This window comes from Neolamprologus multifasciatus, chromosome 14 (assembly GCF_963576455.1).
Source record: "Neolamprologus multifasciatus chromosome 14, fNeoMul1.2, whole genome shotgun sequence".
Taxonomy (NCBI): Eukaryota; Metazoa; Chordata; class Actinopteri; order Cichliformes; family Cichlidae; genus Neolamprologus; species Neolamprologus multifasciatus.
Window position 1 is genome coordinate 6571417 of NC_140452.1, and position 109307 is coordinate 6680723.

Sequence of the window (109307 nt, forward strand, 5' to 3'; positions counted from 1 at the left end):
TAGCAAGCTATTTATAACATATGTTATATACTTTTTAGTTAGTTATAAAAATATGATCTTCTCGAACTATAAAGAAAAGGAAAATATTTAAATTAAGTGAATGTCTCTATTTAAAAAAACAAAAAAAACAACTCATGATGTGATATTATAGTATATAGTATATCAGAAATCTGTTCACTGTTTTTATTACAAATTATATCAGTAAGGAAGCTGACTAAATATTAACTGATAATTTATGGCAAAGGGGTGGGATTAAATAAGTGTTTACTTCTTCCCACTCCCTTTCAACATGTAAATTAATAATTTTTTTTGTATGTAATTTTTACAGTATTTTTTTTTCTTTCTTATTTTCTTTTCTAAATGTACTTGTATATTGTTCACATGTTGAAATAAATTACCAAATTACCAAATTACCAATTACTTTTTAGCCAGTTTAAGTTGATTTGGACACACCTTTAGTATTTTACACAGTAGAACTATGCATATGTGTACTGTCAACACAGAAAGTGTTTTCTCCATACCTTGTTCAGTAAAAGTACACACCACCTATTAACTACTAAATTCTTCCATTTTTGCTCCAAACAAAGGCAAAGAATGCAATGCATAAAAAGAAAACAAAAAACTATGAAATTCTAAAACTTCTAAGACTCACCTGATACTGCTGAGGCTTGAGGCTTCAGATATTTGACAGGAAACCTGTATTCTCTCCTGGTGGTGTGAAATTTGAAAGTGTAAGTTCACTGATGCTCGTATGTAAAACAGGTGAAGTGACGCCAGAAAGCTTTCTTGCATTCAAAGAGCACCCCGGGCATTTAAGGTAAACTGCTCTGTCATTAATGAGGTGACAAAGGCTGGTCATATTACATGCAATTAGTCTCTAACATGAGTATCTTCCATTATACTTACCACCATGCAGGGCAGAGCATTATTAGACTCTACGTGGCCTGTTTGAAATGCTTGAAGTCTTAAAGGCCAAGCATGAGTGATTTACTATCCGCTAGAAAATATTAAAGATCATCACAATTATTATCATCTTTGTCCAAGTAATTTTATAAACCCCATCTTATTTTATGTCAGTCACATAATGAGTTCTTCCCTAATGCCTGCCCTTCATATCAGAACATCGTAAAATCTCTGCCGACTGACACTTAATACACCCACATAGTAGCAACAATAGATAGATGGATGGATGGATGGATGGATGGATGGATGGATAGATAGATAGATAGATAGATAGATAGATAGATAGATAGATAGATAGATAGATTGGCATTGACAATGCCAAGCAGAAGTGTTTTTTCATTTTTATTTTGTGCCTTTCTTTCACTTTTATAAGGGATAAAATAAAAAGCTTAAGGGTCCAGAGAACTGTAATCTATTTTTCCTGCTCCTACACACTGTGAGTCATCTATTCACACTCATCTAACCCCTCCTTTATCTACGATAGCACATTGGAAGAGAGCCTCTAGTTCCAGACGAGCTGTTTGACTGTGAGCCCCACAGACTAATGGAACCCTTCATCATGACACCTTTTCACTTCTCAAACAGAATTAGAAAGCTTTATGTAAAACAGGCCACAGGGTCCATTTTGCCTACTGATGCTTCTGGAATGCAGGTAGTGTTTGGACTGAACACATTCAGCACTTGCTCTAATAGCTACCTTGGGTAAGTTATAGCATCTTATTTCACCATAAAACCCGGGACCCATGTTATTATATTTTTTTTCTCATGTTTCACATACAGAAGGGTGTGAAGAAATAACACAAAGACTGAGAACTGTGAGAATTTGGCTCCTGAGTCAACATAGAACTTATTATCTCAGCAGAGAATGTGTATGGTCTGAGCTTTTGCAATAAACCCATTTGACCTTGTAAACTCCAGATCCTCCCAGAGCTTTAATCTTTATTAAAATGTGTGTATATATATATATATATATGTATATAGGAGGGAGGGAGACGAGGAACCATCATGGAAGGACAGGCCCCTGCACGGTATGTACCACCGGCAGATAGAGGAGGTGGCTGATATCCAGAAATCCTACCAGTGGCTGGACAAAGCTGGACTGAAAGACAGCACAGAGGCACTAATCATGGCAGCACAAGAACAAGCTCTGAGTACAAGATCCATAGAGGCTGGGGTCTATCACACCAGGCAAGACCCCAGGTGCAGGCTGTGTAAAGATGCCCCAGAGACAATCCAGCACATAACAGCAGGGTGCAAGATGCTAGCAGGCAGGGCATACATGGAACGCCATAACCATAGTGTACAGGAACATCTGTGCCGAGTATAACCTGGAAGTCCCGAGGTCAAAATGGGAAATGCCCCCAAGGGTGATGGAGAATGACCGAGCTAAGATCCTGTGGGACTTCCAGATACAGACGGACAAAATGGTGGTGGTTAACCAACCGGACATAGTGGTGGTAGACAAACAGAAGAAGAAGCCGTAGTGATCGATGTAGCGGTTCCGAATGACAGCAACATCAGGAAGAAGGAACACGAGAAGCTGGAGAAATACCAAGGGCTCAGAGAAGAGCTCGAGAGGATGTGGAGGGTGAAGGTAACGGTGGTCCCCGTGGTAATCGGAGCACTAGGTGCGGTGACTCCCAAGCTAGGCGAGTGGCTCCAGCAGATCCCGGGAATAACATCGGAGATCTCTGTCCAGAAGAGCGCAGTCCTGGGAACAGCTAAGATACTGCGCAGGACCCTCAAGCTCCCAGGCCTCTGGTAGAGGACCCGAGCTTGAAGGATAGACCGCCCGCAGGGGCGTGCTGGGTGGAAGATATATATATATATATTAATGTGCATTCATTGACAGTGAATTTTCAGGTCAGCCTGTTTTATGTAAATAGAGACAATGGAAAGCTATGTTGAAGGAAAGGGGTTAATTTTATGTTCTTGTTCCACAGTTTTTCATATTTATCATTTAATATTCTGTTGGCTACACACCAGTTTATTTCGAAATGCTTGTAATCTCAGTGTAGTTTCCTTAAGTAGTAAAAAAACAACAGTTTATCATTACTTTAAGAACTGAAGGTCAGTCAGTTCAGAAAAATTGCTAAAACTTTCAATGTGTCCCAAAGTGCAGTCGCGAAAACCATCGAGCGCTGCTGAGGATAAATACATCAGAGTCACCAGCTTCAGAAATCACAAGTTGACAGCACCTCAGATTAGAGCCCAGATAAATGCTGCACAGAGTTCCAGTAGCAGACACATCTCTACATTAATTGTTCAGAGGAGACTGCATGAATCAGGCCTTTATGGTCAGTGCTCAGCATCACTGGGAACTCCTGCAACACTGTTAGAAAACCATTTCAGGTGACGACCTCATGAAGCTCATCGAGAGAATGCCAATAGTTTGCAAAGCAGTAATCAAAGTAAAGGGTGAATAATTTAAAATACAAAACATGTCTTGAGTTATTTCACACTATATTTGTTTACTACTTAATTCCATATGTGTTCAGTCATAATTTTGACGTGTCCAAACTTTGGACTGTTAGTGTAAATCAATATGCAATGTTTCCAAAAATCTAAAGTATGGCTCACTATTATACTATTAAATATTATGATTTAGGACTACCACTTTAAGACATGAGCTCACTGCTTTTAATGATGAGCTCATCCTGCAGGGTCTTTGTTCACTCAGTCCAGCATTGCTTCTGCTAGAAAAATCCCCCAAAAAACCAAAACAAAAATCCGTCCACCTTCTCCTTACTGAGCTGACTTGTAATTCCAACCATTCACCTTCACAGATTCCCCAGTTGCTTTGGTCACACTGCAGCAAAAGATGTAAATATGCCAGTGATGTCAGTCTATATGCCCTGATGATATCATTGTTTTTATTTATTGTAAATGTCTTCAGCACCCTGCAGATTTTAATTATCTGACTGTGACTTCATGCTACCGTCTCAATCTCGGCATGTGCTCTGTGTCAATACATCCCGTCGGGCATTTTCAGAAAAGCACATTTAAAGAGGGGCAGAGAAAATTTCCACTGTGCCGCTTTCATAGTGTGTCACAAGTGCTGGAAAAAGAATCGAATGGGCTGTGAGTGTCATGTCTTTCCTCCAGCTGCTGTTGTTTGCGTGTGTGCTTTTTTTTTTTTCTTGTCACAAGGTAGGTTTATGTAACAAAAACCCATTTGCGTTTGCAACTTTGACCAAGGGAAACATAGACCCTCACAAGAAAAAAGAAAAAGCAACAATCTGACAGCTGTGACAGTGTACGAGGAAGAAAAGGTCTTGGGATGGAAAACCAGCTGAAAAACATGGAATTTAGCCTGAGAGGAAGATGGTGTGAGCAGATGATAGAGAATGAGATGCTGCCAAATTTGTCAGCAGCAGACGTGGCACGTTGCGCAGAACTGTCATTCAGCTGTATTCTGGCATGCTCAGAAACAGTGGATCTATGGCAAGCTGAGGGGTGTGGGAGGGAAGACTGACAAGAAATGGGGGGGGCTCTATTTAGAGATCCTCTCTGTGTTATGACTGAGTGACAGGACAGTGAGGTGTGTGAGATGGCTGTATATTCAAGTGATTTTTAAGGACAGTTTTACTGAGCCTGCTGCGCGCTCATGTCAAGCAGAAGAGAAATGTCAAAGTGGATTTTTTTTTTTTTTTTTTTTTTGCCTCTCAGTGAAAATTTGTGTGCGCAGCATTTGGAATGAAAAAGAGCAATTTTGTCTGTCCTTGAAAATACAGTCAGATACATTTACGACTTCCTCAACTGCTGGGAGTTCAGATTGGCCTATAGTGGCAAACATCAATAATAATCCGCATCAGCAGTCTTTGACTCACAACCATGTCACCAAGAAAAACAGAGTGAGGAGGGGGAAAAAAAGAAATATGGAAGAGGTAACGACATGCTGTGGAGATGCTGGAGGAAAATGGTCTGGAAGAGGACTGGAAATAGCCTTTGGCGCAGTATGACTAACACTTTAATTGCAGAGGGACAGAGATGTGGTCCTCTGTTTTATGTGCACGTGAGTGTGTGTGGTTTGCTTGTCTGCAGTGTGTAGCCATTTCCTTATTCATACCCCAATACAAAGATACTGCTTATCATGCAGGTTGGAGAAAATTAGTTTCATCACTGTGTGTTCCCTGATTTACCTGCTTGGGTTATAAACTTGAGTGTGTGGTGTCTTCACCCTATAAGAAAATTAAACAAAGTATGTTGGATTGGGGGGAAGGGGGGGTTGTCATTGTTTGTTGACCTCCTGATAAACACACCTGCTCACACACACCATAACTCTACAATACATAGACATCCCCACTTCTTCTTTCTTTTTAGCGGTTAGCGCTCTCCTCTTTGCTTTGCTTCTCCTCGTGAGGCTTTATACTAATAAACAGACAAACCGAAGCTTCGTGATAAAACATAAGTCTGTCGCTTGCATTATATTTGTATGCACATTTCTGCGTAGATATAAAACTGAGACTTATGTCTTGGCTGTAGGAGATCCCAAAGGTAATCAATTGCCTCTAATAATTCTCAGTTGTTGCAGCAATTTACCTAAAACACAAAGATGAATCAGTATATGCAGAAACAAAACAAAGAAAACAGCACTGTAGAATTATCACAGGAATATCAGGATTCGCAGTTTTCTCACAGATTCAATAAAGGTATTTCATTTTTCAGTGTGGCGAAGCTCTGTATCAGGGTCCCTCCAGCAGTGTAAAGAAAAATGAATCAGTTTCCCACTCAGGTGCAGACATTTGCAATTCTTTCCCAGAGCTACCAGTCCAGAGTTATCACGAGGAAGAGATGATATCACTGCTTCCTGCTGGATTTGTCAGTACCTCTTGTTACGTGTGTTAGACTAGACTGTATATAAAAGGTGGATGACATGTGGATGAGAGGGTGGAGTGGAGTGGTCACCAAAACTGGAGGACAGACTTCTTGGAAGGAACAATAGAATTTTTTGCTCGCAAACTGCTACATATTATTTCCCAGATAATTAAATATAAAAACAACTTCAGGAGGAATAAGCAGTAGACGTGAGCATGCAAATATAGTGATTTTATTTAACCAAGGACGACTCAGCAGTGCAACCAACATTGCTAGTTTTGCACACATGCTTGGTGAGTAAGACCATCCATAGCCCCATAAATACACCTGGCAGTTGGGCTAATTTGAAACAATACCTGAGTAAACCCTCATTTCTCATACCACCTCATCCTCCTGTAAACTTTGTCCAGACCTGCATGTCTGAAGAAGGTGTGGGTTATTGCATCTACGGGAGGACAGGCTTCAGTTTTATTTAACCAAAATGTTTGTTAAGCACCAACTTTGAGATGAGTATTTAGTTATTTAGTTAGTTATTTTAGTCATTTAAGCAGATGCAGGAAAGTAGGAGTCGAGAGGGATGAATTGGACCGGTAATTCAGGTTGAGTCAGCAGCACTTGGAGGAAGGGGTAGGCAGAGTGGTTAGGTCACAAAGGCTGAAGACAACTGAAGTCATTCAGGTCAAAAAGTTGAGGTAAAATCACCAACGTTAGGCCAGATTACACAAAAGTTTTAACCAGAAATCAAATGCTGTTAGTATATTTGAGACTATAGATTAGGAGAGGATTTTGTTTATTTTTAGTCCTCAATTGCAATATAATAAGTTCATCTAGATCTAGTTCATAAACTGAACTGCTATCAGAGTTCTGATTTGTCTACGACACATGTCAGCACGCCAACTACAAAATAAGTTAGTAAATGCTGTAAACATTATGCCTGCTAAGCATCATCATATTCCTATCACTGTGAATATATTAATATGGAATAATAGCATGGATGTAAAATCTTATAAAATTCTGTCTGTGAAAAGGGTTGCACGTGTACAGTATGTACCAGAGACATCTTTTGAAACAAAAGAGCAAACCTTTTTGCAAATATTTGACCATACAATGTTTATGTATTTAAAAGGTTTCATCACACAGTGCTGTTCCAAAGAGCAGAAGATGATGACTGGGTCCTTGGAGTCTAGACGATGGTGCAGTGTAAGCAGATGGCTGACAGAGACTCTGGATGAGATGACCGGGACGAGCCAGATGAAGTGGAGACATGTCAGATGCCTGAAAGGCAGAGTGACGGCTCGCGATGAATAGAAAGAATAGGCAATAGATACAGACTGACCTGTAGAGCAGGGACATTGGATCACTGGACAAAAGTAGTGATGATTACATTTTAAATGAGGTGAATTGGATAGTGTGGAGCATGGAAGTGATTATGAAAAGCAGCATCTCTAGGCCATATCATCGAGAGCAAAGAGTCTACATGTACGACAGGAGAACTTCATTTCTGATTTTAAAAACATTTAGTACTTTGACTCTTTGTTTAAAATCGAATAAGCACAAAAAAAAGCACCATCTTCTATAAAAGACGTCTATTCACAACCCAATTCTGTTCAATTCTGCTCTGAATACACTAATCAATCAATAAATAATTACAAAAACAAAACACTATTATGTGTTATTGTTTTCAGTGAATGGAGAATCTGAATGGACTGAATGGGCAATAAATGGTCTAAATACCATTTAAAAATGTTTACGCATAACAGTGAATAAAGTGATGCTTAAAATAAGCAGATTATATATTTGCTGGCCACTTTGTTAAGTACACCTTGCTAGTACACTGGCTACACTATGGTCATGAGGTAATGGACAATCAGCAATAATACTCAAGAAGGCTTTGATGTTCAAATGTTGCTTAATTGATACGAAGGTGCCCAAAATATCCCCAACATCATCACACTACCACCAGCAGCAGCATGCACTGTTGCAGGATGGATCCGTGTTTTCATGCTGTTTATATCAAAATGTGAACCTACCATCTCAATATAATCAAAATCAAGACTCGAGATTTTTTTCCAGTCTTCTGTTGACTAATTTTGGTGAGCCCATTATAAAAATTGTAGCCTAAGAGGTGGTTGTGTTGGAAAATCCCAGTAGATCCACAGTTTCTGAAATATTCAGAACAGCCCATCTGGCACCATTAACCTTAAAATTCACTTAAATCACATTTGTTTTCATTCTGACACAGCTGAGTATAGATTTTGTATGATTTTTTTTTGTGTGTGTGTGTGTGTGGGGGGGGTTTGCTGTTGACATTTGACAGTTTAGCAGTAAAGAGACAGGAAAGAGGGGGAAAGAGAGCAGAGGAAGACGCGCGGCAAAGGGAAGCAGGAGCTTGAGTTGGAGCCGCTACATTTTAGCCTGTATGATTATTTTAAAATAAAGTTTTAAGTCATATGATTCATTTCTGAAGTATCTCTAGAAAGCAGTTATGTTCAAAACCCTGAGTTTATTATTCTATTTACAGAATCAATGGGGTTAACTGTAAGCTTATCGTCTCTTTAAAGAATGAAATCAATACAACTACAAAGAAACACAAAAGCATTTCCCGATTTTTCTTTCAATGGGTTTTAGATCAGCTGAATCATATAAGCGTGTAGCTTTAGATAGCATTAGATAACACTAGACATACTAGAGAAATAATTGGAAAGGTTGGCGATCTGAGCAGGTTCGAGACCAAAGAGTCCCTTTTGATATGTGACTCTTAAAATCTTCCTCACTTCACAATCTGTGGTGGCACAATAAGCGCCAGTGGGACTTGTAGAACTTATGACTGAAAGGCAAACAAAATGTCTTTGGCGTTTCAGAGCTTTAAAACAAATACCGTTGATTACAAACACATTGATTACAAACACAGAAATGACAGAAATGAGAACAGTTAATGTGCACTTAGATTTACTAAAATACCAGAGAAGCTGCAGAACAGACAGCTGAGCATAACAAATGCATGTTTGTTTCAAAAAATACAGCAATCATATGAGACCAGATGGCCTGAAGAATGCAAGATGTTCAAAATTGTTTTATAATTGATGAATATTTATATGCTAGTTTATTGTCAGTATGATGTGACAGGAATATATTCTAACAGACTTTAAGACTAGAGAAATAGCTGAACCAAGACAGGATAAGGACACCTTTTGAATAAACTGGAAATTCAGTTCATCTAAATGTAATTTTCTCTCACTACTATCTCACTAGCTCTTGTTTCTCTCAGTCAATTTAAATGCCTTCAACTGATCATAGCTGACATTATTTCCGATGGCTGGGCAGTTCTATACTCCTGAGCCACTCCGCTGATCTACCAGGGAAGCCTGATCCAAGTGAAAGTGCCATGATACACCAGCTCTGTGAGAATCACACACCTTTGGGTCTGACACATCTCCTCTTAGGACGCTAGTCTGAACATTTTGCAGCTGTCACCTCCAGCTTTGATCTAATTTTGCGTTCTCCCTCCATGCCCAGTAGTGCATGTCTCAATGCAACTTGCCAAACAAGATGACATCATCATCCTGGGGCAAACAGCCAATGGAAACCCACAGGGGAGAGTCAATCACGGGTCATCGCAGTAATCTAGGCCAATCAGCACAAGCCAAAAGGCCTGTAACCATGGTGATTAGCTTGGGTTCAAATATGTGTATATGTGGCAGATACCCCCTGTGTTGGTTCCATATGTACCAATGTACATAGTAAGCATTTGTTCATCGTAGACTGTGGATGAGGATGTGTATTAAAAGGAGACAGAGTTATGAGCCGAAGTGGACTCAATCATGGGACAAATAGTGAACTGCTGTCCTCGTTTTGTAGCATATGGCTTATACATGTGATCAAAGCATCTATCAATATATCTAAATATCTATTTTTCTTTTTTTTTCTCCAGCTCCTGCTGGTTACACACTTTGTCAGCCTTTGTAATTTATAACTGTGGCAATTACAGTCGTTACCTCTTCTCTGTATTGTTCTGCGAGGAGGATGGCTGAGGAGACGTGTGGGTGGCCGTGAAGGGTGAGGGGAGGGGAAGCAAGGACAGCCAGCAAACAGCACTGCTCGGTAGGAAAACTACAATAGGCTGTGAGTCAGAGGAAAAACGGGAGCGAGGAGCAGAGAGGTATGCTCAGGAAAGGTCAGCTTGTGGAGGGCTTTTTTAAAATGCCAGAAGACTGAAAAGCGCATAAACGCTGTGCACAGTTCGTCTCTGTGACTTACATCTTTAATGTTCATATTTGGCTTGGAGGAATTCAAGCATGCACAATAAGATAAACAGAAAATAGAGGCAGGAAGTGCTACTACCGAGGCAAAACATAAAATCTATCAAATGACACAACAGTATGACTTCTTTTCCTAGAAAACTTCCAAATGTATCAAAATCCATTTCCTTAACTGGTTATTCGATTTATGGTCAAGGTAAAGTTGGAGCATATCTCTGATGTAACTGAGCAAAAGCCAGGGTACATTCTGGTCAGATCGCCTGTCTATCACAGGGCTGACACAGACAGCCAGACGACCATTCACACTCATATTCACACCTATGTTCAATTAAGAATCTCGTGTTAACCTTAGTGCTGTTAGCGGTGGGTTGGACTCTACTGGCCTGTGTGGAGTTTGTAAGGACTCTAAGCTTCCTCACAAAGACATGGACGTGTTTTACACATAATGGGAAATCAAATATAAGGTGTTACTCTTCACAGTTTACTTTAATTACTCGTCTGTCCTACTTCCTCATGTTTTAATCATCATTAACCACACAGTGATCACAATGGGAAATTATCTGACCCTTACATTCTTCACCCAGGAAACTCTGTTTTTAATCCTTATTATGTGCTTCACACCCACGGTAAATTAATCATCATTCAAACAGTTTAACAGTTGGTTGTTTGAGATATACCACACTTCTACTTCATTCCTGTCACACCACAGATTAATGAGATTTCATCTGTGGCGCTCGCAGACTTGGAAAAAGATCTATGAAATTAAACAACAGTGTGTCTTTAAAAACATGTCGCTATCTGCATAACGCACATATCTTCTTTTGAACAATTGGAACTTGTTAAGACAAAAGAAGCTCTTATCAGAAACCACTGACAGAGACGTCCGTGAATGTCCAGAGAAACCTGTTTCACAGCATCGCCTGCAGTTGTAATTCAGTTCTTCAAAGCAGAAACCTAAAGAGAATAGCAAAAAATGCATTTTGGGTTTGTTTTTCCTGACATTATTAAAAGTCTTGACATGAGAAACCTCCTCCCGTTTAAATTGAGACACTATTGGGTCTTGTATTGAAGAAAAAGCCCTAAGGTCGCATTTGCTGAAAATAAGAGAGCTGATTTCCCCATGTAGCTTTAAAATGTGATTTCAAAACTTAACACTTGACACAGCAAAGTGCTGCAGAGATCTCTCCCTACCAGAGTCTGACACAGTTTTATGCAAATGCACATTGCATTGGTTAACAGTTAAACCCTGCAGGTTAAGCGGCTTAAATACAAAAGAATGAAGGCTAAGGCAATAATCCTTGGCACTTGGCATAACAAGATACTCTTTTATTTCTGTAATTTACACTAAATTTAGTCTATAAGCCTATTAAAGCATTTATGTGTGAGTTTTTTCTTTTTAAATTTACATTTATGGATAGATATTCTTTGCCGTAATTGAGGATCTAGATGACAAATCTGTTGCTGACAAGTATGCATATACTAGAAATACTATTCTGTGTTAGCATTTTGCTGATTTATAGAAGAAACCAACACTGAGCCAATGATAAACAGCACAGTGTAGCAACAATGGAGCTAGTTTAGCAAGCTGCTGCAGGTATTACTCATTTCTGGAGAAGACTTCATAAATACATACGGCGCATGACCAACAAGACATTTGTGAGCCATATTAAGGGAATAGGGACAGAGAACTCATAGGTTAGTGGCACTTGTACTTTTAGACCTCCACGTTTCTCAAACATATATATTTGAGCCATGATTTAGATTTCGGAAACACTCCTACAAAACCCTGTGTGTGAACACATCTCACCTTGATGCTTAAATCAACACAATCTGTCTGTTTCAAGATGACATTTAAATTCTTCCCTGATTTAAATTCATCAGAAACATCTTCAGGTCTTGGTGGGGTGCAAAGACCAGAAAGAAACCCTCCTTTTCTTCCTTTCCTCAGTAATCCCAGCTGCTTTTCTAGAAACAGTTGCCTTCTAGTAGCATGACTTTAACGCTCTCTGTCAGAGTTGTCATTTTCACTCGCCCCACTTTAACCTTAGTTCTGCTTGTTGTACCTCTGCTGCTCCAAATCGTTTTGAAGCATGCTCTGCTCAGACAAGCGCAAGCCCGCACAGAAAGACTGAGATAATGTTCTTGCCTTATCAATCACTACATTTAGAAAGAAAAACTTGGCATCTAAGATCAGCCAGACATAGCTTATCCCTAAAATGTTTCTGTTTTTACACCTCCTTTAAGAATTTATCACTAACTCCTTATACTCTACTGATTTTTACTAGTTCTCCGTTTATAAAAAGATTATTTGGGATTTGTTTTTTACATCCTCTGACACAGGGGGATTGTATTTGGATCTTCCAGTTGGAGGAGAGTGTCTCTAATGGTAAAGTCGCTATTTTTTCTTTTTTAACCAGACAGTCTGAGGAAATATACAGCTCTTTAAACAATACAACAGGATAAGCTGCTGCACTTCCTCAATATAACATGATGAGGAAGACCCACATGGGACCTTTATGACAAATACAGTCATGGAAACATAAAATACACTCATGATGATGCAGATTTTACTTTGAATTTACTTAATAAACACTGTGCTGGTGATGTTTCTTGTGGTGACATTAACATGCTTCTGGATTCATGTTGGTAATTTCGCACTGTTGCATAAACAAGTGACTAACAGCAAGAAAGAATACCACGACTATTATACACACTTTTTGAAATTTGTAAATAAAGCAGAGATAACAGTGATTCAATTATCTGACCTGTGACTTACTCGAGGTTAAAGATTTAGTCTCCTCTGCAGTATTGCGCAAAAGTCTTCTGCTAGGAAAATGAGAAAGAGGTGCAACGGTTTGTTGACAAGTGCAAACATTCGTGGGAATACAGTGTATAAGAGTTTGTACAGTTCTAACCAGCATAAAAGTCAATATTTGGTATGACCATCTTTATTATTCAGCCTGATTTCTCTTAGGCAAACTTCTTATATCTTTAGGATACCTAAAGCATATAGTTAGGGCTGGACCAGGTGACCCTGAATCCTCCCTTAGTTATGCTGCAATAGATGTAGGCTGCCGGGGGATTCCCATGATGCATTGAGTTTTTCCTTTCCAGTCACCTTTCTCACTCACTATGTGTTAATAGACCTCTCTGCATTGAATCATACTTGTTATTAATCTCTGGCTCTTCTCCACAGCATGTCTTTTATCCTGTCTTCCTTCTCTCACCCCAACCGGTCGCAGCAGATGGCCCCGCCCCTCCCTGAGCCTGGTTCTGCCGGAGGTTTCTTCCTGTTAAAAGGGAGTTTTTCCTTCCCACTGTCGCCAAAGTGCTTGCTCATAGGGGGTCAGATGATTGTTGGGTTTTTCTCTGTATCTATGAAGCGCCTTGAGGCGACTTTTGTTGTGATTTGGCGCTATATAAATAAAATTGAATTGAATTGAGTTTAGGTAGTCTTCAGGAATATTTCTCAAGGACATTCAAAGCTCTTCTTTAGATGTGGGCTGCTTTTTGTTCTGTCCTCTGTCAAGATGGTCCCACACTGCTTCAATAATGTAAAGCTCCAGGGAGGCCAATCCATGACTGATAGTGTTCCACTGAGTGTTTTCTATCCAAGTATGCTGATGCTACATTGACAGCATGTTTGCGATCATTGTCATACCGAAAATTTAAGCTGTTGTCAATCAGATGTTTCCAGAGGTTGTGTCAAAATATGTCAGCACTTTTCTGTATTCGTGATTCTGTCAGTTTTGACAAGATCGTCAACACGACTGGCTGCAGCCCTAAACCATGACAGCACCTCTACTGTGTTTCACAGATGACTGCAGACACTCACATCTCTCCTGACCTCCTCTATACGTTGACAGTGATACAGTGTTAATCAGTCATTTTATATTTGGATTCATGACTCCATTAGATCAGTTTGTGTGTATTTGGCATACCTCAGCCTTTTCTCCCTCTTTTCCTTCCTTAAGGACTCCAAAAAGCCACCTTTCCACTCAGACCATTTCTGATGATGCTTTGGTAGGTGAATCAAATGAAGCTCCAGATGCATCTCTCAGCTCCTATCCTCCTATCCTTTTGCTGGATTTCTTTTTCCTATTTATTGAGGATATTGACTTTAAGGTGCCGTTTATCAGTTTGGTTGGTCTGATATAAGTTTTTTTCTTTTTCTTTTTTGTTATGCTTGACACTCCTCCTGAAGTTGCCTGTGTGGGCATGTCCTACCATCCGTCTTTTCTTGGGTGCCACCTTTTTATTTTGTACAGCTGACTCACCAATTGAAGGTATTTAAGCCCAGAGAAAGGTGAGCTCTGGGCCAGAGTGCCATTTGAGTTGTTGCAGCTAGTGAGCTGTATTTTGTGATTGTTTGCTCCTGCTTGGTGGGGAGGAGTGTGTTTGGTTACTAACCCTTTTCTGACTTACTAAACCGACGTTTGAGTTTTGTTTTGTTTCTTTAAATAGTGATAGCGGCTTGTCCGTCTCTTTTAGTTGAGTTATTACAGTTTTTCTCCATTGGTTTGGCTCATTTCTTTAAACAGAAATTACATTCTCAAAACTCTAAGATCATTTGGCAAAACACTCTTACAGTTTAGCACAACACTATAGCTCACCTGCAAAAGCTCATATCTCTTCCAAAACTGTTCACTCAGGCTTCAATCTAAATCCCTTTCTCATTTAAACAGTCAGTGTCTCCAAAATGGCAAAGATCCTTCTCAATAGCTTTGGCTCATTTCTCGACACAGATCGGACAGTCTCATCATTCTTGGTGCTTTTGTCAAAATAAACCTGGATGGTTGATCACAACAACATGGTCCACCTGCAAAAGCTCATATCTCCCCTAAAACAGTTCACTCATGTGTCAAAACTACATTTCTTTCTAATCTGAATAGTCAGTGCCCCCAAAATGCATCGTCCCTTTGGCATTGTGTGAGTACTGCCATACAAAATGTTTAGATGTTTTGTCACTATGGCAGAGGACCAACAATATACAACAGAAAAGAGTAGCCTCCAAGGTTTGACATCACAGATTGCACTCACACTACCAAGGAAATGATAACCATTTTTTATTCACACGCAAAGAAAGTTTCATACATATGTAAAAAGAAAATGTACATTACAGTAGTAAATTGTATGAACACAAAATCAAAAAACAAGGACTTATTCAGTGGTTGCTGTACTAATTCTCCCGCTGCACAGTGACTGGAATACTTCTCTAAACTGTATGAATTATGTAATTCCATAGTTTACAGTAATTTGTTCAATATATTTCTTGTCATATTTAGTATCAAAACATTCCACTAGTCCTCTCCACCTGCTAGTATAGACCTACCACTGTAGGCAGATGCACACAAAATCTCTACAGTAAGTTATACATTTTTTGCCTCACGCACAGTGCCCTGTCCTATACAACATATAATTCCATCATAGATTACATAGAGTACATACCTGTTTTCCCTGCGAAAGGTTTGGATAATGGAGGAGACTGTAGAGCGAGGCACATTAGGCTGCACTCGACAACCTGCTTCTGCCATTGTGAGGCCATGGTTTATGACATGGTCTATAATTGTGGCCCGAATTTCATTCGGGACAGCACAGTGTCTTCGCGCTCCTCGGCCTCCTCTTCCCCCTATTCCTCTCAGTCCTCCTCTTCTTCTTCTTCTTCCTCCTCTTCCTTAAGGAAGAACTTCCCCTTGTCCGTTTGCTTGGCCTTGTCTATCCATGTTCAGAGATCGGACTGGCTCTGGTCAAGCTCTATATATCTGTGTTTGGCAGCACACAATCATGGAAGACACCTGTGTGTGACACCTAGTTTCATCTGACTGTCAATGACTGTCATCAATTTATCAAATATTCAAAGAAATTTATATTTGGTATTCATGGTATTATGTTCTTGACCAATTTTGACAATTGAACTGAATAACTGTAGGCTACTTGTACTTAATCATTTGCAAAGATGCACTGAGACAATCGAGACATGTACTAAGGCATTTGCCATTTGATAAAATGAATGAGAAATGCCATTCTGTTGTGAACATTTGCCAAGAGGTTTGGAGGTTTGTCCATGTTATTTTGAGAATGTAATTTCTGTTTCAAGAAATGAGCCAAACCAATCGAGAAAAACTGTAATAGAAACTTTAATAAAACTCTTTAATTTAACCATTTTGCCTCTCTGTTTCCTTCTTCCGACCTGGACACTTTTTGTTACTTTCCCTAATCGCCTGGACCCTTTTAGGGGAACGTAACACACTTCTTTTGTTCTCCACTTGCAGCTTCCTCAATTTTTTAAGGGCACAGTACACACCATGCCATGGAGGGGAGGGGGCAAATAAACATTTTGAAAGGTTTTGAGAAGACAGAAGATAATCTGGTAAAAAAAAAAAAGAAAGAAAGAAAAGAAAGAAATGAGGTCTGGCTCAAAAATGTTGCACAGCACTATATGTGTTTAAAACACAGCAGTACACAACAATACCGACAACTGGCTGCAGGAGCAATCTTTGTAAAATTCTGTAGGAACCATTTTTTTCTTTTTGTGTATTATTGTGTAGGGGACACTTTTAATCCTGAGCATGTTATTATTTCAACACCACCTCAGTCAAACAGCAGCAGGCCCACTCTTACGGATGATTCACAGGTTATGGAGAAAGTGTAGACACGTGTTTCGGCGGACTGCAAGCATACAGAGTGTAGCATGTGATCAGTGCAGGCTATAAATAACTTGAACTCGGTTTACACTTAATAGGTTTCCCAGTGCGTGGAATGATGGTCGACCTTCTGAAGTCTCCTCAGAGTACACTTCAGTTTTAAGACCAGTGATGAGCAGTAAGCGCGACAATCGCGCCCCTTGTTGGTCAAACACATTAAGTACTGGCAAGCTGAATGCGCCACACATTACGCCCTAATCAGTAAGCACATAACATTTGGCATGTGCTTAGAAGATTTCGTGAGCGGTTTAACTGTGAGTCATGTTTTTGAAGTTGAAAGTGAAGCATCTTGTTTAATGCGTTTGTTTAATGAGAGAAAAAAGAGAAAACTTATTCCACTGACAGTATTGCGCAACGCAAAAAGCAGCGATGCACGATTTAACCACAACCACGGGTTGCAAAACACATTTTATTTTAATGGGAATGAAAAACTATAAATCCTTCAGGGGGCTTTATTTACTCGGTATTTTTAGAAGGCTTAGCAAATGCCATTGCAAAACAACAAAACGACGGGGACATTCTATGAATTCCACTGCTAGAAGAAGCTTAAAACGCCATGGGTTTATTATGGAGCAAGAATTTGGGGGTAAACACCGGTGGTTTTACAAACCGGGGGGAGGGGGTATATTTTCCCGATATTTCCAGCTGCCTCCAACAGCTTTGACAACTACCTTTGCACTGTGCAAATGATTTTCATTGACTGTTTATCACAGATCATCACGACTGAGAAGGGATGTTGCAGTTGCATCACAGAACACTCGATGGCGCACAGCAGCAACAGGTAAATGTTGTTTATATGCTTTCAGTGGCCACATTCCGTACTCCACTCTTTAGAGGCAATACGGCGCTTTAGGTATTTAGATTTGTTTTTGTTCCCTTTAACGTCACGCAACAACATCTTTTGACTGGCCCCGAATGTACTCTTAAGCTTAAAAAGCGTCAAAACTTTTCATTCGTTAATGAAGTTAGACTCCTTATTTCCAAAAAGCAGGAGTTCCAAACATACAAAATAGATTCCTTTAAAAAGAGAGAGGAAAATACTGCTGTCAAACGTATTTGCTCCACTTTTCATATTGAGCTTGCTGAATAAAAACTTTTAAAATCTAACAACGCTTTATTATTTGATTCATATAAAGTGTTTCCTGCTACTTTACTGTCAGAATGTTTTCACGTTTACGATCAAACCGCACTGTCTGTCTTTCATGGAAGTCTCTGCTGATCCGTAGTATGAATCGTTACTCTAGCAGGTGAATTCCTGTGAACTTGGGAGTGCCACTCTTTTTTCTTACTGTTCTTGTTAGCTCCCCTCCCTTCCCCTCCTCTCAGTCATAGAAACTCCCCAGCGCGCACAGAAGCGCTTCAGACGCGTTCAGTGCCCCGGTCAGTAACTTTCGTAACTCCGGTTTCACAAACCTTTTGTTGATTCCGCGCTGAAAGCACGTTAATTTTATCCGTTTCGCTAAAGAGGGCTGCCACTCGAGAGGGCAGGGAGGATGAACGGATTCTGCATTGGATCGACTGATTAAAGGTAAGTTGGAGACACTAATTAACCTGTGGAGAAAAACGTTTATAATCTCGCTGAAAAGCTCTCAGTTACACGCCTCTTTATAGCTATACGCATTTTTGCAGAGAGAAAAACAGAGTTAAAAAAAGAAAATTGTGAATTCAGATTCTGAGAAGATTAAAAATAAATGTGGTCTGTAAAGGCGCTGCTGCTGCTTAACATTGTTGCCCTTTTATAGTAGTTTAATTGCAACTTTGTCCTGTAATTGGGGCATTTCACTTCAGTGAACATTTACAAAAGGGCTGTTTCTCTCCTCACTGGCTTGCTTATGTGTGTTCTTTAAGTTTAGCTGCCAATATCAGCACTAAATCCCTGTTAATGATTAAACTCTGGGAATTTGGACACCACACTGAGTTCTTTGATATTGATTGGTATCTCTCTCTTGTTTGTTTTCAGGGTTTTTTTTCCTCCCGACTTCGTGAGCTTGTGAGTTTGGACACGAATAGGGAAAAAGACACTCGCATTTCAACCATGGATTATGGCAATGATGTAGATTTGTCCAACAATAATATCATGCCTTTGTGGAAACGCCGCACTGATAACAGTAAAAGGCCCCAGGACTTAAGCAATCCTAAACTGCGGCCCCACAGTTGCCACATAAATGGGGTCATGAAGACAAACCCCACCGAGGAGGACAACAAATGTTCCTTTACCTTGAGCCAGCCTGCTGAGAGACTTGTGGTCACACCCCAGTGTGTTGACAATAACACAGCGGTGTTAAAGCATGTTTTACATAAACCCTCAAAGAAAAACAGAGTGGTTCGAAGCATCAGCATCAGCCACTTCTCCAATGGACGCTTGTTGTCCAAATTTAGGTCTGAGGATAACAAATCTGCTTCACTGGACAATAGGGTATATAATAGGAACTCTGATGGGGTGAAAGCGAGTAATGGGGAGATGATATGGCCTGAAAAGCATCTCTGGGATTCACAGACATGCATGTCCACTCCGTTAAGTCAGAGTTCTCAGAAGGGCCAGATCGCATTTCAGAAGAATTCACCTTCAACAGAAAATACTCCTCTTAATGGTTCCTCACCTGTCTTTTCACCAGACACTCCTAACAACAACTACAATCAACCTGAACTGTCCTCCCTTTCATCCACATGCAGCTCATCTCCTCCAACCCATCGCATGCTCACCCCCTCCTACAGCTCCACCTCCAGCATCCCCTCCCTCAACTCCTTAACCTCCTCAGACCCCCCAACCCCTCGATCTCCATCGCCAGAAGACAGAGGGCAGGCACTGCTCAGTCAGTCCCAGTCATCTTCACCTATATCCCCACAGGACACCAGGCATACCTCTTCATCTTCTTCCATGTCCTCCACATCACCCTCACCGTCACTCTCCCCATCCATCTGTCCCTATAACGGCATTGTCCTAAGCACCCATAGCGCGGCTGCTCTCAAGATGGGCACCCAGCAGCTTATTCCCAAGGGCTTAGCATCCGATATTCGGCAAAGCAAGGCACCTTCTCCCGGGACACAAGCTCAAGGATCGGCAGGGCTGCTGGGATTGGATCATTCCAAACGTGCCTTGAAAGCCCTGAGCATGGTGGAAACTGGAAGCTACTTTTCTACAGGAGGCCACAATGAGGGGGAAGATGGTGAAAGTGAGAGTCCAGGGGCTCTTAGAAGAGGCTTGAGGAGTACATCGTACAGGAGAGCAGTTGTGAGTGGAGTCGACTCAGAAGTATCAACAGCAGATCCCAAAGGCCATCGGCTGTCCCAGCCTGTCATCAGAGGGCTAGGCAGGGATAAATTAGATTCACTAGTTAGCCCAACAAGTCCTGGCTCTATCAGTCTGCCAAGTGTTGCAACCAACAAGCCTGACAGCCCCATGACACCCAAAGATGTCAGCACCAAGAATTCAAAGCCTAGCCTTGGAACGGAAAAGACTAAAAGCAATGGGAAAAACAAGGTGAGTAAATCAGTTTCAAAGAAGAGAGTGGGTTCAAATTGTACGTGTTAAGAAATCGCACATATTTAACACATTTGTCATTCACTTATAGGGGAGTAGGAGAAATTTAAATAGTCTAATCAATGTCTTAATATCTAAAAATGAATTTTAACTGTGTTGTTTTTTCAGAAGACAGTTAAAAAAACATCAAGTTTATATATAATATAATTAATAGAATGAATTATTGTGTATTTTAGTATATTCAGGTGACTTCAGAGAACAAGCTGTAGAGAAGTGCCATAAGTGATCAATTTTAGAAAAGCAAGCCTTTAGCAAATGATAGTTGTCAATGAATACTGTGTGAACTTTTGGCATTACTTTCCCCTGTTCTGTAGCACATTAAGATTTCTCAACTCGGCAACAATCCCTCTGATGGTTTTATATTTAATTGTGCACAAAGATTGCTTCATGGTGGACTTTTGTTATCTGGGGGGAGGGAGGGGGGGGTAAAGCTCAAATTGGAAAATTACAACACAACCAGTAAAAGTACAGTGGAACAAGCTTGGTGGCAACAGGGTTAGAACAAAGCCTTACAAAGAAACGATTAATGTGGTTGCTGGAAGACATGACGCAACGTGACACATACACTTAAACACACTGAGGCTCTGTAATTAGACGGGGGTCACTGGAGGAGGCCACTTGAAAAAGGGTACGGACAGGTAGTGAACAGGTGAAACAAGTTTCTTTCTTTAATGGTTTGCATGTGTCCCTACTTGGTTTCTCAGAGTTCATTAAACCCATTATGCTGGTTTTTTTCTGTTTCAGAGTCCAGATAAGAAGAAGGTTTTGACCAGTCAGCTGACTTTTGACAGCGAGGGTGAGAAATTCTGTTTGCGTTTCTGTGTTATATTTTTGCCATAAAAGATCAGAATAAAAAAAAAAAAACCCTGTGATTTTGCAGAGGAAGAGCTTTACCAGAACTACAAGGAGAATGCATTACATAATGACTCAGATGAGGATCCCGATTCCAAGGAACCCAAACCCGATAACAACATTGTAGTGCAGTACAGGCCCATACGCACCTCCTGGAGCCAGCTTAGTGTGGTAAGACATAACACACACAGACACAGTAGTAGTCTCTGTTCTTCCTCTTATATTTTAAACCCTTTCTGCATCTTGGAGTGTGGTTGTGTAGTTTTGGAATGCTAGTGCTCCAAAGAATGCTGTCATATCCAGTTTGGCCACCATCTGTACCCATCCTCCCACTGTTTTCTGCTTTCCTTTGCCCCTCACTCTGTTTATCAGGGAGTACGGGAGCAGTTTGTCAAGGGCTTGTGCAGGCTGGGAGTCAGACAGTCAGCCAGGCCCACAGGAAGTCTTGGAAGCACTGCTGGGATTAATGCCAATGTGTTGGCAAACTCCGTACGCTCGTCAGACTGCAAATATGCCTAAAATGTTGCCTCTGGGGAGAGTTGTGGTGGCTTTGCATTACATAATGTTAGGGATTGGAATTGAGGGGGAATTGAAGGGAAGGGGAATTGGCTAATTTAGCTTTCTACTAATGCAGCCCCATCTGTTTGTTTACTGGTAGAAGATGGAACGTGTGGGAGCAAAAGCAGGCCATAGCCCAGATTGAGGAATTGAGGATTGTACAACTGCACATGGTCTCTAATAAGTAGGAGATTGGACTGAAGGCTGAAAACATTGTGGAGAGACTTTTTGTTTTGTTTATATTTATGTCAGCCAGACACTAAAGTGAACTGGGTACAGACTGCCCAGGCAAAGTAAGATTTCTTTCTATCACAGCTGCTTTACAGCTGTTCGTCTTTGTGAATGCGTTAGAGCCTCCAGCCTGTGAGCTAGTTCTGAAGAATTTTCTTCACCCTACAGATTCAGGAATACTCGTGATTGGTCGCTGTCCTGGTGTAACAGGAATTTCTTTTTTTTCCAGTGGAGCCGAGAACCGAATGTACAAGTTGTCATCTTGTGACTCTTGCTTAATCCTGAATCTGAGCTCCACCCTTCTATTATCAGTCTCTCATCTTTTTGATGAAATGTCACATCCCAGAATTATCATGGTTCTAAGAATTACCATTCACGCTTTCAGAAGGTGCGGCTGTTTTGGAGCTAACTTGCGCAATTGTTTCTAAATTACCCGAAGGCAACCTAATCAAGTGAAAAAAGGAATTAATAGTTGTCATTTTATAATGACACCTGATTAATTATGCTCAATGTCAACCAGAGAAGGACGATGCTCAATTGGATAAAACCTCTTTGCTCATACACGGCAATTCGAAAATGGGCTGCCGGGAAAGTAGGAGCAATATCTAGTAACACTGATGGCTGTATGTGTGAAAGAAATCAAATAGTGTGTGTTTGACCTGCTTCGGGTTTATTTGTTCTCAGTGTTTGGAGAGAGCTGCGGGGCAGATCCTCCTGCAGGAGTATCTCTTCCTTATTGCTCTGCACAAAAATGGGTTGAGGAGCTAGTGCAAGTAAGGGAAACTATCTTCGGGATTTCTCGTTGCTTACATGTATCGGTAAAGTATAATGTGGTTGAGCCCCAGGTCATATTGATTAAATCTGGTGTAACGAAAGAAGGTGTTTATTACTCAGCCTCGTTCTCAGTTTGGCAAAGCCACAGACTGATTAATTCAATAGCACTCCGCACCCAGTCCCTTTCAAAACGTTGCTTTGTTTCATTCTCATTCAAACATCTTTCGACCAAAGCTCTCCAGCCACATACCAATGCAGTTTCCTTTCAGCTATATTCCACTTTCAAAATGAGCAGAAGTGGTTCCTGTTTAATCTTAGCGTTTGGATCCAACAAATTTCTATACTCCTGTAGTGTTTCTTGCAAAGACTGCCTTTCTTTGTGCCTCTTAGATATGAAAAAAAAAGCCACAGCCTACACCTGTGCTGTGATTGCATGTAGTTAAACAAGTGTCTATCAAAAATGATGCAAGAAATGTTTCTGACTTATTGTTCTGTTTAGGTTAAGAAAAGTGGCCTGTGTGAGCAGATAAGTCAAGAAGAACGCAAAAGACAAGAGGTACGAGTCGTTCTTTCTAGCTCATTTTAAGTTATTTTTTCTGATTCATACTTTAAGTCCTTAGATGTGTAATTAGTTTAAACGCATACCTCATGTGATTGAAACCCAGGGTCATCGTTACCAGGACCTAGTAGGATGACTGAATCGCATATATCTTACTTTTATGTTTCCTCTCGGTTGATGTGTCTCTTGCTCCTCCTTAGGCCATTTTTGAGGTGATCTCGTCGGAGCACTCCTACCTCCACAGTCTAGAGATCCTGATCCGCATGTTCAAGGATTCTCCAGAGCTCAGCGAGACCATGACCAAGACTGAACACCATCACCTGTTCTCCAATATCACTGATGTCTGTGAGGCTAGCAAAAAGTGAGTGTTGCTGTTTTGTAAGTACATTTGTTATCAGATGAGCACCTTTATTCGTCTTCATATTTGGTACTCATGCTGTTGGTGTAAAGAATTTGTTGGTATAGAGCAGGAGTATCAAACATAAGACACAAAGGGCCAGAATTGGCCTGGGAAAGACTTCTGTCTGGCCCACTGAATGGCTTTGAAAAAGTGAAGGAGGACATAGATTTTAGACTTTAAATTGTTTTACAGCTTGGCCTACTGATAAAGACCCCCCCCCCCCCCCCAATAGTAATTTGTACTACACTAAAGTAATTTATTAATAGATAAACAATTAAATACCATAAAAGTTCCAGTTTTTTCACTTCTATCTACTATAGAATATGTATATTTTTCTACTACTACTTGCTTGCTCATAGGTCGTCATATGAGTGTTGGGTTTTCTCTGAATCTATTATTGTACGATCTACCTTACACTATAAAGCACCTTGAGGCGACTGTTGTTGTGATTTGGCGTTGTATAAATAAAATTGAATTGAATTGAATTACTATTGGTCCACAGTAAAATAAATAAATAATAAACAAAAGTACGTTTTTTTTATGAATTCACAAAAATCTTTTGTGATTACAGGTGAGCTATCAGACGTTTCTCTGTAATTTTACAAATTTAATTAATTTTGCTGACAGATTTCTTTCATTTAGTACAGCAGCATTTCTTTATCATGTTAAAAAAACTGAGACTTATTCATGCAATTGAACTTGCTTTTCCTATGTTAAGTATCTGAGAGATTTTCAATGTGTTGTTAAATGTTTTTACATTTATACAAAGGGGAGTTTCACTGGTCCGGCCCCCTTAAGATCAAAGTAGGCTGCATGTGGCCCACAATTTAAAATGAGTTTGGCATCATTGGTTTAGAGGAATTGGTTGGTTGTTTACTTTTTAGGCTTCAGGTGTCTTTCATCACCTTGGTTTTGCCTAATTAGCTGGATAATTTGGCATGCTTAACTATCCAGTGTATGCTAATACAGGCTTTCAGCTACTCTCCTCCCTTCAGTAAGGGTTGTTTTCATTGTCAAAGGATTTGTGTTTACGCTGCGCTGAGCTCTTTTCTGGATGCGAGTGTAAGTGAAGTCACATGCTGATTGACGAAAAGCAGACATGGAGAAGAAGCAAGGGGCAAATTGAGTGAAACGACAAGGAACAAAGAAGTCTTCCTCATAATTACGGTTGCATTGTTAAAGTGAACACTCCTCATTGATTGAAAGCACTGAAACAGGCAGCATGTCTGGCTTTTTTTATGCGTCTATGAAAAATTTCTGCTATGGATCCTCTGAGGTTACCTGTCCATCATGACTTTATAGTTCACTGTTTAATAACATTCCCGGCCACGTAGCATGACCTTCCAAAAATCGTATAAAGTGATGGAAACAATCATGCATGAGAGGCCATGAAAGCTGAGACTGATGAAAACTGTGATAGCTCAGCAATTACTCTGGTGGATCGGACTCCATTATTTCTACGAATGATTGGCAGAGCAGTTTCTGGCCGCCAGTTGCTCTTCCTCGAGTTTATCTCCGAGTCCACTTTTAGATATGACAACATTTCTTAGACGCTTTCCATGATATCAACATGACAAAGGTTGAACGTTCAGCTGCAATTCAGCCTGTTAATATTATCACATCAGTCTATATGATGGTAAAATTCTCTCAAATCACTGTTCACTTTTAGTGCAGTCCTGTTTCTTCCTTCACCTGTTTTAGAAACATGTGATTTCCCTTTGGTTAAGACCACAATTAGCACAAGATGTACAATACTTTTAAGTAAATCACTTCAAAATCAAGAGTATTTTGAACATGATAATCCTGATGTTTAATTTTCAAGTGTGACTCTTTAATCAGATTTGCATTAAAATCTCAGATTAAAAAAATCTGAGCATGAAATGAGATTATGCTGTCATTTTCCAGTCTCCTAGTTGGTTTGGGGCTAAAATGCAAAAACATCCAAATTATCTTAATACTGCTCAGTGAGATGTGTGTGTGCACATGCATAGAAACTACCAGTTATTCATGACATTTGATGAAGATTGCAACTTTACATGGAAGATTTCACCCCTGGTATATAGCACACATACACCTGGTGCATCTCCAGTACGCATACGTCCTGCTCAATATTTTTACATCATACTGTAAATATGTTTGAATTTCTTAAGAATCATCTTACACCCAGGCCACACACAGTAATGAGAAACTACCCTTGATGCTTGGGAAGGCGGATCTTAAGATACACAGAGCCCTGTAGCACTGGTCAAACCAGATGCTTTACTAAGAACAGCTTTGAGGTTGTTATCTTAAAACATACCTGAAAATCAATCTATTTTCAGCCTTCTGTGTAGTCTGTGTGTGATAGCAAGTAGGAGGGCTGTTGCGTATTTTATATGCAGATGTGTTACTGATTATATTTGACTTGTGTTCTCGGGCTATTACATGCTTTAGTCCCACCACATTTCATAAATCGGACAGTATTCCTAATGCAGCATCTGTGACGCAGTGTATAAAATGAGGAATTCTTCTGCACTTGGAGGTAGACCAGATTTCATTTCACTTGACTTCACTCATAATTTAATTCTTTTACACTGTTGATTTGACTCATTTACTGTGACCTCGATCCTCCTGAGGACATCCATCAGGAGATGTTTTGCCTCAAGAGAATGAACAGCTTTGACCTGTAAATGTCCCAAATACATCGTTTAGGATGTGAATTAGCATGTGTTTCTTTCTTTTTTTGTTATCTCGTGTGCACATGCCTTCATCAAAAGGTTAAGCGTACTGGGTCAGGCATGGGCACAAGGCTACATAGCCACAAAAAGTTTTTTTTCCCCATAGATAGTCACTGTGTGTGTATGTGGAGTAGGTATGGGGGGTCTGGTTATAGGCTCTAGAGGTGCTTCTGCAGATGAGCAGGAACCTGTTCCAGCTTGGTCAAGGTCCACATCCTGTGTCTGTGCAAGTTTCCTGTTTATCACCTTAGTTGGACATGTGGCATGCCTTTTGAAATAGCCATCTGCTGCTGCTCAGGAAGAGGAAAAGCCTCTGTGTTATGGCTAATGGCTTTCTGTGTCTATTTTAAGTGGTGGAGAGTTCCTCTTTTGTCATCTTATGGTGACTTTAGAAGTAAGTTGTTGGCAGCTGTCCTTGTCTACCGGACTTTGTCATTTTACTATTCTATATTATTCCTCAGTAGGGAATGACTCAAGTTAGTGAGTCACACTAACCTTTATTCTTTCACTTCCACCTCGGTGTCTAGGTTTTTCAAGGAACTGGAGAAAAAACATGAACAGAATATAGTGATCGATGACATCACTGACATCGTTTGCAAGCATTCCCAGTCTAGCTTTGATCCATATATTACATACTGTTCCAATGAGGTCTACCAACAGAGGACCCTGCAGAGGCTGGTGTGAGTGACCGAGCAATCACACACACATACGCTCTTATCTTATCATTCGTGGATTTGATCCAACATGGCTGTTCCACTTTTGCCTCGACCAAGTTCACTTTTTTCACCCAGCGCTGCATCTGCCTCCTTATTCCCATACAGCTCCAAGAATCCAACATTTAAGGAGGTGCTGACCAGGATAGAGGGCCACCCTGACTGCAGGAACCTCCCCATGATCTCCTTCCTTATCCTGCCCATGCAGAGGATCACTCGCCTTCCCTTGCTCATGGATGTAAGTGCACTGAAAACATACAGCAGGGCTAGCTTAGGAATTACAAGACTTCCTCTTGCACAACAGTTTGTTTATCTGCGTTGCCCTTGTTAAGTCAACACATGTTTTGTTCTAGTGTTAAAGATCTTTCTTTGACCTTACATACTTCTTTAATAATCTTAACTGATTTGTAATGTTTTTCTTCTTCTTCACTTTCATGCTTACTTTGGCAGAACATTATTCCATTTTTGCCTTGCTTCCCTTTCTTCCTTTCACTTGTTCTGCTTTTATCCCCCTCTTCTCTTCCTTCCGTCATTGTCTCCTTAGGGACCTCTTGGGTTTATGCTTGTACATTTGGAGGGTTTGGATCCTGAGAAAGTTTGGTTTCCATTCATTTCTTCCCACAGCTTCAATATGTGATCAGGCTGCTGAGAGTGACGTGCATGAGTCCAGTGAGCTGTTGGGGGTTGTTGTGAACTAATGACTTTAATGTGTGTTTTTAATTATACAACCTGTGTGAATCCGTTTTACAGACAATTTGTCAGAAGACAGCCAAAGACTCGCCGCAATATGAAGCTTGTAAGAAGGCTTTACAAGCAGTTAGCAAGGTGAGGGCACTGTTAAACAAAAGTTTAATGTTAATGGCTTGCACCTTTGTTAAATTATTTAACAAAATTTATTATTTAGACAATTAGTTTGATACAACAGAACAGGAACTGTTACTCTAGTTTTACACTGTCAGCCACAACAGGAAATGTTTAATTACTATGCAAAAAAAGCTAATCTAGCTTTCTTGTACTCTTAATTTTGATATGTGGACATGTAATGACAAGCATTGTGCCTGCATGTTGAGGTTTTTACACATTTTATGTGTGTGTGCATTAACAGGTGGTTAGAAAGTGCAATGAAGGAGCTCGGACGATGGAGAGAACAGAAATGATGTACACCATCAACTCTCAACTGGAGTTCAAGATTAAGGTATGTGGGTTTTTTCAGTTATATTTGTAAGCAAAAATATTTTTGATTAACAAATGACAATAATAGAATAGCCCTTTATTGCCATTGTACATGTGCAACAGGTTTGTTCATCACATAGTGAATTCTGAAGTAAGTTGGATAAAAGAGAAAATAAAAGTTTAGAAAAATTATACCTTCAACTGCTGAAAGATACATTTTTTTATTGCTTCGGGCTTGGTTGCCTAGCAACAGACATTGCATTCATACACTTTGGTATGAAGGCTGCTAGAGCTAGCTAGATAAGGTTGCTAGAGGAATATAAAGGGAACTGTAGTTAGATAAAAGGCAAGTAATTATCGCAGAGCTGAATGGGTCGGGGATGGTTATTGCGCCGTGGCAGAGTGGAGGACAGACGCGTGGACAACCGGATGAGTTGCTGGCTGTGAAAAGCATTACGGCAACTTTAGCTGAACGGAGCAGAGTGCGGAGAACTAATCCAAGCAAGTGAACGGTGAAATCTGCAGTCAAATGGGTTTCAGGTGTGAGGAGGTAAAGGGATGCACACTGTGGAAAGATTTGAGAAAAATTTACAACTTACTTTCTTCAAGAAATTCCTACTGCTATTGTTGCAGCATGGGGTCTAAATGACCCTCCGGTTCTAGGGTTAAACAGATACTGGTGATGGATGTGTATGCACCGATATCACTAGAGTTCAAAGGCAGTTAGGGAACGGCAACCCTCTGGAAAGACTCCCATGACATTATCTGCTCCTATGTTCTCCACCACATTCAAGAAAACCTGGCTGACTAACCACGAGACTAACTGGTCAATGATATCACATCTCACTGAGGCTTTCCTTTTATGGGAGACTGCAGGGAAATAACACGAGGAAAGAGCTAGTCTGTCACCCTTAACTCAAAGCTCATTAAGTAATATATTTTTATTATGTTGTGTATTTTTGTAACAGTGTACTTGTCCCAGTTAGGCTTCATTAACATAACATGTGTTTTGATGGCGTGACAAAGTGGAGTTTCTAGAGAAAATTTGTGCAGGCTTGTGAAAAACATACAAACTCCACACAGAACAGCTCTGCCTGGGTTTGACTCATGTACCTCTCACTGTGAGGGGGTAGTGTTGTTAACCCACCATGTTTTTGTATAGAGTTGTATGCTAAGTGTATCACAGTCAGTTTTAATGCTAATAGGCCACATCTGCCGATCATATTTAGCAAGTGGTGCATGCTAACATGCAGTGTTGGGGAGTAACGGAATACATGTACCGCCGTTACATATTTAAAATACAAAATATGAGTAACTGTATTCCGTTACAGTTACCGTTTAAAAAGGTGGTATTTAGAATACAGTTACTTTGTTGAAATAAATGGATCACACGGTACTTTCCTGTTTCATATTGTCGCGGGTCAGGCCTGTTTGGGTTTTGTTTGACAGCTACGTTCTGTTGTTCCAGGCGGCAGCGTTACGGTTGCCATGGTTGCGGGGCGACGCTCTCTCTCTCTGCGTGTTTCCTGGGTGAGAGAGCGCCTGTTGTTGTTGTTGTGCTAAGCTAATAGGCAGAATGCTACAGGTATAGCTCTAAAGAATGTAGCATCATAAGCAGTGTAGTCCGTGCTGCAGGGAGAATGGACTGCCATACCCGTTATGTGTCTGTGAGCGAGGGAGGGAGAAAAAGGAAAAGTACGAGCTGTCATCGAGCAAAAACGGGAGCTGGAAGCATGTAAATATAATAATAACCACTGCAGCCAAGAAGAGTGCCTGACGAGCCCAGTTGTAAGTAAGCTATTAAGACTCGACTGTACACCGTGTTCGTGTTTTCCTCTGAAACAATAAGTTCCGTTGGAGCAGCCTTTCAACGCCTCTCTCTGTCTCTGCTAGCAAAGTTGACCCAGACAACAAAGTAAAGCTAGTTTTCGGCTACGAGCCCGACACGGAACCCACCGTATTAGCCAGAGGTCCCTTTACTACGGTTCGGAGCCGCGGACCTTCAGTAACAGTAATAAATCACAGCAATAGTACATTCATGTAGTTGTAAACAGCATGATAATATATTAAGTAATCCAAAGTATTCAGAATACGTTACTCTCATTGAGTAACGTAACGGAATACGTTACAGAATACATTTTGGGGCATGTAATCTGTATTCTGTAATGGAATACATTTTAAAAGTAACCTTCCCAACACTGCTAACATGTATGTATATGTATCTGTCAAAAAGAAGAACTCACCCCTGTATTGTCACGAGTATTGACATAGTAAACACAGGGTTTGGTAGGTTTAAGTGTGCGTGAGCCATGTGGGAAATTGCTGTTGGCACATTTGGAGCGCACGGATGCCTAGTGAACCGTTACTCATTCTCCATGGCCGTTCAGCCCCAACATTACAGACATTTTAAAATTTCTTTGATTAATTAGATTCACCATCTTCCCCTGTTCACCATATTTTCTTTCTTATGCTCCTCTAGCCTTTCCCCCTGGTCTCATCCTCCAGATGGATGGTAAAAAGAGGGGAACTGACTGCATTTGTGGACAACAACATCTTTTACAAGCGAACATCACGGCAGCAGGTCTATTTCTTCCTCTTCAATGACGTCCTCATTGTCACCAGGAAGAAAAGGTGAGTTTCGTCGAAGTTGTAGAGAACTGCTGGGCCATGCATGGGAGGGTCTGCATCTGATTTATTTGGTGTGAGTTTGAGCTCGGTCTGCTGGCTCTGCTCATAATTCACATGTCGTGGCATGTTGAGTGTGAAAGCTTAACCGTAAGTCTTCAGGTTTTCACTGCGTGTGAGCACTGTATGTGACCGAGATCCTGAGTGCAGGGTGTGTAGATTTGTCTTCTCTGTCGTCATGTTTGAACTCGTCCTGGGAAATGAGCCTGTTTAAAAAACAAAACAAAACAAAACAATATTTCTGTGCAAACCGAAAGCAAACCACGAGAAGTGTTGGCAGCAGGGTTTAGAGATCGTTAAAGGAGATTGATGCCACCGCAGATGCAGACTGCACTTCCGCCCTGGCAACATTATCACGTGTGTTTTTAGGTAGATCAGGTGCAGATACCTGAACCTGTTGCTATTTGGCACTATGAGAGGTTTTTTTTTCTGATCGCTCTTGACATGTCTTGTTGCCATGAATCACCTGGAGCTATGAAACCTGCTCTATTGTCAGACCCGTCAATGAGTCTGCTTTCCCCTTCCCCTATTTCCTCTAGTTTTAGGCAATACCATGGAGAAAAAGAAAAGAAAAAGAAAAGCTAGAGGACTTCCTTGATATGACTTTCATTTGTGTGTTTGTGTGTGCATGCATGCGCCTGCTTGTCTGTTTTTGCCAAAATAAAAATTCCCGGCCATCTCCTTAGTGTCTGGAAGTAATAATCCCGCCACTCGCAGACTAAGAATTCCTCAGAACTGTAAAAAAGAAAAGAAACGTTCCATATGATATTTTTCTGGGAATCTGATCTGCCACGGCAGACTCCAGCAGTGCGTGGTGTCAAGCCTGTGTTTGGAAGACGGATTCGGGAAAAGGGAGGGCTCCGGAATCGCAGTGTGTATTTATGTGTGTGCGTACGTTTGGATGGGGGAAGCTGTTATAATATTGGTTTGTACTGTGGAGAGCGCTGAAGTCCAGCTGTGGCACGCTACTCTGCTGCACTCCATCTGCAGTAATCCAAACAAAAGCTCACCAGGGGCACACAAGGCTATCCAGGCACTCCTAGATCACAAGCGCCCGTAGGTATAATGGCAGAATGGCCTTTTCTGTTGAAATTAAGACTTTTAGTATGAGTGGTATATTTTGCAAGTTCAGTCTTGTCTCGGTTTAACATTTTTAGGATTCTGTCAAAACCACAAGAAAGGGGTGAAAAGGTCAGAGCCAAAGCACTTACTTACACAGTAGGCTAGAGAAAGCATAGCCATGACCTTAGAGCCATTTAAGAGTATATATAACCCTGTGCTATCAGAAGAAAGAGAGGCTAAATCTGTTTGCCCGTCATTTGACTCCATGTATTCAAAAGTAACTAAGCTGTTTGTAGTTTAATGGCATTTAAGTGGAAGTTTTTAGTATGCTGTGTGCTTACCGATGTTCACTATTTTTATAATCATCTTAGATTTGTACAGTTCCACACATAAAACATGATACCTGAAAAAAGTTAGTTGTTTTTGTACATCACCCACTGCTAAATCTGTAATGGAGAGGACAGAAGAGACGAGACAATCTTCTTGTTTTATTGACTTTAAACTATGGACCATCCCTTTGTCAGGCTGGGCCTTATGTCATGCACTGGTAAAGTGTTGCTCTGCTGGACTCTGGCTCGCAGGAACACTTACATAACACTCCAGCTGGCTTCGTTCTCATCCCCCCCCCATGTTCCTGTGTAAATGCTGGGCATCATCTAAACATTAATTCATGTTGAGATTTCCATCTATTCTTTTTATTTTTGCTTTTTTCTCTCATTCTTTTCCTCTTGATCTTATGGTTTGTTTGTGTTTTTTGCTGTATGTGCCTGTGTCTAGTCTATTCTCCTTTTTTTTTTAGGTCATAGGCTCAGCTTTCAGCGTTATACTCTTACTTTGTGTGTGGGCACAAAGTAAGAGTATAACATGGAGTTCTATCTCAACATGTCTCTAAAGGTTTATATTAGTTTTGCTTGTTTCTTGAACTGTTTGTTCTTTATTACAGCTGTGATAATGAATTTTTCCTGCTACTAGAAGGGATGTGTGTGGGTGTGTGTGTGTGGGTGTCCAGGAAAAGGAAAGCCACAACTTGCGTTTTCTTTAGAAAATTGTTTAAGAATTTAACGTTTCTCTCCCACATGTTGACAAAGCATATCACGGCGATTCCCCAACTCAATTCATCTGACATTTGGCAATGATCTGACACACATGCAAACTCAAACCTCAAGCATGCAGTTTCCCCACCCATCACATTCCCAGTGTCATGTCAATGGCATTCCAGGCATTTCACCTGTAGGTCAGTCAGGAGCCAAAAAGCTAATGATGCTAATGGTGTGTTTGATGTTTTATCTTGTTAACGCTTCATTTTTGTGTGTATAAATATTTGAAGAGATTCAAATTCCAAACACTATTTTAGTATCTCTAAATGCAATTAATGGTCACATTTGAAGATTATCTTAGATTGTTTTAGGTGATTAAATTCATCGATTTAATTTTCAGCCAAAAAAAAAAAAAAATTAAATGAAATGCAACTTAACTTATTTGTCAGCTGAGTGGAATTCAAAGGCTTTACCCTTACATATGAGAAAAAAAAAATCTGTGTAGGAATTGAAAGACGTTTGTTATTTCCGTTATCCATTCTGCCTATAGGCATGCCCGGATCACGTTACAAGTTACAGACAGCTGGGAACAAACGTTTGGTGGGCCTTTATCAGCTTGTTTTGATGCTCAATTTTTTTTTCTTTAAGAATTACACACATACAGGAATGTGTTCATACACGTATACATATATACATATACAGAATAGCTCTAAATGGAGAGCACTGGACCTTCCTGAGAAATAACTGTCACAATATAGCTTTACGATAAAGGGTCCGAAATATCCGAAAATTTGCTGAAGCAAGCACGCACACACACACACACACACACACACACACACACACACACACACACACACACACACACACACACACACACACACACACACACACACACACACACACACACCTCTGTTGCCTCCGTCCTGTCACTCTTTGTCTGTCCCTTTAGGGTTCTCTTCCTTTTCCTACTTTCCTCTTATCAGTAACACTTTCCTGCTTCTATTTGTTGCATTTGCTCATATCCCCATTCCTGGATAAGTGTTGAAATGACAATTAATGTGCATGTCGAGGTCAGAGAGCTCAGGAAAAGCATACTTATTTTTAAGATAAATAGAGAGGCAAAGCAGAAATAGCCACATAATTCATGTTCCTTCAGTCGTGAAGGGCAGCAGGCCCGTCACTGTTGAGGGCAGTCTGGCTTCCTCAAATATAATCTCCATTCCTCAATGAGCATAGGAGATAACAGAGGTTAAAACTGACATTACATAGTTAAAAATAGGTTTTAGTAAAATGTACATTTTGAATCTGGAACGATAAATGGACTGTTTAGGGTAACTCAACATAATGGTAGATGAAGTATCCTGGTTTTGTAATCACTCGAATTATACCTCTAATGCTCACCAGAGAACATTTTATTTTTCAATATCTGACAAAGTATGAAAAATCTAACCAATAATCATGAAAAGTTTACTTTTATTAGCTCATTTTCAGTCTTTTGTTAAGCTAAGCTAACTAACACCATTCTATAGACACGTATTGCATTCTGACTCCGCAGGAATGCAAATTTCCCGTGGGTATCATATTATTATTATTATTCCTTTAAACAACTCCTTTAAGAAGTTGTGAGAAGTGTCTAGTCACAGTTAGATTTGTGCTTGTCTTACATCCATCTTATACACAGACACGCAGTGCAGTCTCTCTTAAAGCTACTTCTTCCAAGAAGTGTTACGTAAAGGTTTTAACTTGTGGGTGATAGTTGGAGAGTAGGTGTCAGTTAAACCTTGTGAGCCTCCCAACCATGACTGGATTCTCAAAGAAGTCACAACCCTGAGTTTCAGAGTTTTGTGTGGAAAATCCATGGAGCATGCCTCTGCTGCTTGGCTTTATCACTCACTTTACATCATGTATAAGTCAGACGTGTTCACTGCTGGCATCTGTTTGAGTTTATGCAATGCACAAGCTAGCTGCAGTCCAGTAGCTTCTCAGCTTGGCTGCTGTTTCAGTCTCAGGTTGATAAAAGATGAGCTGGACTTCAGCTCCTTAACACTATGAATATACACACACACTTTCTCTTCAGGTTCAGTGCCATGTCAGGGGTGCAGTGTTTCACAATCGGCGCCAGATGTTTCTCACCAACTGCAGCTACTACTAGATTTTTTAAAAAGTCGTGGGAACTAAAGTTAAACAAGCAAACAAACAAAAACAGAGTGCAGTCGTAGGATATATAGACAGCTGCACATTTGGACTTTTGATTGGAACCAAATCTGAGGGATAATTGAACATTTTCTTCATAGTACAGTCTTTCCCACTTCATGATTCATAGAATTGTATGGCTTGCTTTGTAAGTGATGTGGACTAAGTACACTGAATTTTCATGCAATGATCACTTTGTTGGCTCTGTAATGATGACCATAAATGATTAAATTCTATTTCTCTGTCTTTCTTGTCAGTGAGGAGAGTTACACTGTCATAGACTACGCTCTGAGGAATCAGATCAGTGTGGAGTTTTGTCAACCCAGCGATTTCAACCGGTCACCCATCAGAAGCACCACCAGCATGCTGAGCTCACGGCAAGCTGGCGCCAACCACCTCTTTCGACTGAGTTTCCCTAGCAACTGCTCTGGTGACAAGGTGACCATGATCGTTGGAACAGAGTTGCTGTAAGTGCTTTTTTTTGTAACCTTTGTCCCTCTTAAATGTGCCGTTTTCGTTTCGCTTGCATTTCACTTGTCACAGATTTATGAGGCACGGCGATAAGGAACTATGAGTCATTTTTGACTCTCATTAAAACACTCATGTGTATTCTATCATCATTTTGGGAACCTAGAGTAGTCGTGTGATTTCACTTTGAACTCAATAAGGCTCAATCTCTTAAAATTTTAAGACCAGCATGTCTACTCTTCTCCGTGAGGGAGCTTGGATCAAATTTCTGCTCCCTTATCTTTTCTGTATGTGCTCCAATACACCTTTTAACTTCAATCAAAGAAGAATCCTACCCCTCTATTCGTAGTTCTTATTTTATAGTCTCTTTTTGCACCATTACAAGTCACAGGGATATTTTGTTACATCTGTTCTTAAGGAAGAGATAGGCGCACTGTCAAATAAAGTCTGCTGTTCCATTATACAGTCGTACTGTCTGGAGTTGTACTCTGAAACAGACCGGCTGTATCAGATGATTGTTTTGTTGACTTCATGTCAATCATGTATTCTAAATAGAAGCGTCTCTCTTTATTTATAGTCTAAGAGGTTGGTTCAGAAATTTGTCGCATGTGCCACTTAAATATTTACTCAGAAATACAGTCAGTGTAGCTGGAGCTTTGGATTCTGTGTCTTATTACAGCAAAAAGATTTAAAGGCTGCTTGTATAACCCACACAAACAAAAGGGATCAGCTATGCACTGGGCTTGATGCAAGGTTTATTTGTTCTGCAGCTTATGCACACATGCGCACTTTGATGAATGCACAGGCGTTCGTGCACGCATCTTGTTGCTGTGGTTTGATACTGTAAGGAGTGTTTTCATATGTACGGGGCCGGTTCCCCCTCATTCCTGTGTAGTTAGAGAACCTCCCTGTCTGTTGTCTGTACAGAAGCTGTGGTTTCTCTGTGTAGGCTGTGTATATGGCACGTCTACACTGCAAATTGCAACCTTAAATATGTCTCTCGACCTGTACCGTTTACTGTTTATAATATTATTGCCTTGTTTTGGTGACTACAGGTGTGCAATTACATTTTATTGATAAAAATACTACATGTTTAAACCTGGATTTAGTCAGTAATAATTAAACATGGATACCTTACAACAAGTCATCAAGTCAATCATTCAAAAGATTAATAGTTATTTTTCAGTCCTGATGGAAGTTGGCCAGTACAGGCAAATAAGTGCGAGGGTTTAAAGTTCCAGGGTTAGATGATCTACAGAAAATGAATCTGTTTTCACACTGGATTAGTGTTTTTTTGGTTATTTCTAAAGTTACAACCCCACCCTAATACCATTCTCAGCTCAGGGTAGCAGATTCTGCCGTACTGCCGACACCTCTTGAGTCAGAGGCATGCACACAAGGTGTCACTGACGTACCGGCTGTAATCTTAGAAGCAGAGCGATAACAATTCTCTTTAAAGTCTTCATTAAGAGGTTTGGGGGGTGGCAGGGGCAAGTCAAAAATGTGTCTACCAGGACTAGAGATGGCACGATACCACTTTTTTATGTCCGATACCGATACCGATATCATAAATTTGGATATCTGCTGATACCGATATGAATCCGATATAGTGTGTTTTTTAATCAGTAAAACTGTTTTTTTAATATCTTGCTGCTTTTTGTATAAGTTCATACTCAAGTTAAAAAACAACAACAACACTAAAGCTATTCTGTTATACCTGTATGTAAAAAAAACACACTGCACCCAAAATATTTCATAGATCAGCAACACTGATCAATCTAATAAAGTTAAACCTACCCCATCCTCCCTATTCTGGTATTTTAAAGAGTACTTAGCAGAAATATTAAGCAACCTAACTAATAGGGTTGCAAACTCCCAGCAAAAGAAAATAGGGAACCACCCTCTTCCTCATGATGCTTAATCAATGTAATCAACTTTAATTTGATGCAGGGTGAAAAAAATTCACAGAAATAAATTATTTTTCAAGAATAATTAAATAGATTCAACATCTTTCTTCAACAGAATTGCAGACTGCACAGATGGTACTTTCCCAAAGGAAAAAGTACTACTACTAAAAAGTACTAGGGTATATTAGACTTAACAGTTACTATATACAGTAATGGACTTCTATACATTTTACATCAGATTAAAACTTTGGGTGTAAGATTCAGATAATTATAAAATAATTAAAAGCTAGATATTTTAAATGAGAATAAGAAAGAAAAGTATGTCTTTGTGCCCCCTTTTGCCTCTTCATGCCCTATCGGCCCCCCTGGCTAAACTTTGCTAGATCCGCCCCTGCACAGTTACCAGCCGTCAGCTGCATAGAAAAAGATCCGGGTCTAGAAAGTAATATTAAATAAATTCTAACAACAGCTTATCAAGCTTAAACGTGCTGCTGTTGTTCAGCCGCTGGTTTCCTCTTTCTGGTGAGAAGTGGGCCAAAAACAAAGAAGAGAGACGGACTCGCGACAGAAAAGCCGATCAGCTGATCATTAAGCAGTTTCACGATTGAAGTAGCAGCAGGAGAGAGAAGAGGCAGTTGCTCTATATATCGGTTGTTAAGCTTAACGCGGGAATGCTTTACAAACATTCAGAGATGAACTTACACACTTGCTTTACTTCTCTCTGAGATAACTTCCTCGGAGATGAAATGTTTGCTAGCAGGCTACAAATACACACAGCCGCTCTATCACGTGACCACACTGCTCCGGCTCGCCGTGTCGCCAAGTTTTGTGAGGTGCTTTTTTGATATTTAATGGATCGGATTACATTTTTTATTTCTCTCCGATATCCGATCCAGTAATTTAGGTCAGTATCGGACCGATACCGATACGTAATATCGGATCGGTCCATCTCTAACCAGGACCAAACATTGGTTTAGGTTCTTAAAAGTAATTCATAATGACTGTTATCGGCAAAATATGCAAAACATTAACCCTGCGAATTTTAAAATGACAAGTGCTTTAAGCATCCATATGTGAGAGACCAGTCTGGTTTTATTTTATTTCCTTTTGACTTTTTGCTTTCACTTTAATATCAGTTTTTCCAGAGTGACTTTGCTTGTTTCAGTTTATTTTTTACTGTTTCAAAATGTTTAGTTTTAGTTTAGTTTCTCTTAGTTTCAGTGATAGTTTGAGCCTTTATTAATTATTGTATGGGAGGCAAATGTCTAAGAAGAGGTAATAGTGCCAAATTAAGAAAAACACATCGATCAGTTTCAGAATAAAGTTGAAATGTGGAGATTAAAGTGGTCGTTTCGAGTCAAACAACTGCCGCAGCTTAAACTCTCTACAAAATGCCTCGTTTAGATTAGTTACTGGAATCAGTGCTTCATAAACCAGTTTTAGTAATGAGGAAATAATTTCTCTTTTAGCACATGAACACAGTGTGGTGAGAAGTGTAAGGACGTTGGAGATATGGTGCAGAAAGCTGCATCAAGTCAGCAGGAAAAACAACACAAATTTGGAAGTGCAAAATAAAAAGGCTGGCAGTGGACAGATGCAACGATACTGAGTTTTTAATTTTTGTTCTTTTTTATATCTTTTGAAAAGTTGGTCGACATATTTTACCAACTCCATCTACAGAAGGAATTTTGTACATACAGCAGCTGTAATCTCCACATTTTGACTTTAAACTTGAAATGCTATTTTGAGAATAATCTCCAAATGAGCACAAAAACTTGTTTCAGTTGGTCTTCATTTGTTTCTAGTTTTCATTTTGATTTTAGTTAACTAGTTTTAGTTTTTACTTTAGCTTTAGTGAACTAAAATCGCCTTGGTGTGTATGATCGCAACGCCAGTGGCTCTGACAAAACATTTATTTATATTACTATTTGACACTCTTCTTAGATATATTACATTATATAATATTATCTGGATTTCTTAGTTCTCAAAGGCTGTTAATTTAGCAAAGTAGAAATGTGCACTTGTAAACTTGGCTCATCGTTTTGCAGACTAAACACGGTGTGATTAATCAAGAAAATATTCAACAGATTATGGGGTAATAAAAATGACTGTTTCCAAAACACGACACCTCACACAGTACGTCATTAAAACAAAAGCCTTCATTTTAAATGATTTGTTTCTGCACTTTTACTAAGTGCAAAAACCTGGCAAAGTATCTGCAGTAGTATTATTATGTAATAGTGCTATGTGTGACTGCACGGGAGGCAGATTCAGTGGACTTCCTTAAATGCACCGCCTGCTGATGCCTTGACCTACTACTCCGGCATGCATAATTGTGATCCCCCACCCAATCTGAGTGCCTCCTCTATGTAGTATAGTTTGTTGCGGAAACCCCCTAGACTCCCTTTTTGATGTATTTGGGGCCCTTGGCTCAGATGATGAGATGTGTGTGTATGTATGTGGAGGGTCAGCGCTTCACTCACTGTAGTCCCGAATGAGCTAAGAAGAGAGGGGGGGGGGGGGCACCCTGGCAACTGTCCATTGTTACAGTGGTTTCTAGTCATTGTTGAAGTTGTTGCCTAGCAACAATCCACTGCCAAGCAGGCTATTTCCCACGACTATCCCTCCCCCTGCCTGCAACTTAACTCTTCCCGATTCTTCCTCACCGTCCTGTCTCATCACTTCAACAGTAGCCAATGTCTTCGCTTTGTTTTGTTTTTAAACCAGTGGATAAATTCCTTTTCGTCCATTCATTCATCCCAATTTGGCGATTTAACCCAGCCTGACACACAGTGTTGTTTCATTAGCCAGCCTGTTTACGAGCTAAATGAAGCAAATAAGACAGATGAATAGATGCTGGGCCTCGGAAACTGGTGTAACAGTGGACATTAACATAACTACAGGATCTCAGAATATAAACTTAACCACTTTTATAAACATTTTAAACACAAGTCCATAAAATATTGTTAGATAATTCTGTTCACCCGGATGACTTGATCTTCATTTTGGTGAACAGTAATGCAGAAAAGACTAGTTTATCTATAATACTCAGTTAAATGATGTAAAATTGTGAAAATGTTCCATTTAAATAAAATTCTGACATTATTTGCATGACAAAAAACTCTGATAACAGTTTTAGGTTCTCATCGAGTAGCCTGCATGACAGTTTGTGCAGCCTGTGAATGCAATAAGAAAAGATGAAGCATCCACTATTCATTTCATACTGGATACAAAGCAGCACAGGAAGAGCCCCAAAAAGCATCTTTGTTCAGTTTAAACATTTGTTCCCTCTGACTAAATGTCCTAATATTACACACAATATTATGCCACAGTATACAAATAAAACAAGCACTATGAAAACTAGAAAGTGCATTTTCTGAAGAAACTGCAGTGTGAATGCTTGAATCTGAAGGTATGCACTGAAATGAATTAATTGCCGAATTTTAAGTTAAAAAGTTTGAATCAAATAAAAAACAAAACAAAAAACAATTCAACCTGAAAACAAAAGTGCAGAACTTATGATAGCTGATGTTTACACAGAAGAAGCTGGAAAATAACTGATAATGTTTTAAATGTAAATTAGAAGTAGGCTAATGAGAAAAGGAAATTTAGAGTCAGAAAACATCTGAATGAATATTAAAAGTTTATACTCTTTGAATCACTGAATGACTAAAATGTGATCCCTCCACTTGGATCCACACAGTTGAAAAATTTTAAATGTCTGAGCTTTGAAAGACACAGTGTTGGAAAGAGAACAATGATGGCGACGTTTTGAGGGTAAAATGATGGCTGTAGAGCAAACACTGTGGACACAGCAGCAGTTGAAAAAGACGTGTTTAAGATTGATCTTGGCAGAGTGGCAGGCAGAGCTCGTTAAGCAGGCAGGTGTGAGCCTGGTTGCTATAGCGACTGCACCCAATGGCTCCATACACACGCACACAGACATGCACCTCACTTTTGCTGCTTAAAATGAACAGAAACATCAGCCCGAAACAAATCGTTCCCAAATGAAAAGTACACGTCGTATTGACAAAATTCTTTCACCGTGAGCGGCAGCAATGTCTAGTCTACTGAATTCTCAGTTTTCATGCCTGTGGAGTTTATTATATGGACGTGGGGACAGTGTAAAGACAGCCTGTACTTCTGATTTTCAAACGAGCTTTTCAAGCATTCACACTAATGACATCTTCCAACATAAGTCACCATCGTTTGAGCAGATTGAATACAAACACTAAAACAGGTTGATGTGTACATTTTTCTTTTGTGGCTCTCACTCACATGACTGACATAATGAAATATTATACAATAATTAGCAAGGTACGAGGCAGTTTCTTAAAGAGGCAGTACAATCAAATAATTTGCATACATCATTTACACGTATTGGATGAGGTTGGTCCCAATCATGTTTTTTAATCTTTACAAAGTGAAAGCCTAGACATGCAGCTGCTAACTGGATAGGGTGGGGCGGGGACTTGATTTGCTTTTCCTGTCACTGTCACAAAAGTGCTAACGACAAAATGCAGGTCTGTGCATGATTTATCTGTTAATGACTGTTAACACAAATATACAAACATAAAAAAAACAAAAAGAAAAAAACCCTTCTCTATATTCTCCATATTCCAAAGGGAAATTCCACACATTCTGACTCGAGGCAGGTCTGTTTTTGTTGAAATGAAACTGTGGAAATGGACTGTTATTGTCAGTGTGGTTATTTCTGCTTTCAGTTCATTTTTTCTCTACCTGCCCACCTTTTAAGCTGATGCCTTAGTTTAATTTGAGTGTCTTTGTGCAAGGTCTAAGAAGCTTACATACAACACAATGACCTCTAACCTTAGCAGCGATGTAATGCATCAGGAATTCACACAGACAGCTGGATTTGAGATGGCACAGGGACCTCAGTGTGGCTTGTTTTGCTGTCTGTGGCAGTGTTTATGATTCTCCTCTTCTCTGTCTGTGCCCTCTTCCTTTTCTTTTCTGTGTATCCTTTTGTTTGCTGTGCACATGTCAACGTGTCTTTCCCATGACCTTGATGCTGTGTCTCGTCGTCAGTGAATAGCTCTTCTCTATTAGTGGAACAGAGACGCTACAGAGGTCTGCAGCAAAACAGTTCTGCTTGTCAGATATGCAGCTACAACACAAAGCAGCAGAGATTATGTGACGGTCCTGTTGCACTCTGGTTTTCTTACTCTTTCTACTTTCATTTTAAGTGATAATAATGAAGAAAAAAAAAGAGTAGTTGCAGATTGTTCCCCTTGGTTTGGGAAATTCCCTGGCTGCGTTGCTCCGTGCTGAGATATGCCGTGTTTCAGTCTGAGAAGTAGGAATTGTACCCAAATACTGTCAGTTAAGGGTGGGAACAGGAGCGATCGGAGTAAACAAACTGACAGGAGGAAAGAAGATGTAAAGATGAAAAGCAGTAGCGTGCTGCTGAAGTTGTCAGGGGACGGAAGGTTAGAAAGAGGCAGTCATTTCTTCTTATCTGTAATATGTAAAGACATTTTACAATGCAGCCGAAGTGAAACAAAGTCCTCTGGTTTTATGATGCTCGCCATTCTCCCGTTCTTTGAGAGGAATGATTAAAGTTAGAACGAGTGTTACTAGCAGGAGTAGGCAGGCTTTGTACATTGTAATGCAAAACATTAAGCGTTGCCACATTCCTCATAGTTCAAACTTAACAGCTAAATACGACCGGCACTATCTGCTAGAGCCTGCACTTGTTATATTTGAACCCATAAATGAAAGTGGGTTCAAACCGGCATCTCAGCAGCTTTAGTGCGAGGTGACTTGCTGTGATTGTTTGCGCACACGTATCTGTATCTGGCACGCACCTCCAGCTGTCAGTAGCAACAACTAGCAGCTGTCTTTCCCCACAGAGCAGCTCGAATGAATGTAAAGAACCTGCATCTTTAGCACAGAAATGAACAAAGGCATAACTCTGTCCTATTTTTTAAAAAAGCCATCAAGTGACAAAAATGCAGGGTTGCTTTCAAGCACACCGACAAGTGATAAAGAAAGGTGATTGGTTCAACAGTTGATCGTTATGAAATGTATCCACCAAATCCAAAGGTCACGCCGTGTGCCAGGCATTGATATTGCAGTGTGGGTACGCCCTGTTCTCTTAATTTCATGATTTCATTGAAAGTAATTGTTATCTAATCTCTACTGACCTATATCATTGTCAAGTTAGTTGTTGACATGGCCAAGATATTTCCCCCTCTGAAAAGAACCAGAACAGATTGAAATGCAGTAATGATGTCTGACTCACGGGCTTCGTCTCTTCACGTCCCATTTGAGGCCCCTGTGAAGAGGGTCCATACAATTGTGCATTTTCTTCTCATCTGCAAGCTCCAGGGCCAGCAGTGCTGAGTCACAGAGGGCCTCAGCAAACCCCCGCAGGTTCATTTCCGTAGGCTTCTTTATCTCATCCTCTCTCCCTTTCCAAATCCTTTAGAACAGGTGAAATGAGAGGTGGATTTTCGTGCAATCTGATCTGTGCAACTCCACCCACTTTTCCTCGCTGTGAAACTCAAACAAGAAAGAAAAAAAGCAAAGCAGGGCAGTTCTTTTCTGAGAACAAGCCTTTGTGCTTGTTCCCTTCAGTTCCTTCTGACTACAAAACACACCTCTGTCCCCTCTCAATCACACGGGACAGAGGATAGCGAGGGAACACTAAGCTTCCTGTGCAGCTCACACTAGCCTGTAAAGCTGTTTGCGTGCAACTCCACCTCATTTTATTTTCTTTAAGTTGATTCTGACCGCCCTTTGTATCTATGATACAAAATCGGAACAATAAAGCATCTTCGACTGAAATTAAAGCAGCGAGGAACTCCCATAGTAGAGCAAAGTTGTGGTGTTATTAAACTTTGGGAACACTATAAAGTCCTTTAATAGTTTCTCATGTGCCATTCCGTTTTCTTTCAGGAATGAGCGCGCTCGGTGGATCAGTGCTCTGAACAATAATGACAACAATAAGAAGACTCAGGACCGAACCAGTGAGTTTCCACAACACATAGTTCACATGGACGCTCTGTCCTGACTTCTCTATTTAGCCTGTTGCACCACCTTGTGGTTATGAGTTGAAACAGTTTTCTCATGCTGAGTTGGATGAAATTAGCCTGTCAAAAGATATTTAAAGTGCCAGTGTGACTTCTCTAAAATGATTCGGATCTGCTCTCTCAGATCTCATGCAGGTGGAGATGATCAGAACTTACACCGCCAGGCAGCCAGACGAGTTGTCTCTGCAGGTGGCTGATGTGGTGCTTGTCTGGCAGACTGTAGAAGATGGTATGTCAGCTCTCTCTGCCTCCCTCATATCTTCATATATCCTCACTCATACTCTTTAATATTCCTCTCATTTTCCACCTTCCTGTTTCAACGGTTTCCTTTCATCATTTACTTTTACATACTCTCCATCTCTCTTTCAAAGTCTGCATTTACTTTTTCCACATAATGGATCTGATACCTGTTTGAAGATGTGGTTTCACATCTGTGCAAACACGTGGAAGCCTTTTTCACATTAAATAACAGACAGAACCAAAAAAGAAGAGCCAGTAAAAGCATAAAGTATCACACAGCACATTCTTCTGTTTTCATTTAAAGACGGTTTCTCTTCTTAGGCTGGTACGAAGGCGAGCGGCTGCGTGACGGAGAGAGGGGATGGTTTCTAAGCGAGTGTGCTGAACCAATTACATGCCAGGCCACTATTGAACGCAACATGCAGAGAATGGACCGCCTGCAGGGGCTTGAGACTAATGTGTGACAGGACGATGAGCGGACTGCTTAACCTATACGGGGCTTTTCCCTGGCCATTAGTGAACCCTCAAAACCCCTTTTTAAGCACTGAACTCAGACGAATGAGTTCAATAACCATACCACTGACCTGTCTCCAGGGGCCAACTGGACATCTATGAGAGCCTTGCGGCTGCTAGGCCCTCACAGTGGGATAAAGATGGAGCCACAATCATCAATAAATATCAGCCACACTGTCTAAGTTTCAAAGAAAAGACTAAAAACAAACACGTGGAAGACGGATTTCCCTAATAACTGATTTGTCTCTGTGCAGGTGGGACTTTTTGACAGTGGGATCTGTCACACTGATTAATTCCCTAGCCTGGTTAGTAAAACTTCACACCCACAGCCAAAGTCACTGCTTTTTTAGCACCCTACCACACAGCAATAGCTGGTATGAAATTTGTAAATGCTTTTTTTTGTTGTTGTTGTTGTTCATTTACAAAGAATACGCTTTATAATGTGCAATTAAAATGAGAGTACAGTAATACTGTAAGAGGTAAAACAGGCTAAATTGTGTGAAACTAACGACAGCCTGGCATGCGCTCTGTTAATGAGGCTTCTCAGGCCATGTGATTGAAGCATTGCCAGCATCTTGTTGATTGTGAAAGTGATAATAAGGAAGGAGGGTGTGATTGGCAGCTTATGTAAAGTGTGTGGGTTAATGTGGAAACTCCTGTGAGTGTTTAATCAGCCTCTGATGGCATGTGAAACTATGACAATATTTGCAACAGAATACAAAGTGGTGTACGTTGAGCTGCAAAAGAGAGACGGGCTATTCGTCTGAAGCTTAAGGCACTTTGTGTAAATAGCAGAATCCATTTTCTTTTTTTTCTTTCTGGATTATATTGAAAACAAAGTAATCTGTATATAATCTCCTCTCATTTATGGGTCTGTCTACCCTCTTGTCTCCTGTTAATGCCACCACCATGAATCAATGATTCATTCATGTCACAAATATTATTAGACGCTCCATTCACGCGATGATTTTGATTGTTTGAAATATTTTACAAGCACAAATACACAAAATCGGTCTCAGAGGTATATGCAGCAGCCAGCTACAACTTTAAAATCTTCTTGAGCTGTCTGTGGCATTCATATAGGTGTTGCTTTGACACATACCACATACTTAAACTGCCCAAAGAGTAGTTTAAGTATGTGGTATAACACAGGTGGCTTTAATGGTGTGGACTGGCGCTGATATTGGGTGTAAACCCTCCCACCCCTTCATATTTATTATGTTATAGAAGGATGGTAAAATTAATTTTGTGTGCTGATGGCAAGATCTGAAGACGGAGAACAGCCTTGCTCTTAATGGTATTGCCCAGCATGAGTCATCTTTTTAGTGTTGCCCAGCTAAAGAAGAAAAATGACTTGGTCAAAGGATGAAGATAACACCATCTATCAAGCCAACTGCTCTGGACTCGGTCCAAATGACAACCATAACTGTTGAGCCACACGAACCAAGCTATGGCGGTCGGCAGTGCTGCCATGAGGAAGGACACAAGTATCCAGACTTTCAAAGAGAACAGCTTTGCATTTGCTCTCAGGGAACATTAGCTTTGGCACCACACACATAAGCCGGTCTTGTTTAAGTCATTTCCTCTCTTGTATCTAGTGTAAATTACCTTTGTACATGTAAATATGTAAAACGGCTTAAAATGTGTAATGTATGTTTTCGTAAATACAGATTATATTGAAGCAACTTGCTTATTCAGCCTTCTATATTTTTAATCAGCAAGTCCTAATAAAAGCTGAATTGCCCATCATTTAGTCTGATCAATGACTTTTTTTTTTTTTTTTTTTTTTACACATCACTGCAGCAGAGACCAACTCTAGGAATGAAACTTGGGACAATAAATTAGACATATTCTTTCTGGACATTTAATGAAGGATAATCAGATAAATCCTCTGGACATCTGCGCCTTTCTCAGATTGGAGCTATTAAATCGAGGGTGTGAAATATATTACCCAGGTGATCTTAAAGCTCAGAACAAATTATGTTCTCTCATCGTAAAACCAGCAATATTTGAGATTTTCCAAATCTCAGCCCGGCAAATGCAGATGAAGTTAAGCAGCATGATGGTACACCTTCTCTTTATTGCACAGGCCTGTGGCAACAGGTGAAAATAAAGTGTGACTTATCCAAACAAGAGGTTCACTAACAAGATAAAGTTAAAGAGAGAATTCAAACAAAGACTGGTCCTTTGATCTAAGAGGCGAAAAATCAAATGCAGGCCTTTTTTTGCCTTTCTTTTTAATAGCAGTGGCCTGTATTTGGCCTTCAGGGGCCTGAGGGAGCAGCAACATTTCAATCAAGCAGAACCATCAAGAAGGCCAGCTGGTTATCATAAATAATCCAACTAGAGCCTGTGTCCAAGGATGCAGGCAGTAACTTCATGGCATCTTCTTTTCAGAGATAGCCAAATCTCTATCCACTTTTAATCATCGTCATCATCCTCGTCATTGAAGTAAACGTGCTCTCCTCTTGGGGCAGACGCCCACGTTCTGCCATAGCCCCTACTGCTGCCTGTGGGCTTCTCCTGGGTCGTGATGAGGTCTATGATGGCTGTGATCACAGCACAGTCTTTGGATTGACGGTTTTGCCAGTCTACAGGAGCAGGATTACAAATTTTGTCCTGCAGCAGAGAATCCAGCTCTTTCTTCAAACTCTGCAGGACGGACAGGAAGGAGAGATTAATACAAAAGAAATTTGAAAAAGACAGATGTGTCGTTGATGTGCGTGTGTGTGTCGTTTACCTTAACAAGGTTAGCAATGCGTGCAGGAGATCTAAAGACAATCCACTGGTCCACTGCGATGGTTTCCTGGTCCTCGTCTTTTTGGATGGTAATGTCTCCTCCAAAGAAAAGCAGTGAGAATGGCGACACCTCAGTGCAGTCGTATAGGAAGATCTAAGGGAGCACAGAGATGTCAGTAACGCGCGACGACAGGGCCATTACAACAAACACGTCAACACATGCGGTGACAGAGAGCAGCATCATTACGGCACACCCTGCCTGACAGCTATTCTGTGGTGTGGGCTGAAAGTGTCCCATTAGTAAGGAGAGGCTGTGGAGTTTGAAATGTGTTTCAGGAGAAATGTCATCTTGACCCATCTGTGACTTTAACTTATGTATTACACCTCATCCATTTTCTTCTGTATTTGAAGGAGACTGATTAATGTGTTTGAAGGAGACTGATTAATCAGTTTCCTTCAAACACGGACATAAACGGTAGTAACCAGACCGAAAAGCAGCGCACATTTCGGTGCATTATTTCGGTGCTTTTTTTCCTGAGATGTGATACACTTTGGATTCTAGCCAATCATTTTACCTTTCCAAGGATAGTAGGCGGGCCCAGGTACGTACGTTCTTTTAGAGCAGAGCTACAGATTAAAAATGTTTGATAGAGTGATACCATATATGCCCTATAGCTGCAAAAAAGGCTAACATTGTTATCTTTTTACAAAAAAAACAAACAAAAACAGCTAAACATGAGGGGTTTTTGGACAAAGTTTGTGTTTTCCGTTGTTTAAGCACCGGTTCCAACCAAAGGAGGTATGTTGTATCAACAGAAAAGTCTAACTTGGTTATCATTTTGCAGAAAAAAAAGAGACTTCTAAAATTAAAAACATGAGAGGTTTTTGGACAAAGTTTGTGTTCTATATTCTTTAAGCATCGGTTTGAGCACTGTTTAAGCACCGGCACCGTTTCAAAAGTACCGGTTTGGCACCGGGATCGGATAAAACCTAAACAATACCCATCCCTACTAATGATAATGCAAATTATTATTATTTTTTTTAGTTATTTATAGTTAAATTCAAAAGACTGCTAGCAGAAATCACTCGGTGGGTACACACTAACAAAAAACTCCTTTGCTCAAAGACGCGGAATAAACAGCAAGCTGAGGTCAAACAAAAACTATTTCAGCTTTGAAGGTTGAAGACCATAGTATTAAAAGGGAGAAGTAGAAAAAGATGGAGCGAGAAGAGAGAAGAAAAAGAGTAAAAAAAGCAAGGAGACAGCAGAGACGACTGCATTTACTCCATGAATGTGTAATGTTATGTCTCACAGAGGGCAAGTGCGTCAGAGAATATTAAGTCTGACGTCATCCTTCAGTTTTATTCCTTTTTGTCCTATCTACAGCCCTGGACCTCTGCTTTCTTCTCACAGTAAACAAATAACCTTTAAAATCTCGCACTCTCAGAATACCTTACTTTTACGATGTCATTGTGCTCAAAACCACTTACATGCAACAAGAAAAAGAAAAGAAATTTAATGGCAATAATAATGAGAGTGAAATGCAGCAAATCATTTCTTTTCCCTTAAAGACAAAGAGAAAAAGCACAGGCGGCCATCAGAAAGGACATAAAAGGTGTTTTCCTGCAGAATAGAAACATTCACAATAAGAGAGCACAGAAAGAACAAAGACAAAGAGATGCAAGGGAGGGGAAACGGGTGTGAAGAGGGGAAGAAAAAAAAAGAGAGAGAGAAAATAGAAAAAGGCAGCAGTCAGCAAACAGCACTGACTGTTTTGCACCCCACCACCAACTACTACATTGTATCTGGAAGCTTTGAAGCACAAGAGCCTTTGTGAGGGACTTGAAAGGCAGTGTTTTAATCAAATATTCATTAAGTGCAAAGCTGGTGTGGCACCACTGCCAACCTTTAACCACTGGCCCTCTTTTCCACTCATGCACCATTCGAGGGACACATGAAAACTCAAGAAGACACAAAGCAACACAGACTCAAATGTAAAAATAAATAAATAACATTTACAGAACAATATAACATTTACTAGGATACTAGGAGAGATAGATTACTCCACTATGTAAGATACTCACACTACTTGTTCTCATCTTTAGGTGATAGATAAGCCAAGTATAGTTGAATTCCGTCTCTTCGGCATTGACAGATTTTGGGTGGATACACACTTTTCCGTCAGCCTGAGTGTACACTTTGACACTGCAAAAGATCAGATGTGAGTGAGTCTAAGTGTGTGTTTTATAGAGCTATATTCACATTCTTCATACTTTACAACATCTCTTTTTTTTTTTTTTTTAAATTGTCATCCTAATAAATGATGAAAAAAAGACATTTATTACAGCAGAAGATGGAAAACAGTTTTAAAAAATAAGAAATTGCAACAGTTATGATACCCCCGCCCTTTTTGATTAAATTTTTTAGACAAATTATTCAAAAAGTTTGGATAAAAATAACGATTATATGCAAACACTACAATCTGGTGTGATCTCTGAGGCAGAGATGAGCAGTGGAAGCTCAAGGACTAGCAAACTAACAGCTCACGACTGCGCTGTCAATGTCCATCAATTATTTTTCTTATCTCAGTTGTATACATACACCACAGTAAAAAAGAAAGTACATCTTTCAAGGTCTTATGTATCGGGACATATAAAATGATACATACAATGTAAAATAATGCAAAGAATATATCTGGTCCATCTCTTGATTCTAAAATTATTTAAATGAAACCTCAGATGAACACCCAACACATGACTTTTTACACTTGTTGTTATTTACTGAACAACAATCTGTCCAAAATGCAGAAACAGAGTGTCAAAAACCAAGTATTTCTATAAGAATTAAGGAGGCAAGTAGGAGCCAGGTACTCCTAATCAAATGTGACTGATTAACTGATCATTAAGTGTGAACACCGCTACATAAGCGAAAGTGTTTGCAGTTTGTTGGTCTGTGTTAAAGGAATAAAACGGTGGAAAGAAATCAGCAATGGTCTAAGAGTCCAGCATTCCACAGTAAATTATTCAGTGGAAAATATTCGAGACATGTTATATGCCCTGACAAACTCACCCCAAGGTCATGCACATGACCTTGCAATGCAAAGAGGAAGTGAAAAAAAAAATCAAACAATTCCACCTCAGACTCTACCAGCCTCAGTTAGTATGTCAAATGTTAAAGTTAATGAGAGTACAATTAGAAAAACACTAATTTTCTAAAATTAGTGGAGAGTCGTGTATCGCTTGTTTGTTGGCTTGTTTGGGTTGCCAGGAAAAAGTAATATAGTATCATTTTTGCTAAAATAACTCAGAATTTAGCTGTTCAAGAGCTAAATTCTATCAGGTGTTTTTTGGCTTTTTAATCCAACGTATGCAGAGTGCTGAAAGTAACACTGTGTTCCACACACCAGTATGTTGGCCAAAGAAAACCAACTGCTTCACTGCAGGGAACAAGCTGTTTGAAACGGAAAACAACAAACAGTGCTTAATCAGGCACTGAATTCATTAAGTGGAGAGTTGTGGTGCGGACATAAACATTTAAAAACTTGCTTGGTGTTACGAATTACTTATACAAAGGATATGACCCTGGGAAATGACTGTGCACCTGGGTCTAAAGCTGTCAACGAGATAAACAATAAAAGTGACAGCCTGCTGTGAAAGAGAGTCTTGCCCCTGTTGTGCGTGTCTGTCTTTTGCACGCAGGTCACAGCCACCGCTTATGACAGCTGCCTTTGGGCAATTTTATGATGACTGCATTGATCTCGAGCTGCAAAAGTGCCTTTGTTTTTGACAATCATCCTAACGTGGTCTCTGCACAGCCTGGGGTAATTGTCACAGTGCCCTTACAGGGCACTCTTACCAGGATGTATGATGAGATATTGCAGTGCGAAGGCTATTTTTCTCTCTGGAGATCAATAAGACTGATTGGGCACCTCTCTATCTTGGGCTGTGCAGCCCTTTCTTGTCTGTCATTGCTCATCTCCTCCTTTGGATTAGCAAACTTACCCTGGCCTCTTTTTGCTGTGAGATGGTCTGATCATGGCCACCTTAGGGTACAGACCTGCTACAATCACTGCCTTGATTAATTTTTCATTGCCTGAGGGGAAAAAAAGTGACAGATAAAGAACAAATGAAAAAGAAAATATTAAACTTAAATGCTTCACATCATACTTTGTTACTGCTTCACAGCCCAGATATCATGACCAGTTAAAAAACAACAACAAACAAACAGAAAAACTTCTTACTTACCCGAGTTGACATTAGATTTGGGGTCTTTGGGATCGTTGCTGCTGACAAAGCCTGCATGCATGAGATGTTCGGCAAACTGACCCTTCATGTTTTGCAGCATCTGAATGATGAAAGGACAAGTTGCTTCTAATAATACAGCACACCTTTGACTTCACAGAAAGAAGTCCATATTTAAAATATAGTCACGCAGAATCATCTCGACTCACCTGGAGTGTGTTGGCAGACAGGAAGTTGTCCCAGCAGTATTCCCTTTCATACCTGCCTCCACGCTGCTTTGCATCCTCCCAGCCCTGGGTAAATCAATGCATGATAAATTAAGATGGGATCAATTCATACAGCAGACACAAAATCAGGAGTCACCCATGTGGGCTGTTCTACCTGGAAAGCATTGACAATAGTGAGGTGGTCACTCTTCGAGTTTCTAGAGAGGGCCTTCCGCCTCATGTCTGCCATCTTCTCTTTACCCTAAGACAAACAGATACGTTTAAAAAAACAAAAAAACAAAAACACACACACACACACACACACACACACAAGTTCAAAGATAGTATACAGCGTAAGCTTTCATATGCTGTCTGTGAACTCAGCTCTACCTACCAGGGGTATGAAAAAAGGGTCTTTGAAGCTGAGGGAAGCAGCAATAGTGAGTACAGGGTCAAGGCAGCCCAACAGAGCTCCAAACAGGATGAGCTTGCCAATGTGAGGTTCCACAGGCAGCCGAGCCAGGTGGAAACCCAATGCTGTAAGATTCTCTCTTTGGTCCAGGGCGTTCTGACAAAACAATGTCATCATATCCATAAGAAAGGGCATTCAGAAACATGTGCACAATAACTATCGCACAATTTTATTTTTTTAACAAGTTTAACCTTGTTAGCCTGAAAGCTCATTTTTATCTGGGTAAATACTAATTTCTCAGTTTGCTGCTGCAACACAACTTACTGAATTTGTAAGGGCTTTTTAGTTAGTTACTAGTATATTATGTAATCTTTGGTCACAGCCCAGCATGCAATTGATACTCTGATTTGTAACAATCTCTTAAAAACCCTTTTAGTTATTTTCTTACCAGTTCTGTGAGATTCTTGATGGCGAGGCTGACAGCCTTTTCAGTGGGACGGTCCAAGGCTTTCTCCAGGAATCGACCTATAGACCCAAGCTTCAGTATCTAGGGAGCGTGTGTGATATTTTGCTTTGATCAGCACAAGCATGTCATAATTTTTTCCACATAATTCCCTTGACTTAATCAGGTGGGCTGTTAACTATGGAAAACATTGATTTAGAGACACACAGTACTGTGGAAAAGTCTTGAGCCACTCCCCCTTTCTTCATATTTTGATATTCGGTATGACCACTTTTGTTCTTCGAAACAGCCTGGACTCTCTTGTGCAGCTTTCTTATTATTTCTTTAAATAATCTTCAGGAATATTTCTCCAGGCCTCTTGATGGACGTTCAAAGCTCTTCTTTAGATGTTGGCTGTCCTCTGTCAAGATGATCCCACACTGCATCAATAATGTTAAGATCTGGGCTCTGAGAAGGCCAATCCATGACTAATAGTGTTCCACTGTGTGTTTTTCAATCAAGGTACGCTTTTACTGCACTGGCAGTGTATTTGGGATGGCTGTCATGATGAAAAATGCCAATCAGATGCTTTCCAGATGGTACTTCATGGTGGATCAAAGTATGACTGTGTTTTTCTGTGTTCGTAATTTGGGCAATGTTGATAATACCTCCATTACCACTGGCTGAGATCCAGCTACAAAACATGACCGAGCCTCCACTGTGTTTTTCAAATGGAGGCACTACCTGTTGCTCCTCTCTCCTGCCCACCTCTGTACATACTAACACCAGTTTTAACCAAAAATGTCAAATTTGGACTCATCACCCCATAAAACCTGTAGCCATTTATTTTAAGTCCAGTTCTTATGTAATTTGGCATACCTCAGCCTTTTCTAACTCTTCTCTTCCTTATGAATGGCTTCTTGAAAGCCACCTGTCCTCTGAGACCATTTCTGACGAGGCTTCAGTGAACAGTAGATAAATCAAAAGGTCAGACTGACTTTAAGAATCCTAAATGGGCGTTCTTAAAGTCAGCAAAGAGGCACAGAAAAGAAGATCAGACACCAGCGAGGGAGGATAAGAAGGACAGACGCAACAACATTGTCATCCCCTATGTAGCCGGTGTATCAGAGAAACTCAGGAGGGTTTTCTCCAAGCATGACATCCCGGTGCATTTCAGACTCAGCAACACACTCAGACAAAAACTGGTTCACCCGAAAGACAAAACACCAAAACACAGACTTAACAATGTGGTGTATGCCGTACAGTGCAGCGAGGAATGCCCAGACCTCTACATTGGAGAGACCAAACAGCCACTTCACAAGCGCATGTCACAACACAGAAGAGCCACCTCCACAGGACAAGACTCAGCTGTCCATCTGCATCTTAAAGATAAAGGACACTCTTTCGAGGATGCCAATGTTCACATTTTGGACAGAGAGGACAGATGGTTTGAAAGAGGAGTGAAAGAAGCCATCTATGTCCACTGTGAGCGACCATCTTTGAACAGAGGCGGTGGTTTACGACACCAACTCTCTGCCATCTATAATCCAGTTTTGAGTTCCCTTCCCAGACGCCTTAACGCCCACTCACACCCTGGGCCATCTGACCTCAGGAATTCGCATAATAAGGTGGGGCCAGGTTTCACAATGAACTCACCCGAAACTCTGGCTGATTGGGACCCACACCCAGTTCCACACCTTGGCTCAGGCGATTAGAGGATCATCAGGGGGTCCTTTTGTCCCTCTGTGGGGGGAAACTCCCACTAGGTTTAAATCTGGGACTCTCCACCATTTGACCTTAGAACTGAAGAAGCTTCTCGGATGAAGGTGAAACGTCTTCAAGTAACTTAAAAGAAGTCCAGACGCTTTTCTTTGCAAGCTCCTTTGACTACGATGACCTGGATGACTGAGAACCTTCACAGACATCACATGGTTTGGTTTGGCAAATACTGAAGTTCGCTAAATGCACGTTCATTTCCACATTCAAAAGGGACATTTACTTGTCGCTAACTGCAGAGCAATGAAACAACCACATCTCTCTGTCTGACTAACAATGTGATGTTGAAGTGTTTGTGCATTAGAGAGCCAGGTCAAGATTAGTATGTTGTCAGTGTTTTTCTCACTTTAATGACTGTCTGATGCATTGTCCAACTCTCACCCACTAGCTTCAAAAACCATATCACACACATACTCAAATACATCCAGCACAGAGAGTGGGGGAGACACACTAAAATACATATCCAATACAGCAACTGGCGAGAACAATCACAGCAAACACTACATCTAAATGACCTTTGGCTTAATTTTCCATTAGCACTGTTTAAAATATGTCTGAGTGGAGCGTGAGGATTTCAAAAGAGAAAGCGAAAAAAAAAAGTAAGCAACCAAAGAAGAAAAAGACTGTTTATATAAGAGAAAAAAAATGTGTAGAAAAGAAGTAATTATACTGTCTGTAAAAAATGAAAGTAAGAGCGGGAGAGGGCATGAGTCAGCCCGGGATGCTCCTCCCCAGTTCTCATTAGACAGGAGAGGCTGTAATTCAGCACAACACCAAAAACAGCAGCGCTGTCCTCGTTCTGCCCCTGCACTCACAAAACTCATTGAGAGCAATCTTGTCCTCATCTAAACTCCCAAACCCACACCTATCTGTCTCTCTCTCTGTCAGTCTATCCCTCTTTCTCTCCGCATATACAACCTTGATCTGCAAGCACAGCTCCTCCAGTGGTGTCCTCATAATTTCAGGTAATTGATAGGCATCCAACAGGCTGGCCCTCAGACTGTTGTACAGGTGATAGCATTTTCCCGGACACACTCTGGATATTTAGAGAAGAGAGTTGTTAGAGAGACAGAGAAGGAAAAGAGGTTAAATGTTTTACAGGTCCTGTGACAAGGGCTTAATTTAAAAATCAGTGGGATGAAACTGCACACAGTAAGCAGCTCTGCTAATTGGGCCTTGCTGCACTTTGATGCCAGAGCTATATAACAGAACAGACGTCTCAAGTAAAAGACTGGAAACAACCTGAGAGTGACTACACTTTGCCTTTCTGAGTGGTTACAGATGGGAAAGCAGGACGGAGTGGGCTTACAGGGAAGAGTGATGGAGAGCTCAGATGACAAATAGATGGGAAGATAATTATCCCATATCGCTATTGCATACCCAGAGGCACTAATATAAAGTATGCCCTCATTATATTATAATCTACAAATATACCCACGTGTAGACACAAACGCACACATAAACACACACACACACCTGCCAGCACGTCCTTTCCTCTGTTTGGCATTGGCCAAGCTAACCCACTCAGCCATCATGGTGCTGATGTTATTGCTGGTGTCAAAGTTGGTCTCCTTAATTTTGCCTCCATCTATCACATAAACAACATCATCGATGGTGATGCTGTGAGGAGCAGGCGAGAGAGAAAGGAGGGAAAACATAAGTTGCACGTAATAATACAGAAAAAAAAACACTTCAAAGTTAGGGCTGTTCGATATAACGATATATATCGGATGACGATATAAAAACGTCTATCGTTTCATTTTACGCTATCGTTTGTTTTGTGGTGTCGCAAAATAAACTGTTTACGGCAATATTTTTTCACCGTTTTGATGGTCACTGTAGTGGCTATATTAATTTCTTAAAGTTCTCTCTTTCTCTTATATTTAATATAACCACACTATGGACAGACAAGCGCCTGTTTTTATGAGTTGTGGTTAGCGACAACGACGGTAACACCATCACGTGTCCGCTTGTTTATGTACCACATAAACCTTTCACAATAAAGCTCAAGATCCTGTTGAGACTTTTCAAAATAAACTGAATCACGTGAAAGAGCAGATTATTTACGGATAAGAAGTAGAAAAGAGCCGTCAGGTGCTAGAAAATAAACCTTAGACTCAAACGTTAGAACAGGCTTTTCCCCGCAGCACGTCGTGTAATAAATACTCACAAAGAAAGCGGCGTCTGTTACAACTTATGTCTAAAAATGTATCGTTTCATCCATCGGTTAAAACACTCGACTCACTTCCCGCAAGTCGAGATGCCCGAGATTCACAGAATTTACAGAAAATGTTACATTTTTGTGATTTATATCGTTATCAGGACGACAGAATTGTTATATCGGGATATGCGATTTTGGTCATATCGCACAGCCCTATTCAAAGTAGACTCTCAAGAATTCCTAGTTAAGACTCTTACACAATCACTTAGAAGTAAAAAATAAAATTCAGCCCTTTGGTAGGTTTAGTCTATATTTAGTGGAGTGATATGAGGGGAGTGCTGAGGGCAGGCAGCTCCTTAATTTGCTCTGCTCGTTTGTGTGAGTGCAGCACTCTGAACGCATTAACAAATTGCCTGTCACAGAGTTTTCCCATCCAAACCAATATGACAGTATTTGTAATCAACCCAAGAGATGTATGCTAATTAGCTCCAATCCAGTTGTATGCCTCATTCTTGACTGAGGCACTTGCACACACAGAAAACAGATGGTAAATGGTCTGTATTTGTATAGCGCTATAGATATATGATGGAATGTCATAAAATGTCTGCGTTTTTTCTAAACTTTTAAACACTTTCCAAAGTACAAATGCAAAGACTGGACAAGCTTTTACCACAGACGCATGCTCTTACAAACCTGGTCTCGGCTATATTGGTAGCAATCACAATCTTTCGAACTCCAGGAGGAGGCCTTTTAAAAACCTGAGAACAATTAGAGAGAAAAATTAAGCTGGACATTTGTGATATTGAAAGGGGACTAAAGTAGGACACAATTGACAAAGAGATGGTCCGAGAAAGAGAAAAAAGAGAAACTGAAGAATCCTGACCTGTGTCTGATTAACAGTTGGCATGAGGGAGTGCAAAGGGATGATAACAAACCGGTCTGAAATGCAACAGGACACAAAAGAAAAACTCAAATAAAACACTGACTGTCAATTTAAGATACAACTAGTCCATAGGCTGAACAATTATGTGTTCTATAACAACAAGTATCATGAAACCATGGAGAATTCTACAGCCACAGCACCCCAACTTCAGATAGGTGGAAGATAACGGATGAATGGAAAATTGCACCACAAATAGTGGCATAGTTGCTGGAGTCTACTTAACTTAAAATGACATACGTGTTTAGCAACTTTGTCTTTACATACAAGTATACGCAAAATACAAGCAATCAGCAACCAGCGGAGTCAAGTCATCTTTTGCGAAAATATAAGCTGGAAGACAAATCTTTTATAATATAGAGCCTTTATTTCCAAACCTTTGCTAAACTTTCAGAGTTCGCTGTATATCACAACTGACAAAGAGACCAGTTGACTATTGCAGTCAAACTCTATTTGTAATCTGTCACCAAATGCAAAACCAGCAACCGGGAAACCACCCTCATTTTTACTCCAGTGAGACTAAGCCATAAGCAGTTAAGAAAATGGGTGTATTTCAACAAAGTGGCGCAATGATGAGTGCTGTCTCGTCATAGTAAGAAGATCCTGGGTTTGAACCTGCCTGTGTCAGCCCGCTCCGGGTACTCCATCTTTCTCGCACAGTTCTAAGACATACTTGTTAGGTTACGTGGCGACTCTAAATCGGCCTTAAGTGTGAACTGTGAATGGTTGTCGTCTCTCTCGCCTTGTGATAGACTGACGACCTGTTCAGTGTACCATGCTTCTTGCTCTATGACAGCTGTAATAGGCTTTTTTATTGCTGCGACCCTGAATTCAATAAGTGGTTAAGAAAATCAAAGGATGGATTTCTCAACTGTGGAACAGAAAACTGTACAGTCAAAGCAAGAAAGAAAAATTGCAACACACCGACGTGCATTCACTTCCATGCTGTACATCCTGAATGTGTGTTTCTGTTTGCATACCTGATCGGAACATTTGCTGAGCCATGAGAAGGTCATTGAGAGTACTGATGTTGTCCCAACCAGGCAAGAACACCAAGATTGCTCCTTCCTGTCCAAGACATGATACAAAACTCTGAACACAGCTGTAAGTCACAAAATCCAGCAGGGTCTCAGTAGATTGCGGGTCCAGCGAACAAGATGCCCATGACCTCAGAGGAGCTGAGCTGAGGCAGATAGATATTTGCTCTCAGCTCCCAACCTCTACATTTACATTCAGACACAAAATAGCCGCTGAAACTCCAACATCTTTATGACAAATGCATCTTTATAGTACAGGAGAGCATCTGATTAACATTAACAAAAGCGCCGACTTAATTTTCTCCACAATAGCAAAGAGAAAAGGAAATCAATAAGTCACATGAAAAAGTACAGACGCAGAAACGCTAGCTGTGAAAACATAAGAAGAGAAGACTAAACGGTGAGGAAATCTCTGCGCATTGAGCTCTTTTGTCAGTGGCTGCAGATTGCTGACCACTTAATGGATATCAGGCATCAGCGCCTCATTCACAAAGCCAAAATCCATTACAGTAATGCTGTAATGGTTTAAAAAAAAAGCTGAAAAAGACCCCTTTAATGACTGATGAAGAGCTCAGTCATTGCAGCAGCAAAGAATAGAATAGAGAGAAGGAGACAAAGAATGAGACAAAGTCAAAAATCAGTCAATTGTTTAGGGTGCAGTACTGTTTAATTTCTTTCCATACAAGCTATTACCACAGTTGTTGTCTCAACACTAAATACTAAAAGTTTTGACAGAAATCAGTGACACAAATATGAAGGTTACAGTTTGTGACACATAAAATTACACAAGGCAGTCGATGCTAGCCCATGGTGCCATGCTGGAAAGGTCAAAGATAAAATTAGTCAAATCTGTCTTTAATAAATATACAGTCATACAGACTGTACAGACATATAATACAGAGCAGAGTTTCAGCAAACTCGTTTTCATCCTATCCAGATTTAAGTGGAATAACAAAACTATTCTCTAGCTAAAATTAAGCTGCTATAAAAATCGATTCTATAAAAAGCACCATGCTATTCATTTCCTCTGAGAAATGAAGGGAAGGCATAAAAAGTAGCTTCTAGGCCTTGATTTCCCCAACTTTTTAATTAAAGCTAATTATTATCCCCAGTTCTCAACCACTGGCACTCACATGGGACTGTATGTATGTTAAAGTCTCTGCATGTGTATTTGTGAAAGAGATGAAGGTCGGATGCCTAGCTACAACCTGATAAATTACACGCATCCAAGAAGAAACACACTCTAATTAATTCTAACTAAAAATTAAGTAACAGTACAGTACAGTAAGCCCTGTAGAGATGGTCTACTCTATGACAGCACACACAAACCACCCACATACAGTTGCAGCCAGCAGGCATTCATTAATGCCTGTATGTTAAACCCCTAGGTGTATAATCACAGAACCCTGCAACATAATTAACCAATCATCGCAGTCAAAAGCTCAGCAGATGGCCCATATCCTTGGTTCAGATTACCATCATGGTGAATCAGCCAGTTCTCTCACAGCCATTTGACAACGCCACAACAAATCAGCTGGTTGACTGGCTCAGTGTGGCCGTGACTGATGGAGATACAGCTTCATATGGGAAAGTATAATTATTCTGTCTGCCTCTGTTAGTCACTCCGTGTTCTTCTTCTTTTTCACTCTCTTGTTTATTTATACATCCAAAAACTATTTTACTTCATTCAGTCATAGCACTTAACTTTTTAAAATGGTAGTAAACCAATCATTCTTCTCTCATTAATAGTAGTCTACCCTGAATCGCCTCCTGGTCAGCAGGGGGGGTTTCTGTGGAGTGTGCATGTCTCCCTGTGCCTGTGTTGGCTTTCTTTGGGTGCTGGCTGTAAATTATAGACGCTAAACTCTCTCTGTAAGTTTGTGTCTTTGTTTGTCTCTCTGTGTTAGATCTGTGATGGACAGACGACCTGTATAAGGTGTACCCTGCCCTTGACCTATAATAGCTGGGATAGGCTCCAGGCTCTAGATAAGCAGCTGAAGTATGGACATATATTTTTTCATAATAACCATTTTACCACTTCCTAGAAAAGCTACTGGGCCAGCAGTTACAAAAATGTAAACTTTCTACTTTCAAGTCACACAGGTGACGCTGTATTCACAAAGCTAACAACTGTGCACTGAAATGATGCCGACATCCAAAAAAGGAAAGTTAACCAGAACTGGAAAAAGAAGAAGGGGAATGGAGGTGCAGCGGGAGAGCATCTGTTCAATCACTCATTAGCAGAAATTTGCTGCCAGGATCTGTGTCATTTTCTCTGATCTAATGTCCGTGTTTGGAAGCCAGCCCGCCTGCTCCCTCCATCTGCTCCATCTAGGAATGTACTGTACTGTGCCAGCCTAAGAGTCTCCATTAACTATTAGTTTTCATTTAATGTCAAGCCACCTTTCACATGGGCAACTTTCTGTCAATGATTAAAGAACATGATGTCCAAGAATGAAAATCTTCAAAGGCAAGCTCCTGTTACAGAAACATTCCTTTTGACATTTTCATAAAGTACATATTCACTTTTTTTTTTTTTTTTTTTAAACCGTCTAGAATTTGGCCAATTTATGCCAGCTACACTCAAACCACAACTAAAAGGCTAGACTCACCTCCTCATTGAGCACAATATAACGAATTAGTGCCAGAATTAGGTCCAGATCAATCTTCTCATCTCTGTCTAATATCTCCAGAGCCTCAATGGTTGTGTCAGAGTACCTGTAAAACACAGGACATGGACATGGCAACATAAGTGCTCCTGCTCTCCCCTTACTTGTTGCTGGAGGTGTCACACGCTGTAATATGGCTACAACAGGTTTAGAAATATTTTCACATGCTATGCTTTAGTACAAAAATGCAGAATAGCTTTGAGTTACAGTTGATACTTTTTCTTTGTTGTGGTAATAGCACTGGTGATCAGTAACATATTAATAATTGGTTCCTTTGTCTTTTTTTCCCTTTAGAATGAGAAAAAGAGAAACATCTGTGTCGTGTTCAACTATAAAAGCAGTATTTCTGTTTTTTAAAAAATCTATTCCAGTAGGTCTTAATACGAAAATGTGTTTTATGTTGAAACCTTTTGAAATCACCAGAAAACTAATTTTGCAAGCACAAAACCGACAGTGTTCAAGGTAATATTCCTGCCTAGTTACACAATAGACTGGATGCCATGTTGGGAATTTAGGACTTATTTTTTAATAACAAAACTAAAAACTGGCAAAATAGACCAACATTGAATATGCCAAGACATTTAAAAAAGTATTTGTTAATATTACGCTATTTTAGAAATGATCGGGCTCCTCAAGTTCTCAGTAATATTGTGATTTTTCTTAAAGCTTTCAGTTCAGTAAGACATAAAACATTTTGGAAACTTCAAGTGTTATTACAAGAATTCTCACTTGAGAAAAATAGCCTTTTCTGTTCAGGGTATCAACATATCTTCCTTACCTATAGTATTCAAACCGGATCATGCCCAGGATTACTTTAAAATTAAACTGAAATAGTTTTTGAAGTGGAATCCAGTCACGTAGAAATGAACAATCTTCTGTCTCCTGTTTAGAGCCTCTATCGTTATATTGCAGGTGTGTCCTGTGGCATCTTATCTCCATTCTATTGTGTTGTGGGATTGTCTCTCAGTTATTGGATAGATTATATATGTTCATGATTTTCTTTGCATGTGTGTTAAAAGCACAAATAGTGATTGCAAACCAGCCCGGGCAATAAATGCTTGTCCCTATGAAAATAAAAGCTTTTTACCTCAGGCACTGTGTTCCAGTAGACTCTCTGAAGGTAGACTACAAGCAAGTAATCAGGTCTACACCCTATCTGTATGAAACAGCTATATAAAGATATGAGTACATTTTACATAGTTGTACTAAATGAAGAAGAATTTTTCTTGTCAGAAGATGATCCATCTCAACCGGAGCTGCCACTAAAAATTTTAAAGCAGTTATTAGAGAGAAACTTGCACCCAAAAAATTTAGCAAGTGTCAAACTGGCAAAGCAAAGTTCTTCACAGCTGTAATTATGTTTTGAACAGAAGCAACTAAGCTACAGTGTTGCTGTATCTGTACTAAGCAGACCTTGGAACTGTCTGTGATGGTGCACTTTAATTGTAGCTGTGTTTATGTAACAAATGCATCAGACATCAGTTTCAAGCACTCATCTTTCTCTTACTGTTTGTAGATCAAAACCAGAATTCTCTATATTTAATCTTCATGAAATCAGAACTAAAAGAAATGTATTTACTCAAAACTACGAGTCTCACAAATCCTCCTGCTTCCTACCTAAAAAACCCAAAAACTGGCAGCTGTTCTTCCAATTTAAGTAGCCCGATTTTCTCACCAACTCACCTGCCCTGTAGTGTTCGTGCGTAACATGGCCAGCTTTCCTTGTATTCAGCCTCTTTCTCCTCTTTCTCAGGTCTGGAGTTTCGCCCCTGCCAAAAACCTCTCTTCCACGAGGGGCGACGGTCCTGATTCTGGGGCCGATACCTAGCAGAGAAACCCAGCCTAGTTTATACGAGGTCCCAATGTGTCTTTGTGCATGTACATGTGTGTTTGGTAGCAAAGTGCTTCTACCTGGTCATCTCTATAATGTCCTCAAGTAGGAACTCCTCCACTGGGAACGTCAAACCAGGAATGTGGATCACTGGGCAGTTGTCTAAACCGAGAACAAAACCGTGAGCGGCGAGAAAGAGGAAAAGCTCAACTTATTAGAACTGCAAAACTTTTGCGGACAATTTGGTGAAGAAATTAGTGAGCTACACACCAAAATATTGGGAAAACTTCTCTGCGTTGAGCGTGGCACTCATGAGAATGATCTTAAGGTCATCTCGGAGGTTGAGTAAGTCCTTTACAATGATGAGCAAAACGTCTGATTGCAGGTTTCTCTCATGGATTTCGTCCAGCACCAGGTGACTGATACTCGACAACAATCTGACAATAAAAGCAAACAAGGTGAGCAATTTTTTTTTGCCTTTTTCTGTCTAAAGAGTTAAAAAAAACAAAAACAATATTGGTTGACTTTTTTTTTACAAATTCTCTCTTGTTTCTCTTTAAAGATCTTACAAGTTCCAATTAATGGTACTACCTTTTTAAGTACTTTTAGGTGAGATTTAAATTATTTAAAATAATTTCACAAGGCACAGACGTTACCAAAAAATTTTTTTTTAGAAAGTGTTTAACAGAGCTACAGTCTATACAGACGTCCACTTGTAAGCCAAGTGATGTGCGAATTTAGCTTAACACCAAAAATGCAGCATTTAGTCAGAAATGGGGAGCCCTGAAATGACTCACTAGAGTCGTGCTAACGAAAGAGCATGAAGTGAGACAACAAGGAAAAGCTGGCACTTTCACTTAGTCTGTATTTCTTTTTCTGAAGGCACTTAGAATGCAAACACGAGCATGGAGGAATGAGTCAACAGAAAATGGGGACCCATACTAATGAATCTTCCACAGACAGTAGCGTCAACCCCAAATCAATGGGGACAAAACAGAGTGACAAACAAAGGATGGCTGGAGTGGAGATATAGGGGAAAAAGCAGAGAAGATTTACATGGAAAAGATGTATACAGGATGAGAAGGCAGAGGTGGAAGCAAACTCACGGGTCTGAGCGAAGCCACTGAAGAATAATGCCTGTTGTACAGTACAGGATCGAACCTTGTCTCCTTGGTAACCGGCTGGAAAATGGGAGAGAAAAAAAAGAAAGAAAAAGATACTCTTACATCTGTGAAATTTAGAAAATTTAAAGTAAGGTCGCCAAAATAAAAGCAGGACTTCTCTGAGAAATGAACTTAGGTTTTGTAACAGTTAACTGTGTTGCATTTCCACCATCCTTTTTGCTACTTTACTTTAAATAAGCACCACTTTTATGTTTGACCTTTACATAGAAGTGAAAATAAAATGTTGCTGATACAAAATATTATACTACAATATGTAACGGAATATGTGAGAAGATTTATTCATGCTTTGTTTATGTACTAATGCTGACAAGTTTATTCAATTAATTACAAAATAGCTTCTCTTATTTTAAAATTAACACTGTAGGAACTGCCTTTCATATGATATCTGAAAAAACAAAATTCACTGACAACTGAGCTTTATAAAAGGGTTTGTTGTATAACTGATGCAAGATTAATGTGCCAAGAAGAGGAGACAAATTACAAGATATAATATCCTTTTTTTTGTGAAGCCTGAAGTCTAAAGAATTAATTTCACAAAAATCAAAAGAGAGTAAAACCAGCAAAAGCACCAAGACAAACAGTGAGTCTTCTGGACTGGTATAAAAATACAGAGCAACATGTATCAATGGCAAGACATTCATAGTAGAATACAGTTGTAACCACACATTTCTATACCGTAGTATTGCAGAGCAACATGTTCACTGCGTATTTATTCACAAATACTCTGGATCCTGTTTCACAAACACTCGAGCACTGACACAGCTGGCTGCTTTACCTGGCTATTACCCAAACCTTGCACATACTGAGAAGATTCTGTCACCTTCATTTTCATCAGTGACTGTGAGTAATGGATTAACCAACATATCTTTGGCAATGATAGCCTATGGAGTGAGTACTGACTACTATCAGCAAGCTAAATCAATTGTGAAAAATCAGCCAGTAAATAACAAGCAGAATAGGGTATTTTATTATAGAAACACATCCAATAGAAATCAGCATACTCCACTATTGTATAAATCACTGTTCGCTCAGGCTGCACAACAGCAAATTGCTTTTGTTCAATTCTTGCTGCAGATGTTTAATGTGTGTGTTTTTAAGAGAAATCATTTTATGGCGTTCCTTTACCCACACATTTCATGTATCCATCTTGAGTCCTTTCACCAAGTCTATGTAGACATAAAAAAAAAATAACACGCTGTAGATCTCATGCGGAACATCTGAGCTCAGTAAGCTTTTAATTTAAATATTAATGAGCTATAACCTATGTGATGTGTTAAAACTGCTAACTACGTCAAAATCTGTGTTTAAAACGTCTAAATCTGTTCCTACTCTGATCATGCTGGCTGATATCACCAACTTCAGTCTAAACCACAAAGCCTCAGCTGTTACCGCCAACCTTGAAAACAGCAAGCTCAGTCTGAAAGAGAGACGTAATCAGGGAGGGAAATAAAACAGTCTGATTTCTGCAACAGCACTCCCATCAATTTAACCTGCTGTGGCTGGACTCTTCGCCATATCAGATCTAAGGGAAATGAGCTTTCTAAACATAAGGCATTGCTTTTGGTTTCTTAGCCTCTAAACCAATTACAGAATGTCAATTAAACATACAGTGAGCCTAATTTCACCTTCACACAATCACTGGCCGCTTTGTTAGGCATGACTGCTCAACTGCTTGTCAATGCAAATATCTAATCAGCCAATTAGATATCTGCTCATAACTTAATGCATTCAGGCATGTAGACATGGCCAAGAGAGCAGCCATCTTCAGCGAATGGACAGCAAATGGTCAGAAAAAGGTAAGCAGCAGTTCTCTGGGTGAAAATGCTTTGCTGGTCAGAAGAGAAAGGCCAGTCTGCTTGGAGCTAATAGGAAGGTAAAAGTAACTCCAAAAATAAAAAATAAAAAAAAGAGCATCTCTGAAAGCACAACAGGTCAGCCTGAAACTGATGGGCCACGAGTGCCACTGCTGTCTTGGTTCAGAACAGGAAATTGAGGCCACAATTCACAGCAGCTCACCAAAATTAGAAAAAAGGAAAAATGGAAAATCTTTGTCTGGTCTTTCTTAAACATCCTAAACATGACAATAAGTTCACTGTAGTCAAATGGCCTCCACATTGACCAGATCTCAATCCAGTAGAGCACCCTTAATACGTGGTGAAAAATAGAACTTTTCCATCATGGATGAGCAGCCAAGAAATGTGCAAAAAATGTGTGATTCTGTCATGTCAAAATGGACATGAGAAATGTTCCTGGCACCTTGCTGAATATATGCAATGAAGACTTAAGGCACTGAATGCAAAAGAAGTCCAACCCAGTACAAGGAATGTGTACATAGTGAAGTTTCAGGTGAAAGAATTTTAAGCATGAGCACGTTAGTGTTGCGTACCTCTGCAGGCGGATTTGGTAACCACATGAATTCCCATTCCCAACACTTTCTGCCCTCTCTGCCGCTACACGCTCTGCAACCTGATAGGAAGAGCACACACACACAAATAGGATTTAAGAGGAGAGACAGCATTGTATTGCAAAAAGTAATAATTTCTATTTATTAGGGCAATTGCTTTTTCGAACAGGGCCATGCAGGTTTTAAGCTTTCCCCTTATTAAAGAAAATCATCACTCAAGTTCTGCATTTTGTATTTATGAAATATAGCTCAGGAAGTAGAGCAGATCATTCACTAGTCAGAAAGCTGGTGGTTCGTTCCCTGTTTACTCCAGTCTGCATGCCATAGTATCCTTGGACATAGAAAGCACTTAGGTGAGTGAGACATGTCGTGTAGGCTTGTGTAGAGTAGAAAAGGGCAATGTAAGGAAACAGTGCATTTGCCATGTATTTATTCAATATAAATATGCTAGAAATCAGGAAGGAGACAAATATTTTCCACAATAAAAAGATTTAAAAAATATATCCATATCTTTTTTTAATCAAACTAATTATTTTGCCCTTTTATTTCATTGTTTAATTTTAGTTAAGTGTGGAAGTTTGTACTTTGCGTTCATTCACAGACAGATCACATTCTTTCATAGGTTCTCTCTTCTTCTCTCTTTCATATGTTATCGTGTGTGTGTGTGTGTGTGTGTGTGTATGGCTGGACTCATGGTGCTGTGTTTGTGTAAATTTGCACTGCTCTCTGGCTCACGGTGACAAAGGTTCTTAGTATTTAACCTATGCAGCGGCTTAGAGACACATGTGCATGCACTCTTATTAACAGCTAACACTGAACAGTGATGCCTCTATGCATAAGCCTAATTCTGATTGGTTATAAAGACACATTTGATGGCAGAGAAGCTAGCCTTGAGCAGAGAACCAACAGGTCAGCTAGGAATCAAAGGTGTCTGCCTGACCTATCCCATAGAGAAGCAGCGTAACAGAAGCATTGCCATGGCAACCACATTAAAATCAGTAGGCACACAACAACATATAATCCTTCAGAGGCCAGCAGAGTACATACCGAGATGGCACTGATGCGTCGAGGCTGTGTGCAGACCACACGGCACATTGAGCCCATGCCTCTGTTGATATAGTCATCCAGGATGAACTGAGTGACCTGAGTGGTTTTGCCACATCCTGTTTCCCCACTCACCACTAGGACACGGTTAGAATTGATCAGCGTTACCAGCTCCTGAGATCAGAGGGGTTGAAGAGGAGTGATTTACAGATGAGGCAGGAAAGCAAACAACAAAAAAAAGAAATCAAATCTGAAAACCAGTAATGAGGTTTTAGCAGAACTTGCGATTCATGATAAAAGCACATTTGCATGTGAAATACTTGCCTCTTTTTTCCCATAAGATGGTAGTTTTTCCCTGAATTTCTGAAGACAAAAAGAACAGATAATGAGTAAAATAATGAGAAAAAAATTCAATAAAATTAGGAATAGATACTTTAAAAAGAAAAATTCCATAATGGGAACAGTCCTAGCACATCAGAAGTTATCCAATTCTAATAACCAAAGATAAATACTGACTCTGCTCAGTAACTCACTAATACAGTGGTAACCACTTGAAATGATGTAGCATGATAACATTATGATAAATTGATTGAATACTTGGTAAGAAGACTTTTCCATTACACATCTTGTACATAAACTTTGCACACCTTTTTCCACAGTAAAATTTGCACTAAACAATTTAAATGTATAAATATAATAAACATTTACTTATTTACACAAACATAAACAAAAGCTTCTTATATATAGCCAATGCAGCAATTCATTTGGGCCACATTAATTTTTTTTTTTAACATAGAACCTTTCAACTGAATAAAGCCCATTACTTTTTATTTTTCTTATTAAAAACACTAATTAACACTAATTAATTAAATTGGACTTTTGGACATTAAATGACAACAAATGACTAGTATAGTAGGCATGTTGTTATCTAGAGGCACTAAACATGCTAAACTACCAAAAAAATCCCACCTTTGTCCCCACCTTAGCTATTTTAATAAATATGTTCATGCTAGAAACTTAAACCTAGATTTTATACCACTGAAAACTCTTACCAGCATTTCTTTGTACTTTGCATCTGATTTCTTACTCTGCAGATCTCTCTTCAAGTAGTCATCCAGGGACCTGTCTCGGACTACTTCCTGATGTAAGAACTCCAGATCCTTATCTTTAATAACTGGTTTTGCCACCTCCTCTTCCTGACCTTCTTCATCCCATTGATCTGGCGGCTCATCTTTAACCACTGTTGTAGAGTGACTAGAAAAAAACATTCAGTGGTATAAACGTCCAATATTACCTGGAAAACCTTACATTACTATTTGTTCTGCAGAATTTCTAAATGATTAAAAAATAAAATAAATAAATAAAAATAAATCACACATTTTTACACAAAGTTACCTTTGTGATTTGCCAGTTGCTTTCTTCTGGCCTGGACTACCTTCTTCTTCCTCCCATTTGACCTCAGTCTTAGTTTTTTCCTCTTCAGGCAAATCCCCATCAAAGTAACTAATGATGATAAACACGCTAAATTAGTCATGATGTCAGCAGTCAAAGGGGAAGAAATAACTGAAATTTTACTATTTTGTCTAGCTTTCCTACTTAATTCATTATAAGTTAGTAACGACAATTAAGTCACAAATGATAAAGCTAGGGATGCACCGATACTGGTATCACCGATACTGTAAAATGTGTGTACTCATACTCGTAAAAGTTAACCGATACCATGAACTGATACCAACTTATTTCATTAATCAGAGGGTGGCTTGTCATTTCTGTTGTAGTTTTTTAGATTGGCCACTAGGGGGACATCCCACGCTAAACAGGCACAGGGTTAGGCGAGTGAGACTGGCGACTCCAGATAAAAAAGAGAAACTGGAGGCTGCTGTAGCTAGGCTAAACAAAATGTCAGCAGTGTGGAACAGCCAACTTTAACTCAGGTTTTGGAAAAGCGATGAAAAATGTCAAGAGAAAATCCACGGGCAGTTAAAATAACAGAGGCTCTGACTCATTTTATCGCTCTGGATGACCAGCCAATGCCGGCCGTGGAAAACATAGGATTGCACCGTCTTCTCAGCATACTCGAGCCGCGATATGAAATTCCCAACCGCCCAGACAGTGCCAATAGTTCAGTGATATTTTGTAAAATTACAATGTGGAATAATTTAACAAAAGTGCTTATTTTTCACTTGAAATTTTTGTGGTCATTTTTATTAAGATTTTATTTTTTTCGGCAGGGAATATAATAAAACCTGTCTTCCAATTGTATTTGTGTGTGTGGTAGAAGTATCGTTTTTTGTACTCTGTATCGGCAAGTACTCAGATCCAAGTATCGGTATCGTATTGGTTTCAAAAAATTGGTATCGTTGCATCCCTAGATAAAGCTATACAAGCCTCTCTCACCAGTGGGCACTATCCCTGGCAGCTGTTTGCCAGGTGTCAGAGGTCGAGGCTCTTTCATCCCTGCGGCCCCTTTCTGGGCCGAACTGGTCATTCTGGACAGAGTTAAGCAGCTTGGTAATGTGTTGCTCTCTTGCCTCATCCATCTGGACCACTGCCCGCTGCACAAGCAAATGGGAAAAGGAAAGTTAGCTATGACCTTGCAACAGTGTTTTTCCAAATTTCACTTTATACCACTGAAAAAAAAAAAAATACTACTCATTAACACTTTGAAGACAGGGACCTGTCTCGGACTACTTCCTGATGTAAGAAGCTAAATATGTAACAGAAATACTTACTGTTGTAGATGTAGTTTTGGTTTTTTAACACAATGACAGATTGGATATTTATTCAGTATATAATGATGGTGGTGGTGGTGTGTTTGTGATATTAGTATTATTATTAATAATATTTTATATATAATTATTACCATTCTTATATATTGTACTAGCAACTGTCTGTTAACCAGCAGGGGAAAATGTGACTTACTGCCCATGTTCAGATCAGTGTGAACACTTTCTGTGCACACAGTGAGTAATTTTCCAATCAGCTTTCCACACTTTGATGTGCTCAAAGATCTGCTCCTAACAGCCAGGGACGGATCTAGAAGGGTGGCATGGGGTGGCAAGTGCCACCCTAAAATGATCCCTTGCCACCCCAGTTTTGCATATGACAGTGTTGTTAATTACAATACGATAGCATTAACAGTTTGAGCGTAGTTACAGTCAACAGTGAATATAAATGCTAAAACTGTATATATTGCATAGTGTCCCCCCCTCCACCATTAACAAATGGTTGAGCCCATAGCAGCAATGCTTATGATTGTGCCAGAGCACATTTTGAACAACACCATGGGAATTTCGGATTTTACACAGGTGGGTGGATGTTACACTCTGGAAATGGAATGAAGGTGAGTGTTATGAACCCTCTGTGGTCCACGGACACACTGCACCTCTAAATCACATGACTATTTTAAGCTGACATAGCAACAAGCTGCAGCCACGCTGAGTCTCTATTTCAGCCCACACTGAAAGTTCGGACTTCAAAGTTTTTAAATTTTAATTACAGGCCAGTAAATCCAGAGTTATGATAATATATATAAGCCATGCTTTTTTCTAAATACTGTCGTCACGTTTTTGTGTGTGTGTGTTTTTCAAGCGTTTTCTAAGGATGGCGCGAAAACAGTAAAGAAAGGGAAAAAAGCCACCTCTTTCCTATCGGTGGAAAAATGTACCATGTTGACCAATTTTTTAAAAAAGCCAACACGTGGGATTTGGTTGTTTAGGAAGAGGGAAAAGTTTTAGGAGTGACGGTAATGGCAGCGAGATAGAGCGAGCAAGTGAGAGAGAGAGAGCGAGTTAGAGAGAGTTTTTAGATGTGGCCATTTGTGACGTTTAGTGTGGAGTGTATACCTACTGTGTTGTGTTGTCTTGTGTAGTTGTTCTGTTGTGTAGTCGTTTTGTTTTGTGTGTCAGTGAGTGCACTAATGAATTTCACAAAGGCACATTTGCAATGTAAACACTGTCACTAAGTAGAAAACCAGCGGAGTGATACACCTGTTGTCAGGCCTGCAGGTTTATCCCTGCGCTGTTCTGTCTTTTGGTGGACAAACTTTTTTCTTTACTGGCACACATCATTTGTGGAGCATCTTATTGCGAAACCTAATTGTTCTCTCATTTTAGTTTTAGTAATATTTTTAAATGGTTGTACAAAATGAAGAAAAAAAAGCAGGTGTATTGGCTGCATTTTTAGATAAATAGTTGTATATGTTTACAAAATGTACAATTTATATTTGCATTTCAAGTTATAAACATTTACTCAACATGTCTGTGTTTTTTTTACAGTAAAAAAATACTACTAGGATTTTAAGTTCTTTGTGTGATTTCAGATCAGTAATACTAATGCAGTATGTCAGTGAAAAAAACAACTAAATTCAGTTGAGCTGAAAAGAATGATGAATGAAAGAACCAAACAAGGCAAGGGGGAAAAAATAAAATGAAACAATTTGAGGGTGAGATACAAACGTAAACTCAAAAGGAGTCAAAAATAGCTGTTGTATTTCAGACCTCAGTGGGTTGATCCAACAAATCATGAAAAATTAGGTTTACATTTTTGTTCATGGCGGTGCAGATTTCTGACATTTTGTGTAATTTAAGCATCTAACAATGTCATTGTTTTCTAACAGTGTGAAACTTAAGTTAGACTTGTGTTTGTAAATGAACCGCCCCATGTTGTGTAGCTTTCTTGATTTTATACTTATTGGGCTACATATTTATTTATTATACAGGCTATACAGTACATAGAATCAAAACTCACATGTTTTATGTAACTAAAGTGTTTCATTATGTGGGCTACAGAGAATAATAATTAAGTTATAGAAAATATTTATATGAGAAACGTGTATATTTACAGCATTTGAATCATTTTAACCATATGTAACTACCTGCATATGTGTTTGGGGGGGAAAGGCTTTGATTTTGCCACCCCATTTGATTTCTGTGCCACCCTCATGCCACCCTAAGAAAATTTCTCTAGATCCGCCCCTGCTAACAGGGTGACTGCAGTTATACAGACAGACCTTCCATGTTTACAATGAGCATGACTTCAAGCACAGTCCATACCGATCTCCGGTCAGCTTGCTTCCTCCTAACGGCTCCATATCTTGCGTACCACAGTCCAATCTCACGGCCCTTCAGGTGTGGAGGAGGACGGTCTTTTTGCCCACCTCCTCCCCGATCCGGGTCAAATTCGGACATGTTTCCTCTCGAGCCTTCTCCACCGCCCCTTTCCCATCTTTCTCTGCTGCCATCTCTGTGCCCGCGACCTCCTCTTCTACCTCTTCTTCCTCCTCCACCGCCATATCCATAGCTCATGTTGCGGTTAGGAGCAGGCAACGGTAACGTCCGTTAACCTGTGTTCGATTAACGGCTTACAGCTACTCGCTAACCAGCAATATTCAGTGGATTTGCGAACTAAATATTTCACTTCAAAAATATGCGGTGACACTCACGTAGCCACTGACAGTTGGGTTCTTGATAACTACACCCAAAACCTAAATTGCGCCCCTCTAACTCACTTATTAAACAACAACATCCTCTTGAAAAAGTGTCACATCCGAGATACTTTCTGGTTTCTATCTGGCATGTCGCATGATAATGCCGTCAACATTTTCAGCAACTAGATATTGACGTGGCGCTCTAGGATTGGTTGCTCTCCATATTACCGTTTTAAACGCTGCTTTCTAAATCTAGCTGACTTCTTCAAACGAAGTTACCATAGTAATTAGCATACAAATGCGTATTTCAGTTCAAATTTCCAGTTTATTTTTTATGCAATTTGTTATGATTTACTGTGTAGATCAGGGCACTGACACTTTACCACTAACCTTTAAACATAACTATTTGCCTCTGAATTATTGTATTACTAAAGCATTCAGTCCTGTTACTTGTATAATTTCTAGCAGTGCTTAACAAGTTTATTAGACCACCACCGAATGTAAGTTATACCAGAGCTGCCCAAAATTAATAGTATTGGTAATTATACTTGTGCTTTTATAATAGTTAATCAAATTGTCACTCGAAATATATATGTATTGCTAATATTATTTTTTCATTAAGATGCCAAGTTACAGCTATTTGCTTGCATTCCTGAAGAGGAAAAAAAAACCTTTTGTAGTTAAATGTTATGCTTGATTAATTCCTGAAGCTCAAATTTGGGCATAAAAACATGAGTTCAGTTTGCTATCTACCTAATAACAATATAATTTTTAGTTGTAAACATTTTTTGTCATTTTTTCTTGTTTTTATGATAGGTTATTGTGCCATTTTAATGCATTTATTAAACCCTATGCATTTTTACATACAATACGTTGTTCTCATCCAACATCAGCGTCTGACCTCATAAATGCGCTTCTGAAAGAATAGTCAAAAACTCCCAAACACACTTTGTTGAAAGCCTTTTGAAAAGAGTTAAAGCTGTTATAGCTGCAAAGGGTGTGCTATTAAACCCCAGAGATTATGAACGGGATGTCACCCAGGGAATCCATAAAATATTTCTGTTAATTATTCACTGAATAACATTTAAACAGCATAAAAGTATAATTCTATTCTTTTCCAGATTTTAAAATGACATAATACATTTTAAAAACACACAAAAAGTGTGTTTTCAGCATAACCTCTGGGGTCATGTGACAAATTAAAATACATTAAAAAAAAAACTGCTTCTATTTTTGAAGATGTACACTTGAAGATGTATTGGGCAAGTGCAGAATGCCAATTTTTTTACTTCCAAAATTTCTCTGAAATGAAGTTAGACTGAATTCATCACTACTAATACAAGTTCACTTATTTTACTGTAGACTCTGAGATTCCCACCTCCGTGATTTAGAATTCAGGAAGAGTTTCTAATTAATTTTTACTTTCACTTCTGTGGTATTTAATATCCATTATCTATAAAGAGAGTCTTTGCTTTTGGCTTCTCTGCACATGTTCTTAAACAGAGGTAAATCTGAAGAATCCTTTGTAATATATCCAACTGTTTAAGATAGAAGATTGATTTTTTTCCCCCGGATGATCTGAGTGGCCTTTCTGGAAACAAATTATGCTTCCATAAGTTTTCATGAGTTTTCTTTACATGTAATTTTTTGATGTTTATTGTTTAATTAGTTCAAGTGCAAATAAATTTAATTCACTCAGTGCCCTGGCACATTAACCTTCTCATTAATGATGGGCAAGTTGCAAAGTTCGATAGTCTGAACTTGTCCACGTACTTTTCTGTCATTTGACAGAGAATGCTCATGCCCTCTTACTTTTATCTATTACCCAAAGTAGAACATTTTTGTTTAGAGTCTTGCTAAATGTGTTTATGCATTAAACACCAGTTTAATAGGAGGGTTCCGGCCCTGAAATAACCCTTTGTTGACTATTTAGATTGCTAAATATCTTCTGGGGTCTCTGTGCACAGACAAAAACAGTATGTCTTGTCAAAGTAATTGCTGTACCAGGTTCACTCTGGTACACTGCAGTTTAAGGAACATTAGGGAATGACCTGCTATCTGGGCCTTAAAGGTTTCCGCCAAATGAAAAAGATTCACCGTGACTGCTGACTGTCACCTTAAAGGGTCTGGCTCTGCTACACTTCAGCACTGTTTTTTAATATAATTTTTTGTCAGATTTAAAATGAAAACTAAAACATTAACAATTAGTAGTAGTAGTGATACATCCTTATTAAGTAACCATTTCTCCTCAGTCACTGATTGCTTTGGCTTTATCTGACTTTTGTAGCGGTTATAAACGCTGTTTTCACATTTCCATACGTCACCGTTCACTGATTCTGTTTCTGAATGCTCCAAATCTAATTGGATTATACTCTGCATTCTCTTATTTCAAATTAGCAGCAATGTCATACGGGGAAATCTGTGCTTTTTCCTTATTGTTTTCCTCTCTCTACTCTGTGTCTTTGCCCTGCAAATTAAAAGCAATAGACACCCTATCTGTGCCATGAAGCACATTTCACAGATGAGAGAGTAGAAAGAGTTGTGTGAAAGATTTGTGCAGGATGTTCATGGTAGGTGACAGGGTAGATCCCACCCTTAATCTTTCTGTTCCTGTCAGGAAATATCATGCTTTGCCACTTTTAAATTAAATTTTTCTTTTCACGCCCACTGTGATCATCAGAACCATCAAAGACACGATTTCCTTTTATAATCAGTGAAATGAATACTTACACAGTACTTCCACATTCAGCTATTTTGTTAGTAAGGAGATGCATTTGAAAGAAGACAGTTTCCCAGAGCAGAGAATAGTGATTTGTGACGATGAAATGATTTATTAGCAGTTTGATGTGAAAGACTAATTTGTGTAAAATCTTATTTTCAGTTTGTATTTGAGAATCTCATTTTCATCAAGTACTAACTGGACCTGCTTGTACAAAGGCTCCCTGTTCAGCTTTGACAGAAATATATTCAGTTGTGTCTTTGGACATTAAAAAACGAAAATAATTCCACAGTGATCAGGTAAACTTTAAGTTGGGAGTGATTCATGTTTTTGCTTCAGCTGCCAATTCTTTTATCTGTGTCATTATTTTGAACTCTGTGAGTACTATCAGTATCTCTGCTGGGTACTCTAAAGAGAAGAGATGGGGGATTCAAATTGAAGGGATGCCAGAGAGAAAATGATACAGGAAAAAATACTGCTAAACTTGGGGAAGGTATTAAAAAAACATACTGGGAGTAAAGCCTTTTGAGTAGTAGAGGGATTGTGGAAAGCAAATGACATGAAAGAAGAAAGCACTGTTTCATATGCTCCAAGCCTTCATTCCCTGAACCTTTCAGCACTGTTGCAGGTGTACAGCTCATATATACACCATGTTCATTCCCCTAGGGGCTAGCTGTAATCCATACAAGCAATCCCTGACCAGATGAATTTCAAAAACCGCCAATAAAAAGCCTCAGGTTTTAATATAGTGATTTTATCTCCTTCTGGATTTTTACATTTTCAGAAATCGTGCTGTGCTCTTTAGAGGTGCACATATTGTACACATATTGAGGTCTCACACAGTGCCACTGATGCTGCATTTTGATGCAGGCTTACCTGCACCTTATTGTTTCAGCATAAACAGTGAGGTTGTGAGTGGGAGGTGAAAGTCCTTGAATCAGAGAGAACTGATGAAAACATCAGGAATAGCTTCTGGTCAAGGTTTCTGATATTGCAGTTTTGTTTTGTTTTTACGTTATGCTTTTGCAGCCTCTCATGCAGCCTCTTTTAAATTTTCTCCTACTTTCTTGTCATTTGGTTTCAAAATAACTGTTAGCTGTACACAGATAATATATAATAAGCAATTTCGGAATTTTGCCTATGAAATACCTTATAAAAGAAATATGTTTTTGATGCTGTTTTTTCTGCCATCTTGAACACTGAGCAGAATAAAGACATCATACAGCTGTTGTGGATTAGTCACATTCCAAACCCTAGGGGCACAGCAACCAATGATGTTACATATTATATAGGTCACTCTCCAAAGTAGCTAACTATTGCACTTTACTTGCCTTTTCATTTGTGGTAAATAATTCCATTTGAATCCAAACGGTGTGTCACCAAATAGCTCCAGATGGTTGACATGAATAAACATGCAAATACTGGTGCAGCTGATGTGCAACTCAGAATTCTTAATAACAAGACAAATAACAATTGCTTGCTAAATTTATGAAAATTCTGGACCAGAAGCTGAGCTGTAGTTTAACAATGAGAACAAACACATAGTGGAATCACATCCACGCTGTTAAGCTGGAAAGACGGAGCACTGCTCAGCTAAAAACCTTTGGCACCATTAACAGTTGACATGGTTGACATTGAATACAGTGTTGCATTCACCACGATTTACATGCCTGTACAGTATTTACTCTCACATTTTGCCTAGGAGCGCTTGAACTAGGAATGCATCGCAGTACTGTTGGAGGCAATTTTCTTGTATGAATCTTTAATGAAAACGGTCTTCAGGAGGATGGGAGACATTGAGGCTGATGGCTGGGACTCCCTAAAGAACGATTCAAAAGCTTGCAAATGAAGTCCTCGCTGTGCCAAGGCTGTGTTGAAGTTCAAAAAACCAAACAGCTAACATATAGAAGACATCACCATAAAACAAACATAAACACATATATACTTTAAAATTAGTCTTCAATACCAGTTCCACTGTTTTTTATACACACAAGTACATGTATATGTGCATATAAATAATGATGTCATCTGAGAGAATGAAGGTTTATATGATTCAGAAAGACATTCTTAACCCCTGTCAAACAATACTGATTTACACAGTCCCATCTATGAAATTTTTACTCCAGTCCTAAATATATGCATGTATTAGATAGAAAGTTAGAGGTCCCTGTGGCTCAACGATTGGATGGGAAGCAAACCGAGCGGGCAGACAGATGATCCGCCGAAGTGGTTCTGGAATGTACATTCATATGCTGCCTGCTGTGGTAAAATATGCACAGTCACTCATTTAAATTGCACTAAACATGTGCAAGGCAGAAAACTGTTCTGAAGAAGTAACAAAAAAAAATGTTTGCTTCACCTCTTCTTGTTTTACATCCTAAACAGTGATGGTGGATCCACCCTACCCTCCCAGCCCCAAATTAGATAGCACATAGACATTTTAGACATTGCAGCTGAGTGAAAATGAAACACAATTCGAAGAAATATAAGCAGAATAAACACTTTTTTTTTTCACGGTAAGCATGTGAAGATTTTTGTTAACTGACATCACAGATCAATGCTCTCAAACATATACCCTCATCTCTATGGGCACAGATACTAAAATGCACAACACACGCTCAGATGAGTCAGACGCATGGGTCAGGTGACCCCTCGCCTCACAGCTGAGTCACCAGTGACGTAGTCTACTGGAGCTGTTTCATGTCAGACACGTGATCACACCTTGGTCCTTTTTTCCTCCTTTACATCTGTGATTTTTTTCTTCTACCTGCTTCTTCTGTGATAACAAACTGGCATATGGTGAAAGCAAGAATACAGATACACTGCTAAAATACTGATTCTCTTCTACTGTCTATTTGACATAGGTCTGTGTTCCACTCGATTTACAATATGTATCATTTTACAGTCTAATCTATCTCTGTGTACTCTACATATAGGCAGTAAATGTGCTCTCCTGATATTAGCTAAAGAGGAAGTACAAGAGTAGGCAAACAGACTATTACAGTCTTCAGCTAAGCCTCTATTTGGGTCACCTGTCAACTCTGTTAGAGCGGTGATCAGAAAGAAGTAAATGTGGAATGATTAGGAAATTTGTCTCACAGCCTTTACTGTCTGAGGTGCTTTTTGAACCTCCACCAGAGAGCCACCCTATTATTATTCTGTATGTATGTCACTCTTCCCTCTCCCCAGCTTGCTTTCTATAGGCCTCATTGAGCAGCTGTATCTCCTCATGATACCCCGAGCTCTCCTGTGTCTGGCGTCGGCTGTTCTGCCGATGAGCCTCCACAGTGTCAGGTATAGTGATATTTATGGTCTCTGCTTCTGTGGTGCCACTGCTGGGGATGAGCAGGGAGTAAGAAGCAGTCTCACCCAGGTCACAGGAGACAAAGCGGTTCTCCCTTCGGGAGTAACGAAGTGATGGCGAGCGGGCATGGGTGGAGGACTGACTGATGTTAGATATGATAGAGACGCTGTCCATTGCCTCTTCATTGTCACAAATTTCCAAAACTTCAAGATGGATCTTGACATTAGTGTCCCCAACCCCAGCTCCAATTCCCATCTCCATTCCAATCTCCATCCCCATTCCTACACAGCTGGCGTTCACATCTCCACCCTGGCCTCTGGATGCTGTTTCGTCTGCACTGGGCTCATGGCCAACTGACTTCGAACGATAAACTTCCACCTGAGGGGAAGAGAGATTTCATGTTTTGTTTTGGATCACAGTGTACTTGATGTCGTACAAAAATATCTCACAATGTTGCTTTCTAAAACTCTATTCCATTAATCTTTTCCCAGTGGAACTCCCTGTTTTAAATCTACTTTATTAAGCTAGTCATTTTCATGAAAATAAATGGTTTCTTTTTATTTGTTACACAGCGCATATGGACATATTTTATATTTATTGATAACTAGGAATTTCCTTTTCCACATTTCACTGATTCAAGGTCTTATAGGGCTAATTCTAGAAGTGAGTTGTGTTGCAATCAGGAGCACATGACAGAAAAAATAATCTAGAATGTTTTTGATGGTGAGAGAAATGGCTAAAACTATGCCGCTCTTGATGGCTATATAAGAGAGTAAAATTGATCCCACAAACAATATTTACCGCGCTTAAATCTTAAATATGATGCCAGAGCCAGGCAGCTCTTAGCTTAATTTCAGACTAGATTTACTTATAGACTGGAAAATGATTTCAAAGCTTAAAAATGTACCTAACAACATTTTTAAAGCTAACTAAATCACAATTTACCCCTTTCTTTTTATTTAAACACAAACAAACACATTTAAGTAAATTATAGTGATCGCTGATTACATCATGTAATATCCTGTAACAAAGGAGTAGGCAAGCGATTCATATTTGTATTTATTCTGAGTACGAATGCAAAGAGCATTTCCCACAATGCCATAAATTCTATCTTGCAACGTGAGTTTAAACAAAGAGAGTGCTGAGATGACATTACCTTTTTGGCATTGTTCGGGGAGATCTTTCGACCATCACTGCTGACCTCGTAGGTGGAGAGAGACAGCGTCTTCCCTGTAGGTGCTTGTAAAGATACAGTTCCCTGAAAGGCGCACAGGGGAATTAATAGACCACCTGATGATCGCTGCACAGGAAAAACACAGAAAAGAACAAAAATTCAGTCAGAATTTAGCACATCGTCTTTATTTGAAAATCAAACTGCTATTAAATTCCGCCTTGGCCGCTCATTCTTGACAATAAATCCAAAGCAACTAATACTTCACTGTGGCTACAACTCATTTTCCATCTCATTCCTGTTGTTTAAAGTAACTGAAGTTACATTATGTGCCTGATGTCAAGTGCAGTAAGATGAATGTGCTGACCAGTCATTTCTATCCAAGAATTAATGAGGCTTCAATGTAGTGCCCTAACAACAGCACTCGGCTGTTAAAATGAGATGTCAAGACTTCATGCATGTAGAGGCCAACAGACCTTTCAGTGAAAAAACACACAAACACAAATAATGACTGACATATTTTTTGGCCGTTATTAGATTCGAATAGCAAAGTTTCAGCGCACAGTACCGGGCAAATTTTCTCCAACGGCTTATCAGCTTGCTTTTAATTATGAGTCTACATTTTTAGTTTCATTTTCATTTTTTCAATCATATTTCATATTTTTCAGTCACACATTTGCACTGCTTTTGTAGAGATTATGATGCCAGAGAGTAGATCAAAGTGAGCCTCTGTGAAAATATGTTTGAGACTGTGCATACTGATGGCAGAGGAAAATAGAAGCATCATGTGGCACAGAAGTAGAGAGACCTGTGGCAGGTCTAATTAAGCTTCTAAATTATTTAGTTAAATATAATAATCTGATTGTGACTATGATGCACAACAGAAACAAAGCAGATGCCAGTCTCTTGGCAATCTCCCCCAAATCTGCCTGGTTCCCTGTCATTATGTTTGCCTCATTGTGAATGGAGAGAGACATAGAGGGAGAGACAAAGACTGCAAAGCTGCGCTGAAAACACATTGTCACGTAAATCAAATAACGTTCAGAATACATCATGTGGGAAGAACACTGATGTATTTCTTTCTGGATATTTTCATATGATTTTCTTCATCTTACATATAAAATACTATTTTAACATGCTCCCCAAAGGATCACCTGGCTTTTCCTTTTCCATCTCAATAAAGTTATTTTTTTCTTTTATTTTTAAAATGCCTTTAAAAAAAAATCCACAATAACCATTTTGCACCTCTTTTGTGTTGTCCAACGAAAATCTAACTCGTGCTAGCGGACATTGGTCAGCTGAAGCTATTTGCAGAATAGATCGAATAAGTAATATAAGGTTAAAAAAAGTCTGCATAAAAATTAAGAAGTGGTGGGACTACACAAGGCTTACACCTGCACAAGTGGGGTGTGAATGATGTCAGATATTTCCGTGCATATAACCATGCTTTTCTAGTGGGTGTAGGGTGCAATAGAAAGGGGGGCTAAGGGACTAAGGGAGCTAATTTCAAATTCTGCCAATGCAGATGTGATGATATTTTAAAATGAATACTAATAAGGCCTGTACTTGTATAGTGCCCAGTCAGTGTATTTTGAACTGTTTCCCTATTGCTGACAGTAAGTCTGTTCTGATTTTTTATGCCAAATTGATGTTGACCCCAGTGATTAAGGAAATGGCAACAAAACTACTGGATCGCCATTAAACGTGGTGCTGACCTTTTTTTTTTTTAAATTTGCTAACAGAGTTATGGTGCAATCCCTTGCGTAGTGAGTGCGCATAAAACTGAATCAAAATATAGATATTATTTAAGTAAATACAACTGAAATATATCAATTAAATATATGATGTCATGTGGGCTCATTGCTGTTATAAAAGCCACTCCAGGAAGAGGTTGATGGTCTTTGCAGCCATATATTCATAGCTCAGACAAGTAAGATTCAGCTATTGGATAACAGGTTGAAACTGCCTCCAGTAAGTATGCATGTCCGGTTAATAAAACACATTAATATTACTTTATTTAGTATGAAAAGCTAAAGTTACTTACTTGCACTCCTAAACAGAAAAAAATATTAGGGGTGGAATGTTGTACTTGCTTAATTCCCAACTTTCTTAAAAAAAAAGGCCAGTATGCCGATTCAAATTTGGGTATAAACACATGAATTACGTCCAATGAATTCAGTTATTTTTTGCATAAAAACAAACTTCTGAAAGATTTCTAAAATATTTCTGTTTTCTTGTTTTTTTAGGCTAATAAAGCTAATAAATGTGTTAAGCACTGTACATGGATGCTAACATGTCCAGGCACATGTTGTGATCCAAAAATCGGCATAAAGCTAATATTTGTTTCTAAGGAACAGTAAATAACTTCTACTGTAACAAGTTAGATCCAGTTGGTTTATTTTCCTTTTTAATGTACAGCAGGTGACAACTGAAGAGCACAAATACTGCATTGAAGTTAACTAATACTGAGATATTTTTTGATGAATACCAAGACTTGCTATTAATAGGTTATATATTAAATAAGATATTTTGTGTAATGTTTATGTTGATTCAAATTAAAAGAATTATTGGAAGAAGAAAGAAGAACAGTAATTTTGATTACAGCCAGCATAACTTGTGGTTAGACGTATAAATGAAACATCAGTAAACAGAGTTTTGTGCCTCCTACAGGAATGACTGTTGAGACTGTTGTTCCAAAGTAAACACATGTGTGTCCTATAGTTATTTGATGTTCCCCCAAATTGTAAGAGAACAATGTAACTTGCCTGTTTGTTTGTAAACAGGTCATTTGGAAACTTGCAGAAGGTAACATTCTCTGAAAGTTTTCATTTTTTCCTCAGATTTGTGGCCACACGGTGTCTTGTAAACAGTAATAGCTTAAGAACTGAACAGTTAAATAACAAGTAAGTAAACAGTAAGTAAGTTATTCTCAATTACTAATTAATAGCATTCCCATACGCTTGTGTAGTTCTTTGTGTTTAAGGTTAGTTGGTATTAAAATCTTGGTATTCAAATACACTAAATAAGGATAAACACATTAGGACAGCAAAGCATCAGGTTGTCAGCATGACTCATTTGCTTATTTCACACCTTTAATTAATTGAAGTGTCAGCATACACACGTACAGTAATCTATTATTTAAATTGTATCAACTTCATACCTATTCAAAGTCAGTATTTTTTTTAAGTCTCTATATTTATCTATTTATATATTGCTTTGGACATTGGATCTTTTTCTTTAGAGTAAATTGGTTTCAGTCCTCCAAACCTTAATGCACATTAGTTCTCCATTTCCTCTTGGGGAAAAGGGCTTGTAAGTGCACCCTGACTCTGTGCTTGCTAACAGATATGTCACAGAGAGGGTAAAGATGCGTTTAAGCTCTAATTCCACCTCTTTCCCTGGCTCCTGAAGGCCAGATGGGCTGACAGTAAGGAGAAAAGACGATGGGTAATGACATCTAGCCTGCTAACACGGAACAAAACACAGCTTGGAAGAAGTATAAATCACAAAGTATTTTGGCTTGTCTTTCATCTGTTGTTTGGCTTTCTGTATTTATACAGTAATAACACGTTGTGTGTGTGTTTCTTTACGTCTTTTGTAAATGTGTTTGAGGAACATAATGGTTGGTGGATACAGGAAAAAAAGGCTTCATTTTCCTTTGTTGTTTGGCATTGTTTTCATGTTTGTTTATAAACTGCACTGTAATCGCGATTCCACATTTAAAGACCCCAATCAATGATTAAGGCCTAGAGAGACATATATATAGACTAGTATACTGAGAAGTAGGGCAGGGAAACGCACACACACATACACACACAAACACACACGCCAGCAGTGAGCATCTTAGACTTATACATGATGCAAAGTGAGTGCCAAAACCAAGCTGTAGATGCATGCTCCATGGACTTTCCACCCTCTGGTGATTTTCAGAGTGAAATATTTCAAACTTATAAGTACAGCAGAGAAAGAAAAAGAAGGAGAAACAGCAACAGCATGTGTTCATGTGTATACATGCCTGTATGTTTCCATGTCTGTTTACATCCACAGTCTACTGAATGAGCCTATATCAAGTCTGATGGTGTTATTGTTCTAATAGTCACAGTTTGGTTTCAAAGTTAATGCCTGTGGCTGCTCTGTTTCACAAGTGAGGCTGCTCTCTCATCTGTGTCGTTTATCTCCAATGCCAGGATACATTAATCATTAGGCCTTTACTGCTTTGTCCTTGTTTAACAATTGAGTTGGCTCTAGCGAAACACAAAGAGAATTAAGCTTCTGGTATTATAAGAACACAGGATGTCAACAACAAAGAAAGAAATGGATTAAAGTGGATTAGTGGATAGTGGTCTCTAGCAAACTGTCTCAAGCTTTAGTGCTCTTTGACTTTGCTAGTGGATACAGTAAAATATTGAGAATCTGAATAAATGATAACTTTGAGTCCCGGTATATACTGAATCAATGTGTGTGTTTGATTAAACTTGAACTACAGAATGAATTGGAAATAAGTTTGTTTTTTTTGTTTGTTTGTTTTTTAAATTCAACTTTCACTCAAAATTTAACCTGCACAAATTGTTCATAAACACACATGAGGGAGCTAATATCCAACGAATCTCACTGATGCTGATCTTTAAACTGTAAGCATTTTAAAGCTGCACATTCCTCCAACTTAAAAAAAAAGAAATTCACTAGACATAATAAATTTTAAGTTTGTGGATGTATATTTGGTTTTGAAAGACTTGATCGATTGCTCTATAAGTGATAAAAGCTCAGAACAGATAAGAATATGTGAGGAGAGGAGAGGAGAGGATTTTAAGCATTTTATCTAAATCTCACGCACAGTTCCAAGGCTGTCAGCTTGATTATAAAGAGGCATATTTTTAGATGTGGAAAAAAAAAAAACCCCAAACCAACAGTATGTAAGCCTTTCTCATCAAACACTTCCTTAAAGACTGGCTGTGTAAATATTGCACCCTATTCCATCGTCTATCGTCCTGTGTCTCTATACAAGTGGACCACAATAATTTTTTTAAATTTTCTTTCAAACAAAATGTAAATGCACAAAGGGAGATTATAAAACGTGTTTGTTTTACGGTCACGAAACACTAATTACTCTTAAATGATCACCACTACACTATGTTACTGCACGTTGCATGGTAAAGCCCAGGTTTCTTTGATTAATTTATGAAAGCAATAGAGTTGCAGTGTGTGGAAAAACTGCCTAATGCCAGCCATAAACCACAAAGTGACAGACACAAATGATTCATTTAATGGTTCAAGAGCCAACAAATACACTGGTTACACTGAATGCTGGTGTACCTGTCTGGGCGTTCTCTCGGATTTACTCCTGCACCACTCCCAGTCTGTCAGCTCGATTTTCCGACATTCCTCATGTGAAAGCCTCCTCTCAGGCCCCTCAAACACTGATGACGTGTCAGTGAGACTACGATCCTGTTCCCGGTGATGAGAAGCCAATGAAGGGACACAGCAGAATTTCTCATCATTCCCATGGTTCTCATGGGGAAGTGGAGCACAATCAGCCAGTGCCTCCTCGCCACCAGCCACTGCTTCCAATAGAAGATCTGCATGAGAGGAGCTGTCCACTGGGCACGTGGTGCTGAAATCAAAATTGGGCCCCAGCCTAGAGAGCGCACCACTTTGAAGCGCATCATGACGGGCATTAGGGAAGTCACAGTTAAAAAGGCTGTGATAAGCAGGCTTCTCAATGGGAGGACTGTTATGTGACATGGTGGCATGTGACAACTTGTACACTCCGTAGCCTTGTTGGAAGGAAAGGTTGAACTTAAATCTTCTTTTCATCACTGTGAGAAAGAAAAGTGAGAAAATGTTATTTTCTTCACCCTGCAAAATCATCACTGTTTCCCCCTGTACCACACGGCAACAGTTGTTTTGGCTTTTACTGTGTAAAAAGACATTTGGTTGTGCACAGTTAGTTAATTTGTGCTGTGCCATCATCTACCTGAGGGTTCTGGTGTTGGTTCCCGTTTGCAGTTAATGAAGCAGCCACATGGCATGTGGATCCAACGCTCAGAAAGCATGAATAACGGAGTGACCGCAGGCGCCAGCAGAGTGAGAAAGAAGCTCAAAGTCTCCAGGGAGGAGCTGCGTGCATTGATTGTGTGGCGCACCAGTACCAAAGTCTGTGAAGGGGGAAAAAGGAGAGAAATTAAGTCATTGAGGAGTCTCTGATTTAATATGCATGAGGAAGTTGTGGGAGGGAGACACATGAATGAAAATAAATTGCACAGACCTTTCACACATACTGGGCTTTCTTGATTTTAATTTTCCTATGTTCTGTATTCCAGTGGGCCAGCTGCACTTTAGCATAGCACCTGAGTGTGCTCAATTTTAAAGATGGCTACAAATAATACAGCTACAATAAAACAAAACCAACACCAATGAAAATATTCTAATCCACAGAAACAAAACTTGTGAAATTACTGTATTTCTGACCGGTGATATCTTGACATTTTCGTATTAATCATCATTTGTTTTTATTCATTTGAGAGGGTTGCAAGTTTGGAATGCCAATTCTCTTTGTCCATCACTGCTGCACAGCATTTATCAGCTACAATTTTTTCTTTTTCTTTCTTTTTTTTTTTTTTTTTGAACAAGAACAACTCTTGTAACAGAGGAACTTGGTGCTGCAAAGCATGGATGTATTTCACAAAGCAAACCCAGTGAATAGTGCCCTAAAGGTTGCCCCCAATTGTTCTCAAAGCCTTTTAGGGAGATTATTTTGTGAAATACAAAAAAATGCATTAAAAAGAACCTTCTTTCAAAAAATATCAAGGTTTTACAAGACAGGCAGCAAACCGTGAAGTTAAATTGAAATAATTCAAAGATGTCAGATTATTAATAAATTCCACATTTGAATCTCTGGCAACTAAGGACATCATTCACAATGTGTCCTCCTCACTGTGAAGGATTTCTGATGGAGTCTAACAAGATAAGGAATTTCATTCATTTTTAGTGACGGAGAAATTAAAAAGAGAACAAAACACTTCTATTAAACGACTCCGTTTTATTTCCCCTCCACATTATTAACCCTTACAGCTTACAGCATATGCGCCACCAAGAACAGTGATCTGATTTAGAGATGGACCGATCCGATATTACGTATCGGTATCGGTCCGATACTGACCTAAATTACTGGATCGGATATCGGAGAGAAATAAAAAATGTAATCCGATCCATTAAATATCAAAAAAGCACCTCACAAAACTTGGCGACACGGCGAGCCGGAGCAGTGTGGTCACGTGATAGAGCGGCTGTGTGTATTTGTAGCCTGCTAGCAAACATTTCATCTCCGAGGAAGTTATCTCAGAGAGAAGTAAAGCAAGTGTGTAAGTTCATCTCTGAATGTTTGTAAAGCATTCCCGCGTTAAGCTTAACAACCGATATATAGAGCAACTGCCTCTTCTCTCTCCTGCTGCTACTTCAATCGTGAAACTGCTTAATGATCAGCTGATCGGCTTTTCTGTCGCGAGTCCGTCTCTCTTCTTTGTTTTTGGCCCACTTCTCACCAGAAAGAGGAAACCAGCGGCTGAACAACAGCAGCACGTTTAAGCTTGATAAGCTGTTGTTAGAATTTATTTAATATTACTTTCTAGACCCGGATCTTTTTCTATGCAGCTGACGGCTGGTAACTGTGCAGGGGCGGATCTAGCAAAGTTTAGCCAGGGGGGCCGATAGGGCATGAAGAGGCAAAAGGGGGCACAAAGACATACTTTTCTTTCTTATTCTCATTTAAAATATCTAGCTTTTAATTATTTTATAATTATCTGAATCTTACACCCAAAGTTTTAATCTGATGTAAAATGTATAGAAGTCCATTACTGTATATAGTAACTGTTAAGTCTAATATACCCTAGTACTTTTTAGTAGTAGTACTTTTTCCTTTGGGAAGGTACCATCTGTGCAGTCTGTAATTCTGTTGAAGAAAGATGTTGAATCTATTTAATTATTCTTGAAAAATAATTTATTTCTGTGAATTTTTTTCACCCTGCATCAAATTAAAGTTGATTACATTGATTAAGCATCATGAGGAAGAGGGTGGTTCCCTATTTTCTTTTGCTGGGAGTTTGCAACCCTATTAGTTAGGTTGCTTAATATTTCTGCTAAGTACTCTTTAAAATACCAGAATAGGGAGGATGGGGTAGGTTTAACTTTATTAGATTGATCAGTGTTGCTGATCTATGAAATATTTTGGGTGCAGTGTGTTTTTTTTACATACAGGTATAACAGAATAGCTTTAGTGTTGTTGTTGTTTTTTAACTTGAGTATGAACTTATACAAAAAGCAGCAAGATATTAAAAAAACAGTTTTACTGATTAAAAAACACACTATATCGGATTCATATCGGTATCGGCAGATATCCAAATTTATGATATCGGTATCGGTATCGGACATAAAAAAGTGGTATCGTGCCATCTCTAATCTGATTAGGGGATACTGTTCAGCCGCGTGCCACACAGAGACCCTGCTAGTCTCTAATTGGCTGTTAAGCACTTTCGTGGATTTGATCGGATGGTGGCTGCTGACGTCACCCTTGGCCAGAAACATACAATATAACTCTTTACGATTATTTTCAGTGGCCTGCTCACCTCACCGATTACGGCAATAAATCACCAAAACAATCTGTGTAGCTATATAAAGCCAAACAGAGACCTTGGGTTAAAGTGATTTTACTTTAAAGTTAGGTATTGAGGTTTTATTTTGTTGTCCAGAGGTTGTTCTATAATTATGGGGTGGTTTCGTGTTAGATTTCGGTTGGAGTTTCATAGATTTTCTACAAACCGAGCGCTGAATAGCATTCCAACTAAATGAATAATAAATGATTTCATTTCAAGGTAATACAACTAAAAGGCTCCAAGCCAAGTAGATCAATGGGTTGGCAGGCCATTTGCTAAAAAGTTATTATGGTGTTGTTTTTGGCACCATTTACTGGGACATTTGCTTTTATGAGGCTTCTTACCATCATTGGCATCCATAAAACAACTCTGACAACCGCCAGGATCATGGAGAAGCGCTTTTGTGCAAACACCACAGGCGAATCCCCGACAGTAGCTGTCCTTTGATCACTGGCAGACACTGGGGACAAACTGCTGTCCTCTTTCTCCCTGATCTCTGTCCCGCACGAACTTGGACTCAGTTCGTTGTACGCCCCGAAACTTTTATTCAGGCTGTCCCGGGAAAAGGACTGCAGATCACAGAGAGGAGTGGTCCCGCTCAGTCCTCGTGTCATTTCTAGATAGCTGGGGTACAATAAAGTCCTTTGGGGCTCCCTGGAGCACAGCAGCTGGTAAGTGAGGGGGATAAAGAAAAATAACAAGCCGCAAAAACACAGAAAATATAAAGAGAAGAGCAGCAAAATGTAAAAACTGTCGCTCTCTGGGAAACACCCGAGAGAGGCCGGCGTAAAGCTTCCCCATCCGCATAAAGGTAGGACACTGACGGCCAGGCTGACCGCCCACACACCGGCAATAGCCCACATTACTCTCAGTGGCCGGCGCACAGACTGAAGCACTCCGAATCTCTTGGTGACATAAAAAGTGTAGGCTGCTATAAGGCAAGCCTTCATATTGCTCGAAACACCTTGGAACACGTACAGAAGTCCAGATAAAGTGCACAGGCTGCCCGACCCTTCACCTCCATTTGCTTCCCACTGAAGGAGCATGAATAAAGCGAGTGGGACCAAACTGAGCAGGTCGTCCACCGACATGGAAGCCACAATGACACACAGGGAGGTCTTTTTCCTCATCCGGAGGACAGACATCAGCGAATACACACCTCCAACTAACGTTACAGCGGCGATGGTTACGCACAAACCGAAAAGCAGCAGGCGGATTTGCCTCTTCATCCCGGAGGGGTCTGGCGTGTCGTAGGTGGCAGTTGGAAGGTAGCTTTGGTTAGGCGCTGGGGAGCTCTGATACGTCGTAGACATCTCCAGTGAATTCATTGTTCTGCCTCTTTTGGCACTTTTAAGTGTTCAAATTTGACTCATTAGCTTGGAAAGTTCACCAGGCTGGAACGACGCGAGAACAGCACAGCATTCGGCTCATGTTTAAAAAAAAAAAAAAAAAAAAAAATCACCATCCAACTGAGAACGTGTGCAGACGCTTTCCAGTCTCTTGGATGTGGAGCTGGTGAGGTTGTGTCGGGAGGCACCTGTGTCCACCGTTCAAACGGCGCAGCCAGAGTGCCTCTCGTTTCCAGCTGCTGATTTACGCGCTGTCGTCATCAGTGGTTACTTTCACGGCAGTCACTGGAGGGTTGAGCCAAACGCAGCATACTACTATAACCGGTTCTATATCCGTGTAGGACCGGTTCGATTCATCAGGGTGCATTTTTATTTGTGTCATGGCTGTCTGAACAAGCCCTTTGACAGAATTTAATGCAAATGATAAAAAGTAGAGGGTCTTATTCATGTATTTTTTATTTTTTATTTTTGGACAATTCATATTTTTGTTTATGTGTAATGGTGGAGCCATCACTTACTGAATCATTCCATTTGAAATCCATCTACACAGGCTGTGCGAGCCATTTTCAGCAGATTGGTTTTCATTGCTTTGTTTTCAAACCCCCCACCCGCGCTTTTTTTTTTTTTTTTTTTTTTTGCTTAATGGAGTCAGGAAACTAAATGCCAAGGCTAAAATAATAAGGGAATCATGTGGGGTGGATGCTCTCTCGAAACTGAGTAAGGCCAGTTTACTGTAAGTGCTTACATGGCTGTTTGTATATGATCACATGTCCTTAGATAAAAGTACTCGTAAAGTAAGATGAAAAAAGTGTGGCAAAGGTTCTGAAGTTTATAGAAATAAATTACCCTTATCTGTAAAAGGAAGCTGTGTTACAGAGAACTACTACACGATGTATTTTTTTAAGAGAATATTGTGATGAAGAATATTATGAATGTTCATTTACTTTTTATTTTTCCAAGAAAAATAAATCACACCTCCTGTGTTGTGCTTTGTTATCATTGTTGATAGCTTTTTGGTCTTATGCCCTTTGTGCAAATATGCACAGAGATGCATGATGTCAGCTCAGGCTCATTTATTTACACTCCTCATGTTCTTACTGTATGATATCATTATCTGTGGATGCTCCTGAGTGTAAGTGCATCTGACTTGAGGTCCTGAAATTAAATTATAGTTTGGGCTAAGTGACTTCCAGCTATTCTAATGACTCAACTCTCTCGGGGGGCAGGAGGACACAGAGGGGAATGTAAAAGGACAAGAACACAACCCACAAGGGTACATAAACACTAAAACACAAATACACACAAACACACACAAATATACCAGCTGAGCACAGCCTCACACATCAAGGTGACCTACTTTGTGTGTATCTATCTCTCTGTGTGTACTGCATGCAGTGGTTTGTTCATGTGAGCGCAAGGTAAGTGTGCAGCTCTGTAAAATAAATTCATAAACACTGTGCAAAAGTGCATCAATGAGGAACAGAGTAAATGCAGGGTCACATGATCTGTTAGAAAAACGAACACACTTTCATTATCTGTTAATGGAACAAAGACCTAAAGTACATTTTAATTCAAGTCAGTTCGATGCAGAGGTTGAACAGAAGAAATACACGGCTGAAAATTATTTACCACAACAGAATATTTAACAGTAGGTGTATACAGTTTTGAGTAACTTATTAAAATCCTCATGTTAGTGTTACAGGGCAGAACAACACAGTACGTCCTATTAAAAGTTATAAAATAAATATTAATCAGAGCAAACACAAATAGATACAAGCACCCATGCATTATGGATATATGCTGAGCTTATCTAGCCCTGGGTGAAAGCAACAGGGTCAAATCAGAAAAGAAGAGTGAGTGTGTTTGAACTACAAGTTTTGATGTAGCTCAGTTTTGAATAAATAAATAAATAGTCTCCTCAATAAATGGCTATCATAGACTCCACATTTTAAGTCTTAAAAAAGAAGTTAAAAAAAGTCATTTATACAATCACAGTTAAATTCAAGGTCATTGTAATACATATATACAAATTCATGCGTGGGTGATGAAACATTTATTGCAAATTCCCAGCACAACCACAACTAGCTTATCATTGTTTTCTAGCTACATGATAAAAGAACTTCCTCCATCTGCAGACTGACACACATGCATGCTGCACTGTGAGGGTAATAAGAGTTTACACTGAGCAAATCTGCATAGACTGTAACATGAATTTTATTCTTATTGGATTGTGCGTTGTTGCACATCATTTAAATCTTTCAAATGAGGCTTGCTATGGCTAGCATTCTCCTTGTGTTAGCATGGAACATGTGCTTTGTAACATCTGACATTTTTATTGGTGTGTCCACCAATTAAAGAGGTCCCATGAAGGAAAATAAAATTATATTCAAACTAATAAAGAGCTTCATTTGAGAATTACAGCCATATTACCACATCTAATAAATCCATTTACTGTAATATTGGCTTTGATATGAAACCAAAACCATGGGAATACTTTGAAGTAAAACCTTGGTGTAGTTCATCGGGACCATGAAAAGGAAACAGCTAATTAATGATTGATGATTGTAATATACTGTTCAAATGCCCTTCGAATTCATAAATGATGTACTGCATTGCATCATATACATGAATACATGTACAAATATAAAACTAACAATCCTCTGTTGCTTACTGGCCTCTGGTGGTACATCACAGCTTGTAACTTTAAACTGTTCCTCTCTCTAAACACAAATGTACCCACATCTACATGCACATACACACATATAAACACAGAGTGTCTAAGTGCATCGTTATCCTAAGTCACATTAAATATTAATGAAGCAGCACTTGACACAGAGATATAGAGACAGAAACAGGATGGAAGATTATATTTGCATAAAAGAGAGAGCTTTAAATTGAATGAGCAGAGGAGGATGAATAGTTAGTGCCATGAATTTATAATTGCTCAACACTCAATTCTCTGCTGAGTGTACCATGTAAAATACAACTGGTGCATGTTGGCATTGTTCAAATGCTGTTTTTAGAATTACAGTGACTTTGAGATCCAAATTATATCTAATGTAATCGTTAAAACTTGGTACAAACAAGTTAGTCCAGCATTAGTGAGTAGAAATGTCTAAAAGACACATTAAGCCTGTGTTAAAAATGTTTTCATAGAAGTGCAACAGTGAATCAAATGGTTTTGTGCAATTAGGTTTTTAGTGGTAAACTCTGAACTAAAAGGAGAACAAATATCTTAATGTCAGTAAGTGAGCAGAAACCATTCTCATAGTTGTTGGAGTAAGCGGTTGCTTCCATACATTCACAACATTGCCTCAGTTCATTGTGGTTTGTGGGCTTTTGTTTATGCACAGCTCTCTTAAGGTACTCTGGCAGCATTCAGTTAGCTTGAGGTCTAAACTAAAGTCATTGTCCTGTTGCATGAACCAATTTGATCTAAGCTTTACCTGTCAGACAGAGGGCTTCACGTCTGACTGTAGGATGACATGCATTCATGGTCAAATCAATGACTAGAAAATGTCTGGGTTCTGTCACTGCAAAATAAGCCCAAATCATCCCCCCTCCTCAGCTGTGCTGACAGTTGATATGAGGTGTTTATACCGATGAGCTGTGTTTGGTTTTTGCATGTGCATTTTGGCCAAACATTGCCACTTTCTCTGACTCTCATCTGATATTGTTCCAGAAGTCTACTGTGCACTGTTATAAACTTTAACATTTAACATACTATCTTAGGCCTGTGGAGTCTAAGATGTAGCTCCTGGGTTTTTTGCAGTTTCTCTGAGCATTGGACGATCTGGCCTTGGGGAGATTGCTTGGTCCACTCTGGTGTTTTCTGCTAAATGAAAACATTGATTAAGGTTGGCTGAAGAATACAACATCTTTTGTATATGCATATACTATTAACTGGAAGGTATATCTATCTATCTATCTATCTATCTATCTATCTATCTATCTATCTATCTATCTATCTATCTATCTATCTATCTATCTATCTATCTATCTATCTATCTATCTATCTATCTATCTATCTCTATATATATGTATCTACATATATATACATATATATGTATATATATATATATATATATATATATATATATATGTATATATATATATATATACATATATATATATGTATATATATATATATATATATATATACATATATATATATATATATATATATATATATATATATATATATGTATATATATATATATATATATATATATATGTATATATGTATCCTCTGAACAGATCCACAAATCCAAACTAATTTCACCAATTGTAAAATTGACTGAATTTTCATTCAGGTATGTAAGGTAGTTTCCAGGATCACTGCATTTTTTAGACCGCTCCCTGTTTGTCCAATTTAGATAGCTTAACAATTTTCAGGCTGTGATGCCTCAAACTTGTGCAGAGAAACTCAACTCAACAAAATGTGATGAGGCCAGGATCTCCAGCTATGGCCAAGACATTTCCAGTGTTTCCCAGCTGAAGAATGTTCAAAGCCAGTCAGATAAAGAGCGAGATAGGGAGCATGATTTGCTCTCTTTTTTTTTCCTTTTCGAACAGAACTGCTCTTTCCTGCTAGCTCGGAGTGCACTGAAAACACAGGTTTTTCCACAGAAACAAAGTCTGGATCCTGTCCCAGATTTGCCTTGTGCAACTTAGTCCACATCTCAAAAATTTAAATCAAGATGAAAAGTCATGTTTTGACATGCTGGAAGTGATTTAGTGTCCATTGCAGAGGCTCAACTGCTGCAGAAAATAATGGGACTTACAGCCATACTGAAAACGCGCACCAGAAATATTTTCCCAAATCTGTGATTTACCAAATTTAAATAAGATAAGGTTTTTCTTCTTAATTTTTTTTGTAATAATATACTTAGCTGCATAAAAGTAAATTTCAATAATAGATTAAACTTCAAGTAAATAATGCCAACCCTATTTTTAAAAATGTTATCACTGAAAATTAACTTTGTATTTTGAATTTCACCTTGATTTTGCAGTAACTTTTTTTCTATTTTTACTGGAATCTATATATTTAACCTCTTAAGCCCCAAGCCTACCTGATCTCCTGCCTTTTGCCCCCGTATCAGGGGGCGTTGGGGCTTAAGAGGTTAATAAAGGCAGTCTTGAAAAACAGAACGAGAAAAGGTGCATGGTGAGCAAGCTGAAGGACAAGGACCCTCTCTTCTATTACAGTTTTTCTCGATTGGTTTGGCTCATTTCTTGAAACAGAAATTACATTCTCAAAATAACATGGACAAACCTCCAAACCTCTTGGCAAATGTTCACAACAGAATGGCATTTCTCATTCATTTTATCAAATGGCAAATGCCTTAGTACATGTCTCAATTGTCTCAGTGCATCTTTGCAAATGATTAAGTACAAGTAGCCTACAGTTATACAGTTAGCCCACATTTAGCACATTTTCCAAATGAATAGATCTTGTAGATCTAAACTGATTAGTTGATTCTCAGTCTAATGATCATTCCCTCCAAAACATGTCAGCATGATTTCATTGTATAAGTACTCACATGCACAACCGTCTGTTCAATTGTCAAAATTGGTCAAGAACATAATACCATGAATACCAAATATAAATTTCTTTGAATATTTGATAAATTGATGACAGTCATTGACAGTCAGATGAAACTAGGTGTCACACACAGGTGTCTTCCATGATTGTGTGCTGCCAAACACAGATATATAGAGCTTGACCAGAGCCAGTCCGATCTCTGAACATGGATAGACAAGGCAAAGCAAACGGACAAGGGGAAGTTCTTCCTTAAGGAAGAGGAGGAAGAAGAAGAAGAAGAGGAGGACTGAGAGGAATAGGGGGAAGAGGAGGCCGAGGAGCGCGAAGACACTGTGCTGTCCCGAATGAAATTCGGGCCACGATTATAGACCATGTCATAAACCATGGCCTCACAATGGCAGAGACAGGTTGTCGAGTGCAGCCTAATGTGCCTCGCTCTACAGTCTCCTCCATTATCCAAACCTTTCGCAGGGAAAACAGGTATGTACTCTATGTAATCTATGATGGAATTATATGTTGTATAGGACAGGGCACTGTGCGTGAGGCAAAAAATGTATAACTTACTGTAGAGATTTTGTGTGCATCTGCCTACAGTGGTAGGTCTATACTAGCAGGTGGAGAGGACTAGTGGAATGTTTTGATACTAAATATGACAAGAAATATATTGAACAAATTACTGTAAACTATGGAATTACATAATTTATACAGTTTAGAGAAGTATTCCAGTCACTGTGCAGCGGGAGAATGAGTACAGCGAACACTGAATAAGTCCTTGTTTTTTGATTTTGTGTTCATACAATTTACTACTGTAATGTACATTTTCTTTTTACATATGTATGAAACTTTCTTTGCGTGTGAATAAAAAATGGTTATAATTTCCTTGGTAGTGTGAGTGCAATCTGTGATGTCAAACCTTGGAGGCTACTCTTTTCTGTTGTATATTGTTGGTCCTCTGCCATAGTGACAAAACATCTAAACATTTTGTATGGCAGTACTCACACAATGCCAAAGGGATGATGCATTTTGGGGGCACTGACTATTCAGATTAGAAAGAAATGTAGTTTTGACACATGAGTGAACTGTTTTAGGGGAGATATGAGCTTTTGCAGGTGGACCATGTTGTTGTGATCAACCATCCAGGTTTATTTTGACAAAAGCACCAAGAATGATGAGAATGTCCGATCTGTGTCGAGAAATGAGCCAAAGCTATTGAGAAGGATCTTTGCCATTTTGGAGACACTGACTGTTTAAATGAGAAAGGGATTTAGATTGAAGCCTGAGTGAACAGTTTTGGAAGAGATATGAGCATTTGCAGGTGAGCTATAGTGTTGTGCTAAACTGTAAGAGTGTTTTGCCAAATGATCTTAGGGTTTTGAGAATGTAATTTCTGTTTAAAGAAATGAGCCAAACCAATGGAGAAAAACTGTAAAGTGGGCTTTTGCAGTTATTATAGTAAGCAAGCAGGCTGAAAAAAATGCCTAAAATCAACACGTAAATCAGCACATTCACTGGTAAATGGTAAATGGTATATGGCCTGTATTTGTATAGCGCTTTTACTAGTCCCCCCCAGGGACCCCAAAGCGCTTTACACACCCAGTCATCCACCCATTCACACACACATTCACAGACTGGTGGAGGCAAGCTACAGTTGTAGCCACAGCTTCCCTGGGGCAGACTGACATGCTTGTCAGTTTGTCAGTATCTTTTGAGAATGCTTTTCAAATTGTGCAGATAAAATTTAAATGAAACTGGAAGTGCATTTATTATGCATTTGGTTCGCAGCTGTATGCACCTGTAAATGACTGAGATCTGAAATAATGTATGCAGATGTGTTAGGAATCCATATCTGCACGCAGTTTAAGTGTTGTCATATATCACAAATTAGACAGACTTGTGAGCAGATTCTTCTTCTGTAGTTTTGGTTTTTTATCAAAGTAATAATACAGTGTAGTTAATATGTAATTATTCAAGCGCTTAAATCTAGGGGTTATATACAATAATACTTATAAAGGTGAAGCAGTGTGTGCTTGCTTTGAAACAATAACGTGTTGATTAACACTTACTTGTGATTTTTGTTGCACTACATAATGAACTACTGATCAGGGGATGTCAGTGGTAGTTAGATGGTGAAGCACATTATTTTATTACCCACCCTGAGACAAATGAAGTGTTTTTTAGGGAGATTGAATTGCATTAGGGGTGTCAGGTGCATAATAGCTCATTTCTACTTCGTGTGTGTGCCATTTCAACTCAAGCCAGGTTGACCATCAGAAATTCTTATCAGACCACAAACAATTCTGCACCTGTTTCCACGGAAACGGTGACAGGAGTTTAGCGATATGCAGGTTTAGTTCGGTGCTGTTTCCCTTATTTATCTCTCACATAAGCAAGGACATATGCACCGGTACTCAGTTTCCATCAGCACTAATTGACTGAGTTTGAATATAAATTTTTTACTTTTAAACAAGTTACAAAAGTGACTAATGGTGCACTCATAGAGGTTTAAGTGGAGGTCACATCCCCATCAGCCAAACAAAATGTGGTATACGTTTTAGGAAGAACGGTTCCTTTTGTTGGCAGCGATGAGTGCAGCAACATATAGCAGTGACAGTACCCACAGAAACAAATAACTGCCTAACGCAAATGCTTGAAATTGAAATTAGGCTGAGGTAAAGTTAAAGAAGACAACACCGTACAAGTCAGGAAGACCATCCTTTTGCGTTATTAAAAGTTTTTCAAAGCCATAAAGTTCAGTGCTAAGTCAGGCTGATTTGCAAAAGCCGATGCCTTGTTGGGCTGGAATGATTTTAATGCACCTGGTAGAAATGAAAACAGTAAAAAACAACATGCTATTTATAAGCCACGGACCTCTGCGCAACCACACTGTGTGTGTTTTTTTAATATATATTTTGACAAGGAAGCGACAGATAACTGGTTAAATGAGGGGGAAAATGTAACACATTCAGATGCTTTCATACTCATTATAAAATTGCATAATAACTATGAAAGTGATCCATGTTTCAGGGGAGATAAACACCAACAGGTAATTTTGTCTGAAACATCCATCACTATTGCCATGATAGTGAATGAAAAGACATTTTAGTATAGGACCTTCATCCTTCCAGTACACTGTTGGAGTTTTGGAGAGTCTTGACAAGAAGCACTGAGGTTATTATGAGATCCCAACACCTTTCAAGGACACTCTAATGGAGCTTTGCTTTTTGCTTCGCCACCTATTTTGAGATTTGTAAGTATATGCTCTTTCCCATGTGTGCCTCTGAACAATGCCTTTGTTTGTTTAGGGGGATCACTGTGAAATGTCACAACCACTAAATTCATGAATCATTCAATGAACCCTGACTGGAATCATTTAAATGTCAAGTTCAAAATGTTTTATTAAACAATGACAAAATTACAGGGATCATAATGGATATTGTGGTCTCTGTATGTGTTTTTGTTACTTTTCTGTATTAAAGCTATAGATAATAAAGTGTGTGGCTGTATTAGCTAATAAACAATATGAATATGTGTGTTACAGAGTAAATATTAATGGAATATATAACCAGTTTCCCATATTTTGTGTCATTTATTAACTTAATTTCCAACCTAAGAGCTGCTGTAAGATTTCTAATGCAGGCTGTCACTGAAAAAAAGAACTATGGGCTAGTAATTAATTAATGTCTATTTCTCTGACTTGCCATTACTTCGTATGTGGAAGCAATACCAAATAACTCATCAAATCAGAATGTGTAAGCCATTCTGATTACCCATATTTGGGTAACAGGCCTATAATTTGTTCAGAAGCTCAGTCTGAAGGGTCCTGAGACTATATGAAAACGTAAAAGTAGGAAAAAAAAATCCAGAAGTAGACCTGGCTTTTTCTAAGGGGCTGATTTGGGTTTAAGTGTGATTGTTCTCATGTTGTATTCCTACTGAAATATTATTTCAAACTCTGTTTCATGGACTGCACTAGAAAAACAGATTTTCTACTAAAAAGTCCACTTTGCTCCAAAAGATAAACTTTAGAACATATTTTTGCACATAACAAGCACTGCATTGTTTTTACCCAATTACCGACATGGTAAACACACTAATGGCCAAAATGAACAGGAATGAACAGGTCACGTCAAGATTCTAATTTGGCCACCAGATGGACCTATTGCACTGTGTAATGGCTCATCTGTGTCAGCGTCAAACATAACCAATAATGGATCACTCAGGAGGAACCAGGCTTCCAAAGCTTTGCCTAAAGTCAGTGTAAGATGAATACAACCAGAGCCAGATAACACTGTATTTGTCTTCTACACTCACAATTCCTTTCTTGCAGATTTGTCACCCTGCAAGTGTTAGAGGGGGCCACTCTGGCGCCACTCAGGTGGGCCAGTGCTGTAGTTTTGCAGAGACAGAACTCATCAAGGCAGCTGATTGTGGAGAAATGTGTCAAATTAGCTTTCTGCTTCTTTGACCATCTCTCTCCACGATCTCTACACTCCATCTCAACAACCTGCAGCACACTAATCAGCATAACGAATTCATCCAGCATGCCTGGCTTAATGGAATCAGTTACTTGTAGGGAAAAAAAAACAACAACAAGAAAAAACCCAGCTTGTGTCTGAGATAACGGGGGAGTAATACGTCTGATCATTTATGCAAATCAACTGATGATGATAAACTATTATTTGTTTTATTTCTTATTGTACAAAAGAGATGGAAGGGAGAGAAGATAAAAGGAGCTCATATAAAGGAGGTGATGTGACAAGCCCATCTGTTTTCATATGCATGTTTTCATATGTGTGCCCAAGCACTGAGCCTCGCTTCCTTTCCCTGTCCATGTGTGTAGTGTGTGTGCGTACTTCAACATTAATGAGCAGACCAAAGATTTTCATTAAGGCCCCATTAGTACCTCTTTTTCCCTGTGGGCTTCTGTGCTCTCATTCATTCTTCTGATGCAATAACCAGAGAGAGAGAGAGACAGAGAGTGGAAATAGACACGCCTCACTGTCACAGGAGTTCAGTAAACTGCAATAAATCTGGCACCGTTTTAGAATACCCCAACTTGTTTGAACCCCTTTTCATTTTAGAAAAAGAAACATCAACTATTGAGTGATGACAAGTAAATTATGAAATATGATTGGTTATTAAATAAACATTTTGGCACGAATCATTTCAACTTGAGAGGCAGATGCTTCAATTATAGAAAACAAACAGATCACAAGGGACTGAGCTCAAATCCAAAAGGTTTCCTTGACTGACATCTATGCACTAGCTTGGCTATCATCCCCATGCTGCTGACAAGCATGGCTGGGCAAACTTTTAAAAACCTTTCAAGCAGCCACGCTATCAAACTGGAGCGCACTTCAAAACACTGTGGAAGGGTAGCGACTCCCCAACAAGTTAACTGGCAGCAGATCTTATCTTGGGAAGTGTGTTTTCAATCTTGGTGTTTCCAATCCAGTGCTCATCTCGGACAGAGATGAGCAGTTTGAAAAATTTGGCTGGAGTAGAAGAAAAAAGCCTTTCTCTTGAACATCACTAAAAATAACAAATATGCTTCACCACAGGGGGTTACAGCTAGGAATAAAACATTGCTGTGCTTTCATTACAGAACATTAGAGGGCAGTGGGTTTGCATAAAGTGCCAAAGCTGATTTCAGATCAACCAGAAACTTGTGAAACAGCAGAGACAACACTCAGTGGCTGGTGTTAACTAGTCTCTCTTTGTAGCCCGCTGTGTGCTTCACCTTCATGCTTACTTGACCTTAGCTGTTGCATAATTTTCACTGCCAATCAGTATGCTCGCATTTTGCCAAAGAAGATGGAAAACTCAAACAGGAGCCCTCTGAAAAGTCCAAGAGGAGAGATAGATGCTTTTTCTGTGTCCCTGCTGACTCTTCAAAGTGAGGTAAAACATTTCCTGTCAGAGGATTTCGGACAGAGGGGAAAACAAGCGAGGGTGAGGAAACAAAGTAAACCCAAATAGAAGCGTAGGAATTTCGGTGGTGGTCGACAGATCATGTTGGAGTGTTAAGACAAATATTGCTTGAAAATATACAATGTCCGCTCACAGAAAACGGCACACTGTAAGAGGCGACAGCATGCAGCAATGCTGCTACTCACGAGGAAGCTTGTCACATAGTAGAGTGGTTAGTCACACAGCTCCAACCCAGATACCACACAATTAACTCTACGATTCCTGCTGATTCCCAACGAACGAAAAAAACAGTTTTGGAACTGGTCTAGACATGTCTTACATTTTGATCAGGAGGTGTATTCAGTGAAATCTCTTTTCAGTGTCTGGATTAGGATAAATCTCACTGTACCTGCATTGTTATGTCCCCACATTTTGTCAAGTCTTGATTCCTGCTGGAACATGTGGTGTGATGACAGAATGAATATAAAAGGCACAAAAGAATATAATCTGTGTGAAAATCAAGTCATTGCTACCCTAAAGATAACATCCTATGCATGGAGTGATATTGGATTTAGTGAAGTGTGCGATGTGAATGGATATCACACTTGTACTTGAAGCTTTTTGAAAAATCAGTAATCCGTGAGAGCAGAAGACAGAAGTATAGATACTGTTCCGTTATGGCTCAGTCAAGGGATTATTGCAGAAAAGCATGCCTTTGTCCCATTTTAGGAGAAGACTGACTAAGAGCCTTCTCAGAAGAAAGAATCGTAATTACCTATGACAGCATTATTGAATTGGAAAAACACTGATAATGAAATGAGTCAGGATGTAACAGGAAGTTTCACAGTGCCTGTATGTTAAGTAAGTGATTTACTAATGGTTTTTCTGGATGGTCAGTGCTTAAAGCCATGTTTTGCAATTTGTATACCCATGAATAATTTGTCATGCTTTCTCGTTAATCTATGATGCACAAGTAAATGATACATCGATCAAAATTTTACCTATTTGTCAGAATGAGCAAATTTTCTGTAACTCTGTAACTGGACTGACACACACATACCTTCATACACATCCCTGCCTCAAGCACTTATCTGCACAATCTCACACACACACACACACACACACACACACACACACACACACACACACACACACACACACACACACACACACACATAACCCACTGTCATTGTTGCACTTTCCTAATGCACTGTTGTGTCTGTATTGCTCTGTTCTGTCTGGTGTTGCACTGTCTTTGTTTGGTTTTTGTTTTGTTTTTTCTTACAATTTTTGACTTAACTCTTTATAAAGTCTTTCCAAATTGCAAACTCAAAATTAACGCTTCAACTTTTGTATTTTCCCTGGAGCCGATCTCAGTGCAAACCATTTTGTTTTTAATTTAAGTGGCAATCTCAAAGATTTCAGCCCTGGTTGATTTGGTGACACCCGTAGTTACTAGTGGTAACTCCAAATGCACTTTAATACTGCGTGTGACAGAGTGCTGGGACCAGAAAAGCAAACTATTGTTGTTTTGATAAAGAAGTCAGGCAATAAATCGAGCTTTCTCCATCATTCTGTGAGCAAGTCTGATCTGATTTAATGCTGCACACGGCTTGAGTCTGCAAACAGCAGAGCACAGTGAAAGGACACAGTAGTTACCTTGCTGAGAAGTTGGTGGTGCGCAGCCTGTTGCCTACAGCCCATTGTGGCTGCTCCTTCTTGTGCTATTAATCTGTGCAGTATTCTAAACTGAAAATGAATGATGTCCTTTTTGTATATACATTTAGCACTGACCAATAAAGGTAAGTCCTAAAAAGACTAATAAAATAAATTAAAAAAAAAAATAAAATAAAATAAAATTAAATGTTTCACTGTGAAGTTGCAGCAGGAGGAAATATTGATCCATCCATTTTCTCAAGCAGTCGAGGATTGAAGGAGGTTCGTGGGGGGATAGCTCACCAGCCTATGGCAGGGCTAACACACAGAGACAACCATTCACACTCACACTCACACCTACGGTCCATTTAGAATCACCAATTTTTTATTTTTTTAAATTTTTTGCCTGTCCCGTTTGGATCTTTAGCCATCAGAATTGTTGTCTGAAGGCCAAGAAAGATGCCAAGTGGATTTACTTTACCAATTGGATCATCATGGCCTTGCCATATTGGTTCATTTGACTGACCTTTATTATAATTATGCGTTTTTTTTATTTTATTTTCGATTGTTACAGACGGGACAGACATGACTGGGGGATAGGACAGGGAGAAAGAATGAAAGAGAGGGAGAGAAAGAAAAATAGAGGGGAGAAGAGAGAGGGGGTGAGAAAGGGGGGAAGAAAAAAAAGAAAAACAAACAAAACACCTGGATCACCTGTATGAAGATAAAAAAAACAGAAGAGAAAACAAACAAAAAACCATCACAATAAACTAGCTAACAGTAGATACTAAATATTACATGTTATTGTGCAGCACGCAAGATCGACAGCGCGCAATGTGCTTTGAGGTAGCAGCCAAGGAAGGTGTAGTTTGTGTCTGTGAACACCCGTGTGTACACCTGTGTGGATCAGCACGCTTGTATTCAAAAGGTTTCTCCATGTAACGATCTGCTAGGGAGTGTGGGGAGCCATAGCCCCGTCCCCCAGGGCATGAAATGGGTATGGAGGAGATCCAGGCCCCAGACATCCAGAGATCCCAGAGTACGAGGACCTGAGAAGGACCACTAAAGGGGCAACTGTGCCACCCTCCTGGGAAGAGCTGAGGAGAGCCCCAAACGAGAGATCACCCAGCAGGCCCAGAGGCCAGATGCCTGAGGGTACCCCACCCCCCGGAAGGGGCTCAGCCGGGCCATAGGCGCCAGGCCCTGCCAATTGGCCACCAGGAGTGCCCAGCCCCAGACACCAAGAACCACCAACACACCAACGTCTGAGGGCATCAGCCATCGGCAGGGAGTGTGGTGTAGACATGTAGAATCACCAATTAACCTAACCAGTTTTTAGACTGTGGGAAGGAACTGGAGTATCTGTAGAGAACCCACACAGACATGGGGAAAACATGCAAACGCCACACAGAAAAGCCCCAGTCTGGTTTTGCTAACTACCTCACAGCAGGGCCTCAAAACATATAATTTACATTTTGCAGTATTATAACAGCAATTTTCCTGTTTATACAACCAATTTATAGTACTTCATGTATAACTATCATCTTACTTAACAGACCTTTATTTTAATACAAATCTTCAAGATTGCCAGTTAAGATCATTTAATTCAGAACTGCTCCTTGGTATTTCTTTTACTAATTGTAGTTAATTCTCTGAGACAAGCTGTTCAGGTCCAAGTCACTCATGCTTGTGGACCAACCTCTGTCAGATCATTTGTGTAGTAAGACAAATTGTTCAGTGGTGGACACAGTGAAAGGGTTTATCACTTCTGAAAGCTTGGAACAGAGGTGCCAGAGGGTGGAACACACTCAGGAGCAGGCATGCTAAATGGCCATGACTGATGAGCACTATTAGATAATTCTTCTGGGTCATGCATAACCAATTCAGACCAACTCAGGAAAATACACTCAAGAGCAACACACAGAGATGCATTTATATATTTATATGCATTTAACCCAAAAAATAGTGCCAATTAATGATATGCATATTCGTTTCTTTGGTGCATCTTATAGAAAATAATTACAAACGAGAGTCAAAGAATATGGCTGGATAAGCCCGTATTTGAAGCCAATTAGTCATAAATGAAACTGATACCTCTTCATAGCAGAGTGGCTTTATCCCTTGCACACTGGAATTCAAAGAGGAACACATACTGTACTGAACCAGTAGGCCTCAGTCTGGGAAGTGATCACACTAAGTCTGAGATCAAAGCTGTGTAGCAGCAATCAACTTGACCTCTTCAACCCCCAGCTGTCAGCAAGTGAGAGTTTTTGGAGGGACAACTTTCTGTGTGTAGGTGTGTGTGTCTTTGTGTCTTTGTGTGTGTGTGTGTCTGTGTGTGCATGTGTGTGTATGTGTGTGTGTGTGCATAGCTGTGAATATATGAGAATGAAAAATTGATAAACAAGGACACGTGGGGCTGATGTGAAACACCTGCCCAGCCACAGTTCTGGACCTGAGATTCTAAGAGAAGTTACTGGCCTCCTGGAAAAGCAGGTGAAGAGAAGTAACAGCAGCATCAGTTTAGAACTGCTGGTTGACATGTATTGAACTGGTGTGACATAACAGCTCCCCTTTGGAGAGTCTGTAGCTTATTAAATGTGAAGTATTGAGTCTGTCACTGAGCTACAAGCCAAGTCCAAGTGGTGCTTCTAGGCAGGAAAAGGACAGTTATAGCCAAATTATGAAGATTTTCTTATGACATTATGATGGGGTAAGTATATATGTCCTTCTCCTTTTGGGCTGGAGCGAGGGAGCTTCTGAACAGTAGAAGCATGTGCTGTTGCCTGTTTTTGGGGGCCCCAATGAAGGAAATTCAACAAAGAGGTAAAACACATATATTATCAAGTCATAAAATTCAGATTGATGCAACTTGGCACAAAAAACGCAGTTTTCATTAATTTAAATGATAAGAGTTTATCACCTCAGCAGTAGAGTCAGTACAGCAAACTGGAAATACAGAACACTCTGGTGGGACTCCTGTCCTTCCTCCTGCACTTCTCCTGCACCACCTACCTTGACTTCTTCCTAAACTAAACTAAACTAAACTAAACTAAGCTAAACTAAACTAAACTAAACTAAACTAAACTAAACAGATAATAAATCTCAGCACAGCTTAACAAATGTGCACAGCTTAAAAAGGCTCACTTTCTTCCACTCTTTTAATTATGGAAAGAAATTTGCACTAAATGTGCAAATGTGTGGGTTGCAAATGTGTACATAATACGAAGTAATCTGACCACACGTTAAAACAATTTTACAAATGCGTATGGCCAAACCTGAAAAAATACTGATCATTTTTGCACAATTTATTAAGTTAAGCTTTGTGAATCAAATAATTTTGTCTTAAGTTTGCCAGTGAACATCTAAATTATTCAGATAAGGCTTGGAAGAAAGTGCTGTGGTCAAATGAAACCCCTTTGGCATCAACTTAACTCACCGTGTTTGGAGGAAAACAAATGTAGAGTATGACCCAAATAACACCATCCCCACAGTTATATATATATATATATATATATATATATATATATATATATATATATATACCTCAATCACACTAACAAATCATGTTTTTTGGGAGATCAAAGATTGCATTAGATAACATGCAAATCAATTTCTAATGTTTATGTAATGTGTTTTTTTCTATATATTTTGATGATATTCTGTCTCTTTCCACTAAAATGACACTACCATGAAAAATTAGAGACCGTTCATTTCTTTGTAAGTGAGAAAACCTAAAAAGGCAGCAGGGGATCAAATAATTATTTCCTCTGCTATATGACTTTAGTTTGAAGTTACAGTATACATGCGAGTTGTTAGTGAAGAGTTACCTATTCATCTACTAAGCAGAAAAAAGGAACACACTACCTTCTGAGACACACATTTGTGTTTTTAGCTGCTAACACTTCATTATAGTGGCTTATCTTTTATGTTTGATGTTTGGTGCTAGGGGGAGCAGCGTCTCCTCACATTAAAAATGGGTTCAGGGACTCAACCTGCTGCTTGGTAATGCTGAAAAGCACAATTTTAACAGTAAACCAAAATACTAATGACTTCAGAGCAGACACATTAAACTGAGGGATCCTAAAACATGTGTGCTAATTCTCCTCACTTTTAGTACTATAAGTAACCTTGTTCACATAACTGTTCATATATTTATAACCAGCATGGTCGGTTGCAAGTGCTGGCATGCATTAGGAAAAGTATCAGGTAGTAAAGAACAAAATGTCTCTAGAAAAGTGTGTAACAAAGAACATACTGACCTTAAACTAGCACTACATTTATATAATGCCATATTTATCAAAATATATATTTTTTTACTCTGAGGAAAAAAAGAGAGTTTATCTGATTGGGAAGGAAGTTTTTTGAATCGGTTTGCATTCCTTTCCACATCAGGAATTCTTAGAGCAGCTCACAACTGCAAAGCAAGAATGGACAAGTGAAGAGGGTAAAGAAACTGTCTTTTGAATTTTCACAGCGTTTATGATGACTGTCGATAATCATAAAAAACAGTGACGCAGACGAACGCACTCGCAGTTTGCCTGCAGGCCTTTTTGTCAGACATAATCTCTAAGGTGTGGTTACCAGTTTTAAAAGGGTGAATTTAACCCAAACCATGATCTTTATCTAAATCTGATCACACTGCAGCTGAGAACTGGAAATAGGATAAGGGAAAAGGACGCTTTTATGCCAGACAGCCTTGCTAGCGGAAAGCCCTGAAGGCAAACGTCTTTCAGGAAGATGCAGGAAAGAAAGAGGAATAGATATTTGCCCCACTTTTGCAATTCAAACAGAGCAAGTGAAATGATCAGCACAAACAATCTCTGCACAAATAATGAATATAATAAAGAACACTGTATATTAACGGGTGTGGGTGTGAAATTGTATTATTGATAACAAAAAGTTATTACAGTAAGCACATGGCGGAGATTATGTTTGTTATTAGTGGTTGGGCTTGGCCACATGGTAGTTATGCATATGATTCAAAGCAAGGGAATAAATGTAAGTCACTAACAAATACATGATATACATGCTTATGGAAGGCATTTGCTCAAGTGGAACAGCTTTG

General features: G+C 39.4%; 3 protein-coding genes across 4 annotated transcripts; 1 reads left to right on the plus strand and 2 right to left on the minus strand.

The window, feature by feature from the left end:
• Positions 1 to 17443: 17443 nt before the first annotated feature.
• On the plus strand, positions 17444 to 47703 carry LOC146503366 (rho guanine nucleotide exchange factor 26-like). Of its 2 annotated transcripts, none has more exons than XM_085184063.1 (15): positions 17444 to 17525; positions 18705 to 20225; positions 21030 to 21081; positions 21166 to 21308; positions 23200 to 23256; positions 23460 to 23620; positions 26904 to 27056; positions 27198 to 27327; positions 27840 to 27914; positions 28195 to 28284; positions 30742 to 30893; positions 35497 to 35706; positions 44536 to 44606; positions 44794 to 44898; positions 45231 to 47703. In XM_085184063.1, the coding sequence occupies exons 1-15, from the start codon at positions 17478 to 17480 to the stop codon at positions 45371 to 45373; spliced, it is 3111 nt and encodes a 1036-aa protein (XP_085040189.1). In that variant the 5' UTR covers positions 17444 to 17477; the 3' UTR covers positions 45374 to 47703. The 2 variants fall into 2 exon arrangements, with proteins under 2 accessions (XP_085040189.1, XP_085040190.1); XM_085184064.1 differs by lacking the exon at positions 17444 to 17525 and adding an exon at positions 17953 to 18272.
• Positions 47483 to 74082, minus strand: dhx36 (DEAH (Asp-Glu-Ala-His) box polypeptide 36). Its single transcript, XM_085184062.1, has 26 exons — positions 73564 to 74082; positions 70907 to 71064; positions 69905 to 70012; positions 69562 to 69763; positions 68834 to 68872; positions 68513 to 68683; positions 67448 to 67527; positions 64984 to 65058; positions 64148 to 64314; positions 63958 to 64039; positions 63730 to 63870; positions 61990 to 62095; positions 59321 to 59408; positions 58284 to 58339; positions 58094 to 58158; positions 56716 to 56859; positions 56158 to 56275; positions 53470 to 53568; positions 53004 to 53177; positions 52785 to 52871; positions 52613 to 52696; positions 52407 to 52506; positions 52164 to 52254; positions 50247 to 50367; positions 48163 to 48315; positions 47483 to 48074 (listed from the first exon to the last, which is right to left on the minus strand). Exons 1-26 carry the CDS (start codon positions 73813 to 73815, stop codon positions 47844 to 47846), a joined length of 3192 nt encoding a protein of 1063 aa, XP_085040188.1. The 5' UTR covers positions 73816 to 74082; the 3' UTR covers positions 47483 to 47843.
• A 169-nt stretch (positions 74083 to 74251) lies between these two features.
• LOC146503368 (putative G-protein coupled receptor 149) lies at positions 74252 to 91501 on the minus strand. The gene is made up of 5 exons (XM_085184067.1): positions 90124 to 91501; positions 87106 to 87286; positions 86445 to 86947; positions 81117 to 81260; positions 74252 to 80338 (listed from the first exon to the last, which is right to left on the minus strand). Exons 1-5 carry the CDS (start codon positions 91105 to 91107, stop codon positions 79826 to 79828), a joined length of 2325 nt encoding a protein of 774 aa, XP_085040193.1. The 5' UTR covers positions 91108 to 91501; the 3' UTR covers positions 74252 to 79825.
• Between the last annotated feature and the right edge of the window lie 17806 nt (positions 91502 to 109307).

Bases quoted from the DNA above. Each gene is read 5' to 3' on its own strand.
- LOC146503366 (XM_085184063.1), top strand. From the start codon at position 17,478: ATGTTGCAGTTGCATCACAGAACACTCGATGGCGCACAGCAGCAACAG. The intron at 23,621-26,903 runs GTGAGTGTTGCT...CTCGGTGTCTAG, and splicing joins GTCTGTGAGGCTAGCAAAAA to GTTTTTCAAGGAACTGGAGA. The intron at 30,894-35,496 runs GTGAGTTTCGTC...CTTTCTTGTCAG, and splicing joins ATTGTCACCAGGAAGAAAAG to TGAGGAGAGTTACACTGTCA.
- LOC146503368 (XM_085184067.1), bottom strand. From the start codon at position 91,107: ATGAATTCACTGGAGATGTCTACGACGTATCAGAGCTCCCCAGCGCCT. The intron at 87,287-90,123 runs GTAAGAAGCCTC...CCCCCTTCACAG, and splicing joins TTTTATGGATGCCAATGATG to ACTTTGGTACTGGTGCGCCA. The intron at 80,339-81,116 runs GTAATGTCATCT...TCTTCCCCTCAG, and splicing joins CCCCGAACAATGCCAAAAAG to GTGGAAGTTTATCGTTCGAA.
- dhx36 (XM_085184062.1), bottom strand. From the start codon at position 73,815: ATGAGCTATGGATATGGCGGTGGAGGAGGAAGAAGAGGTAGAAGAGGA. The intron at 65,059-67,447 runs GTACGCAACACT...CCCATTTTCCAG, and splicing joins TACCAAATCCGCCTGCAGAG to CCGGTTACCAAGGAGACAAG. The intron at 64,315-64,983 runs GTGAGTTTGCTT...TTTTATTGTCAG, and splicing joins CAGTGGCTTCGCTCAGACCC to ATTGTTGTCGAGTATCAGTC.